General features: G+C 48.7%; 7 protein-coding genes, 1 long non-coding RNA gene and 1 pseudogene across 11 annotated transcripts; 5 read left to right on the top strand and 4 right to left on the bottom strand.

Moving 5' to 3' along the window:
• The first annotated feature begins 24157 nt into the window (after window positions 1–24157).
• Window positions 24158–26448, top strand: LOC128581155 (olfactory receptor 226-like). Its single transcript, XM_053583533.1, has 2 exons — window positions 24158–24436; window positions 25481–26448. The coding sequence occupies exon 2, from the start codon at window positions 25516–25518 to the stop codon at window positions 26446–26448; it is 933 nt and encodes a 310-aa protein (XP_053439508.1). The 5' UTR covers window positions 24158–24436; window positions 25481–25515.
• A 6016-nt stretch (window positions 26449–32464) lies between these two features.
• On the top strand, window positions 32465–34932 carry SPRN (shadow of prion protein). The gene is made up of 2 exons (XM_053584488.1): window positions 32465–33416; window positions 34360–34932. The coding sequence occupies exon 2, from the start codon at window positions 34376–34378 to the stop codon at window positions 34796–34798; it is 423 nt and encodes a 140-aa protein (XP_053440463.1). The 5' UTR covers window positions 32465–33416; window positions 34360–34375; the 3' UTR covers window positions 34799–34932.
• Window positions 34933–34948: 16 nt separating this feature from the next.
• Window positions 34949–52277, bottom strand: MTG1 (mitochondrial ribosome associated GTPase 1). Its single transcript, XM_053584485.1, has 11 exons — window positions 52089–52277; window positions 50841–50905; window positions 49096–49200; window positions 46630–46710; window positions 45902–45958; window positions 45579–45669; window positions 42955–43016; window positions 42382–42478; window positions 41871–41952; window positions 38091–38203; window positions 34949–37699 (listed from the first exon to the last, which is right to left on the bottom strand). Exons 1-11 carry the CDS (start codon window positions 52198–52200, stop codon window positions 37560–37562), a joined length of 1005 nt encoding a protein of 334 aa, XP_053440460.1. The 5' UTR covers window positions 52201–52277; the 3' UTR covers window positions 34949–37559.
• A 2025-nt stretch (window positions 52278–54302) lies between these two features.
• On the bottom strand, window positions 54303–63545 carry PAOX (polyamine oxidase). 2 transcript variants are annotated; one of them, XM_053584477.1, is made up of 7 exons: window positions 63220–63533; window positions 62384–62870; window positions 61599–61798; window positions 59557–59809; window positions 56286–56398; window positions 55704–55861; window positions 54303–54658 (listed from the first exon to the last, which is right to left on the bottom strand). In XM_053584477.1, the coding sequence occupies exons 1-7, from the start codon at window positions 63398–63400 to the stop codon at window positions 54515–54517; spliced, it is 1536 nt and encodes a 511-aa protein (XP_053440452.1). In that variant the 5' UTR covers window positions 63401–63533; the 3' UTR covers window positions 54303–54514. The 2 variants fall into 2 exon arrangements, with proteins under 2 accessions (XP_053440452.1, XP_053440453.1); XM_053584478.1 differs by lacking the exon at window positions 55704–55861 and having other exon boundaries at window positions 63220–63545.
• Window positions 63546–70888: 7343 nt separating this feature from the next.
• Window positions 70889–77319, top strand: LOC128581516 (glyceraldehyde-3-phosphate dehydrogenase-like; annotated as a pseudogene). The gene has a single exon (XR_008378863.1). The product of XR_008378863.1 is annotated as a glyceraldehyde-3-phosphate dehydrogenase-like (transcript).
• A 42-nt stretch (window positions 77320–77361) lies between these two features.
• ECHS1 (enoyl-CoA hydratase, short chain 1) lies at window positions 77362–83654 on the top strand. The gene is made up of 8 exons (XM_053584479.1): window positions 77362–77616; window positions 78747–78944; window positions 79322–79449; window positions 80115–80214; window positions 80912–81016; window positions 81441–81560; window positions 82339–82406; window positions 83245–83654. The coding sequence occupies exons 1-8, from the start codon at window positions 77529–77531 to the stop codon at window positions 83308–83310; spliced, it is 873 nt and encodes a 290-aa protein (XP_053440454.1). The 5' UTR covers window positions 77362–77528; the 3' UTR covers window positions 83311–83654.
• A 5960-nt stretch (window positions 83655–89614) lies between these two features.
• Window positions 89615–93677, bottom strand: PRAP1 (proline rich acidic protein 1). Its single transcript, XM_053583532.1, has 6 exons — window positions 93537–93677; window positions 92462–92691; window positions 91042–91108; window positions 90581–90633; window positions 90069–90160; window positions 89615–89946 (listed from the first exon to the last, which is right to left on the bottom strand). The coding sequence occupies exons 1-6, from the start codon at window positions 93675–93677 to the stop codon at window positions 89726–89728; spliced, it is 804 nt and encodes a 267-aa protein (XP_053439507.1). The 3' UTR covers window positions 89615–89725.
• A 5236-nt stretch (window positions 93678–98913) lies between these two features.
• LOC128581513 (uncharacterized) lies at window positions 98914–104113 on the bottom strand. Its single transcript, XR_008378862.1, has 3 exons — window positions 103511–104113; window positions 101295–101325; window positions 98914–98985 (listed from the first exon to the last, which is right to left on the bottom strand). It is a non-coding gene; the product is annotated as an uncharacterized LOC128581513 (long non-coding RNA).
• On the top strand, window positions 102147–110038 carry CALY (calcyon neuron specific vesicular protein). 2 transcript variants are annotated; one of them, XM_053584475.1, is made up of 6 exons: window positions 102147–102277; window positions 107055–107221; window positions 108058–108171; window positions 108719–108832; window positions 109157–109481; window positions 109892–110038. In XM_053584475.1, exons 2-5 carry the CDS (start codon window positions 107087–107089, stop codon window positions 109436–109438), a joined length of 645 nt encoding a protein of 214 aa, XP_053440450.1. In that variant the 5' UTR covers window positions 102147–102277; window positions 107055–107086; the 3' UTR covers window positions 109439–109481; window positions 109892–110038. The 2 variants fall into 2 exon arrangements, with proteins under 2 accessions (XP_053440450.1, XP_053440451.1); XM_053584476.1 differs by lacking the exon at window positions 102147–102277 and adding an exon at window positions 102305–102618.
• Window positions 110039–124741: the final 14703 nt, after the last annotated feature.

The raw sequence follows: 124741 nt of genomic DNA, 5'->3' as shown, positions 1-124741 counted from the left end.
GGTTAGCTTCTATTTGGTTAAATAAACTCTGTTTTTCCCCCCAAAATAACATAATAGGAATTTCAAGGCCACACCTATAGGCTCACTGGGGGGAACCTATAACCAGCGCTTAGGTCAGGTGTGGTGGCTCATATGCCTGTACTCTCAGCATTCTGGGAGGCTAAGGTGGAAGGATCACTTGAGGCCTGGAGTGCAAGACCAGCTTGGGTAGCTAGACCCCCTCACTACCAAAAATAGAAAAATTAGCTGGACATTGTGGTGGTGCCGTATTCAGGAGGCTGAGGTAGAGGTATCACTTGAGCCCAGGAATTCAAGGTGATCACAACACTACACTCCAGCTTGGATGACAGAGTGAGACCTTGTCTCTAAAGAAGGAAAAAAAAAAAAGTAGAAGAGTTTCTCAAAGCATATGCACGTGTGAAGATTTGGTGTGCCACTCATCTTCCATTCTTTGGGTTTATTTTTTCCATGTCAACTTTTAGGGTTCCTATTTCCGAACTCTTTCTTCGTACTTACTGCACACCAAGCGCACCCACATTCTGCCAGCTCACAGCACTGGAGTTCTCCATTTGCCTCACATTGGACAATTTGACACTCAGATTTCTACCCCCTCCCCAGGTTAATTCATTGTCTTACATATAGTATGTTGACCAAAAGTTTTATCTGTATTACTTTTTTTTTTTTTTCCGATACAAGGTCTTTCTCAGCCACCCAAGCTGGAGAATAGCACCAGATCACAGCTCACTGCAGCCTCCAACTCCTGGACTCATATGATCCTCCCTCCTCAGACTCCCCAGTAGCTGGGACTACAGGTGTACACCACCTCGCCTGGCTTTTTTCTATATTTTTGATAATTCCCATATGATAGATGAACAGTGGTTTAAATCCATAATTTTCCACTGACTTCACCACTCTTGGGGCAATGTGGCCAAAAGGCCCATCCTGAGAAAGTCCGCACCAGCCTCAGACAGCACCACGTTCTTAGCAACCCCCAACCCAGGGGCCCAGAGGAGCTAGGGGCTGAACAGGCTGCACCACCTCTCAGCATCCCTCTTTCTCCACAAAATGTGGATGACAGTGTCTCCCAGCACCACCGCCCCAAGAATCAAATCCAGTGGTGTGCAGTGGGGTACTGAGGATCTGTGAACATGAGGGGTTGATTCTTATAACAGTCACAATTGAGATAAATGCTCTGTTGGCAAAATCTTTTTAAAAAGCAAAAGCAGAATGAGCACATGCCTGTGACAGGTGCTGGCTCCATTGCACCAGACACTGAGATAACAGTTCAGACCTCCAGAGGCAGCACCTACAGAGAGGTGCTGAGAGCTGTGGGCCTCCCAAGAGCAGCTTCGGTGAGACCCTGAGGTAAGGGATGTGGTGAGGGCCTTTGCCTGCTCCTGAGGGTCCCTTAGCAGCCTGGAACCAAGTTCACCAGGGCAGGGAGACAGCAGTTCCTCTGGCCCCAACTTCACCCCAGGTGCCGGGATCTCCTGGGAGGACAGAAGGTTTTAGGTGGATGCACCTCTGTGAGGGCATGAAGGGCAGCAAGAGGGGTCCCTAGGACTTCCTTCTACTGCCAGGCCCTGACACCACAAAATTGGCTCCAAGGAAGAAAGCAGACCACATGAGTTTCCTGTGACCCAGAACAACACAAATCTGTTCTCCTACAGCTCTATAAGCCAGAAGTTGGATACAGGGGGCTCGGCTAAAATTGAGTCCAGTTTCCAGAGGCCCCTCCCTCCATCACCAAATCTAGCAGGTCCCCTGGTCTTCCAGGGTCACATGGCTCTCTAATCTGTTCCTCCTGCCTCCTCCTCAGCACCCCTAGGAGTGCACTGGAGGCCCCAGGATACTCCAGTTAATCTCCATTCATACACAGCTGACTAGAAGCTCTAATGCCACTTTCTTTCTCCATGTAATATAACATTCACAGGTTCTGGAGATCATGACGCAAACATCTTGGGAGTGCACTCTGTGTTCCGTGGCTCAAGGTGACAAGATTTGTACCATGCAAGAGTTGTCAACTTTCCTGCTCCTATTTCTCCACAGCCATGTCTGGGCCCCCGTGTCCTTGTTTGTGCATGGAACCCTGCCTCTTCCAGGTCTCTGTTAACAACAGTGTATTAAAGACACACCTGGGACAGGCAGGGCTCTGACCAGCAGAAAAGATGAGCCATCACTGAGAAGCCCAGGCCTGGAAACCACAAGATTTACAAGAACTGATAAACTAAAAGACTGGTTAGATTCAGTGACTCTCTTAGTCTGTTCCCGCTGCTACAAGGAAATACTGTGGGAGCACAGACAGCAGCGTACAGACAGTAGACATTCATTTCTCACAGCCCAAAAGACTGTGAGTCTAAGACCAAGGTGCTACCAGATTGGATGTCTAGTGAGAGCCTGTTCTGCAGAGGCACACCTGCTACATGTCATTGTCTGACTGGAAGGGCAAATGACCTCTCTTGGGTCTTTAATAAGGGCACTAATCTCATTCATGAGGTTCCTGCACCCTCCAACACCCTCCTGAAGCCCAGCACTTGGGAGGTGAGGATTTCAACATATGAATTCTTGGGGACACAACATTCAGTCCCTAGCAGTGACCACAGATAGGCCTGTGCATAGTGAAAGTCTACTGCTTAAGTGCTTATTTATAGAGACCATGTCTAATGCTGAACTTCAGGAAACATATTTGACTATTTAGAGAATTTTGGTATATAACTGATATAGCAGAGCAGGTAACTGGGTAAAGAAAGCAGTGTTCAAATAATAGAAAACAGTTATGAAATAGATCCTGCCTCAAACTATACACAACAATAAACAGTAGATGTACATGTTCTTTGAAAGAAGGAAATATGTGAAAATAAAATGCAACACGCCGGCATTTTCACACATGTCCCAGGAAGGTCTCACTGGCAGGCAAGTTTGAGAACCAGTGTTCTAGGGTTTCCTCGGTTCCCCACGCTGCCTCCCCGAGGGCACCTCACCACTCGTGGTTCGAGTCCTGTCGGTAACTGGTTTGATTCAAGCTGACCACATCACACAACTTTATTCAGGGAACAAGAAAACGCAGTATAGGGGGAGGCGGAGCAAGATGGCAGCCGAGTAACAGCTTCCTTGCATCTGGGCACCGTGAGTCTGGGGATATAGGACTCCAGCCACCTCCAGCTGGTGGGATCTGCCTATCATCACCCCTGAGAGGATACAGGGAGTCAGCGAGAGACTTCTGGACCCCAAGAGGAGGACTAAAACAGTGGAAAACCGGCAAGTGGTCGCGTGTGTTCAATCCGCCTAAACCCACCCGCAACTATAAGTTCAGTAGCAGCGAGACTGCAAACCAGAAAGGCCTTACCTGTGAACTGTTTTGGTGTCTTTGGACTTGGCACTCAGCTGAACTGCCTTGGGGAGAGCCTGAGCGGGAGTGCGGAGAACTTTGGCCTTTGTCTAGGGCCCCAGTCTGAGCCGCTGAGCCAGACGGAGCTAATAGTGTTTGGCTCTGGGTCATAGGCAGCCATTGTGAGCGATCTGCCCCGGCGAGCTCCGCCCTCAGGGTCGCAGAGCTGGAATTGGGTGGGAGCTGGTAACCCAGTGACCAAGTAGCCTAAGGGTGGGGTCTGAGACGCCTTGCAGCCCTAACCCTCGGGGGCAGAGGGAGACCAGTTTTGGCACACAGGGTAAGTGGATAGCCACTTCAGCAGTGATTCCAGCGACAAGCACTTCCCCGGGAAAGCTTCTGCTCAGCAAGTGAACAAGCTCAAAGTGCCTTTTAAGTGGGCTGAAGAGAGATTTAGGGTGTCTACCTGCTGGGGGTTGAGAAACTAGCAGCCTCCAATCGTATCAGAACTGTGATTAACATCTCATACCCCAGAAGACCACGTGTTGCCCAGACAATATTCAATAACATATACATACTGCTTTGTTTTTGGTTGTGTTTTTTTTTTTTTTTTGGTTTGGTTGTTTTTTTTGTTTATTTTGATGTTCTTGATTGTTGTTTTGTTTTTTAAGTTCAACCTTTTCCATACAGATCCTTTTTCTTTCTCAATTTCTCTAGTTTAATTATAAATTCCCATTGCTGCCTATTTCAATAATTAGAACTTCATTTTTGTTAGTGTTTCTACCGCTATTATTTGGTTTTTCCAGCCAATTTTATCCCGTAAAGTTTTCTGTTTGCTTGTTTTGGTTTGATTTATAGCATTTTTGTCTTTCCTCTCTACTTGGTGGAGGTGGGGTACTGTGTCTGATCAGGTTAGCAAAGAGCTGCTGACCTCAAGGGAACCACCCAACTGGGCACCCCCAGAAGGTGGCTTTTTTTTAAGGTTGTATCAAAGTACCCTACTGTACACCTATATTGCTCTGTCTCCCTCTTTCTGTGCCTCTCTTCTTTTTGTCAATATTCCTTTTACCCACCCCCTCTCCTTTCTCTATTTTTCTTTTTTTTCTTCTTATCACTTGGTCCTCCTTTCTTTCATCCCTTTTTTGCTCTTAAACCTCCTCACCCTTCTGGTCCTGTAACCCTTAGTCCACAGGCACGAGAACTTAAAGAGCAAGAGGAAGTGAAAGGAAAATTAGGGCAAGGAAACAGATAAAAGAAATCACCCATGAGGAAGAATCAGCAGAAAACTCCAGGCAACATGAAGAACCAGTCCAGAACAACCCCGCCAAGGGACCATGAGGTAGCTACTGCAGAGGATTCCACCTATACAGAAATGTTAGGAATGACAGAAAGGGAATTTAGAATACACATGTTGAAAACAATGAAAGAAATGATGGAAACAATGAAGGAAACTGCTAATAAAGTGGAAAATAACCAAAAGGAAATTCAAAAACAGAATCAAATAAGAGATGAACGATATGAAGAATATAAAAAGGATATAGCAGAGCTGAAGGAAATGAAACAGTCAATCAGGGAACTTAAAGATGCAATGGAAAGTATCAGCAACAGGTTAGACCATGCAGAAGAAAGAATTTCAGAGGTAGAAGACAAAGTTTTTGAGATAACTCAGATAGTAAAAGAGGCAGAAAAGAAGAGAGAGAAAGCAGAACGTTCACTGTCAGAATGATGGGACTTTATGAAGCGTTCCAACATACGAGTTATAGGAATTCCAGAAGGGGAAGAAGAATGCCCCAGAGGAATGGAAGCCATACTAGAGAATATTATAAAAGAAAATTTCCCAAATATCACCAAAGATTCTGACACACTGCTTTCAGAGGGCTATCGGACCCCCGGTCACGTCAACTCTAACCGAGCTTCTCCAAGACACACTGTGATGAACCTGTCCAAAGTCAAGACCAAAGAAAGGATTCTGCAAGCTGCCAGGAGTAAGCGCCAGTTGACCTACAGGGGCAAATGCATCAGAGTGACCGCAGACTTCTCTAATGAAACTTTCCAAGCAAGAAGACAATGGTCATCTACCTTTCATCTACTTAAACAGAACAATTTCCAGCCCAGAATTCTGTACCCTGCTAAGCTAAGCTTCAAAATTGATGGAGAAATCAAATCATTTACGGATATACAAACATTGAGGAAATTCACCACAACGAGACCAGCTCTACAGGAAATACTTCAACCTGTTCTGCACACTGACCACCACAATGGATCAGCAGCAAAGTAAGAACTCAGAAATTAAAGGACAGAACCTAACCTCCACACTGATGCAAAAGATAAAACTAAGCAATGGACTCTCACAAAATAAGACGAATAGAATGCTACCACACTTATCAATTATCTCAATAAATGTTAATGGCTTGAATTCCCCACTGAAGAGACATAGATTGGTTGACTGGATTAAAAAACACAAGCCATCCATTTGCTGTCTGCAAGAAACACACCTGGCTTCAAAAGACAAATTAAAGCTCCGAGTCCAGGGTTGGAAGACAATTTTTCAGGCAAATGGAATTCAGAAGAAAAGAGGAGTTGCAATCTTATTTTCAGATACATGTGGATTTAAAGCAACTAAAGTCAAAAAAGACAAAGATGGTCACTTTATATTGGTCAAGGGAAAAATACAACAAGAAGACATTTCAATTCTAAATATCTATGCACCCAATTTAAATGCTCCCAGATTCTTGAAACAGACCTTACTCAGTCTGAGCAATATGATATCTGATAATACCATAATAACAGGGGACCTTAACACTCCTCTTACAGATCTGGACAGATCCTCTAAACAGAAATTAAACAAGGATATAAGAGATTTAAATGAGACCCTAGAACAACTGTGCTTGATAGACGCATATAGAACACTCCACCCCAAAGATAAAGAATATACATTCTTCTCATCACCCCATGGAACATTCTCCAAAATTGATCATATCCTGGGACACAAAACAAATATCAACAGAATCAAAAGAATTGAAATTTTACCTTGTATCTTCTCAGACCATAAGGCACTAAAGGTGGAACTCAACTCTAACAAAAATGCTCGACCCCACCCAAAGGCATGGAAACTAAACAATCTTCTGTTGAATAACAGATGGGTGAAGGAAGAAATAAAACAGGAAATCATTAACTTCCTTGAGCATAACGACAATGAAGACACAAGCTACCAAAACCTGTGGGATACTGCAAAAGCAGTTTTGAGAGGAAAATTCATCGCTTTAGATGCCTACATTCGAAAAACAGAAAGAGCGCACATCAACAATCTCACAAGAGACCTTATGGAATTGGAAAAAGAAGAACAATCTAAGCCTAAACTCAGTAGAAGAAAAGAAATATCCAAACTCAAATCAGAGATCAATGAAATTGAAAACAAAAGAATCATTCAGAAAATTAATGAAACGAGGAGTTGGTTTTTTGAAAAAATAAATAAAATAGATAAACCATTGGCCAGACTAACGAGGAATAGAAAAGTAAAATCTCTAGTAACCTCAATCAGAAATGATAAAGGGGAAATAACAACTGATCCCACAGAAATACAAGAGATCATCTCTGAATACTACCAGAAACTCTATGCCCAGAAATTTGACAATGTGAAAGAAATGGATCAATATTTGGAATCACGCCTCTCCCTAGACTCAGCCAGGAAGAAATAGAGCTCCTGAACAGACCAATTTCAAGCACTGAGATCAAAGAAACAATAAAAAAGCTTCCAACCAAAAAATGCCCTGGTCCAGACGGCTTCACTCCAGAATTCTATCAAACCTTCAAGGAAGAGCTTATTCCTGTACTGCAGAAATTATTCCAAAAAATTGAGGAAGAAGGAATCTTCCCCAACACATTCTATGAAGCAAACATCAACCTGATACCAAAACCAGGAAAAGACCCAAACAAAAAGGAGAATTTCAGACCAATCTCACTCATGAACATAGACGCAAAAATTCTCAACAAAATCCTAGCCAATAGATTACAGCTTATTATCAAAAAGTCATTCATCATGATCAAGTAGGCTTCATCCCAGGGATGCAAGGCTGGTTTAACATACGCAAGTCTATAAACGTTATCCACCATATTAACAGAGGCAAAAATAAAGATCACATGATCCTCTCAATAGATGCAGAAAAAGCATTTGATAAAATCCAGCATCCTTTTCTAATTAGAACACTGAAGAGTATAGGCATAGGTGGCACATTTCTAAAACTGATTGAAGCTCTCTATGACAAACCCACAGCCAATATTTTACTGAATGGAGTAAAACTGAAAGCTTTTCCTCTTAGAACTGGAACCAGACAAGGTTGTCCTCTGTCACCTTTACTATTCAACATGGTGCTGGAAGTTTAGCCAATACAATTAGGCAAGACAAGGAAATAAAGGGAATCCAAATGGGAGCAGAGGAGGTCAAACTCTCCCTCTTTGCTGACGACATGATCTTATACTTAGAGAACCCCAAAGACTCAACCACAAGACTCCTAGAAGTCATGAAAAAATACAGTAATGTTTCAGGATATAAAATCAATGTCCACAAGTCAGTAACCTTTGTGTACACCAATAACAGTCAAGATGAGATGCTAATCAAGGACACAACTCCCTTCACCATAGTTTCAAAGAAAGAAAATGAAATACCTAGGAATATACCTAACGAAGGAGGTGAAGGACCTCTATAAAGAAAACTATGAAATCCTCAGAAAGGAAATAGCAGAGGATATTAACAAATGGAAGAACATACCATGCTCATGGATGGGAAGAATCAACATTGTTAAAATGTCTATACTTCCCAAAGCAATCTACCTATTCAATGCCATTCCTATCAAAATACCAACATCGTACTTTCAAGATTTGGAAAAAATGATTCTGCGTTTTGTATGGAACCGGAAAAAACCCCGTATAGCTAAGGCAGTTCTCTGTAACAAAAATAAAGCTGGGGGCATCAGCATACCAGATTTTAGTCTGTACTACAAAGCCATAGTGCTCAAGACAGCATGGTACTGGCACAAAAACAGAGACATAGACACTTGGAATCGAATTGAAAACCAAGAAATGAAACTAACATTTTACAACCACCTAATCTTTGATAAACCAAACAAGAACATACCTTGGGGGAAAGACTCCCTATTCAATAAATGGTGTTGGGAGAACTGGATGTCTACATGTAAAAGACTGAAACTGGACCCACACCTTTCCCCACTCACAAAAATTGATTCAAGATGGATAAAGGACTTAAACTTAAGGCATGAAACAATAAAAATCCTCCAAGAAAGCATAGGAAAAACACTGGAAGATATTGGCCTGGGGAAAGACTTCATGAAGAAGACTGCCATGGCAATTGCAACAACAACAAAAATAAACAAATGGGACTTCATTAAACTGAAAAGCTTCTGTACAGCTAAGGAGACAATAACCAAAGCAAAGAGACAACCTACACAATGGGAAAGGATATTTGCATATTTTCAATCAGACAAAAGCTTGATAACTAGGATCTATAGAGAACTCAGATTAATTCACATGAAAAAAGCCAACAATCCCTTATATCAATGGGCAAGAGACATGAATAGAACTTTCTCTAAAGACGACAGACGAATGGCTAACAAACACATGAAAAAATGTTCATCATCTCTATATATTAGAGAAATGCAAATCAAAACAACCCTGAGATATCATCTAACCCCAGTGAGAATGGCCCACATCACGAAATCTCAAAACTGCAGATGCTGGCATGGATGTGGAGAGAAGGGAACACTTTTACACTGCTGGTGGGACTGCAAACTAGTACAACCTTTCTGGAAGGAAGTATGGAGAAACCTCAAAGCACTCAAGCTAGACCTCCCATTTGATCCTGCAATCCCATTACTGGGCATCTACCCAGAAGGAAAGAAATCCTTTTATCATAAGGACACTTGTACTAGACTGTTTATTGCAGCTCAATTTACAACTGCCAAAATGTGGAAACAGCCTAAATGCCCACCAACCCAGGAATGGATTAACAAGCTGTGGTATATGTATACCATGGAATACTATTCAGCCATTAAAAATAATGGAGACTTTACATCCTTCGTATTAACCTGGATGGACGTGGAAGACATTATTCTTAGTAAAGCATCACAAGAATGGAGAAGCATGAATCCTATGTACTCAATTTTGATATGAGGACAATTAATGACAATTATGTTTATGGGGGGGAAACAGAAAGAGGGAGGGAGGGAGGTGGGTGGAGCCTTGGTGTGTGTCACACTTTATGGGGGCAAGACATGATTGCAAGAGGGACTTTACCTAACAATTGCAATCAGTGTAACCTGGCTTATTGTACCCTCAATGAATCCCCAACAATAAAAAAAATAAATAAATAAAAGTTAACATCTAAAATTACTTTAAAAAAAATGCAACATGCCAATTTATGGGCTGCAACAAAAATAGTGCTTACTAACAGAAATATATAGCAATAAATGCCTTCATTTTAAAGAGAAGAAAAATCTCAAACCAATAAAATAAAAAGATCTTAAGGAATAGAAAAGTAAGAGTAAATTAACCTCAAAGTTAGCAGAAGAAAGGAAATAATAAGATTAAAGCAGATACGGTTCGACATCCATAGCACAGTGGTTACAGCGCCAGCCATGTACACCCAGAATAGCGGGTTCAAACGCGGCCTGGGTCAGCTAAACAACAATGACAAGTGCAACAAAAAAATAGCCAAGAGTTGTGGCAGGTGCCTATAGTCCCAGCTACTTAGGAGGCTGAGGCAAGAGGATCACTTAAGTCCAAGAGTTAGAGGTTGCTGTCAGCCGTGAAACCGAGGGTGACATAGTAGTGAGACTCTGTCTCAAAAAAAATGGTTGGTCTGAGTACAGTGGTGTTTACAACTAATTGATCACAACCAGTTACAGATTCCTTTGGGGCAGTGCCTCTGACTCAGTGGGTAAGGTGCTGGCCCCGTACACTGAGGGTGGGGGGTTAGAACATGGCCTTGGCCAAACTGCAACAACAAAAAAAATAGCCAAGCATTGCAGCGGGCACCTGTACTCCCAGCTACTTGGGAAGCTGAGGCAAGAGAATCACCCAAGCCCAGGAATTGGAGGTTGCTGTGAGCTATGATGCCACAGCACTCTACTGAGGGTGATAAAGTAAGACTCTGTCTCAAAAATAATAATAATAATAAGATTAGAGCAGATAGAAATGAAATATAAAACAATAGAGTGAATCGAGTTCTTTCCCCCTTCCAGAAGCTCTGATGCTTTTCTGTATTCCTTTCTAACTTCTAATAAAAGTCCTATTTTAACACTGAAAAAAAAAATAGAGTGAATCAACAAACTAAAAGTTTGGTTTGAGGGGTTTTTTGTTTTTTGTTTTGTTTTGTTTTGTTTTTTGAGATAAACTCTTACTCTGTCACCCTGGGTAGAGTACCATGGCATCATAGCTTACAGCAACTTCAAACTCTTGGGTTCAAGGGATCCTCGTGCCTCAGCCTTCCAAATAGTTGGGACTATAGGCACCCGCCACAATGCCTGGCTAGGTTTTCTATTTTTAGTAGAGACAGGGTCTCACTCTTGCTTAGACGGTCTCGAATTCCTGAGCTCCAGTGATCCACCTGCCTCAGCCTCTCGGAGTGCAAGGATTATCTCCCAGAGTGCAAGGATTATGCATGAGCCACCATGCCTAGTCAAAAGTTGTTTTTTTTTTTAAATCAACAAAATTGACAAAACCTTAGCTAGAATGACTAAGAAATAAAGAGTGATACAAATGACTTAGTCATAAATGAAAATTGACACATTACTACAGAAAGAAAAGGGATTATAAGAAAATGCCATCAACAATTATATGCAACAAATTATTAACATAACTAGATGAGATGGACAAATATCTAGATACACAAATACCAAAACTAACTCAAGAAGAAAAAGAAAATCTGAATAGACCTATAACTAGTAGTAACTACTAAAGAATTTGAATCAGTTACCAAAAACATCCTATCACAGAAAATCCCATGACCAGATGGCTTCACTATTGAATTCTACCCAACATTTAAAGAAGAATCAACACTAATCCTTCTTAATCTTCCCGAAAAATAGAAGAGGGAAGAAGATTCCCTAACATGTTCTATAAGTCTAAGATTCCCCTGATACAAAAGGAAAGACACTATAACTACAAATAAATATCTACAAATATAGATGCAAAAATCCTAAACAAAATACTAGAAAGTTAAATCCAAGAGCATACTAAAAAGGTTGCATGCCATGACCAGAGGGATGTATGCCAGGAATTCAAGGTGATTCAACATAATATACCATTAATAAAACAAAGGGTAGAGAACAGAGGATTAACTCAATTAATATAGGACAATCATTTGACAAAATTCAACATCCTTTCATGATAAAAACTCACAGCAAACAGGAAACTTCTTCAATATGATAAAGGGCATTTATGAAAAACCAAAAGCTAATGTCACATGTGCTGGTGGAAGACTGACATGCTCCTGCTAAGATCAGGACAAGACAAGGGTGGTGCTTCACTGTTGCTGCTCATCACAGTGTCAGAAGTTCCAAGCCAGGCCTGGTGACTCACGCCTATAATCTCAACACTCTGGGAGGCTGAAGTGGGAGGATTGCTTAAACTCAGGAGTTCAAGACCAGCCTGAGTGAGAGCAAGACCCCATCTCTACTAAAAATAGAAAAACCACCTGGGTGTGATGGTGCCTGTAGTCCTAGCTACTTGGAAAGCCAAGCCAGGAGGATCACTTGAGGTTGCTGTGAGTTATGATGACACCACTGCACTGCAGCCCAGGTGACAGAGTGAGACCCTGTATCAAAACAAGAGAGGGAGGAGGAAAGAAGAAGGAAAAGGAGGGGGAGGAGAGAAGAAGAGGAGGAAGAGGAAAGGACGAGGAAGAGAAAGAAAGTTCTAGACAGAGCAATCAAGCCCTGAAAAGAAATTAAAAGCATCCAAATTGGTTAAGAAGTAAAATCATCTCTATTCAAAGATGCTATGGCCCTTTATATAGAAAAATCCTATAGAATTTGTACCCCACTAAATTGCTAGAACTAATAAATGAATTCAGTAAAGTTTTAGGACATAAGATCAACACACAAAAATAAGTTGCTTCCATATGCTAACAATCAATAATCACAAATGGAAATTAAGAGAACAATTCCAGGCTCTGCGCCTGTAGCTCAAACAGCTAACGCGCCAGCCACATACACCTGAGCTGGCAGGTTCAAATCCAGCCCAGACCCGCCAAACAACAATGACAGCTGCAACCAAAAAATAGCCGGGCGTTGTGGCAGGCGCCTGTAATCCCAGCTACTTGGGAGGCAGAGGCAAGAGAATCACTTAAGCTCAGGAGTTGGAGGTTGCTGTGAGCTGTGATGCCACAGCACTCTACCCAGGGCGACAACTTGAGGCTCTGTCTCAAAAAAAGAAAAAAAAGAGAGAGAGAGAACAATTCCATTTACAAAAACATCAAGAGGAATAAAATATCTAGGAATAAATTAACCCATGGAGGTGAAAGACTTACACCCTGAAAACTATAAAGCATTGTTAAAAAAAAAAAAAAAACTAAATCCAAATAAAGATAGAAATATACCCCATGTTCATAAATTAGATAACTTAGTATTGTTACAATGGCAATACTACCCAAAGTGATCTACAGATTCAAGGCAATTCTTGTCAAAATTCCAATGGCCTTTTTGGCAAAACTGGGGAAGCTAATCCTCAAATTCAAATGGGAAAGCAATGTGCTCAGAAGAGGCCACAAACTGAAAAAGAATAAATTCTTAGGACTCACAATTCATTCATAAACATTCTACAAAGCTATAGTAATCAAAGCAGTATGTCGTTGACATAAGGACAGACATACAGACTAAATAGGATTTAAAGCAAGAAATAAGCCTGTACAGCTGCAGTGGATTTCTGACAAGGCACCAAGACCATTTAATGGTCTCTTCAGCAGATAGTGATGAGACATGTGAATAGCCACAGGTGGAAGAATGGAGCTGGGCCACCTCAAGCCATCTGCAAAAATTAACTTACAATGGATCAATGACTTATATATAAAAGTTAAAACTAGGCTTGGTGCCTGTAGCTCAGCAGCTAGGGCACCAGCCACATACACCAAACCTGGTGGGTTTGAATCCAGCCTAGCCTTGCCAAACAACAATGACAACTACAAAATAAAAATAGCCAGGTGTTGTGGCAGGTACCTGTAGTCCCAGCTACTGGGGAGGCTGAGGCAAGAGAATCACTTAAGCCCAAAAGTTTGAGGTTGCTGTGAGCTGTGATGCCATAGCACTCTACCAAGGGCAACAAAGTGAGACTCTGTCTCCAGAAAAAAAAAAAGAGTTAAAACTATAACTCTCTTAGAAGAAAAGATGGGGGTAAATCTTGTAGGATAATATTTAAAAATAAACTTATCCTACATCAAGCACACAAAGTAAATTCAGTGTGAGTTTAAAATGACATGCTTTTCTTCCAGAGGCTTAAGAGGCTTGGACCCTCCTGGGTTACTCACAGAGTTAGGCTTTTTTGGAATTGTAAAAATTCCTTAGGCCTTTTCTCTGAAGCAGTACACCCCGTGAAGCCTGAGATCCAAGGGCATGCCACCCTTCCTCAGAGATACGGGCCAGAGGGTTGACATATGTTAACAACATATTGTCAGAGGTCTATAGGTGCTCTGCCCTGAAGGAAGGTCACAGTCATTACTTCATACTGAGTAAACTGAGTGAATGCTTGAAGATATTCTTCTATTAACTCTGTTCCCCTATAGCTGTTTTCGTCTTTGTGCCCTGCTGGGAAAACTAGTCACTATTTAGAGGAAGAGATTTACTACACAAGTGGTTACATTGATATGATAAATATTTCCTTTCAAGTTAAAATTCAGCTAATAGATAATGGATTAGGTGTGTACGTGACTGGAAGAGTATAAAACTTAAACTTGGAATAAAGAACTTTGCTATATGCCATCCCACGGTGTATAGTCTGTTTCTTGACTTAATAATTACAGGAGCGAGTTTACACCTACAGCAAAGCTGCTGCTCGTTTGTGTCTCGGGTCACGCAACAAAATCTTCAAACCTTGGAATTAGCAAAGGATTCCTAGGTACAACACCAAAAGCATGAGCAACAAAAGACTAGGATGGATGGATTGGAGTTCATTAAAATTAAAAATTTTGTGCATCAAAGAGCACTATCAAGAAAGTGAGCCAGCTGTAGTGGCTCTAGGACGTGTAGTCCTAGAACTTTGGGAGGCCAAGGGAAGAGGATTGCTTGAGGCAAGGAGTTCAAGACCAGCCTAAGCACCATAGTGAGACTGTCTCTAACAACAACAACAATAATAATAATAATCACAATAATACTTTAAAATCAGTTGGGCCTTTGTGGTGAACACCTGTGGTCCCAGCTACTCAGGAGGCTGAGGCAAGAGGATTACCTGAGCCCAGGAATTTGGTGTTATAGTGAGCTATGATGACATTACTGAACTCTAGCTAGGTGACAGTGCAAAACTCCATCTCTAAAAAAAAAAGAAAGAAAAGAAAATTTGCAAAGTATAATTTCAGATAAGGGTCTAGTTCCTGTAATATATAAAGAACACTAATAACTCAACAAAAAGACAACTCAATGTAAAAATGGGCAAAAGACTTGAATAAACATTTCTCTAAACATTGCAAACAAACCGATAAGCACTCATGTCAGTCATCTGGGAAATGCAAATCAACCCCATTGAGACAACACTTTACACCCACTAGGGTACCTGTAATTTTTTTTAAGCAGAAAATAAGTGTTGATGAGAATGCGAAGAGATTGGAATCTATGTGTATTGCTGGTAGAAATGTAAAATGAAGCTTCTGTGATGCTTTCTAAGAATAATGTCTTCCACGTCCATCCAGGTTAATACGAAGGATGTAAAGTCTCCATTATTTTTAATGGCTGAATAGTATTCCATGGTATACATATACCACAGCTTGTTAATCCATTCCTGGGTTGGTGGGCATTTAGGCTGTTTCCACATTTTGGCAGTTGTAAATTGAGCTGCAATAAACAGTCTAGTACAAGTGTCCTTATGATAAAAGGATTTCTTTCCTTCTGGGTAGATGCCCAGTAATGGGATTGCAGGATCAAATGGGAGGTCTAGCTTGAGTGCTTTGAGGTTTCTCCATACTTCCTTCCAGAAAGGTTGTACTAGTTTGCAGTCCCACCAGCAGTGTAAAAGTGTTCCCTTCTCTCCACATCCATGCCAGCATCTGCAGTTTTGAGATTTCGTGATGTGGGCCATTCTCACTGGGGTTAGATGATATCTCAGGGTTGTTTTGATTTGCATTTCTCTAATATATAGAGATGATGAACATTTTTTCATGTGTTTGTTAGCCATTCGTCTGTCGTCTTTAGAGAAAGTTCTATTCATGTCTCTTGCCCATTGATATAAGGGATTGTTGGCTTTTTTCATGTGAATTAATCTGAGTTCTCTATAGATCCTAGTTATCAAGCTTTTGTCTGATTGAAAATATGCAAATATCCTTTCCCATTGTGTAGGTTGTCTCTTTGCTTTGGTTATTGTCTCCTTAGCTGTACAGAAGCTTTTCAGTTTAATGAAGTCCCATTTGTTTATTTTTGTTGTTGTTGCAATTGCCATGGCAGTCTTCTTCATGAAGTCTTTCCCCAGGCCAATATCTTCCAGTGTTTTTCCTATGCTTTCTTGGAGGATTTTTATTGTTTCATGCCTTAAGTTTAAGTCCTTTATCCATCTTGAATCAATTTTTGTGAGTGGGGAAAGGTGTGGGTCCAGTTTCAGTCTTTTACATGTAGACATCCAGTTCTCCCAACACCATTTATTGAATAGGGAGTCTTTCCCCCAAGGTATGTTCTTGTTTGGTTTATCAAAGATTAGGTGGTTGTAAAATGTTAGTTTCATTTCTTGGTTTTCAATTCGATTCCAAGTGTCTATGTCTCTGTTTTTGTGCCAGTACCATGCTGTCTTGAGCACTATGGCTTTGTAGTACAGACTAAAATCTGGTATGCTGATGCCCCCAGCTTTATTTTTGTTACAGAGAACTGCCTTAGCTATACGGGGTTTTTTCCGGTTCCATACAAAACGCAGAATCATTTTTTCCAAATCTTGAAAGTACGATGTTGGTATTTTGATAGGAATGGCATTGAATAGGTAGATTGCTTTGGGAAGTATAGACATTTTAACAATGTTGATTCTTCCCATCCATGAGCATGGTATGTTCTTCCATTTGTTAATATCCTCTGCTATTTCCTTTCTGAGGATTTCATAGTTTTCTTTATAGAGGTCCTTCACCTCCTTCGTTAGGTATATTCCTAGGTATTTCATTTTCTTTCTTTGAAACTATGGTGAAGGGAGTTGTGTCCTTGATTAGCATCTCATCTTGACTGTTATTGGTGTACACAAAGGTTACTGACTTGTGGACATTGATTTTATATCCTGAAACATTACTGTATTTTTTCATGACTTCTAGGAGTCTTGTGGTTGAGTCTTTGGGGTTCTCTAAGTATAAGATCATGTCGTCAGCAAAGAGGGAGAGTTTGACCTCCTCTGCTCCCATTTGGATTCCCTTTATTTCCTTGTCTTGCCTAATTGTATTGGCTAAACTTCCAGCACCATGTTGAATAGTAAAGGTGACAGAGGACAACCTTGTCTGGTTCCAGTTCTAAGAGGAAAAGCTTTCAGTTTTACTCCATTCAGTAAAATATTGGCTGTGGGTTTGTCATAGAGAGCTTCAATCAGTTTTAGAAATGTGCCACCTATGCCTATACTCTTCAGTGTTCTAATTAGAAAAGGATGCTGGATTTTATCAAATGCTTTTTCTGCATCTATTGAGAGGATCATGTGATCTTTATTTTTGCCTCTGTTAATATGGTGGATAACGTTTATAGACTTGCGTATGTTAAACCAGCCTTGCATCCCTGGGATGAAGCCTACTTGATCATGATGAATGACTTTTTGATAATAAGCTGTAATCTATTGGCTAGGATTTTGTTGAGAATTTTTGCGTCTATGTTCATGAGTGAGATTGGTCTGAAATTCTCCTTTTTGTTTGGGTCTTTTCCTGGTTTTGGTATCAGGTTGATGTTTGCTTCATAGAATGTGTTGGGGAAGATTCCTTCTTCCTCAATTTTTTGGAATAATTTCTGCAGTACAGGAATAAGCTCTTCCTTGAAGGTTTGATAGAATTCTGGAGTGAAGCCGTCTGGACCAGGGCATTTTTTGGTTGGAAGCTTTTTTATTGTTTCTTTGATCTCAGTGCTTGAAATTGGTCTGTTCAGGAGCTCTATTTCTTCCTGGCTGAGTCTAGGGAGAGGCGTGATTCCAAATATTGATCCATTTCTTTCACATTGTCAAATTTCTGGGCATAGAGTTTCTGGTAGTATTCAGAGATGATCTCTTGTATTTCTGTGGGATCAGTTGTTATTTCCCCTTTATCATTTCTGATTGAGGTTACTAGAGATTTTACTTTTCTATTCCTCGTTAGTCTGGCCAATGGTTTATCTATTTTATTTATTTTTTCAAAAAACCAACTCCTCGTTTCATTAATTTTCTGAATGATTCTTTTGTTTTCAATTTCATTGATCTCTGATTTGAGTTTGGATATTTCTTTTCTTCTACTGAGTTTAGGCTTAGATTGTTCTTCTTTTTCCAATTCCATAAGGTCTCTTGTGAGATTGTTGATGTGCGCTCTTTCTGTTTTTCGAATGTAGGCATCTAAAGCGATGAATTTTCCTCTCAAAACTGCTTTTGCAGTATCCCACAGGTTTTGGTAGCTTGTGTCTTCATTGTCGTTATGCTCAAGGAAGTTAATGATTTCCTGTTTTATTTCTTCCTTCACCCATCTGTTATTCAACAGAAGATTGTTTAGTTTCCATGCCTTTGGGTGGGGTCGAGCATTTTTGTTAGAGTTGAGTTCCACCTTTAGTGCCTTATGGTCTGAGAAGATACAAGGTAAAATTTCAATTCTTTTGATTCTGTTGATATTTGTTTTGTGTCCCAGGATATGATCAATTTTGGAGAATGTTCCATGGGGTGATGAGAAGAATGTATATTCTTTATCTTTGGGGTGGAGTGTTCTATATGCGTCTATCAAGCACAGTTGTTCTAGGGTCTCATTTAAATCTCTTATATCCTTGTTTAATTTCTGTTTAGAGGATCTGTCCAGATCTGTAAGAGGAGTGTTAAGGTCCCCTGTTATTATGGTATTATCAGATATCATATTGCTCAGACTGAGTAAGGTCTGTTTCAAGAATCTGGGAGCATTTAAATTGGGTGCATAGATATTTAGAATTGAAATGTCTTCTTGTTGTATTTTTCCCTTGACCAATATAAAGTGACCATCTTTGTCTTTTTTGACTTTAGTTGCTTTAAATCCACATGTATCTGAAAATAAGATTGCAACTCCTCTTTTCTTCTGAATTCCATTTGCCTGAAAAATTGTCTTCCAACCCTGGACTCGGAGCTTTAATTTGTCTTTTGAAGCCAGGTGTGTTTCTTGCAGACAGCAAATGGATGGCTTGTGTTTTTTAATCCAGTCAACCAATCTATGTCTCTTCAGTGGGGAATTCAAGCCATTAACATTTATTGAGATAATTGATAAGTGTGGTAGCATTCTATTCGTCTTATTTTGTGAGAGTCCATTGCTTAGTTTTATCTTTTGCATCAGTGTGGAGGTTAGGTTCTGTCCTTTAATTTCTGAGTTCTTACTTTGCTGCTGATCCATTGTGGTGGTCAGTGTGCAGAACAGGTTGAAGTATTTCCTGTAGAGCTGGTCTCGTTGTGGTGAATTTCCTCAATGTTTGTATATCCGTAAATGATTTGATTTCTCCATCAATTTTGAAGCTTAGCTTAGCAGGGTACAGAATTCTGGGCTGGAAATTGTTCTGTTTAAGTAGATGAAAGGTAGATGACCATTGTCTTCTTGCTTGGAAAGTTTCATTAGAGAAGTCTGCGGTCACTCTGATGCATTTGCCCCTGTAGGTCAACTGGCGCTTACTCCTGGCAGCTTGCAGAATCTTTTCTTTGGTCTTGACTTTGGACAGGTTCATCACAGTGTGTCTTGGAGAAGCTCGGTTAGAGTTGACGTGACCGGGGGTCCGATAGCCCTCTGAAAGCAGTGTGTCAGAATCTTTGGTGATATTTGGGAAATTTTCTTTTATAATATTCTCTAGTATGGCTTCCATTCCTCTGGGGCATTCTTCTTCCCCTTCTGGAATTCCTATAACTCGTATGTTGGAACGCTTCATAAAGTCCCATCATTCTGACAGTGAACGTTCTGCTTTCTCTCTCTTCTTTTCTGCCTCTTTTACTATCTGAGTTATCTCAAAAACTTTGTCTTCTACCTCTGAAATTCTTTCTTCTGCATGGTCTAACCTGTTGCTGATACTTTCCATTGCATCTTTAAGTTCCCTGATTGACTGTTTCATTTCCTTCAGCTCTGCTATATCCTTTTTATATTCTTCATATCGTTCATCTCTTATTTGATTCTGTTTTTGAATTTCCTTTTGGTTATTTTCCACTTTATTAGCAGTTTCCTTCATTGTTTCCATCATTTCTTTCATTGTTTTCAACATGTGTATTCTAAATTCCCTTTCTGTCATTCCTAACATTTCTGTATAGGTGGAATCCTCTGCAGTAGCTACCTCATGGTCCCTTGGCGGGGTTGTTCTGGACTGGTTCTTCATGTTGCCTGGAGTTTTCTGCTGATTCTTCCTCATGGGTGATTTCTTTTATCTGTTTCCTTGCCCTAATTTTCCTTTCACTTCCTCTTGCTCTTTAAGTTCTCGTGCCTGTGGACTAAGGGTTACAGGACCAGAAGGGTGAGGAGGTTTAAGAGCAAAAAAGGGATGAAAGAAAGGAGGACCAAGTGATAAGAAGAAAAAAAAGAAAAATAGAGAAAGGAGAGGGGGTGGGTAAAAGGAATATTGACAAAAAGAAGAGAGGCACAGAAAGAGGGAGACAGAGCAATATAGGTGTACAGTAGGGTACTTTGATACAACCTTAAAAAAAAGCCACCTTCTGGGGGTGCCCAGTTGGGTGGTTCCCTTGAGGTCAGCAGCTCTTTGCTAACCTGATCAGACACAGTACCCCACCTCCACCAAGTAGAGAGGAAAGACAAAAATGCTATAAATCAAACCAAAACAAGCAAACAGAAAACTTTACGGGATAAAATTGGCTGGAAAAACCAAATAATAGCGGTAGAAACACTAACAAAAATGAAGTTCTAATTATTGAAATAGGCAGCAATGGGAATTTATAATTAAACTAGAGAAATTGAGAAAGAAAAAGGATCTGTATGGAAAAGGTTGAACTTAAAAAACAAAACAACAATCAAGAACATCAAAATAAACAAAAAAAACAACCAAACCAAAAAAAAAAAAAAAAACACAACCAAAAACAAAGCAGTATGTATATGTTATTGAATATTGTCTGGGCAACACGTGGTCTTCTGGGGTATGAGATGTTAATCACAGTTCTGATACGATTGGAGGCTGCTAGTTTCTCAACCCCCAGCAGGTAGACACCCTAAATCTCTCTTCAGCCCACTTAAAAGGCACTTTGAGCTTGTTCACTTGCTGAGCAGAAGCTTTCCCGGGGAAGTGCTTGTCGCTGGAATCACTGCTGAAGTGGCTATCCACTTACCCTGTGTGCCAAAACTGGTCTCCCTCTGCCCCCGAGGGTTAGGGCTGCAAGGCGTCTCAGACCCCACCCTTAGGCTACTTGGTCGCTGGGTTACCAGCTCCCACCCAATTCCAGCTCTGCGACCCTGAGGGCGGAGCTCGCCGGGGCAGATCGCTCACAATGTCTGCCTATGACCCAGAGCCAAACACTATTAGCTCCGTCTGGCTCAGCGGCTCAGACTGAGCCCTAGACAAAGGCCAAAGTTCTCCGCACTCCCGTTCAGGCTCTCCCCAAGGCAGTTCAGCTGAGTGTCAAGTCCAAAGACACCAAAACAGTTCACAGGTAAGGCCTTTCTGGTTTGCAGTCTCGCTGCTACTGAACTTACAGTTGTGGGTGGGTTTAGACGGATTGAACACACGCAACCACTTGCCGGTTTTCCACTGTTTTAGTCCTCCTCTTGGGGTCCAGAAGTCTCTCGCTGACTCCCTGTATCCTCTCAGGGGTGATGATAGGCAGATCCCACCAGCTGGAGGTGGCTGGAGTCCTATATCCCCAGACTCACGGTGCCCAGATGCAAGGAAGCTGTTACTCGGCTGCCATCTTGCTCTGCCTCCGAGAACTCAAACTTATTACTAAGCAAAAAACAAGCAATCCCATTTCATTGTGGGCAAAAAACATGAACAGAAGCTTCTCTGAAGAAGACAGGTGCACGGCCTCCCCCGCAGCGCGGCCTCTGCAGCCCTGTTATGAAGACTTCTTGCGAAGGTGTAAGAAGAGAAGGAACAGCATCTTTAAAGTGCCCAGAACTCCATATCATGAAAATTGCCCTTCAAACTGAAGGTGACACCCTGAAAACATGTACTTCTTGAGCCTGGGTTGAGCTACCTTAAGACCTGCATGATGGAAAGCCGTGTGGAGGGGCCATGCAGAGATGGCCAGTGCTCTGGCAACACACGAGATCTCGGGGACCCAAAGGCAGGAAGCACAAGAGGACCTCAGCTACGGCCACCTGCTGATCACAACATTGTGAGAGCCCAAGTCAGAACTGTCAAGCCAAGACATTCCAAAACTACTGGCCCACAGAAACTGTGAGAGCACATAAATTACTATGGTTATGTTTTTAAAAATAAAACAAGTCAAGACATTTTCAGACAGGCTAAATCTGAGAGAGATCATTGCCAGAAAATCTACAATACAAGGAGTGTTCAGGCTGAAAGAAAATAAAACCAGATGGGAACGGAATCAAACAAAAAAAAATAAAGAGGCCCCAGCAGAAAAATATAAGTTTCTTTCTCATTTCTTAATATCATTAAAAAATAACTGAATGAGTCCAGGAACAGTGGCTCACACCTACAGGTATAATCCCAGCACTTTGGGAGGCCAAGGCTAGAGGATTACTTGAATCCAAAAGTTCAAGACCAGCATGGGCAATATAACAAAACCCCATTCTCTACAAAATATAGAAAAGTAGCCAGGTATGGTAGCAATAAAGAAATTTAGAAAGTAATTTATAAAGAAGTCCTACAAGTCAAGAAAAAGATACATGGACATCTCACAGAAGCAGAAATACATTAAGAGAAGCAGGGAAAACAGATAACCACCACAATGAGTTACTGTTTCATACCCACTAAGTTGGCAAAGATTAAGAATTCTAGCTAGCACACCACCTGTTGAAAAGGGTGGGAGATCAATAGTAGATGTGGAATCAGTACAGCCACTTTGGGAAAGAATTTTATATTTTCTCACAAAGTTGTATGCAAAGGTCACCCCCCCCCATCCCCACTGTACATGGGGACCAGGACCAGGTCCGCAGCAGCACCATTCTTAATAACAAAGGGCTGGAAATGATGCCTGTGTTCATTGGTGTGTGGTGGTCACACAACAGCAGGTGACACAGGTGTCAGGGCCATTGAGCTACAGCTGCTGAAAGGAATAAACATCTTAGTAACATAAAAAACAAGTCTGGGGCTCAGCACCTGTAGCTCAAGCAGCTAGGGCGCCAGCCACATACACTGGAGCTGGCAGATTGGAATCCAGCCCCCGCCCACCAAACAACAATGACAACTACAACAACAACAACAAAAAAAAATAGCCAGGCATTGTGGCGAGGGCCGGTAGTCCCAGCTACTTGGGAGGCTGAGGCAAGAGAATCACTTAAGCCCAAGAGTTGGAGGTTGCTGTGAGCTGTGACACCATGGCACTCTACCCAGCTTGAGATTCTGTCTCAAACAAAAAAAAAAAAAGAAGAAAACAAGTCTGGGAAGAGGACATACAGCGTGATACCCGTGTCAACACACACACAAAACCAGGCCGTGTGTTATATGCAATTAAAATGCTTTATGCAGCAAGATAAACCCCAGCAAGGTTTCCTGGAAAGGTGGGAGAGGGGAGGTCATTCATTATCAATTGTCCAGGTCTGGTGCTAAGAGTAGGTGTAGGTGTCCTTGTGTTACTTTACACATACAGTACAGCCTCTGCAAGTTGACCACACAAGGTACTGGTACAAACTGGTCAGCATAAGGAACAAGGCCTACTGTACTGATACATGAGCGCGGTGCATGTCAGGTTTATGAAAATTAGGTCAACTTAAGGAGGTGTACGATCTACTGTAAATGAATAAATAAATGTCATGCCTGGAAAAGCAATAAAATGAAATGGGCGTTCTGAAAGCTACAGGCAGCGCTCAGCTTCCCCAACCTCAGGGGAAGGTGCCTCCAGGGCGCCTGGCTCCTTGCAGGCCGAGGCCGCTCTTTTGCCGGGAGGGGGCGCCCGGGGGAACCGACCGCGCTCCCCGCGGACCTGCAGGGCGCCTCCGCATACTGCCTGTAGAGTCCCACTGGAGTGAAATTTTGCAATTAGAGCCCTCCAGAATGGAGAGCAGAAACGCGGGTGGGGAGGGCAAGACCACGAAGGAGCTAAATAAAAACCCTGGGGGCCCGCAGGAGGAGCCCATTGAGAAGGCACGTCTCCGAACAGATGCGGCTCAGAGACATGCACTCCCGGCCGAGACCCTCCGCGACCGTGGGCTGGAGGCCAAGCGGCTGAGGCAAAGGGCCCAGCACCTTCCCGGAGTCCTAGACAGGGGCCGCAGAATCACCCAGCTCTGAAGGGGTGGATCCAGCCGTCCAAGGCCACCCACAGAGGTCAGAGGCAGCGGTCAGCCCTGGCTGTGTCCAGACCCTCAACCTCACAGCTCCCACAGCCCCCTTCTGCTGCCTGGCTGACCCGATTCACATCACCCGAGGGACTGAGGAGAGGGGACTGGGGCGTGGTCCGCCGGCCGTTCCGCACCCAGCCGTGGACCGACCCCCCCTCCCAGCGCTCAGCCTCCCCTGCCGCACGTCGTGGATGCGGTAGCTTCCCGAGGCGCCCGGGACGCTCGTCCTGAGTACCCCTGGCCCATCTGCGGAGGAGGGGACACCTCTGAGCCGCCTCCTGTGGAGTTCGCCGTCCCAGGTGAGAACAGGGATCCTGGACGAGTGGGCTGGGGGCGGCCGGAGATTTCGCTTGTCCACGGGAATCCCTCCATCATGCAGGTACAGACAGACCCTCCGCAGTGTCAGGGAAGGTCTGGGGTTCAACCTCCCCCTGGGGTGGCGGGTCAGAGCTGCTGCTGTCGGCCGCGCACTCCTTCCCAGGCTCTGCTCAGCCTAACCCTAACCCTGCACCATCTACCCATTTGCTCTCGGACACACAATTGCAGGCATGTCCAGGCACAAAAACCCCAACCGCACAGGCAGGTCTGAGGCGCCAAGGGGATAGCACTGGACAGCACGGGAGGAAGGCCTCAGGGTGGAGCGGTGGGAGCCGCCTTCCTTCCTCTCTCAAACCACCGGGAGCTTTGTTCACACACACCCCCACTCCACCCTCTCCTGGGGGCAGTTCACACAGTGCTTTCCTGGGCATGAGGGGCCACTGGATCAGCCCTACTTGGGGCCAACAGGAAGAACCCACACCAGGCAGAAAAGTCTTCCCTTCTGCTGTGAGAGTACAAGGGGTGGGTGCGCCTGGGGGCAGGGAGGGGGGTCGTGCGCCTGGAGGTATGTGCATGAGCCTGCGGAGAATGCGTGTGCCTGGGGGGTTGCACGCACCTAGAGGCATACACACAGGGAGAGAGCTTGCATCTGGCCTTGTACCTGTGTGTGGGGACAGGGAAGATGATACACCTGGGGCATGCTGGTGAGCATGTACGAAGGGCCTAATCTGCAAGGCAGCTTGGCCAAGCAATAGCTCTGGGTGGGTGTGAAGGTTGCACTAAGAGAGGGAGATGACAGGTATGTCCCAAAGGTGCAGGGTGGGATGGTGTCTTTACCCTGGCTGTAAGCCTGGTCAGCCCTGGGGGCCTGGGACGGAGCCCAAACATCCTCAGGTGGCCACACAGTGAGAGACAGACTCTGCCCTGGAGACCCCAGAGGTGTTGGGGGGCATTTGCCCAGCCCTCACAGCAGAGTGGACAGCCTGGTCCCAACACACACTACAACTGAGTCTCTTTGTTCCAAGGTGCTCAGAAGTGACCTCCCTGGCTAAAGAGGATCATGAACTCCAGTGGTACTTTGGTGACAGAGTTTATCTTGCTGGGCTTCCCAGAGCTGCACCACCTGCGAGGGCTACTATTCGGGTTATTCCTCACCATCTACGTGGTGACTATCCTGGAGAACCTGGTCGTTGTGGGGACCATCCGAGCCAGCTGCCAACTGCACACACCCATGTATTTCTTCCTGGCCAACCTGTCGGTGCTGGAAACCCTCTATACCTCGGTCACTGTCCCTAAGCTTCTGGCTGGCCTGCTGGCACAGGTGAGCACCATCTCCTTCTCGGGTTGCCTCACCCAGCTGTTCCTCTTCCTTTCGCTCGGCTCCTCTGAGTGCTTCCTCCTGGCCACCATGGCCTGTGACCGGTACCTGGCCATCTGCCGCCCGCTGCACTACCCGGCCATCATGGACTCGAGGCTCTGTCTGCACCTGGCCCTCAGTGCCTGGCTCGGCGGCTTCCTGGCCTCCTTTGTGTCCATGGCTCTCATCTCACAGCTGAGGTTCTGTGGCCCCAACATCATGAACCACTTCTTCTGTGATATCTCACCCCTACTGTGGCTCTCCTGCTCTGACACCACTGCCATTGAAATGCTGGACTTTGTGGCAGCCCTGGCAGTGCTCATGACCTCCCTACTAGTGACCACAATCTCCTATGCCCACATCCTAGCTACTGTGCTGAGGATCCCAAGAGGCCCTGGCCGTCAGAAGGCCTTCTCCACTTGTGCCTCCCACCTGGCCGTGGTGGCGATCTTCTATACCACCACCATCTTCATGTATGCTCGGCCTCACGCCATCAGTTCCTTTGACCTCAACAAGCTAGTGTCTGTTGTCTACTCTGTTGTGACGCCCCTGCTTAACCCAGTCATCTACTGCCTAAGGAACCATGACATCAGGGAGGCCCTGGCCAAACTCCTCCAGGCCCCTGGTCCCTGCTGAGCACCTGCTGCAGGAGGAAGGGCTGCTGGGTCCCTCTCCCCTCCTTTTCTGTGCTCACAGACACCACCCACCACCCAGGGCAGGCCACAGCCCTCTCCTCCCAGGGCTGTCAGAACTGTGGAGAACAGAGTGGCCACAACCAAGGCTCCAAATGATCAGGAGAGGAGCCAAACAGATCCTAGACCAAAGCTTCAGCCCCTCTCCATGCAGTGTCAGTACCTGTCATGGAGACAGCTCCTCACTTCTACAGCCAGGAGCCTTCAAAGTGCCCTCTCTACTGCTACCCCTTCTTAGCACGGAACCTGCACAGCTTCTGGAGAGGCCAGGCCCCCCCCCAAGCCTAAAGCCACCATGGTCTGAGACCCTAAATCCTCAAAGTAGACCCTGAGACCAGCCTCAGCTTCCTTGCACAGGGCAGTAAAGGTTTCCCAGACTAGGCAGGCAGCACCATAAAACACAGGTGCCACCTTTCCTCAGAAACAAAAGGACCTAATTTAAACAACATTCATACTTAAAATTAGCTCTAATGAACAGGTGACACACCCATACGTGGTTTTTCTGCCTTTTCTTTATTTTTTGGCACTTCAGGGCAGAAATTGAGTTAATCAAGCACTTTTCTTATTGGGCTGTCACCATCAGTCATGCAAAAGTCTTATCTCCATGGTTCTCTCACACTCCAGTCCTGTCTGATGATTTAGCACGTGTCCTGAGAGATAAATATATTCAAGAGATGCATCATGTTGTGTATGAGAGTTTTAAATTCCTATCAATGATTATGTGCCATAAATCTCCTTTCTTATTATTTTTGCTTTATATATTTTGAGGTTATGTCATTATGTGCATACAAATTTAGTATTGTTTTACCACCTAGGTAAGTTTAACTTTTTGTCATTAAGAAGCATTACTCTTTGTCTCCAGTAATGTCTTCTTTTTCCTTAATCTTTAAGGCTTAAAATCTACTTTGTCTGGCATTAATATAGCTACATCAGCTTCCTATTAGTATTTACATGATATATATCCATGTGTATGTTTTGCAGTTTTTGGCAGGGGCTGGGTTTGAACCCACCACCTCCAGCATATGGGGCCAGCACCCTACTCCTTTGAGCCACAAGTGCTGCCCTACATGATACATATTTTTTTATCTGTGCCAATTATTAATCTATTGCCTCTTACAGTCTAACAATCTTTCCATGGTCAGCTCTGTGATGCTAGAATGGACACTTGGCAAACAACATTTCTATTCTGCAAGCTTCATCCTTCCTTCTGTTGAGAAGTCAACTGTCAGTATTATTTTTACTCTTTTGTACTTAATTTGGGTTTCCCCTGCTTCTGGCATCTTTAAAATTTTCTTGTGTTTTGTTTCCAGCAGTCTTAGTTAGGTATGCTTCTCTTTGTATTTATCATACCTTGTTATGCTTCTAGAACTCATGGTGTGACCTCCTTTATCAATTTTTTTGGAAATTATTAACCATTATTTCTTTAAATATTGCATCTGCCTCATTATTTCTCCTTTCTTCCTTTGCTTCCACAATTACATGGTATGTCAGAGCTGGCTATAGTGTCCCCCCTGCCTCCTAGTATCCTATTCTGTATACTTTTTTTTTTTTTTTTTGAGACAGCCTCAAGCTGTTGCCCTGGCTGTGAGTGCTGTGGCATCACAGCTCATAGCAACCTCCAACTCCTGGGCTCAAGTGATTCTCCTGCCTTAGCCTCCCAAGTAGCTGGAACAACAGGCGCCTGCCACGACGCCCAGCTATTTTTTGGTTGCAGCCATCATTGTTGTTTGGTGGGCCCGGGCTGGATTCGAACCCACCAGCTCAGGTGTATGTGGCTGGCGCCTTAGCTGCTTCAGCCACAGGCACCGAGCCTACTCTTTTTTTCTGGTTATTTGCTTCTGATCTTCCACATTACTAATTCCCTCTGTAGCCATGTCTAACCTTCTATGTTTTGAAGTGTATTTTTTTAGTTCAGAATTTCCATTGTGTTGTTTTTTAAGTTCCCCATTATCAAAATTCTTAATCCTGATTTATTCCTGTGGACATGGACCAGTTTATGTATGAGTATTAATGGTATCCTTGTTCTCCTATAGTATTGTCCATCTATTCCTTGCTATGACTGGATTGTTTTATTACCATGGCTTTTCACAACGTCTTAATTTTGGACATGCTACATCTCTCTTTGACCTTCTTTTCCAGAATTTTAGTTATTTTATACCTCTATTTTTCCACATAGACTTTAGAAACTCTTGGGTTCCACATTAGTTTGCTACTACCATAACAAAATACCACAGAGTGGCTCAAACAACAGAAATTTATGTTCTTACAATTTGACAGGATAGTTCAATCTGAGGCCTCTCCCCTTGGCTTATAGATGGCATCTTCTCCCTGTATCTTCACATGGTCATTTCTTCTGTAAGTATCTGGGTCCTAATCTCCTCTTCTTAAGACAATTGTCATATTGAATTAGAGCTCACATCAATGACCTCATTTAACCTTAATTACCTCTTTAAAGGCCCTATCTCCAAGTACAGTCACATTCTGAGGTCCTGGGGGGTCAGAGCTTCAACATATGAATGGGGGTTATCAACCCATAACATATTCTTTTTACAATTATGCTGAGCTTTTTATGATAATTTCATGAAATTTATGGATCAATTTGTGAGGAGTTGGTACCCTCACTGTATTAAGTTGCCCCATCCTTGTTTGTTTTCCATTTATGAAGATCATCTTTATGTTCTTTATTAGTTTTTTATGTTCTCCAGAGGTCTTTTGAATTGTGGAAGGTTAATTGTGTTGGCTGCTATGATGAATGACATTTTTTTTAACTATTTTTTTTTCTTTTTTAGAGACAGTCTCACTATGTCACCCTCAGTAGAGTGCCGTGGCATCACAGCTCACAGCAACCTCCAGCACTTGGGCTTAGGCAATTCTCTTGCTTCAAACTCCCAAGTAGCTGGGACTACAGGCACCCACCACAATGCCCAGCTATTTTTTTGTTGCAGTTTGGCCGGGGCCGGGTTTGAACCCAGAACCCTCGGTATTTGGGGCTGGCGCCCTACCCTGAATGACATTTTTTTTATATTTCTAGCTATTTCTTGTTCTAGTAGAGAAATTCTACCATTTTTCATCAAGTCTAAGATACACACACATTTGGCTGCAAGTCACAAGATATCGAGGCAGCAATTGCTTAAAGAAAAAGGGACAAGATCCAGCATTCATCAGCAAGGAGACCCAGGTCATCCCATCTGCCATCTTCCACCCCCTCAGCTGCTGGCTCAGTACCCTGCAGGCTTCACATAGCTGTGGCCTCTCCAGGCACCAAGTCCAAGTCCAGGCAAGGAAAAAGGAAAAAAAGAGCCAGGAGGTTCTGCTCAGCCCTCTTCTTAGGGGGCACATAGGCCCTCCCAGGGACCACCTGCCAGGCACAGGCAGCCTCCCAGTGGCAGAGGCAGGAGAAGGCAGTGTTTGTGGGTTGGCAGGGGCGAGGCCCCTACACGCCACATGTCTGTGGGCAGTTCTGCCATCCTGAGTTAAACAGAAGTAGTGAGAGTAGGCAATCTTTTCTTGTTCATACTTTTAAAAAAAAATACATTTAAAGGCCTTTCATTAAGTATTTCCGTTGAGGTTAGCCTTTATCAAGTAAAGAAAAGGATCACTTCTGTGACTAGTTTTCCTAGCATTTTTCTCTACAAATGAATGTTAATTAAAATCAAATGCTTTGTCTTTCTCTCTTGAAGAAATTGTATTTCCCCCCTTGGTCCACTACTCATAAGGTATATTGACACACAGGCAGTCCCCGAGTGGCATACAACTCACAGTCATGATTGGAGGCTATTACAGGTAATAGGCAACTTAGGAACAAACCTATAGAACCTCCCTCATCCATAACCCAGGCACTGCCTGCATCATATGATGCAAAACCACCCTGGATCTGACGACCACGATATGCTTTTTGATGCAGTGCTGGATTCATTTTGCTGTTTTATTCAAACATAAAACAGCCCAAATTTTTCTTGTGCTTCCCTCATACATTCTAGACACATCCTGGATACCTCAAGACAGACTTCAGAGCCAGGAAACCAATTGGAGAGCCCCTGCCTTTCCCTGATTTGTCCCTGTTCTCACCCTTGAAACAACTCATATATCAGGGCCCAAAACAGGCCTCTGGGTCTCTGCCCTTTTCTCTTGTATTTGCTGTCTTTTACCAAAGAGATTTCCTTAACTTTACAATTCAATCCATGGGAAGAAGGGATCTGTGGGATTTTTTGCAATATTTTTTTATCTTAAAAGTTCCTTTTTAGTCTTTAATATTCCTTTTTCACAGAATCCTATCCTTATTTTATAAATCTAATGTTCTCCCCCAGTTTCTCTGAGCCTATGCATTAGAGCAGGCATCCTCAAACTGCGGCTTGCAGGCCACATGAAGCAGTGTGAATTGTATCTGTTCCCGTTTTGTTTTTTACTTCAAAATAAGATATGTGCAGTGTGCATAGGAATTTGTTCATAGTTGTTTTTTTTTTTAAACTGTAGTCCGGCCCTCCAACGGTCTGAGGGACAGTGAATTGGCCCCCTGTTTAAAAAGTTTGAGGACGCCTGCATTAGAGCATCTTTTTTTCTCCTGTAGAAAAACTGTCCTCTATGAAACCAGTCCCTGGTGCCAGCATTACAGCATTTTTTAATATTTGTTTTTTAAGTTTTCCTCTTATTCATTCAAACTTCTTGATCTTTATTTTTTCTGTTTCTTTATTTTTGTCTTTCTCTTTTGTATTGCAGAAAGTTTGACAAATTTTGCTTGTCATTCATACTGTAAAATGAAGCTATAGGTAGGTGCCTGGACTCTCTGTATTTTGGCTTTAGAGCTAAGGGGTTGGGGGCCTTCTGACTGCAGGTGATAGCGCCAGTCTAGGTGGCCTCCAGGAAATAGGCCATTTCCTCACTAAACCCAAATGTCCAGGACATCAGCTCTGGCACTACTGGCTCTGAATCAAACAATACCACCAAGGCCAGCTCCTATGCTCTCAGCCCTGTGAGGTTCCAACTTGGGCAGGGAGGATAGTGGCCTCTCCCAGCAGTCCTGGGCCTGATGGCCCCATGGTTGGGACACGCTGCTTAGCTGTCTTGAGCAGGGGTCAAGAGGGCACAGTCATTGCCAGACTAACTAACCAGAAGTAAGAGAGGTGTAGTTCTTGAGCCACAGCATCATGCTGAGAGGCACAAGCTGCAGCTGTCCACAGCCAGCCCCAACCCTAGGGGCTGCCAAGAGAACCCCCAGTCCCTTGGATGAACAGCTCGCTGAGGGCAGCTCTGTGTGGGGAACCAGGATGGGCTCCACCAGGGTGTACAGGCCTCTGGCAACACCCTTTCGAGCCCACTTCCCACGGCTGCAACCTTCACAGCTGTCCATGTCCTGGATGACCACTGCCCTCTCTGCCCAGCAGGCTTCCTCTGCCTGGTGAGCACCCCCTCCTCCACCTGTCTCCCCAGATCTCCCCTGTCCTCATCATTAACTCCTTTACTGTAATTTCATCAGAGGGGGAAGCTGGGTAGACCTGCCAGGCAACCCCTAGAGCTGTACCAGCCATCAGTCACTTCCAAATACCAGTTCCTCCCAGCCCTGGCTTGCCAGGATTCTAAAAAACATTGTTGTCCAGTCTCATCCAGAAAAGAGAAGCTTTCTTACCTTAGCGGTAAGAATAAGCATGTTTTTATTCCCAAAATGTTCCCTTCTGACTTATCCAGAAAGTTAGAACACAAAAACATGTGTATTCATCAAGTAATTGCTAAGCACTCCTGTGTGGGAAAACAGAAGTCACCCAGCAGTCCTTACACTCCAGGAACAAAGGGCAGGCTCAGCCGTCAGTGCCCCCAGCTGCCCCTGGGATACAGCAATGGGGGCTGGCCGGGAAGATGCCATCGAACGAATGGCATGTACCATGGCTGGTACATGCCTCACAACGAAAGGATGGAGTGAGACTGCCCAGAAGAACCTGTGGAGCAACTTTTGGGGGCCACAAGGATCAGGGGGAAGCCAAGAGAACCCACATACATGGCAACAAGGTTGGACAGGGCTAAGACAGTCCTGGCCCCCCTCTCCCCAAGCTGATAAGAAAGCCTGATATCCCCAAGTGGATGGGTGGAGACAAGGCCCAATGTCCACAGGTGGGAGGGGAAAGAGGGCAGGAGCAGACCCGGAAGGCAAGACAGCCCCATTTCAAGAGGCCCCAAGTCTACTCAGGCAGAGCCTGGGAAGCAGGCAGTCAAGTTACAAGTGAACTTGCTGTGGAACAGCCATCTGGAGGGCCACCTGGTAGGATCTGAACAGTGGATTTTCCCAGGACAGCAGAATCACCCACCATAAGGGGCCCAAATCACAGTGAGGAGAGAGGGCCCATACCCGCCTCTGCCTACAAGGAAGGGCACAGACCCGGGAAGGGGGCCTGTTGGGGGTGGGACTCACGACAGCATGGGGCCTGGATAGGCATCTTTTCCCCTGAGCACCATTGCCCAGAGGCGGATGCTGGGACTCACCACAGGGAGGAGATGAGGGTGTGTGAAGAGCGGAGGGGTCTGGCGTGGGGAAAGTGAACAGGGTGAGAGGTGGGGGCTTGGGGAGGTATCGAGCAAGGGGGTTTTAGGGTTGAGCACCGTGGGAACAGGCATGCGCCCTGGTAACGCAAGAGTGGGAAATGGGGTAGGGGCTAGGGAGGGAAGGGAAGAGATGGAGGATGGGGAGATGGAGGATGGGGTGCATCCTGCAAGGGAGCCCGGGAGGCGAATGCACAGCGCCTTCCCAGGCCTCTCTTACCTCCTCCCTCCCGGTCTCGCTGGGGACGCGCCTCCGCACCGGCCCGCCCCCAAGCCTAGGGCGGAGGCCTCGCGCAAAATCGCGCCGCCGCGGATCTCACTTGGCGGAGGGTACCCTCTGCAGCAGCCACTCCGGCCCGCGGTTCCCACCGAAGTCCACAGAGGGTAAGGCCGGGCGGCGGGATCCAGGCGCGAGCGGGAGGCCGGGGTAGCGCCCACGGGCCGGGGTCTAGGCGCGGCGCTGCGCGGGCTGGACCAGTTGCGCCGGGAGAAGGGCATTGGGACCGGCCGGGTCGCTGCGTACAGAGCCAGCAGGGTTGCTGGGCTGGGCGGTGGGGAAGGCGTGGTGCCAGGTAGGGGCTGCAAGAGCAGCCTACAGGGTCTAGGCCTGCCAGGGTGGAGCCCGCACAATGTCACCAGGCACGCGTCCTCTGAGGCCCAAATCTCGGCTCTGGCTCGTGCCTCTACCCTGAAAGGCTCGGAACCAAGATTCCGAGGGGTCGGGGATGCCAGGCCCAGACACACGGCCGGTCCCCTCTGCAGACCCTGAAACACAGCACCCTCACCCCTAACGCTGGCGTGGGGTGCCCAACCAGAGGGCCTGTGTGCTAAGCCCAGGCTATGGAACACTATCTCCGGGTTCTGAGCCTACCCCCTCCCAGCCCAGAGCTGAGGCGAACCCCGTCCCCAAGCACCGAGAGCTGCCCTCTCCCACTCCAGGCACACACCACAGTCCCCAGGTCCTGAGCCCCTCATCCCCAGGCCTTGAGCACATACAGCCCACCTTCATCTCCAGGCACTGAGGGCACCCCCCATCCCCAGGTCCCAACCACCCCAGACTCCAGGTCCTGAGCCCCATCTCCAGGCACTGAGGGGGACCTCGTCCCCAAGCACTGAGGGGGACCTCGTCCCCAAGCACTGAGACCTCCTCTTCCACCATTCAAGCTGAGGATACACACACTCGCCCCCCATCTCCAGGTCCTGACCGCCCCCCCCATCCATCCCCAGGTACTAAGCACCCCCATGTCCAGGGACTAAGCGCCCCTGCCCCCAGGCACTGAGCCCCTGATCTTCACAGAAGCTGAGGTCTCCTCCCTTCTTCCTGCAGGATTTAGCCCACGAAGATGAACTGGGCAGCGGCAACGTGCTGGGCTCTGCTGTTTGCCGCCGCCTTCCTCTGCGACGGCGGCTCAGCCAAGGGCGGGCGGGGAGGGGCTCGGGGAAGCGCCCGGGGAGGGCGTGGGGCCTCGAGGGTGCGCGTGAGGCCGGCGCCCCGCTACAGTGCCCCGGGGTCCTCCCTGCGTGTGGCGGCCGCGGGGGCGGCGGCAGGAGCCGCTGTGGGCCTTGCGGCGGGGGCGGGCTGGAGGAGGGCAGCGGGGCCTGGGGAGCACCGCTCGGAGGATGAAGAGGATCAGATGCCCGGAGGCAACGGAACCGGTCGGAGCGTCTACAGTTACCGGGCGTGGACTTCTGGTACAGCGCCAAGGCTGCACCTCTGCCTGCTGCTGGGCGGTGCCCTGGGCGCCCTGGAGCTGCTACGTCCCTAGGCTTGGCTGGGCTCAGGGACCATATGGCCCCCAGCCCGCGCCCCGCAGGTCCTCTGGCCCACTGAGAGGCCACCCATGCTGGGCACCTCTTCCCTCCACTGTTCATGATCTTGGAGCCCAGAGGGCTGCCTGGGTGTCTGGCCAGGGTTGAGAGCTGCAGCCTCTCCTGCCCGTGGAACCCCTATCCCCCAACCCACCCAAGCCCATCTCCAAACTCACACCCACCAGAGACCAGTGCCCAGGCTCCAGGCTGTCAGAGTCTCCCTGCCAGGACAAGCATCCAGTAGTTCTTGCACCAGCTAGCCAGTTGCCCTCCATTCTGCAGAGCTGCCCAAACGGCAGTACCAAGACTAGGCTCGGGCCACTCCTGCTTCCCTGGTGCTGCCCAAGGGCCACTAGAGGCTACCCTAGGCTGGGCTGACTGCCACAAAAGCAGATGGAATGGACGGAAGGAATTCAGGATTTCAGGCAAGGGAGGGCAGAGAACATCCGCCCAGGTGGTAGTGCAGATGTCTGGTGCTATCCTCCTTCCCAGAGAGCAGATTGTGGACTTCACAGCCCAGGAACACCCCAAGCAGGAAAACTATCCAACCTAGCAAGGCCCATCGGGGCTCCCAAACATGCCTGCCCACAGAGGCTGCAGGCTTGCCACTTGCTGGATTCACCCACACCAGGCTGCACCCCATCTTCTGGACAGACTCACTGGAGATCCACTGCCAGGGGCCCTGCCCCTCTCCCTTGGAGAATCTTCCAACCACTTGAAATGTGTCTTGGACATGTTTAGGGGAAGAAAAAACCCACATTCCGGGACTTTCCATTTTTTTTTGAACTTAAGGTTCACATGGGGACCACACAGTTCTCACCTACATCTAGGTATGGCAACTGCCAGTACCACGAAGAGCCCCAGTCCCCCAGCAGCAACCCTTCCTCAGAAGCAGTGGACAAGCCCAGCAAGGGGCTTAGGCAACAGCATAGTGTGAATGGCAGCTTGGCAGAGGCCAGGAGTTCAGCTGAGACCCCTGACTGATTATGGCCACCAGCAGATCCTTGGAAGAAGGGTGACTACAGCAATGGGTCCCAGCACCAGCAGGTACAGTAGGAAACCTAGGCAGGAGCAGGCTGAGCCCTCACCCTGCAAGGACATTCTAAGGACAGGGCAGATGCCCAGAGTGGCTTCAGGAAGCACTGGGCTAGTCTTGACAAGGACTTTTGTCTGTGCCTTTCTCTGTGCCTAAGACTGACCCTTTGCTGCTCTGATACCTGCCAACCTGGTTCACTCCTTTGAGCTCTGCACTGCAGGGTCTCCACTCATTGCCATGTTCTCCAGCTCTTTAATCACCCATCCCCAGGTAGGATGGGTTTTCCCAGGAACCCAGCACCCTGCAGCCTTGGCTGCCTCACCCTGGGAACTCTGAGCCTATAGACTCAGCTCTGGACACCACTTTTGAGACCACATCACCCAGGGCCTGCCAGACCCAGCTCTTCCTGGCTGGCCAACGGATGGCTCTACCAGGGGAATGTCTAGATGCTATGGGGGGACCCTGGACCAGCACTTTCTTCCAAACATTGGGGTACTGAGCTGCAGGAGGCAGCTCCCTTGCAGCCTCTCGAGGTCCACACTGCCACCGTCCTCTGGGCCAGATGTTCCTCTATCTCTTGCAGACCAAGTTTGATGCCACCAAAGACCAGCAAGCCAGGACAAACCATGCCCAGGTCCTCAGAGACAGGAGTTCTGCCATTTTCATCAAGGAGGCAAAAGAGTCTTGAGTGTCCCCACAGACAGGGAAACTCACCAAAGCCCCTTCAGCTTCCGAGACGTCCACCCAGGCCCTCACACAGCACAACGCAGGGAGCCCATATGGAGTGTGTCTAGGTGATGTTCTAGACATTGGACATCACACCCTTCAATGCCAGTTTATTCAGCACTTGACATTAGCATTTGACACAGCTGTGAACCTGAGCACATCCTGCCCAGGCAGTCAGGTTTCAGCAGGAAGCAGATGGTGCTGGGGGGTCATTTCAGTTACCAAGAGCAGGGTGCACATCCAGAGGGGCCAGCAAGGGCCCCACACCATCCCTGAACCACTGAAGCAGAGTCCCACTCTCCTGCTAGAAGGTGCTCAGAGGCCTAGGGGCCCCACTGCCCACACCAGAAAACCCCCAGCCTGTATGCAGCAATGCTGAGCAAAAGCTCCCCTAGGACCAGGCTGCTAGAGCACTGAGGGGAGAGGCCAGTCCTGGGTTTTGCTATTCAGAACCTCTTGTCCTGTCTGTGAGCACATCCCAGTGTTGTGAAATAAACCCTCTGCTGGCAACAAGGTGCTTCCTTGCTGTAGGGCTGCAGGTCGCCGGTCCAACCTGCCCATTTCCTGCATTCCACAGGTGAGAGGGGCTTCAACACGTGGGCCCCGGCACAAGAGCTATACAGTTCATGAGCCAAAGACAAGCCTTCTGATTCAGAGTAACAATTAGAGACCACAACCACACCTCCTTCTAAAATAGCACGAACCTCACACAGAGTGGGAACGTCCTTGCTGGCCAGACATGCAGGCTGCTCAGATATGTGACAGGGGCCCAGGATGCAGGCCAGCCAGGCCAAGATAGGGCTAGGAGTGCAGCATCCCTTCTGGGAGGAGAGGCCTGAGTCATGTGGCTGGCATGGAGCTTCTAGAAAAGGGTGGGCTGTCCTGAGCCTCAGACACCCAGGCCGGGGAAGGTCTGGAGGCCACACGCCTCTGGTGCCCTCACCTCCAGCACCAGATCAAGGGTCTGCCTCAGCAGGGGGGTGGCCCTGCAAGACATCAAGGTCCAGCATCACCGGGCCCAACTGGCCCCTACGGAAAGTCTGGAGGAAGTCTCGGGCTGCCGCAGGATAGTTGGGCTGAATGATGTTCACATCACCTAGGGATGGGAGGGTCTGGTGAGGAAGGGATCTTCGGGTGGGACAGGCCCAGCCCCCACCTACCTGAAGAACTGACCCTAAGAGATCCCAAGGCTGGCATCAAGGTGGCCCAGGAAACCCGGTACATTCAAAGAGAAAACAGAATTCAAGCCCCACAAGGCACCCCCACAGGCCCGATAGGGGAGGCCTGTGGATGTCTACCTCACACTGTCCAGGGACAGGGCCAGTCTCACTCTTGAAGCCTAGGCCATGAGCTCCTTCCCCGCCAGAACTTTCCATAGTTACCCTGCCCCAAGACTCACTCCCAGAACAGCCATACGCACGTTCTTTCCTTGACTTCTCTGGGGGCAGCATGGGCCCCACCAGGTGCCCGTGAGCACCTGCACTCACCTGTGCCCGTGAGCACCTTCACCTTCTGCGTCTTTCGCAGCTTCACAGCCACGCTCTTTAGCATATGCTCTATGTCGTCACAAGCACCACCCAGGCCGTAGTGTTGCACATACCTGCACATGAGACCCAGTCAGCACTGAAGGCCCATCCCCTTCTATCTGAGGGCCACACCTGGCTCCACAAATGACAGCCAAGCACCCTGTCAGTGATGGTCACCTCAGGGCAATGTGGTGAGAGCACTGGGTCCTGTGGGGGAGTCGCTGTCTGAGAGTCCCCAAGCTCCATCCTATGTGGCCATGGCCAGAGTCCTTGTCTGCCATGGGCAATACAATGGCTATGCACATCAGCAGCTGCACCAACCCTGCCCTGTGCGGGCTCGGGGCCTGGAGACAGAGCAGGCAGCAACACACCTGCGCTCTCCACTGTTGGTGAAGGGACCATCCAACCAGCGATCAGCGTTTCCTGCAGCACAGGGCCCAGCATATGCTGACAGGTGCCCACCCCTGTGAGCACCACCCTATGGTACCTGGGGCACCCTGTCCGCCAACAAGGCAGGGTCTGGGTAGAATCCTAGCACTCTGGGATGCAGAGGTGGGTGAACTGCCTGAGCTCACAGGATCAAGACCAGCCTGAGCCAGCATGAGACCTCATCACTAAAAATAGCCGGGTGTTGTGGCAGGCGCCTGTAGTCCCAGCTACTTGGGAGGCTAAGGCAAGAGAATCACCTAAGCCCAAGAGTTTGAGGTTTCTGTGAGCTACCACAGCATTCTACCAAAGGTGACAAAGTAAGACTCTGCCTCAAAAAATAAATAAATAAAAGAAAGAAAGAGCTGAATATAAATCTTACATAAAGTATAAAAGACCTGTATATTGAAAACTACAAAACACTGATAAGGAAAACTAATGAAGACCTAAAAAAGATGGAGAGATATGCTGTATTCATGGGTCAGACTCAAATGTTACAATATTCTCAATTCTCTTCCAGAATGACCTATAAATTCAATGGATTCTGCCCCCTGCCCCAAGCAAAGCAGGGATTTTTGTAGGAACTGACAAAGTGGTTGGCAAATTCATATGTGAATGCATAGGACCTAGAAGAGCCAAAGCAATTTTGAAAAAGTAGAGTAGAGTGAAGGACCAGGATGCCTGATTCTGAGTCTCATGTTAAAGGTGCAGCTATCAAGATAGCGAAATAGATCAGTAGAATGGGAAAGTCCACCAACAGACCCAACTACATATGCACAACTGATTTTCAACAGAGGTGCAAAGATAATTCAGTGGAAGAAAAGAAGTCAAATGTTTCTGGAACAATGTGTTTTAAAAAAAATCCCCAAACTATGATCCATAGCTTGCACTGTACACCAAAAAAATCAAAAGGATAATTTTTTTTTTTTTTTTGAGACAGTCTCACTATGTCACCCTCAGTAGAGTACCGTGGTGTCATAGCTCATGGCAACCTCAAACTCTTGGGCTTAAGCAGTTCTCTTGCCTCAGCCTCTCAAGTATCTGGGACTACAGGTGCCCACCACAACACCCAGCTATTTTCTGTTGCAGTTGTCATTATTGTTTAGCTGACCTGGGCGGGGCTCGAACCCACCAGCCTCAGTGTATGTGGCTGGCACTGTAACCACTGTGCTATAGGCGCCCAGCCAATTTCTTTGTTTTCTTTTCTTTTCTTTTTTTTTTAAGACAGAGTCTCACTTTGTCGTCCTTGGTAGAGTGCCACGGCATCACAGCTCACAGCAACTTCACGGCATCACAGCTCACAGCAACTTCAAACTCTTGGGCTCAAGCGATTCTCTTGCCTCAGCCTCCCAAGTAGCTGGAACCATAGGTGCACACCACAATGCCTGTCTATTTTTAGAGACAAGGTCTCATGCTGAGGCTGGTCTCAAACCTATGAGCTCAGGCAACCCACCCACTTCAGCCTTCCAGAGTGCTAGGATTATAGGCGTGAGCCACCATGCCAGAACCCAAAAGGATAATTTCTAAATGTACAACTATCTAGCTTCAAGGAGGAAACCCTTGTGACCTTCATTTAGGCAAAGACATAACAACAAAAGCACTCTCTACAAAAGATCTAGTTAATAAACTGGACTTCATGAAAATTAAGAATTCTGTCCCTCAAAAGACACTATTAAGAAGATAAACAGAGAAGACGTAGACTCAGACAAAATACAAACCCTACCTCTGATAAAAGACTTACATAAAAAACTATCACAACAAGAAGAAAAGAAACAATTCACTTAAAAAAAAAAATAATAAAGGAAGCCAGGCAAAGTGATTCACATCTGTAATCCCAGCATTTGGGAGGCCAAAGTAGGAAGATCACTTGAGGCCAGGAGTTCTAGATCAGCCTAGGCAACATAGCGTCTCCACAAAAATAAATAAATAAACAAATGAGCCAAATGTCCCAGATGCTCCAGAGGCCAAGGCAGGAAGATCACTTGAGTCTAAGAGTTCAAGGTTTCAGTGAGCTGTAATCGCACCACTGCATTCCACCCTGAGCAATAGAGTGAAACCTGTTTCTCTCTTTTTTTTTTAAAAAAAGGGAAAAGAGTAGAACATTCCCCAAAGAAGATGTATGGATGGCAAATAAGCACATGAACAGATGTTCTACATTGTCCATTACTAGGGAAATGCGAAAATATTGATGCACACCCATCAGACTGGCTAAAATTGAAAGACTACTGAGAACATTATTCTAAGTGAAATGAGCCGAGCACAGAAATACAAATCTCACATGTTCTCACTGACATGTGGAGCTAAATATTAAAACAATCACTCTCATGGAGACAAAGTAGAATGACAGTTACCAGAGGCTGGGAAGAGTAGTGGGGAGGGAAGATAAGCAGGAGTGACTGGTTGTAAAAATAATAGCCAGTTAGATTTGATAGCAAACGAAGTGACTATAGCTAGAAAAAACTTAGGGTATACTTTAAATAATTAAGAGAGAAGAACTGGAATGTGCCTAACACAAAGAGATGACAGATGCCTGAGGTGATGGACCTGCCAATAACCCGGATGTGATTAATTCACACTGTGCATCTGTATCTAACATCAGTGTGCCCTATAAAGACAGACAACTATCATGTATCCACAATAATTTAAAATTAAAACATTAATAGATAAAATTGAAAGACTGACGACACCAAGTGTTAGTGAGTGTGGGGAAACCGTGGAACTCACTGCTGCTATTGGGTATGTAAAATAGTGCAGCTACTTCAGAAAACAGTGTGGCAGTTTCATAAAAAGTCAAACATGTGCCCACTATAAGACTGGCCACAAGAAATTAAAATGCATCCTAAGACTTGCACCTGAGCGCTCATTGCAGCTTTATTTATAATAGCTGAAAACCACAAACATCCATCAGCAGGTGGATGGACAAGCTGGGGTAGGTCTGTGTGTGAATCTCTCCTCAGCAGTGAAAAGGAGGAACTGCAGAAACACATTGTAACATACATCTCCAGACACTTACAGGAGTGAAAGCAGGGAGCACACTCCTGCAAGAGGCACTAATGCAAAACTCAGAAAACACAGACCCACCTGCAGTGGGAGGAATGGATGCTGCCTGGCTGTAGGGGAGGCAGGAAGGAGCAATTACAGGAGCACACAAAACTCTGGGGTGACAGAAACATTCACTTTCTTGACTTGTGAATTAGTCCAAACATCAAATTTTAAATAATGTGCATATTGTTGTCTATAACACCTTTATCATTTTTTTAAAGAAATTTCACATGTCTAGGTTGAGAGAGGGCTCCGGGCCCCACTGCCACTCACCTGAAGAGCCGGTGCCTATTGAGTGTATACAGCAGGTAGTCGGCCATGGTCTCCTCCCCAACTAGGTGGTCCAGCACTGTCCCTGGAAAGGCCGCAGAGGTGAGCGCCTGGAGACAGCCCTGCTATCTGTGCACACCCCCGGCCTCAGCCCAAAGATAACCTTGCTCCTGAGGAAAAGGCCACACAGGAAGAAAAGAAGATTCCCCAGAAAATGTAGGCAGCCACATCTGGGGTCCCTCCTCCCACCTGGCACCTGTCTCAGGCATATGACTTCATGATCTGTCCTCATTGCCATCATCAGTCACATGGTAAAGAATGAAGGCCCCTATTCCATGGGCAGGGTCAAAACAGTGACCAGCACACATCTGTGAGCTACATACAACAGCTTTCACACTGACCTTTGGGAAGTGTCTGGCAGCAACCAGGCCAAAGGCAGGAACAATTCTGCCCAGTCCAGGCCCCTGCCAAAGGCAGCAGGTGGAACCCTAGTGGAGGGGCAGAGGGCACTTACCACACAGGGCCAGCTTCAGACCTGTCTCCACGCTTTCGATCCGAGGAGACAGCACACCAGGAGTGTCCAATAGGAACATGAGTGGCCGTTCACAGACCTGTGCAGGCACAGAGGCCACTAGCAGTCCCAGGCAGCCTCACCCCAGGACCAAAGCCCTGGGATTCCCAGCACAGTGGTATCACTCTCACTAAGCTCTAAGGTTCCCCATACATAGCATGTATATCCCTAATGTGGGAAATAAATAAAAACACCAGATCCCAACAGCTTGTGTCTTCCCCTCCCAAGGAGAACAAAAAGGAGTAGTGAAGGGTGGGCTCCACTCAGCTCTGCCCACTGCTGGTCCCAGGCAGCCTCTGCTCATCTGGAAAAGCAGACAACCAGAGTGCCTGCCCCAGAAGATTACCCCAAAGACTTGGGCAGGGCCTGACTAATGAGGAGCACTGAGTAGGGACGCTCAGTGAGTGAAAAGAAGGTTGAATAGAGGCAGGCAGCCATGCTTTGAGCTCAGCGAGCACCACCCATGGATGCCTGCGCAGCTCTGAGTTCTGGGCCTGACCTTCCCAAAGACCCCACCTGAATTCTGGACATCACGGCTCTGGTGATCCCAGGCTCACCACCCACCCTCGTAGCTTTTCCTGTAGAATAAAAAGGAAGCTGTCAGGTGTACATTAAACAAACAAGCTATAGAAGGAGAATGGACACTCTTATGTCACTCACACACTTAGTAATCCAAAGTGGAAACAAGCCTTCCCAAGGCTAAAATTCATTACACATTCAGCCCCAGACCAGCTCACAACAGGGGCACATTCCAGCTACACAGAGGCCAAGAGGCTCCAACAGATGGACCAGGACTAACCTCTCAGGCTATGCTAGCCAGACCAGAGGTGCTCCTCCCTCTAGGACTTGGCCCTGCCCCCGAGGCCAGCCTGCCCCAAGGCCCTGCCCACATAGGCAGTCTATCCCAGCTCCTGCCCAGGGGCCCACCTGGGCTCCAGATGCCGCAGATGCTCTGGGACCAGCTCAGGGAATGTGCCCAGGACAGATGGCTCAACCACTATCAAACCAACTCCAAGTAATGGACATGAGTGTCCCTAGACAGAAGAATGGACAATAAAATGTGGCCTGTGTACAGGATAGAATATTTTCAGCCTTAAAAAGGAAACTCTGGCACAGGTTACAGAAGGACAAACACTGTGACTCCACTTGTATGAGATTGTCAAGCATCATCAGAGTCAGTGAAAAAATGTGGAACAAGGATGCAAGGGGCTGGGGAACGTGTTTTGTTTTGTTTAGAGACAAAAATCTGGCTCTGTTGCCTGCTGGAGTACAGTGAGGTGACCACAGCTCACTACAGCCTCAAACTCCTGGACTCAGATGATCCTCCTGCCTCAGCCTCCCAAGTGCTGGGACTATAGGCCTGGGCCATTGGCCTAGTTTGTTTATGTTTGCAGACTTACACTTTGGTGTCATAAAAAATTTTGAAAAAACAGTGTACTGGTGTCACAACACTATAAATGCACTTAATGCCACTGATTAAAAAAAAGAGAGAGAGAGACCGTTAAAGAAAAAAAATTTTTTTTTTTTGGTAGAGACAGAGTCTCACTGTACCGCCCTCGGGTAGAGTGCCAGGGCATCACACGGCTCACAGCAACCTCTAACTCTTGGGCTTACACGATTCTCTTGCCTCAGCCTCCCGAGCAGCTGGGACTACAGGCGCCCGCCACAACGCCCGGCTATCTTTTTGTTGCAGTTTGGCCGGGGCTGGGTTTGAACCCACCACCCTCGGCATATGGGGCCGGCGCCCTACTCACTGAGCCACAGGCGCCGCCCAAGAAAAAATTTTTAAAGTGACTATAACTAGTCTCCAATTAGCACCAAAAATACTCTCTTTGTAAAACAATGAATGGTTCAACACACAGTGGAACACCCCCCTCCACAGCTGACCACCTCTGGTCAGTTTTCATGACCAGTTTTCATGACCAGTCATGCAGCATGGGTGCATATCAGCACAGCCTAGCTCCTGACAGTGCCCACCTCCACGTGCTGACCTGTTTGTTACAGCCCCTTGAGTGGTCAACTCACAGAAGTTCTACTGTAGCTTGGCCCTGCCCCCAAGGGCCTTTAGATTTGTATACCGTGAGAGGGTTTTTTAAATAAATGCTACATTAAATGTGAAAAACAAAGCCAATATAGACTTGAACTAAACTTTAAAAGGCAGAAGGAAAAGCAGAACACAGGGCAGAGCAAGTGGACCCAGAGAGCATCTGTTTGACTCTGAGAGTGAGCCTGGGCTGAGAGGGGTATGTCCACGGGCAACGAGAACACAGCTACCTCAGGTTCCCTGGGGGACAGACCCCGTCAGACCTGCTCATCAGGAGGTCACCCCTTTCACCAGATAGTTGAACTTCATCTATTTCATAACATTTTGAATTCTCTGGATCACAGACATTTAAATAAATGAAAAAACAAAATAATCAAATTTAGAAAAGCCATCCTCGGCTCGGCGCCTGTAGCTCAAGCAGCTAGGGTGCCAGCCACATACACTGGAGCTGGCGGGTTCGAATCCAGCCCTGGCCCGCCAAACAACAAATATAACCAAAAAATAGCCAGGCATTGTGGCAGGCGCCTATAGTCCTAGCTACTTGAGAGGCTGAGGCAAGAGGATGGCTTAAGCCCAAAGAGTTTGAGGTTGCTGTGAGCTGTGACCCCACTCCACTCTACCCAGGGCGACAGCTTGAGACTGTCTCCAAAAAAAAAAAAATAAGAAAAGCCATCCTGGTAGGCAAGATTTTAAAGGAAGGGAATTGTAAAATTATAACCAACTGCCTCTGTCCCAACATCCACCCCACGTGGGCCTGCATGTCCACCAGGGGTTCCAGTGAAGAGAGATAACCCTGAAGCACTGTGAGCACTTCCTCAGGGTAGCAGGGGAGTGGAGCTACAGGCCCACCCTCACCACACCCAGGGCCCACCTCACCACGCCCAGGGCCCCACTTACCACGCCCAGGGCCCCACTCACCACACCAGGGCCGTCCCTACCATGCCCACAGTGTCCTCGCCATGCCCAGGGTGTCCTCACCAGGCCCAGAACAGCCCCCACACCCAGGGTGTTCTCACCAGGCCCAGGGCAGCCTTACCACACCCAGGGTGTCCTCACCAGGACCTGGGAGCGCTCACCACACCCAGGGTGCCCGTACCTTTCCTGAGGTGCTGTCTCCTGAGGGAGTTGATAAGGGAGGACTTGCCCACGTTGGGGACCCCGATCACCATGATGCAGTAGTCCAGGTTCTGCGGAGGGGAGGGACGGTCACAGGGCCCAGCCAGGACACTGTAGACTCAGACCCCAGCCCAAGCAAGGGGACTCCCAGCCCAGGCCAGTTCAGGGAGCCAGGAGGTCACAGCGCAGCCCTGCCAATCCGCCAAAGACAAAGCCAGGCCTCACATCTGTTTGGTCGGGCAGGAGGGGCTGTGGCCCAGCCAAGCACATCCCACATCCCTGCTCTGGGCCCCACCAACCCACCTCTCCTCGCTGGTAGCGGCAGCTGCTCCCAATCAGCTCAGTGACCATGGGGATGACCTGCAATAGACCAGCCGCTCACGGAGCCACTCCCACATCTGAGAGTGCTCTGCCCAGTCCTCCTCTGCCACCTCAAGGTTCCAGATCATGGGTGCTAACCTCCCCTCCCATTCCTCAGTTACCAGGACAAAGACCTCACATTCAGGCTTCTCCTCAGTACTTCACAGTGAAATTTGGCTTCTTCCTTAACTTCTATTACACTCAAAATGCCTAGCATTAGGGAAATTGAGCTTTGTCCAGAACTCTGATGTCAGATTGAGTCCTGGGACCAAGGGTCACCTGGGCCCACCCCCCACTCTCCACTAACAAGCAAGGCAGCCTCCCCAGTAGCTCCAGGAACAGCCATAACTATAACTATCACCTAACAAAGACCCACATCGAACCATGAAATTCCACCAAACACAACTGGGAAAAATACATTACCAGACTCTCCAAAAGACTCTTACCACTTACAACCCCACAATGTATTTTCAGCCTAATGTTGTGGTCTTTCAAAACTCACCCACCCTGCTGTTACCCCAAGGAGACTCCCAGGCACTCATGAGGCAGCTGGACACCAACACCTAGGATCATTCCTCAAACTCTGTTTCTTATTAAAGCATAGAACAGTTTACATCACCCTCTGAACATGCTGAAGCAGAAACATCAGAGCGTAAACAAAAACAGCCTACCTGCTTGACGTTTTCATCCTTTACACAGTTAGTGAAAATGACGTTTTTTAGGCCTTCTCCTTCTAAGTGCTGCATAATTTTCTGAAAGAGACATTTCCATTTTAAATACTGAACGAAAACACGGATGGCATGACAAAGTCTTGTTCCAGGGCCTGAGATTGAAGGTTTGCTCCGCCAGGAGTATTCAGATGCTGAGAGCCACTGCAGGCTATACACCTGGCCACACAAGCTGGGAACGAGGCAGACATGGGCACAGGCAGTGGTGAGCCCCAGCAATGAGAACTGGTGCCAGTACCGTCCCTGACCTGCACTCCAGGCCCCACCAGGGGTGAGGGTGCAGAAGACACAGCCTGCCCTGGATGTCGGCGCTGCTGTGCACACAGTGAGGGTGAGCCAGGCTGCTCTGCAGCTACTCCCAGCACTGACACCACACGGTTCAGGTCCTCACTGAGAAATCTCACTACTCTGGTCTATTTTGACTGCCTTTCACAAAATGAACTCAAATTTAAACTAACATCTGAACCCAAACTGAGCAAATACAGTATATGTAATACTTTAAATGCCCAAAAGTAAACAAAGGTTAATATAAATTTGCCAACTTAAACATTGAAATCAAGGGCCTAGCACAGCAGCTCATGCCTATAATCCTAGCACACTGGAAGGTCGAAGGAGGTGGATAGCCTGAGTTCACAGGTTTAAGACTGGCCTGAGCAAAAGCAAGACCCTGTCTCTAAAAAAATAGCTGGGATCACACCTGTAATCTTAGCACTTGGGAGGCTGAGGTGGGTGGATTGCCTGAGCTCAAGGGTTTGAGACCAGCCTGAACCAGAGCAAGACCCTGTTTCTAAAAAACTAGCCAGGCGTTGTGGTGGGCACCTTAATTACTTTAAGGTGTTTCTAAAAAACTCCCAGCTGCTTGGGAGGCTGAGGCAAAAGAATCACTTGAGCCCAAGTGTTTGAGGTTGCTGTGAGCTATGACTCCACAGCCTTCTATTGAGGGCAACAAAGTGAGACTCTGTTTCAAAAAAAAAGAAACCATTCAGTGAAATCAGTGTAAAGCTGTATCGTATTTTAAAAATCAGTGCTGTATTGTTTGATCAGCTAGTGAGCTAAAAATATAATCGATGCTTAAATCAAAAACAAAATCAGTCCTTCATTCAGTTGGCTTTAACTGCTCACCTCCAGTTATGCACAACCATGACTTGGACTGAGATGAAGCAGTACACACTCGGGAAGCCACACTCCAAGCAGACAGACTTGCCTGGACGCCCCTCCTGGGGAGGCAGGTGGCGGAGCTGCTTGGGATGCTGCTGCTCCCTTTCTGAGCTGCAGAAGCACCTAACGTTGCACTTACCTCCCAACCAGGTGACACTGTGCTGCAACTCTGTGCTAGATGGTCACCCACTAATCTACAGACACTAGCATTGTAAGGGCAGAAGTAAACACCAATATAACTCAAGAAGTCTCAACTAACAGAAGCAACTAAACACATCTGTGATGACAAAATAATCAAAGCATCAAATGCAATGAAACCACCATTCTGCCCTCAGAGGCACCGTATGGCACTGCACAGCGCAGGGTTCTAAGCAAGCAGGGCTCTAAGAGATCTAGCTGCAGGCACATGCAGCAGGTGGCCATCACTTGGGAACCATCTTCTGCAGGATTCTCAGTAACACTCTGGAAACCTGCAATAGTCTTGTGGTTGTGGTTTAAGAACCTTGATGTAGCAAGTCAACTGAGAAACTTGAAAGGTTTTATTGCTGCTGCAATAAAAAGAAAAATTCTATACCATTAACAACTTCAAAAAACTAGCTTATATTCAAAATATTCCACTACCCACTCTTTGAAGGATTTTACAACAGATAAAGGAAAACAGACGGGCACTCCGAACATGACATTTCCACAATCTTCATGTTTCTTTTTCCTCCACATGCCTTGCCTGGGTCACCTATGTCTGATTCTGCTCAGCTTTTAGAAACTCTGGAGCTCCCCCAGGCCCCCACCAATACCAGCCTTCCAGCTTCCAGAACTCAGGGTGTGCATTCAGAGCTGGACACTGGGTCACTGCAGCCGTCACAGAAAACCTCAGGAACAGACCAGCCTCACACATCTGCTAAAACTTAAAGTAATTAAAATTCAGTAAAATGTAAAAGTCACAAATGTCAGGAGCCACATGTGAGCTGCTCATAGCCCTATGTGGCCACCACGTGGGGCAGAGCAGACCAAGAAGCTCCATTGCTGAGGAAAGGTCATTTGGGCTCCAGCAGCACTGACCACTATCCTTGGGAGGTATACAGACCTCAAGCATTTGGATGATGCATTAAGTGTGACAGGGAAACATACCACATTAAGAAACCACATCAGAACAAAGCAAGGCAAGGCCTGCCCGGGTACACAGACACGGAGAGAGTCAAGCCACCTCTGCCAGATATGAGCAACCTAGGAACACTCACACTGCCAGCTTACCTGCTTCTCTGTAAGATCCGCCAAGTCCATTTTGTTGAGGACCAGCAGGTGAGGCTTAATCCCAAGGGTTTCCTGAAACAGAGGGTTGCGTCCTGAAAGTGGGATGTAGCAAAATTAAGGCAAAACTCCTTCAAAGCTTTACCAACTAGGTGGCTCATAATCACAGCACTTTGGGAGGCCAAGGCAGGAGGATAGCTAAAGGCCTAGAGTTTGAGACCAGCCTGGGCAACATAGCAAGACACCACCTTTACACAAAAAGAAAAAAAATCAACTGGGCATGGTGGTATGAGCCTGTAGTCCCAGCTACTCAGGAGGCTGAGGCAGGACAATCACTTGAGCTCAGGAGTTTTGGAGGGCTACAGTGAGCTATAACAGCATCACTGCATTCCAATTTTGGCTACAGAGCAACACCCAAAGTGCCTCCCATGAAGTCCTAACTAAAATGTCTCAAGCCACCACTGCCACCTTCGGTGACTGCCAAGGACACAAGGAGTGTCTGCCATCCAGGCCTAGCAGCTGCCTGGATGGTGGGCAGGTCTGTTCTCCCAGAGACCCTCCTTGAAAATTCCATCTCGTCACCTCTGAGACTCGCTGTGGAGCCTCATTTCATGTCACACTAACACAGGCAGGAAGGGGGTGTTTATCTTTATCCTGTGAGCCCTCCTCCCTTCCCTGGGCTTCATCTTGCCCATCAAGCCCTGCTGCGAAGTTTCCAAGGCCTCTCACATGCCCCAGTAAGCTGCTGGTCCCACACCCAGAGGGACTTGCTGGAAATCACTCTTCCCTCACAGGCCAACCAACCCTGTGCTCACTCAGAACAAGCCTAGAAACTTCTCTCCTTGCATGTTAAAGGCCACCACACAAGTCCCAGCTGACTGCCATGTCAGATAAGGTAGACCAGACACTGCAGAAGGAACATCCTCTCATCACGTACTGTTAAATAATACCTACAGGCATCATTATCTTTTAATAAGTCAACAGCAGAATTGTCAGAAAACACTTTTGGCCAGTATAAGATATTGCAAGAATTGATGTATTTACAGCCAAAGCAAAGAAATCCTATCCTTCATTGCAAACAACCTTTTAAAACCCTAAAAACAGTCTCTCATCCTCCATTAATTCCCAGTGAGTCCCAGCAGTAGAAGCTACACTGAAACTGGATCTCCCTAGGGTTTAGGCCTAGTTTAACCTCCTCACACACTTCTGGGGTGAACCAGGCAGGTGGTAACAACTCTAAAGCCAACACTTCTATTACATAAAGAGAATCTAAATACAGCTCAAATACAAGAAAAATAAGGTCTGAGAATTATACTTATCAATAAACAAATCATCACATCTCGTCAATTCATTCCTCAAGCACAAGAGAAAAGCCCAGTTAGTGAGAACATTTAAACTGAGGTTTCAGGTCCCATCTAGAGGATTCTACCACTGGACTGTGCTGAAAGTATTGGCTGAGCTAGGCTCAGGCCAAGACAAGCAAAGGGACATATTAATGCAGCCCCACAGCAGAGATTCTGTAACCGCTCTGAAAAGGGGCCCAGCAACTGTTATTTCTAAAAGCCTCCCCCAGGTAATCCTACTGTGTAGTGTGATGAAAACCACAGTAACAGATGAGGACAATGGCCACTATGAGAAGCAGGCCAGATAAAGGCAGGGGTCAGGAAGGGGAAGTGGATGGACACCAGGTGACAGCGCAAGCTCCCTGGTCCTAAGGAAGAGGGGCCACCTCCCACTGTGAAGGATATTCGGGCATCATGGACCTCAACAACACAGTCTACCCACTTCAGGTTGTTCTGCATCTTCTTCAGCCCTGGAAAACAGAAGGATGGCTAAACAAGGAGACTCAATGCCCTTCTAAGAGCAGCAGATTTAAGCTGGACAATCCAGAATGACACCCCACCACAAACAACCTAAAAAGACTGCACATGAGTGACAGCCATCTGCTGAGCACCCCTCCAAGTGCCATGCCATGGCAGCATGGGAGACAGAGAAACACACAGCCCTGCCAAAGGGGTGGCAGCACATCAATGCCAGGTTCTATACCTACCTCCTGAGGCTTGGGTGACTCTGGGTGAACTATTTAATAAGTATAGGTCTTGGTCTGGGCTATACAATAGAACAGTGCTGGTGCTTGCAGCCCCACAGGGACTAGGATACTTGCACGCTAACACAGCACTGAACTAGCGTCCCAGCCAGGAATGACACACATAACAGTGTCCCCGTGGTGTTGCCTCTCAGCACCAAGGACACCGTAGTCCACCTGCGCCCTCAGACATCACACCATTCCTCCTCTTACCATCCCAGGGGCCCCAAGCCCCGAGTGCCTCCTCCCTCTTGAAAGCCAATGGACACAAGGGGTGCTCTCCAAGGGGCAGGAGCAACAAGGAAGTGGCCATCACAACACTCCAAAGGGCTGGACACGTTCTAGTTGTCTTCTTGGGTCCGAATTTTAACAGTTAGAAATTACCAAAAACTTTTAGACGGGGGGTGGGAGGGCGGGGCGGGGGGAGAAAGCAAGATGTTTTACAGAACTGCGTTAGCAGCCGGGTTCTTCTTAATGCCTTCATACCCGCAATTTCGTTTAGTCCTCAAAATAACATTCAGAAAATGATGTCTTTTCAAAAACATGGGGAAACTGAGGCCTCTGGGGACTAAAAGGGCAGAGAGAGGAACTTGCTAAGAATTGAGATAAGCCCAGCCCATAGGTCAGTGGGAGTTTAGGGGCCCATCCTCGGGCAGTGGCAGACCCGCAGAGGTGGAAAGGGGCGCCGGGGCTCGGCCACCTGGGGCATGGATTCTGGGGAACAGTAGTAAAGGTTCAGGGAGGAGGACTCGAGAAGAGTATTTACAGGGGTCGGGGAAGAGTGGTTAAGGGGTTCAGGGAGCAGGGTTCAGGAGCTGTGGGGGAGAAACGAGCCGCGGCGGCCCAGAGTCCGGAGCAGACAGGCTAAGAGAGGCACTGCGGCTGCGGGGAGGACCCCGCAGGACCTCACCCTTGGCCATGTGGCCCGGGAACCAGCGAGCCACGTCGCGCCCGCTCAGGGGAAAGCTCTCCCGCCAGGCGGCGCGGGCAGCGCTGCACAGCACGCGCGGAGTCACCCTCATGGTGCCGACGCTACTGTACCCGGAAGCGCTCCCCAGCGGACCGCCTCTCCGGCACTGCGCCCCGCCCCAGGGGTTCCGGTGCTCAGAGTTTCCGCGGCGCGGCCCGCGCGTGCGCAGGACGCCCTCTCTGGTCGGTAGTGAGCGCAGCTTTGAGCCCACCCGGACGGAGCCTTCGCAGGGTTCCTGGGTGTGCAGGGTTTCTAAGTAATTCGTATATCTATTGGCATTCTGTAAATTTTTTAAATCCTAGTTCAACTCTAAGCATTATAACGTGTATAAGCGTGATAAGATTTAGCAGTCCCTTCTTGATGTTTGGTCCCTTTTCACAAACGTGGTTTTAAACGTCCAAACATTCCAGGCTTACTTTGTAGTATCTTTTTTCTTTTCAAGGACTTCAGGTTTTAATGTTAACGAATAAACCCTCGAAATACCAACTGCAGCTCTGCAAAGAGGTCGCAACGTCTCCGCCGCTGCCGTGCCGCCTGCAGATGCAGATGGCAACATCCGGTCCGCACCTGTCTGGCCCCGGGGGAGCTTCTGACACGAGCTCCCAAAATGACAACGTGCTTAGTTGCTCAGCAGGAAGTTGCCACCGGTGGTTGTGTCGCTCCTAACCCCGGCTCCCCACCCAGAGGCGGCCAGGTCTGCCTGTCTTTTCCCTCCGGACACAGAATTGATGAAACCCTAAAAGTAAACGATAAAGATCTTTGCCCTTCAAGGAAGCTGCCTCCTTCAGAGTCCTAAGGCCAGAGACCCAAAGTAACCTGTTATCTCTGACTCCTCTCACAGCCATCTGATGGGCAGGTGTCCCTTGCAAGACCAGTTCAGTGGCACCACAGCAAATGCACAATGCCAGGAATCTCAGGGCCAGGGAGAGTCCTGGGAAGGTGTGGTGGGAGAAGCTGTGCAGGTCCAGCTGGGTGCCTGGGCAGAGGGCCTGAGCCTGACCTGTTTGGAACAGAAGTACTGTAGCCTGGGGACGTCTTGAGAGGGGCACAGACTGCCCAGCGCTGCTGATGCCCAGGCCTGGGGGCTGGTGGCCTCTGATCCAGTCTAGACCAGTGATTTTCAACTTGTGTACTGAGAAAATTTTTAAAGCTCACTTGTTATTTTCAAAAGAAGTTCAAAGCACAGTAAGTATATTCTTTTTTTTTTTTTTTTTGAGACAGAGTCTCACTTCTTCACCCTCCGGAGAGAGCTGTGGCATCACAGCTCACAGCAACCTCAAACTCTTGGCTTTAAGCTATTCTCTTGCGTCAGCTTCCCAGGTAGCTGGGACTACATGCCCCGGCCTGGCTATTTTTAGAAATGAGGTCTTGCTCTTGTTCAGGCTGGTCTCAAACCTGTGAGCTCAGGCAATCCACCCACCTCCACTTCCCACAGTGCTAGGATTATAGGCATGAGCCTTTTTTTTTTTTTTTTTCTGGATCAACATAATTTAACTGTGGCTACAGAAGTTTATAGGTTCAAGTGTGCCATGAGATAAAAAAAGGTTGAAAAACACTGCTCTAAACAAACCAGCCACGGATCCGGCCTTGGTGTCACTGGGCAGTTAACAGACTTATCAGTCTGCAGTCTGTCCTCTCTTCAGCCAGCTGGCCATTCCCAGGACTGCTGGGAGGGTGCAGTGACAAGAGGGGAGGGGGGGGCTAACACTGGCACACCCCAACACTGCCCAATACCCCAACAGTGTGCAGTGCCCTACACATTCCCATGCCTACTTGCTGTGCTGGCCCCTGCTCTTTCCTACTCTTCAGGCCTTACTGTCTATTCCCTTTCTCCAGAAAATCTCTAGCCCAGGTCAGGATGGGGTGCCCCATCTGCACACCATCTCCCCAGTACAGTGTGTAGTGAATGCAGCATCTGTGCATGAGCAGGAAGGTTTCTCAGCCATGCTGGGCAGCTATGATGACCCCTCAGTGGGTACACTGAGGCACCAGGGACAAGGGCACCCATAGTGCCCAGAGGCCAGAGAATACACAGGGAGAGGACCCATGCAGTAGGGGGTCAGAGACACAAGGCCCAGCACTGACCTGGGCCTGGGTGGGACAAAGGCAACAGCAATAAATGCTGCAGCCAGAGACACAAAGGATGACTCTGGACATGGGCAACTCCTATCCACTTTATTTGTGAGGTGTGACCCTTAGCAGCATTGTCCCCATCTCACTCTAGGTCAGCTCTGGCCAGACCAGTGACAGACGCAGGAAATGAGCAGGTGACCCATGTTACAAAGAGGAGGACTGACATTAATCCCGAATCTCAACCCAGACTGAGAACTGTCTGTCAGAGGAAGGGAGGGCCCCAGCTTCCAGGGCTACAGCCTGGGCCTGGGATGCCCCACGTGCTGGTCCCACAGACCCATGAGGCGGTCGGCCTCCCTCCAGCCGGACAGCAGAGCCCCATGGGTCGTGGAGTAAAACGACCGATGTGTGGCTTCCCCAGCAAACAGAATCTGCAGCTACAAAGAACAGACACAGGATAGGGATTAGCCTTAGACCCCAGAGTCTGGGCAGAGCAGCACATATTCACTCACACACTGACTCGCACACACAAACCTACAAACGGGCAGGAACAAAGCCGCTGCACCCCGAGAGCTGGGCTTGTGAACACTGGCAGCAACCTCACTGGCCATTGAGCCCAGTTGGAGAGGGTAGTGTAGTAGCACGAGCAGCCAGTCCACGCCTGAACCCAAGTTCAAGAAGGAACATTTCCCAACAGGCAGACTGAAGAGACCATAGACACAGGAGCCCTGACACTTGTGAGTAGTTAGTAATACTGAGGAATTACTGTCAACATTTAAGTGGGAAAATGCATTATAGTTATGTTTTTTTTGTTTGTTTGTTTTTTGAGATAGAGTCTCACTATGTCGCCCTCTGTAGAGTGCTGTAATGTCACAGCTCACAGCAACCTCCAACTCTTGGGCTTAAGCGATTCTCTTGCCTCAGCCTCCCAGGTAGCTAGGACTACAGGCACCCACCACAACACCTGGCTATTTTTTGTTGTTGTTGTTGAGTTATATATATTTTTAAAAGGGTGTCCTTATCTTTTAGAGATAAGCACCAAAATACCTGCAGTGAAATTATATCACTCAGTGATGATGGGGACACAGGGTGAGCCTAGCTGGGAGCCCTCTGGGGTCTGTGGTGGCGTCCAAGGCTCTACCTAGACTGTATATGTTTGTCATTTTACATAATAAAATGTTTTTAAAAGTCAAAGTATACATGTGTCTTGAGACACACAGTAAATTCAGAGATCATAATCAGTGGGACCCAGAGTCCGGGAAGGGGAGAACAGCTGCCTGTTTCATTACATCATCTTAGCCAGCACTGTGGCACTGTGACACTTTAAGCTATGTGTATACGTAATGTTGACAAAAATAATGCATTTAAGAATTCTTAGTTTCAAAAAGAAAATGGCTTCTAGTCTGGGGCCCCAGTGCTCCCATCACTCGCTCAGGCCCTTGCAACAGGTGCAGCTCCCACCCATCGTGATGCCTTACATACCTGGGTGTGGGTACTGTCCGCAGGCAGGGGCTGAGCCAGCAGGTCCAGGTCATCCCCAGTGCTGCCCACAGCCACATAGCTATAAGAGCCCCTGGTGTACGGGGCACTGTGCCAGCGAGACCTCAGCATGCTCTTGGGTGCAGGGAGCTGCGGGTTTCCTGAGCCACAGAGACACAGCACATCAGCTGGAATTCACACCCACAGGTCTGCAACCATCTCTCATTTTAAAGGGAGCAGTTTAAAATGAAAGATGCTGCCAAAACTCAAAGCACCAACACCCACACCAGTGGCCTGGTCTCTACTACCCACCAGTACTTTCTCTGAGCCTCAGCTTCCTCCTCTGTAAAAAATCTGGTTAAGGACAACTGCATTTATTTTGGTGGCAGATTTTAGAAAAAAGAAGTAGAAAGTGTTTGCAAAGTCATTTTAGCTCAGAGAACTGTTACAAAATCCAGTATTATGAGGAAGGATCATCCCTAGAGACATACAGAGCCCAATTTGGCTCTTTCCTGAAAAATTTCATTTTCATTCAGAGATCAGCCAACAAGAAGAAAGAACAGTAGCTCTCCATGTGCTGAGTACCTGTCGCTCTCTGGAGCACCTGGGTTAGAGACAGAAGCACTTCTTCATCTGACAGAGTCTCCATAAACTCCGACTCCAGCCCAGCAATGAACGCACAGAGAACGTGGACAGGCCTGGTAGAGAGAAAGAAAGCTCCATCCACCCAGCTCTCTGCCAGGCTCTCACAGGGACCCAGCAACTATGCTGAGAACCCCGACAACACAGGCATAGGGCAGCCCCAGGCGCAGTTCTCAGAGTGGGGAGGTGGCAGACTGTGGGGGTCCCAAAAACCTGTCAGGGACTCTGGAGGTCAGAACCATCTTCATAAGACTCAGACAGCATTTGTTTTCTCCACTAAGTTGACATTTTCACCCATGAAAGGTAAACTATCCCTCGGTAGTATGGAGGTAGTGACACAAACCACAAACGCAAATTCTACCCAAGTATGTCCTTGAAGAAGTAGTAAAAGTTACTAATTTTGTTAAACGTTGGTCCTTGAGTACGTGTGCTTTTAATAATCTGTGTGAAGCAATGGAAGAAGATATAGAGCCCATCTGCCACACATGGTACGTGACCACCACGTAAGACACACCAAGTGGGTATGTGAGTGTCCAGCAGGGCCAGCTAATTCTCTCACAAACAAATACAGACAATACAGGCTGAGGTATGTGGCAGGCACGTTCTCAAAAATGAGTGAAGTGTGTCTGTCATAGGAAAACAACTAATAGTATTTAATAACAGTGACAAAATTTAAGCTCTCAAGCAAAAATGATAATTTTAGAAAACTTGTACCTGCCATTAGCAGCTTAACAGCTTCCCAATAATGAGAGATGCTTCCGAGATCACTGGTAACACAATGAAATGTGGAAGACTATATGAAACAGTATTTTCTGAATGACCAAAATCATGGGTAAGTAAAAGATCTGTGCAAAGTGGCCAAGCACACTGGCAGCATCTGGAGCTCAATGGTTAGGGCGCCAGCCACATACACCGAGGCTGGTGGGTTTGAACCCAGCTGGAGCCAGCTAAAACAACGACAACTACAACAAAAATAATCAATAACAAAAAAAATAGCCAGGTAGTGTGGCAGGCACCTATAGTCCCAGCTACTTGGAAGGCTGAGGCAAAAGAATCTCTTAAGCCCAAAAGTTTGAGATTGCTATGAGCTGGGTGATGCCACAGCACTCTACCCAGGACAACAGCTTAAGCTTCTGTTTCAAAAAAAAAAAAAAAAAGTGACCGGGCACAGTGGCTCACACCTATAATCCTAGCACTCTGGTAGGCTGGGGCAGGAGGATCCCTTGAACTCAGTTCAAGACCAGGCTGAGCAAGAGCAAGACCCCATCGCTACTAAAAAGCAAAAAATTAGATGGGTGTTGTGGCCAGTGCCTGAAGTCCCAACTACTCAGGAAACTTAAATCCAGGAGTTGGAGGTTGTTGTGAGCTAAGCTGATGCCACTGCACTCTAGCCTGGGTGACAAGAGAAAAAAAGATCCATTCAAAAAGCAAGACAACACTCTGGGAGGCCAAGGCGGGTGGATTGCCTGAGCTCACCAGTTCGAGACCAGCCTGAGCAAAAGCAAGACCCCATTTCTACTAAACATAGAAAAAACTGAGGCTTGAGGATCACTTGAGCCCAAAAGTTGGAGGTTGCTGTGAGCTATGATGCCACAGCATTCCTGCCAGGGCAACAGCTTGAGACTCTGTCTCAAAAAAAAAAAAAAAAAAAAAAGCAAGACAGGCTCAGTGCTTGTAGCTCAATGGCTAGCTCAATATAGCCACATACACCAGACCTGACAGGTTCGAACCCAGCCTGGGCCTGCCAAACAACGACAACTACAACCAAAAAATAGCCCAGTGTTGTGGCAGGCACCTATAGTCCCAGCTACTTGGGAGGCTGAGGCAAGAGAATCACTGAAGCTCAAGATTTTGAGGTTGCTACGAGCTGTGACGCCAAAGCACTCTATCAAGGGCAACCTAGTGAGACCCTGTCTCAAAAAAAAAGAAATGCAAGACAGACAAATGAATTTCAGCGCAACAGAGCACAAAAAAATTCACTTCCATGCTCTCAGATTCCACCCTAGCCAGCCTTTAGGAAACAAGCAGTTCTTGAGTTTCGGTGTAGTACCAAAGAGTATGGATAATCAGCTGAAAAACTATTTAAATATTACTCCCCCTTCCAACTACATATCTGTGCAGATGCAGACTGTCTTCATACATTTCAACTGAAATAAGAGAACCAGTGCAGAGGGAGCCCTGAGGACCCAGACATCTTCTAAAGAGAGCTGCGGGAAGGACAAAACTCTGCTGCCCCCTCATTAAATTTAGAGAAAATATAATTTTCATTTTAAAAGGGTTATTTGTTCCACCATGGAGTGAGTTTACTATTATCTCAAATTATAAGTAATTTCTCACTTTTAATTTCTTGCATGGTAAATGCACATAACCACGTAGACAAAGCCTCTTTGAGACCCTTGACCACCTTTAGGCACATAAAAGGGATGTCAGACAACCAAGTCTGAAAGTCACTGCCCTGAGACAGACAGCATCCCACCCAGGCACTCCAGGGCCCACAAGGGCTGTTGCCCCACCACATCCTAGTAACAGATCATAGGCTGGGTGCAGGTAGCAAAGCACAAACGAGGAAACATGTCCTCTTCAGTGCAGAGGACACAGGCGACTTCCCTCCCTCCCAGGCTGGACACTGCTCTGAAGCCACAGCCTCCTGCTCTTAAGCGGAAAGAAGCAGTCCTAGGTGTTTCCTGTGTTCAGCCTCTCCTGAGTCTTTCAGGCTGAGAGCTTGGTCCCCTCTCTCACTGTGGCTGAGTGGAAATGTAGAATTATATCTGCCATCTGACCACAGTGTGTTAACTTCATGTTTTAATGCTGCTGAAAAAAATTAGTCTTTCCACCCTATGTTATTATTTTCTGTGTCAGCACCTGTGTCCACATGTGCTGCTTTATAGGAGGGGTAGGGCCACAGAAGTTAGCCCTTCAGGCCTGGGTCTGCGATTCCACTGCTTAGAGGAAGGCTATGTTCAGTTATTTCCTATTTAAGAACTGCCTCCCCATGTTTCAAATTTCTTCTGGATCTACGAGTCTCAGCTTCCTACAGAACTCCAAGAAACACATTCTCACTGACTGAAGACTGAGTGTGCCCACCTGTGCGCAGATACACTTTGAGCACTAAATGTGTACAGCCAATGTCTTGGAGGGCTGTGGAGTCCCTAGCCGTTATACCCTCCAGGGCCAGCCCAAGGTGTCCTCAGGGCCACTCGGGGAGTGCACATACTCAGAGGAAGGCAGGACCAGAAAGCCAATGAGCTTCTTGAACCAGGCATCCTGCAGTGCGGGGGTGATATCTTCCAGGGGTGATGTGTCCTCCCACACCACCTGGATCATCTCACAGCCTGGCTCCCAGAAGGGCTTCTCAAACTCCAGGAAGATTTTATTGTTGGTCCCAAAGCCTATTTTCCTGATCGCTTCTGACTTCTCAGTAGGCAGGGGTGGGTCAAAGAAGGTATCCACATGCTCCTTAAGGAAACCTGGAATTCACAATTGAACTCGGCTCACACCACAGAAAGCTCTTTAGCAACAATCGCCCGCTAACAGGGCCCCCACCCTGATCCCACTCAGAGGAGTCAAAGAGAGGCTTCTGAACACGCCATCTCCGGGGATGCAGAGACAAGGCTGGCTCTAGCTGTCAGGGCTCAGTTTGGGGAAACAAAAACTGAACTGGAGGGACACAAAAGGCCCAGTGTCCCCAATGTCACCCTAGATTGACTGCCCTGCAGAGACAGCTTCTTCCTGAGCCTCTTACCCTCAGCCCCTGCAAGCCACACTGCTCAGGAATCCATTTAGAGCCACAGTTAAATATACAGGCTTTATCCAGAAGCTACATAAAAATTAATATGCAAGGCAAAAAAACAGATTTAGCCAAAGGCAGACAAGATGAACAATACAGTCACACTACAGGATGAAGGGTTTGCAGCACGTGAAGCAACAAGCTGATCTCTGAAATACGTGCAAGTAAAAAGATGGAACCCCCAAGAGCACACCAGGCAAGGTTGTCAACAGGCAGTGAAGCCAGGGACACCTACACCCTAACACATGGTGGCCACACTGCCTTCCACGGCAGCCACCATCCAGATCGCAGATCCACCATTTCACATACTGATGGGGTATCCTGCAGTTGTGTTCACAGTTTTTTTGGGGGGGAGGGGGTTATTTTGGGTTATTTTGTTTTTTTTGTTTTTTTGAGACAGAGTCTCACTATATCGCCCTTAGTAGAGTGCCATGGGGTCACAGTTCACAGCAACCTCAAAATCTTGGGCTTAGGGGGCAGCACCTGTGGCTCAAAGGAGTAGGGTGTGGCCACATATGCTGGAGGTGGCAGGTTCAAACCCAGCCCTGGCCAAAAACTGCCAAAAAAAAAAAAAAATTCTTGAGTTTAAGTGATTCTCTTGCCTCAGCCTCCCAAGCAAATGGGATTACAGGTGCCCGTAGTTGTCATTGTCATTTGGCAGGCCTAGGCTGGGTTCGAACCCGCCAGCTCCAGTGTATGTGGCTGGCACCCTAGCCGCTGAGCTACAGGTGCCAAGCCTCACACAAGCATTTTTAAATGCATGAGTAGCCTCAGGATCTTGCAGTCATGCTGGGTAGGGGGACTTTGTCATACATACTCCTGTCAGCCCTGGGCTTCCAGGTGGACCCTAGCTCCTGCTGTGTGAACTGACCCAGTTAAAGTGACACTCTCTCTGCCTGAGGCTGTGTGAGGAATTAGGTGATTGGAACAGAGGCAAGGGTAGCCTGCCAACCACATGACACGCATGTCTCATCAACTGCAGTCATCCTAGGGATTTTGTTTTCAACCATCTCCAAATAACTTCTACTCAGACTTATGTCCAGAGCACCAGATGTAGAATTAAAGATTTCCAGCTGCCCCCACAGACCACCACAGCCTGACCTTAGGCCAGGTTCTTTGCACCCCTTCCTGCTCCAAAGAAGCACAGCTTTGTTAACCTCTGAGGCTATCCCAACCTCTCCAATTTCTTTCAATGACCAAGACACCCTTTACTCCCATGTTCTCTTTCTGTGAAACCCTTAATTCTAAAGTATACAAGTGCTACAAAACACACACAGGAGGTGAATTCCTTCCACCTCCAAAAATTATTATAATGAAAAAGTGAGCTCAGTAGCCAAGCCAACGTCCCAGAGCCAACTGAAGCAGGGTAAGCCAGGGCCAGGTCAGAAATAAACAGCAACAGGTCAGAGATAAAAAGCACTTGGGATCGAAATTTGGACTGAAAATCCCACCAGAACAGTTGGCCCTACCTAAGGGCACAGTGACAATGACATGATGCACTGGGAAACAGTCTCCATCCTCACACTCCACCAGCACAGAGAAGGTTGCCCCAGGAAACGCTGCATCCTGGAAGGCCCCATCCCAGTGAATAGTCTTCACAGCCTTGTTGAAAACCACCACATCCTTCGGCAAGGAGGCTGCCATGCAGTTTGTGAGCTCTTGGTAGCCCCTAGGAGAGACGGAGGCGTTGATGTTTACAGGACAGTCCAGCAAGAGTAGGACTGGTGGGAATAAGCCTCCCAAGCTCGCACCCATGGCCCTGTTCCATCCCTGCGGTTTTCCGCTTACCACAGGAATGTTAACACCTGTCTTTCAGGCTAATGACAGGATTAGGAGAGCTAATGATCACCCCAGCTCCAAGGTAATCTGCCAGAATAGAGGCTCCCTCCTTCCCACCCAGGGTTCTAGGCTGCAAATGCCCACCCCTGGGCAGGAGCCCTGATCCTCCCTGTCAAGGGGAAGAGGCCTGTCTGGCCCTTCTGCAGTGAAGCCCCCACTTAGCACTCAGCACTAGGAGGCCTCAGTAAATGCAGGAGGAAGTAACATGAGACCCCTTTCTTTCTTTCTTTCAATCGCTCTTTTAAAAATAACCTTTTTTTGCTTAAAGAGCAAAACCAACTTCCAAGAATGGAGAAGATGGCCTGTCCCTTCCACACCTCCTCTGCCTCTCAGAGCCCAGGTAAGCACTGGACAGCCTGCTGCTGCACCCTGGCCTGTGGAAGGAAGTCTGGGCAGCAGGCACAAAACCTCATACCCAGGAAAGGTGCAGTCCAGCCCCGGCAGAACGCTGTACTCCCCAAAGGGCTCCAAGGCAACAAGGTTCATGCTGTGAGTGCCACTAACGCAGCATTCCAGGTTGAAGAAGGTGTTCAGGACAGCCAGCTTGAGCCTCCTGGTGTCTGTGTCCTCTGTCCAGTCGGCCATGTGCCGGCGTATTTCCTCCCTGAGGTACTCCCCCACGCTGGGCACTGGGGGCTTAGCCGCCTGCACGAACTCTCGTGTCTGGTCTATGAGACTGTAGTATAGACCCGCCATCTCCGCCACCAGGTGTGGGCTCACACAGGTCCCGGAGCTGGTGTAGCACACAGAGGGCAGGCCCAGGTGACCCCCAGTGTCCACCTGCTGGTTCTCCTCCGACAGCGCCTTCTCCCCCAGCAGCCCGTACTGGGCAGCCAGCCGGAACACCGGGTTGTCTGGGGAAGGGCCATGGATCCAGTGTGCACCTAACTCAACCACGACACCTGGGGACAGAGATGCCACCTGAGGTCCCCCGCAAGGGTCCCCTGGCCATTCTGGGCGACAGGGCCTCATGCTCTCCAAGGGCAGGGCCCTGTCCCACCCGGGGTAAGGTCAGCATGAGGAAAAGGGACTGCTGGCCTGCACGTGCTCTGGGGAAAAGGGTGCCTGGGAAGGGCCCAGGCGGAGGAGGCAACCTGCGGAGACAGAACCGGGCAGCCGCACGGGTTACTTTCCCCGCAGGCGCCGTCGGGACTACTCTGGGCGAATGCGTTTCTGGGCGGGGCTTCCGGCGGTTAACCCAGGCGCCCGCAGAGCCGGTTGGGTTCTGGCGGAGTCGGGAAGGGCAGTTACCAAAGCTGCTATCCGAGCGGATGCGGCCCCCGGCAAGGGCCGTGGCTTCTAGGACCCGCAGGTGCGGGAAGGCCAGGTGTCCGCTGAGCCTCTGCGCCGCGGCCAGCCCCGCAATGCCGCCCCCCACCACCAGCACCCGCGGGCCGCCCGCCGCCTCCACGTCGCCGCTACTCGACTCCATCGCGCAGCCCAGCAGGCCTCGCACGTCTCAGCTGCTCAAAGGTCGGGAACTCCGAGACGAGGCCGGAGGCGGAGCGGGAGGCGGAGCGAGGGACGCGGACACGGCGCGGGGCGGGACCGGGCTGCGCAGAGGAGCGTGGGGGGCGCGGCGGGGCAGGAGACGAGGTGGGGCGGGAGGTGGACGGGGACGCCGGGGGCGCAGGACCCTCGCGTGACCCTCTCCGGCTGACGCACTCCCCTCTGGGCTGGGCTGACCCGCGAGCCAGCCAGGAGGACAAGCGTAGGCAGCCGGGCTTGTCGGGTGCCGGCCCGGGGATCAGTGTCAGTTGGTGCTGGGCACTGTCCCACCAGCCAGGTGGATGGTGTCTCTTCCAAAGGAGCTGTGAGAGTGGCTACGAGAAGGCGCCTCGCCCAGCCGCAACTTACTGGTTCACCCTGGGGCCCTGCCGCTGGGGACCAGAGTGCGGGGCATCTGGGGCAGCGATGAGGTCAGGGCGGGACCTGGGAGAGCTTAACGGTTCAAAGGGGGGCTCTGAGAGCCTCCGGGACGCTCCCCTCTGCACAAAAGTGCGTAGTTTGTGACTGCGAAGCCAGGGGACGGGACACACTTAAAGCACAAAGTTTCAGGGGAACAAAGATCAAAGGGAGGAACGGAACGTCTCTCCCCTCCCCCTCCACTTTACGTAGACTTCGAGGGCCTATTCATTTCTGGAGAGGTCGCCTGCATTTCTGGAGAATTCCCAGAATTGTGGGAGGTCGTTTTGTGTGGCTCGCAGTCCCCAGGGTCTGGGAAGCTCCGCCCTCTGTTGGAAGGGTGTGCGGCTAGGGCGCAGCATGCCTCTGGTCACCCTCCGGGCCCTGAGCGTCTATGGCCCTCTGTCCCTCGGCGGGAATCCCACTCTAGTCGGCTGCAGTCTGGGGCTTCCCTTTCCCGCCCGTGTTGCTCTCCTGAGCCACGTCCGTCTTTCCTTTGATCCATTCTCAGGATTGGTGGCGCGCATACCCCACTTCGAGGAAAGATGTCCGGGAGACTCACCCTTCACTCCTCTCCCCTTCCCCCTGCGAGTTTACTGGAAATTCCAGAAGCATGCGGAAGGGTTTGGACACAGCTGGAGCAGAGAGAAAGCGAGAGCCGGGTGCTCTGGGGCTGGGCTCAGCAGCCTGCGAGCTTCTTGTTATCAACCGAAGGGCACCCAGAGCCAGCAGATGCCAGCTGGCCCCCGGACTTCCCCTCTGCCCCTTGCAAAAGCAGCCTAAGATCCCTGGAGGCTTGGCAAGCGAACGGGAACCCAGGGGCCAGTCCCAGGTCAGCAGTGCCCCCTGCCACCTACAAAGACATGCCTCTTACAGAAACATCCCTGGTCGCCAACCCAAACACACTAAAGGCTGACTCAGTCTAACATCCCACACTAACAAGGAAGGGGCCATCCCTCTCAAGCCAAGTGACACAATCTGTGGGCTGTGTGGGGTGAAGCCGCCTAGCCCTTGGTCACCTGTTTAGCGTGAGTGGACTACTCTGCCTTGGAGTGTGACTTTGTCGCCCTCCACTCAGCATCTGCGTCCTGAAGCAAAGCCACTGTTCCTGGAGGCTCCACCTTCAGAGATTCCCCTCAAGGCAGTCTGGGTTCTTGGTGGTCACAGCTGATGCAGCCCCAGCATGCCCAGTGCCTAGTGTCTGTCTGCAGATAGCAGGTAAAATACCCTCTGGGATCCCACACTCCACACCTGTGGCTGCTCCCCTCTGGGTCTCTTTTTTTTTTTTTTGTAGAGACAGAGTCTCACTGTACCGCCCTCGGGTAGAGTGCCATGGCATCACACTCCAGCTCACAGCAACCTCCAACTCCTGGGCTTACGCGATTCTCTTGCCTCAGCCTCCTGAGTAGCTGGGACTACAGGCGCCTGCCCGGCTATTTTTTGTTGCAGTTTGGCCGGGGCTGGGTTCGAACCCGCCACCCTCGGCATATGGGGCCAGCGCCCTACTCACTGAGCCACAGGCGCCGCCCCTCCCCTCCTTGGGCATGTCCAAGGGTGGAGCCCACTTCCTAACTTGAGCCCACTGCCCCTGACAGCAGACAGCACAATGAGTCTGGCTGTCAGGGACCCCAAGCTGACACCCTAATCTGCTCTAAAAAAAGCACAGGGGCCCATGGCCAGTCCTGAGCTATCCCACCATGCCTGAGGCCACCACCTGGAATACACCAAGGGTCTGACTGAAACAAAGTCATGTATTTCTCCTGATTCCCAAGGGCCTTGGTAAGGTCTCCTATGGTGCTTGCAGTGGCAGATACTTGGTGACACTGCCTATGTTGCTTATCCAAATGAGGTTTGCTCATTTTTTAAAAATAGTTTTATTCTGCTCGGGAGGCTGAGGCAGGAGAATCGCGTAAGCCCAAGAGTTAAGAGGTTGCTGTGAGCGGTGTGACGCCACGGCACTCTACCCGAGGGCGGTACAGTGAAACTATGTCTCTACAAAAAAAAAAAAAAAAAAAAAATAGTTTTATTGGTGCCTGTGGCTCAAAGGAGTAGGGCACTGGCCCCATATGCCGGAGGTGGCGGGTTCAAACCCAGCCCTGGCCAAAGACTGCAAAAAAAAAAAAAAAGAGGTGGGATTTCTAAAAATAGCTTTATTGATATAGAATTCACCTGCCGGGCGGCACCTATGGCTCAGTGAGTAGGGCACTGGCCCCATATACCGAGAGTGGTGGGTTCAAGCCCAGCCCCAGCCAAACTGCAACAAAAAAATAGCCGGGCGTTGTGGCGGGTGCCTGTAGTCCCAGCTGCTCAGGAGGCTGAGGCAAGAGAATCACATAAGCCCAAGAGCTGGAAGTTGCTATGAGCTGTGTGATGCCACGGCACTCTACTGAGGGCAGTAAAGTGAGACTCTGTCTCTACAAAAAAAAAAAGAAAAAACTCACCTGTCATACACTTCACCTACATAAAGCGTACAATTCAGTGGTTTCATTGTAGTTACATGTGCAGTCAAATTTAGAACATTTCTATCATCCTGAAAAGCAGCCCCATTCCCCTGCCCTGGCAACTACTTATCTCTGTAGGTGCTATTCACCTGTTCTGGATGTCTGGGACAAATGCAGCTGTTCAACATGTGGCCTTTGTGTCTGACTTCTCTCACTAAGCATGATGGTCTCAAGATTCACCCACCTTGCAGTGTGTGTCAGTGCTTCTCCTTTTCATGCCTGAGTCGTGTTCCACTGCACACTGTGACACACCCTAGTGTATCGACTGTTCAGATATACATGCTCTTTTTCCATTCATGAGTTGATGGACATTGAAGTTTTATCCAGTTTGAGGCTGTCCCGGGCTGGGCCGAGTGTCCTCCCGGCCGCTGCGGGCTCCCTGGCCGCCCACCGGGCTGTGGGTCCGCGTCGCTCCATTGTCCTGCGCCTTTGGGGAAGGACCCGGCCGGCCCGGCGGGCGGGTTCGCGCGGGGTCTCCGCAGGAAGCAGCCAGAGCTGGGCGCGCAGGCCCCGGACGTCTGCGGGTGCCCAGGCCAGGGCCGGGGGGAGCAGCCAGAGCCGGCGCTTTTTTTTTTTTTTTGTATGGCCCTCGGTATGAACTGCTGCTATGAACATTCACCTACAAGTTTTTGTGAGGACGAATGTTTTCATTTCTCTTGGCATACGCTTAGGAATAAAGTTACCATTTAAGCTTTTTGAGGAAATGCCAGACTGTTTTCCAAAGCAGCTGCACTATCATACATTCCTGCCAACAGTATGCAAGACTGGCACACCACATCCCCCCCCCATTCTTTTTTTTTTTTTCTTTTTTTTTTTTGAGACAGTCTCACTATGTCGCCCCGGGTAGAGTGTCGTGGCGTCACAGCTCACAGCAACCTCCAACTCTTGGGATTAAGTGATTCTTTTGCCTCAGTCTCCCCAAGTAGCTGGGACTACAGGCACCCACCACAACACCTGGCTATTTTTGTTGTTGTAATTGTCGCTATTGTTTTATCAGCCCCAGGCCAGGTTCAAATCCACCAGCTCTGGTATATGTGGCTGCCCTACCACTGAGCTACGGTCGCAGAGCCTCCACCCACTCCAACTCTTATCACTGTCTTTTTTTTATTACAGCCATTACAAGAGGTTTTGATTTGCATTTCCCTAATGACATTGAGAATCTTTTCATGCACTTAACAGACATTTGTGTGCCTATGCTGAGAAAATATTCAATTCTTTGCCCATTTTTTAACTGGGTTAACTTTTGTTATTGAGTTGTATGAATCTATACAGGACCTTTATCAACATATGACTTTCAAAAATATGAATAGATTTGAAGATGGCCAAGTGGTAGCAACCCTCCGCAGAGGAAGAAAAACTGGATGAAATTGGACTCTATGAATCCAAAGGTGAGGAGTTGAGCCAAGAAAGAAGTTCAGCAAGCTGTAACTCCAAGGAAGAGCATTCAAGGAAACAAATTACAGGTACAAAGCCTATGGACTAGAGGACGGGAGACCCTCCCCCAAGCAGGCTATCTGTGAACAAGCAGGGAACAAAAAGACTTCACATTTAACCTTGCTGGAGAGAGCCACTAAACTCCAGGTGTCTTTCTCCAGGGAGGTCCCACTTATGAATCTAGACACTACCCTGCCAGGCATAAAATTGAACAGATATTTTTCCCCACAAGTCCAAACTCCAAGTCCACCCTTTCCCACTCTCATGGCAGTCTGAAGGTCTGCCCCCTGCAGAGCACAGAGTGTTTGGTCTTTTTCCTGAGAGATCTGGGGATAGTGTGGACCACCACGCTTTGTGGCAGAATCTGTGACTAACGGGGAAGAAAGGGACACTCAATGGGAGGAGGAGCAGTCCCCAGGTTATGATTATTCCTGGCCAGTGGTGGTGTTGACCCTCAGTTTGGGTTGTGACTGGCAGGACAGGCTGCAGAACCCCTGGCTCTGATGACACCCACAGCAGGAGAGTGGTTGCCCCATGTGGACTGAGTTTAGCAGATGGGGCTGGTCCCCAGCACTTGCTGGGCCTGTAAGAAGAGGCTTGCTAGGCATGGACTGAGATCTGAGAGCACGGGCATGGTCCCCTGATGCCAACAGAAACCTTGAGCAGTGGCTTGCTAGGTGTGGACCAAGACCTGAGGGCTAAAGCATGGTCCCCTGCTTCCAACAGGGCTGGTGAGCAGAAGCTTACCTGGTGAGGACTGAGACCTGTAGCAGGGTGTGGTGCCCTGACTCTAAAAGAGCCTGGGAACAGAGGCTTACCAGGCAGTGGACTGAGACTGGCAGGTGGGGGTGTGGTCCCCTGACTCCAACTGGTATGGCAAGCAGAGGCTAGCTGGGTGTGGACTGAGACCAATGGTCAGGGGCATGGCCCCTGACTCCAACTGGCCTGTGAGCAAAGAAGCAGACAACAGTGTGGACCAAGTCTGGCAGGTGGGAGTGTGGCTCCCTGGTTCCAGTTGTGCTGTTGGAGACCCTTGAATCCCTCTCTGTTGAGCAGGGTTCGCACTGCCTGAGACAATTTAGTTGGAACCTGTGTCTGGGGCTGTCCACTTGGGGACATTTTGAGGTTGACCTTCAAAGTTCTGTAGTGGAAAAGAACTGAAGGGTGGGGGCTGGGCACCGCAGTTGTTTGTATGTCTTCATAGTTGAGATTTAAAGCTAATAATGTGTTTTTTTTGGGATAGGGTAGAGGTTGGCTGATATCAAAACAGAGCTAGCTTGCACTCTCACCAAGTAGGTACTCAGACTCTCTGGCCAAAACTCTGAAAGGGGCTTTTGTAAGGTTGTAGGAGATAAGCCACAATTACAAAGCCTAGTGCTTTGGTAAGGGGCTATCTGTACTACCTGGGAACCCCAATTCAATCTCACCCTACCCAGTTATAAAAACCAAATGGTGGAAAATAAACATGGTGCGGACCCAACAGAAGAACTCTGGCAACATGAATAACCAGTGTAGATCAACCCCTGCAAGAAATGACAAAGGAGATACAACTGAAGATGCCATGCATAGACAAATGGCAGCAATGTCAGAAATCGAATTCAGAATATGGATTGCAAAAAAGATAAATAGAATGGAGGAAAAGATAGAAATTGAATTCCAAAGAGTAGCTCTAAAGTTATCTCAAGAAATTAATGAATTCGAAGCCCAAGTCACCAAAGATATGGACATAATGTGAACAGAGTAGAGCTCAAGGAAATAAAAAAGTTGGTTGAGGAGTTCCAAAATCCAGTAGAATCCCTCAGTAATAGAATTGACCAGGCAGAAGAAAGGATCTCTGAAATTGAAGACAAAGCTTTTGAATGTTCCCAAACACTCAAAGAGGCAGACAAATGGAGACCAAAAACTGATCACTCCCTGAGAGAGTTGTGGGATCACTCCAAAGGATCAAACATTCATCTTATAGGAATTCCCAAAGGAGAAAAAATGGTCCTAAAGGTACAGATGCTATACTGAAGAGATTTTGGGGGAGAATTTCCCAAACATTGCAAGAGATACAGAACTTCAGATAGCAGACAGTTTCAGAACCCCAGCAAGACTCAATCCAAATAAAGAATCCCCTAGACACATTGTGATTAACTTTGCCAAAGTTAAGACGAAGGAGAAAATTCTGCAAGCAGCCAGAGAAGCATCACCTACAAAGGGAGAAGTATCAGAATGACTGCAGATCTCTCAGCTGAAACATTTCTAGCCAGAAGAAGATGGTCATTGACCTTCAATCTCCTAAAACAAAACAACTTCCAGCCCAGGATCCTGTATCCAGCTAAACTGAGTTTCATTTGTTATGGAGAAATCAAATATTTTAATGACACAGACATGTTGAAGAAATTTGTCATAAGTAAACCAGGTCTCCAGGATATTCTCAGACCCATACTCCACAATGACCAGCACAATACTCTACCTCCAAAGTAAACTCACTCAGAAATTTTTTAACAAAACCCAACTTCCACAGTGGCAAAAGGATTAAAAATGTCCACTGGACATCCAAAAATCATGACAACTGAAACACAACTAGGCTTATCAATTCTCTCAATTAATGTGAATGGTTTAAATTGTCCTCTAAGGAGGCACAGGCTGCCTGGCGGGATACATAAACTCAGACTGGATATCTGCTGTATACAGGACTCTCACCTTACCTTAAAGGATAAAAATAGACTTAGGGTGAAGGGATGGACTTGTATAATACAGGCAAATTGGAAACCAGAAAAAAGCAGGGGTTGCAATTTTAGCAGCAGATAAAATTGGCTTTAAACCGACAAAGATAAAGAAAGATAAGGGAGGTCACTACATATGGTCAAGGGAAACACCCAACATGAAGAGATTTCAATAATTAACATTTATGCACCCTACCAGAATGTTCCTCAATTCATAAAGCAGACCCTAATGGATATGAACAACTTGATATCTTCCTGCACTATAATATTGGAGATTTTAACACCCCTTTGACAGTTTTGGATAGATCCTCCAAGAAGAAACTAAACAAAGAAATATTAGACTTAAAACTGATCCAGAACAAATAGACTTTACAGACCTCAATAGAACATTTCACCCTAATAAAACTGAATATAAATTCTTCTCATTAGTCCCGGGTCATCCTCCAAAATAGAACATATTCTAGGACACAAGTCTAACCTCAGCAAATTTAAAAGTACAGAAATTATTCCTTGTATCTTCTCAGACCACTGTGGAATAAAAGTTGAACTCAACAGCAACAGGAATGTTCATACTCAAACAAAGACATGGAAACTAAATAATCTTAGGCTGAATGACAGCTGGGTCAAAGACGAGATTAAGAAGGAAATCAAATTTTTGGAACAAAATTATAATGAAGACACAAATTATCAAAACCTGCGGGATACTGCAAAGGCAGTCCTATGAGGGAAATTTATAGCATTGGAAGCCTTCATCAAGAAAACACGGAAGCCAACAACTTAATGGATCATCTCAAGCAACTGGAAAGGGAAGAACATTCCAACCCCAAACCCAGCAGAAGAAAAGAAATAACCAAAATTAGGGCAGAATTAATTGAAATTGAAAACAGAAGAATCATTCAGAAGATCAACGAAACAAAAAGTTGGTTTTTTGAAAAGATTAACAAAATTGATAAACCTTTGGCCAACCTAACCAGAAATAGAAAAGTAAAATCTCTAATATCATCTATCAGAAACTATAAAGGAGAAATAACAACAGACACTTCAGAAATTCAAAAAATCCTCAATGATTACTACAAAAATATCTATTCCCAGAAATATGAAAATCTGAAGGAAATGGACCAATACCTGGAAGCACACCACCTTCCTAGACTCAACCAGAAATAATTAGAAATCTTGAATAGACCTATATCAATCACTGAAATAGCATCAACAATATGAAATCTCCCAAAAAGAAAAGTCCAGAACCAGATGGCTTCACATTTGAATTCTATCAAACCTTTCAAGAGGAACTAGTACCTATAATATATAATGTTTTCCAAAGCATAGAAAAAGAAGGAAAACTTCCCAAGATGTTCTATGAAGCAAATATCACCCTGATACCCAAACCAGGAAAGGATTCAACAAAGAAAGAAAATTATAGACCAATATCATTAATGAATATTGATGCAAAAATAATAAGATCTAGCAAACAGAATTCAATAACACATCAAAAAAATTATACAACCAGGGGCAGTGCCTGTGGCTCACAGGAGTAGGGTGCTGGCCCCATATGCCAGAGGTGGCAGTTCAAACCCTGTCTCGGCCAAAAACTGCAAAAAAATAAAAATAAAAAATATACACCATGATCAAGTTGGTTTTATGCCAGGGTTACAGGGTTGGTTCAACATACACAAATCTATAAATATACTATATCACACTAATAAAATAAAAAACAAAGACCACATGATCCTCAATTGACACAGAAAAAGCCTTTAATAATATCCAGCATCCTTTCATGATCAGAACACTTAAGATAATAGGCATGGGGGGGCAGCACCTGTGACTCAGTCAGTAAGGTGCCAGCCCCATATACCCAGAGTGGTGGGTTCAAACCCAGCCCTGGCCGAACTGTAACAACAAAAAAATAGCCGGGCGTTGTGGTGGGCGCCTGTAGGCCCAGCTACTCGGGAGGCTGAGGCAAGAGAATCGCTTAAGCCCAGGAGTTGGAGGTTGCTGTGAGCTGTGTGATGCCACAGCACTCTACCGAGGGCCATAAGGTGAGACCCTGTCTCTACAAAAAAGAAAGAAAGAAAGAAAATAGGCACAGAAGGGACATTTCTTAACCTGATAGAGGCCATCTACAGCAAACTCACATCCAGTATCATATTGAATGGTGTAAAATTGAAAACATTTCCACTCAGATCAGGAATGAGGCAAGGATGCCCACTGTCTCCATTGCTATTCAACATAGTAATGGAAGTCTTAGCCATCGCAATCAGGCAAGAGAAGGCAATCAAGGGTATCCAAATAGGGTCAGAGGATATCAAACTCTCACTCTTCATTGATGATATGATCCTATACCTGGAAAATCCCAGGGAATCAATTTTAAAACTCTTAGAAGTGGTCAAGGAATACAGCAGTGTCTCAAGATACAAAATCAATACTTACAAGTCAGTAGCTTTTATATATGCCAACAATAGTAAAGCTGAAAATATAGTCAAGGACTCTATTGCTTTAACAAAAGTGCCAAAGATGAAATATCTGGGAATTTACCTAACCGTAAATTCGGTAAAAGGATGTGAAAGATCTTCACGAAGAGAACTGTGAAACTCTGAGAAAAGAAATAGCTGAAGGGGTGGCACCTGTGGCTCAAGGAGTAGGGTGCTGGCCCCATATACCAGAGGTGGTGGGTTCAAATCTAGCCCTGGCCAAAAACTGCAAACAACAACAAATAGCTGAAGATGTCAACAAATGGAAAAATATACCATGCTCATGGCTGGGAAGAATCAACATTGTTAAAATGTCCATACTACCCAAAGCATTCTACAGATTAAATGCAATCCCTATTAAAGCACCATTGTCATACTTAAAGAACTTGAAAAAATAGTGCTTCATTTTATATGGAATCAGAAAAAAACCTCAAATAACAAATGCATTACTCAGAAATAAGAACAAACCAGGAGGTATCACGTTACCAGACTTCAGGCTATACTTTAAATCTATAGTGATCAAAACAGCATGGTACTGGCACAAAAACAGAGCTGTAGATTTATGGAACAGAATAGAGAACAAAGAGATGAAACCAACTACTTATCATTTGATCTTAAACAAACCTATCATAATTGTTCAGTGGGGGAAACACTCCCTATTTAACAACTGGTGCTGGGTGAACTGGCTGGCGACCTGTAGAAGACTGAAACTGGACCCCCACCTTTCACCATTAACAAAAATTGATTCTCACTGGATAAAAAAAGTAAGCTTAAGACATGAAACTATAAAAATACTAGAAAAGTGTGCAGGGAAAACACTTGAAGAGATTGGCCAGGGAGAATATTTTATGAGGAGGACTTCCCCCCCCCGCCCCAGGCAATTGAAGCAACACCAAAAATACATTACTGGAATCTGATCAAACTAAAAAGCTTTTGCACAGCCAAGAGCACAGTAAGTGAAGCAAACAGACAACCTTCAGAATAGAAGAAGATTTTTGCAGGTTATGCTTCTGACAAAGGTCTGATAACTGGAATCTACAGAGAACTCAAACTGATCAATAAGAAAAGACTATATAACCCCATTTCTACATGGGCAAGAGACTTGAACAGAAAATTCTCTGATGAAGACAGGTGCATGGCCTACAAACACATGAAAAAATGCTCATCATCCTTAATCATCAGAGAAATGCAAATCAAAACCACTTTGAGATATCATCTAACTTCAATAAGATTAGCCCACATCACAAAATCCCAAAACTACAGATGTTGGAGTGGATGTGGAGAGAAGGGAATGCTTCTACACTGCTGATAGGAATACAAGCTAATACGACCTTTTTGGAAAGAAGTTTGGAGAAAACTCAAGGATCTAAAAGTAGACCTACCATTTGATCCTGCAATTCCTTTACTAGGTATATACCCAGATGGTCAAAAAGCGTTTTACAACAAAGACATTTGCACCAGAATGTTTATTGCAGCCCAATTCATAATAGCCAGGACATGGAAACCAAGTGCCCATTGACCCATGAATGGATTAACAAATTGTGGTATATGTACACCATGGAATGCTATGTAGCCGTAAAAAAGATGGAGACTTCACATCTTTTATGTTTACCTGGATAGAGCTAGAACATATTCTTCTTAGTAAAGTGTCTCAAGAATGGGGAAAAAAGTATCTAATGAACTCAATAGTACTATGAAATCAATATATAATCACCTACACACTCATATGAATGGCAAAACATAACTATAGTCCAGAAAGTAGAAGGGAAGAGGAGAAAGAGGGGAGGGAAAGGGGGATATGGGAGGGAAAAAGGGTATTTGGGGGTCCTCACATAATGTGCATGATGCAATGGTACATTTCAAAACTATTAAGAAATTAGGCTCTCTGGTCATCAGGCTCCCATTCATCAGACAGCCACTTCTAGTGCAGCGCCAGCCACATCCCCAAGGCACCATGGTGAAAGTGAAGGTCAGAATAAATGGCTTTGGTTGTATTGGGCGCTTGGTCACCAGGGCTGCTTTTAACTCTGGCAAAGTGGATATTGTCGCCATCAATGACCACTTCAGTGACCTCAACTACATAGTCTACATGTTCCAGTGTGATTCCACCCATGGCAAATTCTATGGCACAGAAAAGGCTGAGAACAGGAAGCTTGCCATCAATAGAAATCCCATAACCATCTTCTAGGAGCGAGATTCCACCAAAATCAACTGGAGTGAGGCAGGCGCTGAATATGTTGTGGAGTCCACTGGCATCTTCACCACCATGGAGAAGGCTGGGGCTCACCTAAAGGGGGGTGCCAAAAGGGTCATCATCTCTACCCCTTCTGCTGATGCCCCCATGTTTGTGATGGGTGTGAACCATGAGAAGTACAAAAACAGCTTCAGCATTGTCAGCAATGCCTCCTGCACCACCAACTGCTTAGCCCCCTTGGCTAAGGTCATCCATGACAACTTTGGCCTTGTGGAAGGACTCATGACCATAGTCCATGCCATCACTGCCACCCAGAAGACTGTGGATGGCCCCTCTGGGAAGTTGTGCCGTGATGGTCATGGGGCTCTCCAGAACATCACCCCATAAATGCATCGATGTACACAGGTATGATTTAATTAAAAATAATTTTAAAAAACAAAAATATTCTCTCATTCTGTGAATGTTTTTTCACTATCTCAATAGTCCCCTTTCAAACATAAAAGGTTTAATTTTGGTGAACTCTATCTAATATTTTTCTTTTGCAGCTCGTGCTTTTGTCCCTAAATTTCTTTACTGAGGACAGTAACTCACAGATGTCAACACTAACCCTGGGTTGTTAGCGAACACTTTTGTGTTTGAGCTATTTCTTCTTCTTTTTTTTTTTTTTTTTTTGTTGAGACAGAGTTCGCAGCAACTTCAAACTCTTGGGCTGAAGCAATCCTCTTGCCTCAGCCTCTCAAGTCGCTGGGACTACAGGCGCCTGCCACAAAACCCGGCTATTTTTAGAGATGAGGTCTCATGCTGGCTCAGGCTGGTCTTGAACCTGTGAGCTAAGTCAATCCACCCACCTCAGCCTCCCAGAGTGCTAGGATTACAGGCATGAGCCACCGTGTCCGGCCCCTTTTTTTTGCTTTTTAAAGACAGAGTCTCACTCAATCACTCTGGGGTTGAGTGCGGTGGTGTCATAGTTCACAGCAACCTCAAACTCTTGGGCTCAAGCAATCATCTTGCCTTAGCCTCCCAAGTAGCTGGGACTACAAAGTACCCCACACAACTGGCTAGTTTCCAGCCAGTTTTTCTATTTTTAGTAGAGACCGGGTCTCACTCTTGCTCAGACTGGTCTGGAACTCCTGAGCTCAAGCTGTTCTCCCCCCTCAGCCTCCCAGAGTGCTGTGATTACAGGTGTGAGCTGCTCTTAATGGTAAGCCATTTTGTTTGAGGCCTATCTTTAACGGACACTAATACCAAAGTTCTTTTTTAGTAAAGGTTTATGGGTGATCTGTTTCTGTTTACATGAAAATGTCTCCTCTTTAAAAAAAATTATGGGTGGCTCCAGTAGCTCAGTGGGTAAGGACACCGGCCACATACACTGGGGCTGGCAGGTTCAAACCCAGCCCAGGCCTGCTAAAACAACAATGACAACTGCAACCAAAAAAAAAAAAAAAAAATAGCTGGGCATTGTGGCGGGCGCCTGTAGTCCCAGCTACTTGGGAGGCTGAGGCAAGAAATCATTTAAGCCCAGGAGTCTGAGGTTGCTGTGAGCTGTGACATCACAGCACTTTACCAAGGTTGACAAAGTGAGACTCTGTCTCAAAAAAGAAAATGTTTCTTCTTTACTTCAGTCTAGAAATAAAGTTTTGGTGTTTTGGTAAGTGGTTCTGGTTTGAACTGAATTATTTTCTTGAAAATAACAGTTTTGCTTTTCACTTACAGGTGATGTTTCATCCCCTCTCCACCCTAGTGTTTGGTCAAGAATACCAATGGAGACCTGATACTACGTTTCTAAATGTTCCAATGTCATAAATGAAAATAATTTAAATGAATCAAAATTTCATTACGTTTCAACGTTTAAGTCCTAAAATGCTTTTATGAAAATGAAAAGGTCGCTAACACGGCTCTCAGTAGCTGCGCAGCTGCCACACACGGTCCGCCGAGGCCAACCTTAGGGTGGCGGGACCACAACTTCGTGGGAGCCCCGCAGTTCCTCCCAAGAAAGAGCGTGGTCCGTGGTCACGCGAGAGAGGATCGTGGGGTGCTGGGGCTGGGGCGCGGGGACCTGGAGTAGCGCGAAGGGGAGGGGTCGGAGAAGGGGGCGTGGGAGAGGGGGGCGGGCCCGCTCCTTCCCGCGATCCTCCAGGGCCCCCGGCCTCCAGTCTAAGCCACTGGAGGCGGAAGTCCAGCTCTCGGAGGGTGGCAGTGGGCGGGAGTCGATCAGAGAGAGCCCCGCCTGCCTCCCTGCTCTCGCGAGATCACCTGCTCTCACCACTCCGACCTTAGGGGCGGGGCGCTCCCTGAGTGGCGCGTGGAGGAGGCAGCTCCCGGGCGGAGCGAGCCGTCCTCTAGCGCCATGGCCTCCCTGCTGACCCTGCTGGCCCTTCTGCCCCGCGCCCGCGGCTCGCTGCTGCGTGGCCCTGTGCTGCGGTGCTTCGCCTCCGGTGAGTGCGGGGCTGAAGGTGGGCGGCCCTAGCGTGTCCCTGGCACAGACCCGGACCCCTGACCCTGGCCAAGATCCCGACTCCCCCAAACCGGCAGCCTCTGGACCTCCTTCTGCCAGGAGGTTCTGGGGTCGGCAGGGGGCCACGGTGTCTCGCTGGTACCTCTCGTTGGGTCTCAGGCCCAGGCTAAACTCTTTGGCCTGCTGGCTTGGGCGCTGTTCCCCCCTTCCGCCCCGAGCTCACCAGTTTTGGGGGGAGCAGGGGCAGCATGGACCGGGGCCTTAAGTGCAGGCGCGTCTTGTGCTGTGGCGCCTCCTGCCCAGGCCAGTGCCCCTCTCTTCTCTGTCCTTCAGACTGCCCATCTTGTCTCCTCCCCTCATGGCTCACCTGGGGCCGGACACACCTGCAGCCTTCATTTACGCCAGCGTCTGCAGGAGTGTGGCCCTGCTTTGGAGCTGAGGATGAGCCTTGGTCCCCTTCCTCTTTCCCCCCACGTACACTGTGGACTGCCCAGTGTGTGATCTCATGTCCAAGTTCTCCGTATCCCTTCTGCCCCCTGCTGCATGCTTCATGTGCACTACTCCCCAGCAGAACCACAGGCAGTGCTCCGGCATTCTCCTTTGTCATATCAGTGAACCTTCTTCCTCTCTGAGTCCGTTGATTCCACCAGTCCTCAGTCTGAGTGAGCCACCCCTGCCAGCCATGGCAGTCACCCAGGAACACGGTTGTCCTTTGCATCTGTCTGCCTCCCTCCACCTTGTCCACCTTGCAAGGCTGAAGCTAATTCCCCATTGGCATTTTTGAAAAGGGATATTTCCCTGTACCTTGTTTTGGTAGAATCCTGGGCGTCTTTAGTGCCTTGTCCTGGGAGGAGCTGACCAAAGCTCATTAGGAGAAGGAAAGCAGCTGTGGGCTGTGTTCTGTGCTGGGGATTATTCCATAACTTCAGACAACACTCAATTGTGAAAGCAGAGGGTGATGCCAAGGCCAACATGTGACACAGAGCTGCACTCTGGAGCCTCCTGAGCTGGGCTTCTCCGGACCACTGCATCCACTACAGGGCACAAACCTTCCCACCTCCCAGGAGGATTCCTTGTGAATGGATATCCTTTTCTGCCTTCTTGCCCTAGGTGCTAACTTTGAGTACATCATCACAGAAAAAAGGGGGAAGAACAACACCGTGGGATTGATCCAACTGAACCGCCCGAAAGCACTCAATGCTCTTTGCAATGGCCTGATTGAAGAGCTCAACCAGGCACTGGTGGCCTTTGAGGATGACCCAGTTGTGGGGGCCATCGTCCTCACTGGTGGAGATAAGGCATTTGCAGGTGTGGTTGCAGCGATGGCGGCCCTGTCCTCTGGGTGAGGGTGGGGAACACCTGTGTATCTCTGTGATGGCAGAAATTGGGGATTTATTTAAGGGACAGTGCAAACTGAAGCTGTATATGCCAAACGTCCATGTGGGCTTTGCCAGAGGGATTCATGCCTTGACAGTCAAGCTTTGTGTGTGTCAAGTGACTGATGAATAAGTCCAGCTCTCTGGGCCTACCTCGCACCTGTCACCTACCCTGTGGCTCTCTGTGTCACCTCTACTGTAACACATAGCCCGGTGTCCACATGGCCAGGCCTAGCATCCCCAGTGCTGGGGTCAGGGGCACAGAACTGATAGGCTCTCTGCCAACTGGAACCTCATGTCTCCTCCTAGCTGGAGCTGACATCAAGGAAATGCAGAACCGGACATTTCAGGACTGTTACTCTGGCAAGTTCTTGAGCCACTGGGACAAGCTCACCCGCATCAGGAAGCCGGTCATCGCTGCCGTCAATGGCTATGCGGTGAGTGCTGATGTCCAGGGTCTCCACAGAATGCTCCAAGGAGTGCACTGGTGCCTGTAAAGCCTATGGAGATCTTTGCAGAGAGGAAATGTGTCTGCATCTGTCTTTTTGGTGACATTCAAATGCTGCCCAGCACAGCTGTTCAGGGTGTAGGTGTTGGCTTTGGCTGTTCTATCCTGTTTTAATGCTATTCTGGTCTGAGCAACGTAATGAACTAACTTATTTTCTACGGTGAAGAGCTCTGTCCTTTGTATTTGGTCTCTGTGGTTGTGAGGAGTGTCTGGAAGTTGCGAGATGATTATTTCATGACACTCCCTTGCGTGTGAGCCAGAGCTCAGCCAGTAGAGCCATACCCACACCTCTGTGGATGTGTCTTCTGTGGCTGTTAGAGCCGTGACAGCAGAGTGGAGCAGTCACAGCAGAGACCATAGGAGACGCAAAGCTGAAAGCATTAACTCTCTGGCCCTTTGCAAAATAAGTTAGCCAGCTCCCTGTGAACAGCACCAGCCACGTGTATGTATTGTCATGACAGCTAACCAACTTTGCACCGCTGTAGTAATTGTTGCCTCAGCCTGAATGTTGTCATTTTAATGGAAATTTTAAAATGACTTTCTGACTGGGTTCCCCAGTAAGACTGCCCTCCTAGTGCTGAATGTGTTTTGTAGTTGGGCGGTGGCTGTGAGCTTGCCATGATGTGTGACATCATCTATGCTGGTGAGAAGGCCCAGTTTGGACAGCCAGAAATCCTCCTAGGAACCATCCCAGGTAAGGAGTGATGCTGTTTCTAGTATAGGCATTTCAAGTAATCCCTCAAAATTTGCCTGTGTCTTAGGGGCCACATGCCATCTTAGGGTCCATGGCTGGCACCTAACCATAGGCCCTGGTGGACTGCCCATGTCTGGTCATTGCCCTTTGCACATAGAAGTGGGAAAAAATGGCCCTAGGGGCCCCAGGGCCATGTCCTAATCCTGCAGTCATGGCCGGGTCTCATATCAGAACTGTCCGGAGAGACCACTCACATTGGCTTCTGACCACATGGCTCCCGCTCTTGCTCTGTGTACATAGCAGATCGCCTAGGTCAGGAGCTTGGGAGGGAGAATAAGGTAACCCTAGGCTGGTGCTGATAGCACTGGCCAGCGTGCCTCAGACCCTATCCACTCTCATCTCCCTGGCCTTGGAGGTCCCATGGCCTCATCAGGTCTGGAAGAGCAGGGAGTCAGACCTGCTGTCACCCAAGGTTCTACCTGGCAGACCTGGGAGGAGGAGGTCTGGGTGTCAGTGAGTGCTTGGGGGCCGGACAGGCCTAAGAGAGAGCAGCTGAGCTGCAGTCAGGGAGCCCCGGAAGCAGCTGGACTATTTACAAAAGAGCCCAGGGAAGGGCCCACAGAGCCACACACCTGAGGGGACAGGGGAGCACCCTGACCTGCTATAGTGCCATGTGACTAGCCCCTCTGTCCTGCAGGAGCTGGTGGCACTCAGAGGCTGACCCGTGCCGTTGGGAAGTCCCTGGCAATGGAAATGGTCCTCACCGGTGATCGGATCTCAGCCCAGGAGGCCAAGCAAGCAGGTGTGGGTCAGGGTGGCCACAAGAGCCAGGTGGGGCCTCTCAGCTGTTTCCTCATTGTCCCTATGGGTAACCACACAAGTTTGGAGTCCAGAAAACCCAGCGGCAGGGCATGACTGCATTTTGTTTCTATATTTTGAAATGTATGAAACTAACCCTACGCATAGATTGTCCTAGCAGGACGGGCTTTCCATGCCCGTCGATGAGTACAGTCCCCATGTCTGACCGTCTCTGCCATCCAGTGCTGTGGACAGCCTGGCCTGCCCATCTGAGCACAGTGACATGCTTCTGGGGGTACCTTCCCCACAGAAGCCAACCCTTTGTCGTGTTCTGAAAGACTTAGGTACTCCCAAAAGGTAACCAGGACCAAAAAGAAGCAGAACTGGTGCTGTTTTGAATGTTACTCACCACCTTTTTCGTGTTTCAGGTCTTGTAAGCAAGATTTTTCCTGTGGAGACGCTGGTGGAAGAAGCCATCCAGTGTGCGGAAAAGATTGCCAGCAGTTCTAAAGTTATAGCAGCAATGGCCAAAGAATCAGTGAATGCAGGTAGGGGCTCTGCCAGGATACAGGGAGGAGGGAGAGTCCTTGTGGCAGCTGGCAGGCTCTGCTGGTTGCACCCTTGGCAGAAACGGCAGGATTCTCAGGGTTTCAATTTTAGCTCTTTGTCAAATTCTACTTTCTTATCACTAACTCCTAAGTTCTCCTGAAGTGTTCTTGAGTTCCCTTTGGACCAGGGCCCAAGAACTGCCAGGCCCAGGAGGATAAGCGAGGCCCAGGAGGGAAGGGGATGAGGGTAGCAGCAAGTGCTAAAGAAAGTCCTGAAATCAAACCGTTACCCTGCTTCTGGGAGAGCTGGGGATACTTCCCTGGCCTGGGCTGCAAGCTCAGCCCACCAGAGACACCCCCAAGGGCCCAGGGGTGGATGCCACCCTGTCCGTGCTCAGCCTGGATTCCCTTAGCTCTCTGTGTGCCGGGGAAGCGGCTCTGACCTTCGTTGTCTCAGAACTGCCTGAGTTTTAATGTAACAATCTCAGCATGTAGAAGAGACAGCCCAGCCCAGTGTGTGTAACCTCAGTGCATGGCCTCTGAGCCCATTTATCTCAGTGGTGTGGCCATCCTTTTGAGCTGCACTGTCAGCCTTAATCAGAGGAGCTGATTTTGCAGGGCAGCAGGCATCTGGCAACGTCCTCACTGAGGCTTTGCAGGGCAGCAGGCATCTGGCAACGTCCTCACTGAGGCACCTGTTGAGCTGTTAGAAGAGGAAGAAGTTCTGCATTCCCAACTCTAACGTCTTAGTTCTTAACTCCAGGGCTTTCTTTTTCAGCTTTTGAAATGACTTTGACAGAAGGGAATAAGCTGGAGAAGAAACTCTTTTATTCGACCTTTGCCACGGTGAGTAAACAGCATTCGGCTGGAGACTCAGGCGGGTTCCAGTCACACAGCTCCTGGGGTTTGTCTTTCAAATTTTATCATCAAATAGCATCTCCCTTTGGTCAGAACTGTTCACTTCCTCTCCAGCTGTGTCAGATCTATCAGTGGGTCCTGATAATAGCAAAAAACTTCAGTGTTTGGCAATTGAGAAGTGTGGAAACATTACAGATTATTTCCTTCTACAAAAGGTCTGTGCACTGATCCTATAGGCAGCAGGCAACTCCGTCACCTGAATTGCAGTTTAGCCCAGACAGTGGTGCCTATTGTCTCCGCTGACTCAGAAGTGGAGGCAGGAGGCTTTCATGGGCCCAGCAATTTGAGTCCAGCCCAGGGGAAGCATAGCAAGACCCCGTCTCCTTTTTTAAAAATTACTTATAAAGGCAATTTATTTGACTTGTAATTTTTTTAGATCATTCCACTTATTTGGAATGTGATTCAAATGTCTTATAATACTACAATCTGAAGCCTTAAAGCAACATTTTCTAAGATTTCTCCTAGTAATTTTTAGGAAATCAATCTTTTAATTGCCATTATAGTTCATCTCTTTTATCAGAAAGTCATACCTAGATGTTTTATGAAAGAAAGATTAAAAATGGTTTTAGCTCTTAAGGAAGAAGTGAAGAGGTCTGTATGTGCACCTAGCATGGGAGGTGACGGGAAAACCCTGGTGGCAGGCCTCACCCAGTGGAGTCAAGATCCCCTCTCTGCTGGCCCCGATAGGCATGAAGAGGGAGGCGCTGGCCACTGGTGGGGCCCAGTCGGGAGCCCAAGTGTTTACTTTGGCCTTTCCTTTCCCCAGGATGACCGGAAAGAGGGGATGGCTGCATTTGTAGAAAAGAGAAAGGCCAACTTCAGAGACCATTGAGAGCTGCTGCTCTGGCCTCGCTTCTCTGTGTGGAGGAAAAGCAGCTGTCAGTTTGGGAAGGACGTTAATTGTCCTCTCAACAGTGTCACTTGTCACTTCTCTGCGGCTACTGCGGGGCACAGCCAGCCAACCTCATCCAGCCACTGAAGGTTTGGCCTGGAGAGTGTTAGCACTCCAAGCGGAGCACATTCTAAATCAAAAGTCTCATCTTCTGTGCAACACACTCTGCCTAGCCGGCAGGGGGCTTGCGGTCCTCGCCATGTGCAGCAGTGGCCTTGGCTGCTCCCAGGTGTCTGCTGACTTTAAACAGATGCTTTATCAATTAAAGTGACCACTTCCAATCACACCATGCCCTTCCTTTAATCATCTCTGGAGACTGAATAGTCTGTCACTGTAGTTTTTTAAACTTTTATATTTTTCACTGTAAGTGACAGCCTTCAAGCTAAAAAGAAGACCGTACCATAAGCTGCCCATATCACACTTGTAGGGAGCCTCTATGAACAGCTGGTGTCTTCCAGACTTCTTGCACGCAAACATACACACACGCACACACATTCATGCACACATGCACACACACTTGCCCTCGTACACACTCATACACATGCACTCATACATCCTGCACACACACACTGATGCATACGTGCTCATATACACAAATGCACACATCCCCTCATGTAGACACATGCTCATGTACACACGTACGCTCTGTGCACATCCTCATGTATGCCCACACTCGCATTCAGGTACATGTGTACTCATGTACACACTCACACTATGTACACATAGGCATAGCCTGGTAACTTGGTTTTCTTTCTGTGGAAATGGCATCCCAGACCCACTTCTACTGAGTCCTTCCTATGCAAAAGTGCACCCTGGTTTCCTTCTGTAAGGGGATCTTCTGTCCCGCTAGCCTTCTCTGTTTGTGATGCACACCCAGCACAAGCCCCTGTCTTGGCCAGGTCAGGGGCATTGAGCACGTGCACCTGGTGCAGCCGTCACCACCACCAGTGGGGCCTGTCAGTCTTCCCAAACAGATGCTCCCCTCAGGTTGCCGACCCCCCGTGCAGTCCCCAGCCCGGAGCCCATTCTGCTTTCCATCTGTGGGTTTGGCTACTTGGGGTCTTAGTAAGTGGAATTATGCAGTATTTGTCCTCATGTAGCAGGCTAACTCACTGGGCATAGTCCTGCATTGACACCCCAACCCCAGGTGGTGGTATGAGGAGGCAGGGGCTTTGGGAGGTGATTAGTCACTGATTAAAAGCTCCCACCGTGTGAGGACCCGGTGAGAAGGCGCTGAACCAAGGAGTTCTATGAACCAGGACTCAAGTCTAGCACAGCATCTGCTGAAACACAGCCTCCAGACCTGTGGGAGGGTGTTTGTGGTTTGAGAACTGCCATGTGGTGCTCTGTAGTACCAGCCCCAGCTGGGACACTGCCCTCAGACTTCAGCGGTGGTGGATGTCTGAGCTTCCCCTCTTTTCACTGATGAGCGACACTGCTGCCAGCTGTCTTTTGAACGTCCTGATGTTCGTACTGGGATATGTCACAACGTACTTACTCCCGTGGTAACAGGCACTAGGCTGCGTCCCCGTTCCCTCTGTCAGAACCACTATGGAGGACTATGGTGAGCGCTGTGCTGATGTCTCACTTTGAGGGAAACACCGGGCCTCCAGATGTCTGGGCCTCCAGCAGGGAGCACAGGAGCAGCAGCAGTGGGGAGGCAGGCTCCTCTGTGATCCTCCCAGCACTCCCGCCAGGGGGAGTCTGAGGTTGGGGGTGCTGCCATCTGACCCCGTGGGGTCTGTACTCAAGACTCATGCAGAAGGAGCAGGCCTGAGGGAGGCCCTGTGATCTAGGGTCTTCCCAGAGTCCAGTGGGCCTTAAACATAGAGGAGCCTGGCAGTGGAAGTGCATGGAGGGAGTGCAATAGTCACTAGGCTTAGCGCCACCCTCCAAGAGGTTTGCAGGTCTAGAACACAGGTACCCAGAGACTGAGAGATGCCACTTTCCCACCAAAGTTCCTTTAATGACTTTGGACTCCTGGATGGGGATAACTGCTGCTCTGGGTCAGGGCTTCCAACCCTCAGCAGCCTCAGGGTAACAAATGGGCCAGGACTGCCCAGAGTCCCCACCTGCACCCCATGAGCCCCAGGGACTCAGCTGGTGCTGGCCACACACCAAAGCAAAGCCCTGCCTGAGTGGAGGGGCTGAGGCCTGACACACCCCACAATGAGGTGTGTTCATGTCCAGATAGCCCTCAGGAGTCACCGTGTCATAGCACGGTCACCACAATGCAGGGAGACCACAGCAAACAATCCTGGCCCATCCCGGAGCCAAGCTTTGGAACCCTCCTCCCCCTGAGGAACCTACCTTGGCCCAGTGCAGGTGCCAGATGCCATTTACAGGTGTTTCCTCCACCTGGCCCTATACCTCGATGTGGGCATGGCTCTGGACTGGGGTAGGCTGGGGTAGCCCCCACCCTGGAGAACTCAGACTGAACACCTGTCTGCATTAAGATGAGGTGACCTTTGTGGAGCTCCAGCTCGGAGCACCTCACGTTGCATTTAGACAGCAAAGCTGGCACATGAGCACCTCAGTCCTGCCTGTCTGGCAGGTGTTAACTCTGCCCTCTCACACTGTGGTCAGGAGTCCACTCATTCAAGTCATTCAAATAGAAGGGAGCAGTGGCTTCTGTGATCTCACTGGGCAGAAGGGAGAGAAGTTCTCCGGAGGTGCCCTCTGGATGAGCCTCAGGGTTGGGACTGTGACTCGTATTATTTACAGGAACAGGGGCAAAGGGCACCTGATTCAGGCCCACAGGGCTGAATGGGAGTCTCCCTTGGGAAGGAGAACTGGGAAGGCTGGTTTCCTTAACATGGACAGAGGTAGAGATACTCATTTGCTTAAGCACAAGTGAGGCTTACACCAGGTGACTAACCATTAACCCTCGAGAAAGGAGATCTTAAAACTGGGAAAATACATTCCTTAGTTTAGTTTTTCATGTGTATTGGCACCAGCATCTGTCGTTTGATTTTGAGCAATGGAACCTGAGTTCCATGAGGCCAGTTTTGAGAAGCCTGTTGGGGACTTGCTCTGGCTAGAAGCCAAGCTGGGACTCAGCACACAACTCAGGTCTGTGTCCACAATTCTGGCCTGAGAGCTGGCAGGGAAGGCAGCCCACCCCAGGACCTGGGCAAGTGGATCTTGTCTTCCAGTCTCACACTGGCCCAGGCCTTGGGAGAGCTCAGGGACCGTGACTTCAGGGAGACAGTTAGATGTTGACTGCCCAGCAGCTGGGGAACCCTGAGCTGAGCCCCAGAGTGAGACTTCCACTCATTCTCAGTTAACTTGAGCTCTGGCCCACTTATTGTTTGGGGGCTTTGGTTTGGTTTGGGAGTCCCTTCCCCAGCTGACAGTGTTGGTCTATGTCTATAGGACTGGCTCTCCCTCATATCTTGCTGAGAGATGAAGCTCTGGGGCACAAGCAAGGACCCTCCACCCATGGCTGGAGCAGAGACTGCCCTGATGGCTCTGTGCAGTGCCCCACCTGCCCCGGGAAGCTCTCTCTGCTGCCTGGGTGCTGGCCAAGTGGCCTACTTGGCTTCCTGGTGGACCAGCGCCCAGGCAGAGCAGCTCAACATGGAGACATCTGTGGCTTTGTCATCTTTCACATATACACTGATTTCCAGAACTTTCCAAGAGCTGCCAAGCCTGGAAGCATTCACATCACTGCAGGAATGAGGGCTAAGGCAATAGCATTGGCCACACAGCCCAGTGTCTAGCAGAGAAGTAGCAGATGCTGGGCTCTGGGGAGGGGCCATCTCAGGACCTGGGAAGTGGTGGCAGCTGGAGTTCGGCCGTAAGTCAAGACATTGCCTCAGGGGCAGGGGCAAGGTCAAGGTGAAAGAAGGGACAGTGGGCCTCTAGGTATCCTGGCATTTGTTCCTTGCTTGGCTGGGGAGGCTGTACATGTAAGGTGAATTCCACTCCCATCCATTGCCTCCTACTGGACATGTCCACAGCATTGGCTGAAGGCGTAAAGTCTGGCTGTCCAATACCCCCAGCCCCACCCCCATGACCCTCCGGCCCCCACCTCAGGCCCCTCCCCAGGAAACATGTGCCCTGGAAGTCAGAGGTAGCTGTTGGCCAGGGAGGGCTGTTCTCCAGGCCCCACTCATGACTAGTCAGACATTTTACGGCAGCCAGCACCTAGAACTGACCAAAGGTTTCTTTTTTCTGGGAGTCCTGTGAGAGAGCTTAGTGTGGATGCTGATGGGGGCACAGGTTCTCTGGCCACCCTTAACATCTCCCTCCCCATGGGGATTTGCTGGTCAGTATTCAGTAAGTCCCTGTTCTACTCACACTTCTTTGGTGCTGAGCTCAAGGGAGTCTACTGGTTCCCCAAAGAGCAGCAAGCCCCACCCTTGATGAATCCTCCAGTGGGAAATCCACATGGAAAATAAATCCTAGGAGGTGGACAGGGGCTTGGGGATGGGCAGGGGCCTGGGGATGGACAGGGGCTTGGGGATGGGCCGAGGCCTGGGGATAGACAGGGGTCAGAGGCCTGAAGATGAACAGGGGCCTAGAGATAGATGGGGCCTGTGTCAGAAGCAGCTGCCCACTTGGGTCCTGAGTTGGCCTTCGGGATACAGGAAGTTGGGCACAAGTTCAGTGCCCAATGTCTTTCTAATCCTTAGCCAGTGCCTTTGGTGGAGGCCCCATGTCTACCAGGAGGGCTCTGTGGTTAACCAAGTGTTTAGGCCCCTGAGATAACCCTGGCCCACTCTGCCCTTGGCCTCTCAGGAGGGCTGTAGAATGGGGCACCCCAAGGGTCAAAAGGAATGAGAGCTGGGGTGCGCTGTTGGCTAGGGGGCTGGAGAACCTGTGTCCCCTAAGCCAGAGGGTGGCTGCAGCCCCAGGGGCAAGTGCCAGGGACCCCACGGTCCACTGCAGCTGGGGCTACACCCCAGCAGGTGGATTCCACCTGAGGGTGTCACCTCACAAAGAAGTGTCACCTGGACACCTGAAAGCTGAGAAAGGCTGCCCAAGGTGAGTGCTGTCCAAGGGCCTGGGCACCCCCAACTGATTGAGGTGAGTGTGCAGGTGAGTGTTTGGGGAGTTTGTAGACCTACTCTGCCTCCTCCTTTCCCCAACTTCCTTTTTTGGTGAGTGAGCTCCCCCGCCCCCTACCCCATGGACTCTGTCAGGTCTCAGGCCACGGGGGCTGAGCTGGCGGTCACGTCCCTCTGTGTCCTTGCACACCCCCAAGCCCCCCAGCTCACTCAGCCTCACACTCACACTCACTAGGCCCTTTGGAAGGTGGAGGAAAGGCCCCCAGGGGCCCTAGCCACAGATGCCACTGGGCCTGCCGAGGGAAGTGGCTCAGGAACCCAGAATTCCATGGGGCCCCTGCCTGGGACAGATTGGAGCAGCCACATCTCAGCCCTGGGTGAGATGACTCAGCATTGAGGCCTGTAGGCCCTCAAACAGGGAATCTGGGCGTGTCCCAGGACAGCTGGACACATGCTGGGGGTTGCAGGGAGTTGAGGAGCACAAGAAGACACTCGGGCAAACCCAGGTCCTGGGTCGGCATCCAGGCAGCCTCTCTGTCACTCCTTTCTGTCTTGGCCACCAGAGCTGGTAAATGTGTGTGGCTCAGCCCATAGGTTTGGCACCAGATGCTTCCTCTTACCATAGGGACAAGGTGGCCATGAAGAAGCCCCAGGCACACCTACACATACCCAGTGTGTGCACAGTATGGGGACACCTGGAGCAGCCTGGACCTGTGCTGTGGTTGGTACAGGGGGACTGGCACTCGCTAGAACTGGAGGACTGCCCAGGAAATAAGGAGAATGGAAAGTCTACATGCTGGACCCAAGTCCTGCCCCACTCACCTGTGCACCTGAGCACATGGGCAGCCGAGCTTTGGGCACCTGAGCACATGGCCACCTTTCCACCCAAGCACATGGTCACCTGAATACCTGAGCACCTAGGCACCTGTCCACCTGACCACATGCCTACTTATATGCCTGAGTACCTAGGCACCCAAGCAGCCATCAACTCAGCCACATCCCCCTTCCTGCTCTCTCAGTCCCTTTCTTCGGGGACTCCAGGGAAGGCTGTTCTACTGCTGACACTAGTTCCAGTGGCACTCTTAGGTCCAACTCCTAACAGCTTCCTCATCTCTCACGACATATAAGCCAAAGGCCTGGGAGAGCACAACATTCTGAGAGTTGAGGCCCAGCTGGTCCTTGTGCAGCCTTGGGACTCCCTTCTCTGTACAGACCAGGCTGGGTCCCAGGGCACTGGTATTGGAGGCACACTGGCCTCCTGCTGCTGTTGACAGGTGTTTATTTTTCTGGGCAGAGGTCAGAGTCCTGACAGCCTGGGCCCCAGGGCAGGGCTAGGAGGGCAATCAGGGCCCCCCGGGCCCCTCTGCAGGGTGGTAGATGTGGTCTCGGTCCTCCTCTGGTCCCGGGAGCACCTGGCGAGATGGCAGTGCCCTCGGCCAAGGCCTGGCTCCTCCCTGGTCCTCAGTCAGAGGATGGTATAAGCTGTCATGGTCTGGCTCAGGATCCTGCAGGGGACTCCAGACACGGCCCAGGATATCCTCAGGCTCCACCCAGGCTTTGGTGCCTAACAACAAGCAGAAAAAGGTGTAGCCTCAGTTTCCCTCCAAAGACCCTCCCCTCCACAGCCTCCCAAGGGCCCATCTGTCCAAGTCACCCCTAAGGGACTGAGGGATAGCCTGCCCTGACCTGGCAACTCCTCGTTGACAGCCAAGACCCTCAGCTTCAGTATAGGCAGCAGCCCCTTCTCCAGAGATGCCAGCACACGGGCGCCCCAGGCCCTGCCAGCACAGCAAGGTCAGTGTGCCACACAGATGGGGCAGGTGAACATAACTGGCTCCCCTAGGAGGGCGCCGACCACCCTGGGTACAGCAGGAAGCTACCTTGCCCCCTCCACCAGCAGCCCCAGGACAAGCCCAGGCCCCTCTCAAGAGCTACATCTGGCCAGGCATCCTCCACATCCCTGAGCCATGTGGCCAGGGTGGACTCTCCACTGAAGAGTTTCTTGAGCATGAGGGATAAGAGGAAAATCCCGGTCCAGGACTGAGACCACCCTAGAGCCCCCCACCCTGGCTCCCTGTTAGAACCGAGCCACCTCCTGTCAGGTCCCACTCTCCATCCCAGTGCAGCCCACACTCAGGAAAGGAACTGGGGGAGGTAGCACAACCCAGGGGACAGAGAAGGAGGCCTTGGGAACTTACTTCTCTGTGTCCTGCTCATGAGCCCTGAGTCTGACTTGGAACTTGACAGGGACCTAAGAGAGAGTCACAGCTGTTGCCTGGACACAGTCCTGGGTGAGGGCAGAGGGCACCTGGGGCTGTGGACTGTGGGCAAAGCAGAGCCACCTGAGAGCTGGCCAGGGCATGAGGCTGCCAGCCTGTCCCAAATGGTCAGCCTCCCTAGACATATATCTGGGCCCACCTCCCCAACCTGGGGTCACCTGGCATCACTGAAGCCAATCTCCCCCTTCATCCTGAGGCCCCACCCTGTGCCCTGAGGACCCTTGGCACACAGGCAGGCATAGCCAAGTATGGCCCCCCTTTATCTCTCCTAGGCCCACTTGGGGGTAGGAGGGGATAGGGCTGTTGTTCAGTGTTTCCTGCTGGCCAGGGCAGAGGGTAGCCTCTGAGAGTGGGGGCTAGGCAGGAGGAGCCACACATACCTGGGGTGCTGGGGCCATGCTTGCCTCCTGCAGCAGCATAGCCACCAGGCCGGTGATCAGGAAGAGCCTAGGGGGAAGGGAGAGCGTGAGGCTGAAAGGAGGGAAGAGGGGTTAAGGGAAGGGATAGGGAGGATGGAGGGGCTGTGTGCACATGTGGGGTGTATGTGTGCTGTGTACGTGTGTATGTTGTGTGGGATGTGTGCACACATGTGCTATGTAAATGTGTTCATGCACTATATACATGTGTGTGCTATGTCACGTGTGTGCTGTGTACCTGTGCTGTGTGCACCTGTGTGTGCTCTGTGTGTGTGTGTGTGGTGTGTGCACATGGCTGCTCTGGGCCCTACTGGGGAGGTTTCTCTCTGTAGCTGCAGGTAGTGGTCTAGGGTGAGGTCCAGGAGGGATCAACAGGGTTGGGATGCCCTGTGGCCTAGCCACAGCCTCCCAAAGGAGAAGAGAAGGAGGAGGGGACCACAGAAAAGACCTTTGCTCCTTCTCTGAGTGACTCAGTCCTCAGGGTAGGGGTGACCTTGCGCACAGGGAAATCAGAAGGCAGGGTGGACAGTTCCAGTGGCCTGGCGTCTCCCAGGCAGAGGCTGATTGTGACGCTGGGCAGGGGGTTGAGGCAGGCCTCTGGAACCCACCCCCACTGCCACGCTTCCCTAGGCCACCCTGAGAGACTGCCCCTGAGACACACAGCCTGGGGTGGACAGAGGTGCCTGAGGTCCCTCTCCTGACAGACAGCTATGGACACTAAAGTGTCCCCAAGGCCCCCAAGCACACAGAGCCCACCTTTCTACAGAGATGCATGGCTTCTGCTTCAAGTTGGGGTCCCAAGGAGAACCCCCAGAAAGAGAGGGGTGAAGGGCCCTGCTTTAGAGAAGAGAAAAAAGGAGAGGGGACTCTATAGGAGAGGAGAGGGTGAAGGGAAGCTGGGGGGGAATGAGGACCCCAGAGAAGAAGAGAGTGAAAAGGAAGCCCCAGAGAAGAGAGGTGGAGGGGGGACCCCACAGGAGGGCAACAGCCTCTGATCCCAGAGTCCAGCCAGAGCCCGAGTGCATCCTGAGTGACAGCCCTAGGTCACCTGGCTCCTGCCTCCAGCCCCTGCCAGCACCCAGCCACCTCATATCTTCTCAGGTTCCCCTTTCTTTTGGGTGTTGCAGACTAGCCTGCTTTGGGTCTGGTGCCTCCTCTCCTTTCCCCAGAGGTCCCTGGTAGATACTCCACTGGGTCAGGAACCCAAGGGGACAAGGCATGCACAGGTGCACACACACATGGGGCCACAGGGGCTGCCCTTGCAGGCAGAGTGTGGAGACAGACCTCAGATAATCAGGGCCCCTCCCTCATAGATACTGTCCTGACCAGGCCTGATAGGTACCCCTCCAGGTTTATGGGGTGGGTTTGGGGCTCAGGGTGTTACCTCCTCATGTCTGGGGGCCCGTGTAGTACAGAAGGTGCGCTGAAGGAGCTGCAGCTGCTGAGCAGTACCCAGGCACCAGGCCCATCCTCCCAGGCCTCAGGGGTTATATTGCCCCACAAGGGCGTGTCTGGACAGAGGTCGGTCAGAATCCTACACTGCACTGCCGAGGCCACTGCATCCACAGCCACCCAGCCCACTCCAGCCTGGGAGGCAGAACCCCAGCTGCCTCCCTTGGGGGTTCACTGTGGAAGAAAGGAGACTTTGGATCTGAGGAACGTGAGATGGAGAGGCACTGGGCCAGGCAGCCTCAGGCCCCCTGAGCGGAGCTCCCCTGTAAGTCCACATTCCTTGTGGCTTCTGGACTGGCTGGCACCAGGTAGACAAGAACCTATCTGACAGAGCCACAGGCTGGACACCACAGCTCACGGAGGTCACTAATCAGTGTCACCTCCATGAGCAAGGAGAGTCCTAACACAGCTGGATAGTCCCTATCTCCTTTTGCCTTTAAAAACCTGCTTGTGACAAAGGCAGAGGGAGCCCTCCCAACAGCAACTTGGAAAGAGCTGTCCTCTCTTTGGCTCAAGCAAACTCTTTAAAATTCTATTCTTTGCCTCAGCTTTTTTCTTTAGGTAGACACGACAAACCTCCTGATACCACGTGGCCCCAGCCCCACCTGCCTGTCATACCCAAGCCAAGCCATCCACCACCCACGTCAGCATCAGACTTGGCTCACCCCACACAGGATCCTTGCTTCCCTCCCACCCACTTCACCATCCATCCCACTAATCTCCCACCACTGCCACCAGCCATATCCAACTGAGCACAGATGGCAGGGAGCTATTGGCAGCCCAAAGGCCCCCCAACCAGTGCCTGGCTTTGGACTGCTCTTCCCCCACCCTCCTGCTGCTGGAGGCTTGGAGCAGAGTGTGCACAGAGACACATATGAAGGGGGCCTCCAAGGGAACACAGTGAGGATCCAGGGCACGGAGCAATCAAGGAGTGGTGACTGGGACAAACTACTGAGCCCAGGCAGAGCACAGGGCTCCTGTGGCCTTCTGGCTCAGTTGCCCCATACCGCCCAGAGCAGTGGGAAGTGGCTCAACTGAGGAGGCCGTAGGAAGGCCGGTGGCTCAGGGAACCAGGCCCCTGGCTGGGTTGTGCAATGACCAGAAGGCCAGTGGACCTGCAACATGGACATCACAGGTGAGGATGCCATGGTGCCTGCCAGCCTCCAGACACCACAGAGGAGCCAGGAGATGCTCTGGGGAAGTGAAGGCGCCTCAAGAATTGCCTGACACCAAGTGTGCTCCCCACCCTCACAGGCCCACCAGAGATGTGAGCAAGGGGAGGGCCGGGCCCTGGTGTCAGTATACCTGCACACCGCAGATTTAGTTCAGGAAAACTACTAGCAAAACAACAGAAACAGCAACAGCCACCCTCAGGTGGGGGAAATATCAGAATTCAAAGTATCTCTAATAGGGCTTAATAGAAGACATATTCAGGTATATAATATCTTTAACTTACATTAAAAAGCTAGATCAATAGAAACTATCCAATGTGAAGAAAAGAAAGGAGAAAGATGAAAAATGAGCACCACTTGAGAGACCCGTGGAACCATATTAAGTGGTAAGTGCACATGCACACATATGGAGTCACTGTGTGCACGCACACACAGAGATATGCACATGTGGAGTCGTCTGCATGCACACACAGACACACATGTGAAGCCATGCGTATGCAGGTGCACACACACAGAGTCGCCTGTGTGTACATATTTATGCAATCTCACAAAGAGAGAAAAGGACAGAAAAAGACTCGAAATAACCAAAATTTTTTTGAATTTGATGAAAAGCATTACCCTATAGATCCAATGAGCTCAAAGACCCTCAAGTGGGATGAATGGAAAGCTATATCATGGCCAAACTGCTGAAACCCAAAGACAGAGAAGATCTTGAAAACAGCTAGTCACTGGGTACAGAGCACCAACAACAGGATACACGGCTGACTTCTTACCAGATGCAATGGAGACCAGCAGGCACTGTCTGCAGAGGGACACCTCTAGCCCTTCACAAACCACAGAGGAGTTAAGAACACTCTGTCCATGAGGCCAGTATTACCCCAACACCTAAAGCTAGGCAAAGACACTGTGTGAGAAAAGAAAACCATGGACCAGATCTTGGAGTCGTGACCCACAGGAACTATATTAAAGGGTCGCAGCATTAGGAAAGTTGAGAACCACTGCTATAGACCAATATTCTTCCTAAACATAGACACAAAATCCTTAATAAAATATTAGATAAATTCAGCATAAACATAAAAAGGAATTTATCCAAGAATGGAAAGTTGATCATTCAAAAACCAATTAATGTATTACTTTATACTGTGTCAACAGAAAAGAGCACAAACACTGTAAAATAATTTAAAGAGCTTTATTCTGAGCTGAAATTATGCAACCAGGACCTGGAGAGCAATGCCCAAGCAGCCTTAAGCAAGGGGTCTCGCTGTAGGTGGTTGGTCACAGTTGGTTTTCTACATGTCATGGAGACAGGAATTACAGATAAAGTAAAAAATCCATACACGGAGGGCACACATGGATTTGCATCTCAAAGTGGGGCTCACAAGTTATAGCTGGGTTAAAGATTCTTGGATTTGCAGTTGGTTAAAGAAATGGAGCTTTGTCTAAAGGCTTGGAATGTTTTCAGTTAAGATAAGGAAGTTTAATAAAAAAATAAATAAATAATGTCAAAAAAAAAAAAAAAAGATAAGGAAGTTTGCTAATCAGAGACAAGCCATCAGCATTTACCAGACACACACCCAGCCAGACTGATGTGACCTGTTAAGTAAGCTGATGACCTGCACATGTGGTTCAAGCTTTGTCTTGCGTGGCTACAGTGGACCTCTCTAAGGGAAGGGGACATGAGGAGGTGTGTCTGATCACCCTTCTAATGGCAGAATTTCAGCTGTAGGGTACTTCTGGGGTTCCTTTGGCCAAGAGGGGGTCCATTCAGTCAGTCGGGAGGTTTAAGGTTTTATTTTAGTTCACAATTAATAGAATAAAGGACAAAGAACTCATGGTTATTTTAGTAGACATGGAATAAGCCTCTGACAGAATCCAAAACCTATTTATGATTTTTTAAAAATTCCAACCAACTAGGACTAGAAGGAAACTTTCTAACCCTGACAAAACAACATCTACAAAAAACTATAGCAAACATTATTTTTAATGGTGAAAGACCAACAGCCCTCTCCTTAAGGTTGGGAAGAGGAAAAGGACGTCCACTCTCGCTACCTCTATCCAACACCTTACTGGAGGTTCCAGCTGGTACAACAATGAATAAAGAGAGCAGCTTTGAGCAGAAAAAGTAAAACTGTCTTTATTTATAGATGATGTGATCTCATATATCTAAAGAATCCAAAAACAGGCTGGGCGCAGTGGTTCAGGCCTGTAATCCTAGCACTCTGGAGGCTGAGGTGGGTGGATTGCCTGAGCTCAGGAGTTTGAGACCAACCTGAGACAGAGTGAAACCCCGTCTTTAAAAATTAGCCAGGCAGTGTAGTGGGCACCTGTAGTACCAGCTACTTGGGAGGCTGAGGCATGAGGATCTCTTAAGCCCAAGAGTTTGAGGTTGCTATGAGCTATAATGCCATGGCACGCTACCATGGGAGACAAAGTGAAACTATGTCTCAATAAATAAATAAATATAAATAATCCACTTTGGCGCCATAGCATAATGGTTACGGCACCAGCCACATACACTGAGGCTGAGGGGTTCGAACCTGGCCCACAGCCAGCTAAATAACAATGACAACTGCAACAAAAAAAATAGCCTTGGGGCGGTGCCTGTGGCTCAAGGAGTGGGGCGCCGGTCCCATGTGCTGGAGGTGGCGGGTTCAAACCCAGCCCCCACCAAAAAACCACAAAAAAAAAAAAAAAATAGCCAAGCATTGTGGCAGACAATGTAGCTGTAGTCCCAGCTACTGGGAGGCTGAGAGAATTGCTTAAGCCTAAGAGTTTGAGGTTGCTCTGGGTGTGATGCCACAGCACTCTACCAAGGGTGACATAGTGAGACTCTCTTTCAAAAAAAAAAAAATCCAAAACAACTAATAAATGAGTTTAGAAGCTCGGCGCCTGTAGCACAGTGCTTACGGTGCCAGCCACATACACCAAGTGTGGCAGGTTCGAACCTGGCCCAGGCCAACTAAAAAACTGCAACAAAAAAATAGTCAGGTGTTGTGGTAGGTGCCTGTAGTCCCAGCTACTTGGGAGACTGAGGCATGAGGATCTCTGGAGCCCAAGAGTTGGAGGTTGCTGTGAGCTGCGACGCTATGGCATTCTACTCAGGGTGATGTAGTGAGACTCTGTTTCAAAAAAAATAAAAAAGTAAAAATAAATGAGTTTAGAAAGTCAGAATACAAGATTAATATAATAAAATCAGTTGTGTTTCTCTATACTAACAATTTGAAATGAAATTAGGAACACAATTTAGTTCACAATAGCATTTCTGTATTTTCTGTTGCTATAAAAGAATACCTGAGCCCAGTAATTAACAAAGAAAAGTAGTTTATTTGGCTTCCTGTTCTGGAGCCTGGGAAGCCCAAGGTCATGGAGGCAGCTCCTGCCAAGGGCTTTTGGGTGGCATCATAACATGGCTTAAAATCAAAGAGCCAGTAAGCGCTCACAGAATAGGCATGCATGAGGGGCAGCCCTACCTCCTAGCAGCCAGTTCTAAGAGAACAGCATGAATCCCTTGCCTCCAGCTGGGACCACATTCCCACCATGTGAACCCTATGGGACACACTCAAACCATCGAAGCATTGAAAATAGCACAATGTTTAGGAATAAATTTAACAAAAGGGATAGAAAACCTGTGCTGAGCAAAAGAATATCCAAATAAAGAGGTATTTCAGACTGGGTGCGGTGGCTCACACCTGTAATCCCACTGCTCTGGGAGGTGGAGGCAGATGGTTCACTTGAGTTTAGGAATTGGAGATCAGCCTGAGCAAGAAGGAGACCCATCTCTACTAAAAATAGAAAAACTAGTCAGGCACTGTGGCTGCTGCTTGTGGTCCTAACTACTCAGGAGGCTGAGGCAAGAGGATTGCTTGAGCCAAGAGTGAGACTCTGTCTCAAAGAAAAAAAAAAAAAGAAAATGCCTGGCATAAGGATGGAGGGATATATCAGTGAGAAGGAATTAAGAGGCCAGAAATAAACCCATACATGGACACTGATTTTTGACAAAGGTGTCAAGACAATTGGACAAAGAATATTAGTGTTTTCAACAAAAGGTGCTGACATAATTGAATATCCATTTGTTGTTGTTGTTGTTGCAGTTTGGCCGGGCCCCAATTCAAACCCACCACCATTGGTGTATGGGGCCAGCGCCCTACCCCCTGAGCCACAAGCGCCACCTTGAATATCCATGTTTTTAAAAAATAAACTTAGACTTTAACTTACATTGTAAACAAAAGTTAACTCAAAATGCATCAGACACTTAAATGTAAAAGTTTAAATTATAAAACTTCTGGGGAAAAAGAGAAAATTTTCATAGCCTTGGGCTAGGTAAACAATTCTGAAATATACCAAAAGCACAATCCATAAAAGAGAATTTTTTTTTTTTTACAGAGTGTTATTTCTGAAGAGGGCTATGTCAACATAGCTCACAGCAACCTCAGATTCTTAGGCTCAAAGCAATTCTCTTGCCTCAGCTTCCCAAGTAGCTAGGACTTCAGGCAGCTGCATTTTTTAGAGGCAAGTCTCACTCTTGCTCAGGATGGTCTTGAATTCCTGAGCTCAGGCAGTCCACCCACCTCAGCCTCCCAGAATGCTCGTATTACAGGTGTGAGCCACCACGCCCAGCCTCATAAAAGAGAAATATTGATAAACTGGACTTCATCAAAATTATAGACTTTCACACTTCAATAGACACCATCAAGAAAGCGAAAAGAGGCTCGGTGCCTGTAGCTCAGCAGCTAGGGCGTCAGCCACATATGCTGGAGCTGGCGGGTTTGAACCCAGCCTGGGCCACCTAAACAACTATGACAACTGTAAGAAAAAATAGCCAGGTGTTGTGGAGATGCCTGTAGTCCCAGCTACTTGGGAGGCTGAGGCAAGAGAATCGCTTAAGCCCAAGAGTTTGAGGTTGCTGTGAGCTGTGACACCACAGCACTCTACCAAGGGTGACTCTGTCTTTTTTTTTTTTTTTTTTGTGGTTTTTGGCCGTGGCTGGGTTTGAACCCACCACCTCCGGCATATGGGACAGGCGCCCTACTCCTTGAGCCACAGGCGCCACCCAGGGTGACTCTGTCTTAAAAAAAAAAAAAGTGAAAAGACAAGCTATATGCTGGGAGAGATTGTTTGCAAATCATATATTTATTTGATGATAAATATATGTACAATATATGTAAATATTATATCCAGAACTCACATGCAAAAGAATAAAGCTGGACACTTACCTTACACCATACACAAAAATGAACTTGAAATGGAGTAAGACTGAAGTGTAAGATGTGAAACCATGAAACTCCTGAAAGAAAATACAGGGGAGCAGCTCCTGGACATTGGTCTTAATAATTTTTTTTTTATATAACACCCCAAGCACAAGCACCAAAGGCAAAAATAAACCTGTGGAATCACATCAATCTAAAGAGATTCTGCATAGCAAAGGAAACAAAGTTTGAAAACACAATCCATGGAATGGGATAAAATATTTGCAAACCATATATCTGATAAGGGGCTAACAGCCAAAGTATATAAGGAACTCACACAACCTTAAGCAAAACAAATAATCCAATTTTAAAATGCACAAAGGACCTAAGCAGACATTTTTCCAAATAAGATATATGAATGACCAACAGATATATGGAAAAGTGTTTAATATCATTAATCATCAGAGAAATGTAAATCAAAATCATGAGATACCACCTCGCACCTGTTAGCATGCTATTATCAAAAACACAATAGATAACAAATGTGGGTAAGAGGGTGGAGAAAAGGGAACACTTGTACCCTATTGGTGCAATATAGATTGGCTGATTGTAAGAAATCAGAAATAGGACTACCATACCAGCTAGCAACTCCGTTTCTTAGATATCTGTACCCTCATGTTCACTGAAGTATTATTCACAGTAGCCAAGAAGTGCCCATCAATGGAAGAATAGAGAAAGAAAATTTGATATGTATACACAATGGAAAGCTATTCGTCCTTAAAAAGGAAGGAAATTTTGACACCTGCCACAACATTGGTTAATCCTGAGGACATTATGCTAAGTGAAATGAGGCAGACACAGGACAGATATTGCGTGATCTCACTTACATATGGAATCTAGAAAGGCTGAACTCACAGAAGCAGAGTAGAAGGGCTGTTGACCAGGGGCGGCTTGTGGGGTGGGGGCAAGAGGAAATGGCAGATGTTGGTCAAGGGGTACCAACTTCAAGTTATATAAGTTAAACAAGTTCTAGGGAATCTAATGTACAGAACAGATGGTGATGGGTGCGTTAACTAATTTGATTATAGTAATCATTATGCAGTTATTGTTAAATCACCACATTGTATACCTTGACTATACACAGTCTCTGTTAATTAAATATTTTAAAATAAAGAAAAGAACTTGTATCTGGAATACATAAAGAACTCTTACAATTCAATAATAGAAAGATAACCCAATTGAAAAAATGTTCATAACATTTGAACAGATATTTCACCAAAGAAGACAAACACATGGCTATTATAGCAGGAAAGGGTGCTCAGAATCATCATAACAGAGTGATGTGCATTTGGACCACAGTGGGATGTCACTATAGTCAGAGCCAGGACTGAGTGGTATCCCTCTAAATTCATATATATGCTCAAGTCCTAACCCCACCATGTGTGACTATGGGGGGTATATTGTTTGCTTTTTCAAAGGTAATCAAGTTAAAAAAGGGAGAGTTTTTATTTTATTTTATTTTATTTTTGGAGACAAAGTCTTACTCTGTTGCCCTCAGTAGAGTGTCACAGTGTCACAGCTCACAGCATCCTCCAACTCTTGGACTTAAGCAATTCTCTTGCCTCAGCCTCCCAAGTAGCTGGACTACAAGCACCCATCACAACACCAGCTATTTTTTTTTGTTGTTGCAGTTGTTTTAGCTGGCCCAGGGCCGGGTTCAAACCCACCACCTTCGGTGTATGTGGCTGGCACCGTAACCTGTGTGCTATGGGTGCCGAGCCAAGAGAGGGTTTTTAAAGAAGTAACTAAGGTAAAATGAGATAATTAGGGTGGGTCCTAATTCAACATGACTGGTGTCCTCATAAGAAGAGATGAGGACACAGATGTGTGTAAAGGGAAGACCATGTGAGGACACAGGGAGCAGGTGGCCCTGGGCAAGTCAGGTGCCTTGATCTGAGATTTCTGTTGTTTATTTTTTTTCAGTCTTTTATTCTCTCTGTGTTTTATTTTTTAAATTTTTTTATTAAATAATAAACACATAGATCATATATACTTAATGCATTATGGGGTACAATGTGCTGATTTCATATAGAATTAGGAATGCTTACATCACACTGATTAATACATACCTCATCTCGTTTACTTTATTATTGTGTTAAGACATTTATACTCTATACTAGTAGATCCGACATGTACCCAGATTTCTGTTGTTTAAACCACCCCTTCTATGGCAATTTGTTATGGCAGCCTAGGCTACCAGATGGCAATGGTGAGAAAAGCCAACAACAAACGTGATGAAGTTGTGGAGAAAGTGAAGCTCTCACACATTGCTGACAGGAATGTAAAATGTTGCAGCCACTTTGGCAAAAACATTTTAGCATTTTTTTAAAGTTAAATGTAAACGTACCAAACAGCTGGGCAATTCCGCTCCTCAGCATCTGGTCAAAAGAAATGAAAGCTCACATTCACCAAAGACTTGAAGAAGACGATTCACAGCAACACTATAAATAATAGACAAAACAGCGACAATTCAAATGACCAGCGGATACCTGGTACATTCATAGACCGGATACTATCCAGAGGGAACCCTGACTCTGAGCGTGTCCGGGTGTCCCGAGGACCCCGTGTCAGGCCTGCAGAGACCGCCAGAACTCAGCACTCACTGGCTCGGCAAGGCCCCTTCGTGTGGGTGCCAGGACAACAGGCACCCAAGACAGGTAAGGCTGGCCCCTAGGGAGGCGCAGGAGATTCATACGCTGACCCACTAGAAGGGGCTCAGAGCCACTGGGTGAGTCCTAACCCCAGCTGCCCAAAAGGGGTAGTGGTGAGGTGAAGCTGGAGCATCCAAACCAGGAGACCCTGCACCAGGGAGCAGCCAGGCCTCAGCAGGGCTATCTACCCCCTGGGCGGCGAGGTGGTGTGAGTGTGTGAGAGAGCCTGTGTGTGTAAGGGTGCATGTGTGTGAGATATGTGGTGTTTGTGTGTATGAAGAGTGTATGTCACTTGTGCGCATGAAGTTAGTGTGTGAGGCATGCATGTAAGAGGTATGTTCGAGGGTGTGTGTTGGGGTGTCAGTGTGGGAAAGTATGTCAGGGGTGTGTGGGAGTGTCAGAGGGGTGTGTGTCAGGGGTGCGGGTGTGAGGCTGGTGGCCAGGGCAGGGATCTGACAGCTGCTTCGACTGCAGAAGCTGGGGGAGGGGCTCCAGGCAGCAGCAGAGCTGCGGCCCCTCCTTCCCCGGCGTCTCCATGGCAACTGCAGCCTCAGTCTCGATGTGCCCCTCCCCCGCCCCCCTGGCTGCGAAGCGTCTGGAACCGCATCCTCCGCATCCACATCCGCATCCTTGTCCTCCCGCGGCCGCGTCCTGCAGCAGCTGTCCGTTGGAACCGCCTGTGAGCCGTTTCCACATTTCTGCTTGGCGTGGGGGCGAGGGGTTCGAGTGCGTGCGTGAGTGAAGGTGTGCGGGAAGGGTGTGAGCTGAGTGCGCGGCGCCTGTGCGAGAGCACTGCAGTGGCCCGAGGGCCGGTAAAGCCACAGCTGGCTTCTACTACTGGGGTCTCCGACCCTGCTGACAGGAGGAGAGTTGTTCCCAGGCTTCCCAGGACGTCAGGGGGGACCGGTGGACCAGTCGCAGCCTGGACGTTCAGGAGGGTTCTTGGATTCCAGCGTTGCGCAGACCCGACGTACTGCTCGGATTCCCCATCTCGGGCAGAACGGAGCTGCAGGGGAGCGGGTGGGTGTGCTGGACATCTGCAGACCCTACCGTGGTGAATACAGCCCCTTCCTTGTGAGCTGGCTCTACCCCTGCAGCCCGAGTAGGAGGTGGGCAGGGGTTGCGGGACCTCAGATCCCCTTTACCTGTCTGCAACGGGGGACAGGGTTGAGAAGAGGGGCGCCGAAGGGGCGCTGGGCCAGAGCATAGAGGAATCCTCACTCGCATCGCAGTGGGAGGCTTGTGGGGGAGGGGGCTGCGTGACAGGCAGAAGATGGCCAGGAGGCCGGGAGGGGGCAAGCCTGGGGAACCACCTGCCGCAGGCTGCGAATGCCAGGCCACAGGTGGCTGGGAGGCGGGAAGCTGGGAGCAGTTTTGCCCGGGGGTTCTTTTTGGCCCCGCAGGGCTGGGGTGGAATCCCAGTTCAGGGGCCCTTGAACCAGGCGTCAAGCTGCGAGGGGTGGCAAGGGGTGGGCGGCCTGGGGCCGGGAGGCTTTAGGGTCCAGGTAGGGACTCGGCGAACCTTGGCTATCCGCAGTTGCGCGCGTGCTCGGTGTTCATGCCCGGCCCTCAGGAGCCCACGCCCGCGCGCAAGAGCGCGCGCCTCCTTGCGTGACGCAGCATCCCAGGGTAGCGGGTGTGCGTACAAGCCAGCCTGTGACGTGACCTCAGGCCGAGCGCTGGAGAACCTGAGCTAAGGTTCTGCAGCCCCCACTCGTTAGCATCCTGTGTCCCCCAGCCTCTGGAGAGGGGGCGCGCACTGCCTCCCCCCGCCAGGAGCGCGTGGCGAGCGGGCAGCAGAGGACCCCCAGAAGACGCGAATGCAACATGGGGGTGCGGAGAGAGCACCCTAACTCCGGGAAGCTCTGAGTCTGTAGTGTGTGTTAGCCCAGCCAGTCTTGGGCGGCCTTACCTCAAAGGAAAGGAGTGTTGGGGGCCACATACAGTCCGCCCGCATTCTGCCTGAGGCCCTGGCTTGGATCCTCTGGTCCTCACTGAGACGCAGCTTCAGAGGCCTGTCTCTGTTGCCATAGAAACCCAAAATAACGTCAAATGGCCCTGAGCTCGGCTCTGTTTAATGGAGTCGGAACTGGTTCCCGGCCGGTAGGAGGCGCTCCTCGTGGGGAAGGGCCTCCCGGGGGTTGGGGGAGAGCCTGTCTGCTGGCCCCGGTACGAGAGACTGGCGGGTGTTCTCGGAGGGACCGGCTCCCGCGCCCTTCCACGCTCCGGTCTGTGGAAAGGCAGGGTTTGCCTTGGGTTCCATGCGGACCCCCAACCCCACCTCCTGCTGGCACCTAACCCCCCCAACCCCGGCTGTACCCGGCCTGCGGCCACCACCCTCAAGTTTCGGTTTGCGGCCCTGCTGCCCTTTGTCGTCCTCCACTGGGGCACTTTCCTGTCTGTCCTCCAAGAGCTCCTGCCCCTTCGATTTTCCCGCGCCACCCTTCCTTGGCGACCCGCCTGAAGAGGAGCCTCCCAGCCTGGGGCATGTGGGCGGGACAGCTCCGGAAGGGCCCGGGGCGCGGAGGAAAGAGGGCAGGTGGGATGGAGGCTGGGAGTCCAGGAGGGGCTGCTACCTGCTCCTCCTTTCCCTCCGCACCCCTACCGAGCAGCTTTCCTACCTGGCTCCGCCCACACGCACACTTCCCACACACCCTGCCACACACTCACACTTCCACACACAGACATCCACAGAAACACACCTTCCACATACACACACCCTCCCACCCCACCCTCACATACTCACCATTTTCCACGTAGAGATACTACCTACCTGTGTACACACTTGGCAGCCTCTGGTGAAGACTGCACAATAAGGGCTCTCCTCCCATTGGGTGGGGCTGTCCACGCCTGGGACCCCCAGTAGGGCCTAGGGGCTACAGGACAAGAAATTGATCCCCTAGCCGATTGGTGGGCACCTGGCCTTCCTAGAGCTGCTGTCACCAGTTGCCACAACTTGGTGGCCTAAAAGAACAGAAATTTATTCTTCCATAGTTCATAGTTGGGAGGCAACAAGTCCAAAACCATGGTGTTAGCAGGGCCCTTCTCCCTCCAAAGCCTGCAGTTTCTGGTGCATCATTCTGATGTTTGCCCTGGCATTCTCCTGGACTGGAGTCATAGGTTTAGAGCCCAACCAAATTCAGCATGATCTCACCTTATTGTGACTGCATTTGCAAAAATCTTATTTCAAAGTAGGGTTACATTCATATAAACCAGGAATTAGGATTTGCACATATTTTGGGAGTGAGGGGACACCATCCAAGCTACACAGGCCTTTGTGGGTTGCAGATACCTTCGTCCAGTCTTGATTTCTGTTTTCATTCATTGAAGGCTATGCTTTGATAAACAGACCTTCTCAATTTTAATGTAGTCATTTTACCAATATTTCCTCTTATGATTAGTGCTTCTTTGTCCTACTGAAGAAATCTTTCCCTCCCTGAGACAAGAAAAATCTGCTGTGTTATCTTTGAGATGTTTTATTAGATTTTCATGTGTGGTGTGAAGTTCACCATTTTTGATATACACAGCAGTGTGTTGAGAGGCTCTGCAGTGGCACCTCTATTGCAGCTCAGGGTTGGTGTCTGTAGGTGTGTGGCTCGGGACTTTGTCTACCACACAGCCATCCGGACACTAAGCTTTACTGCTGTGCAACCAGCCCAGCACCAAGCAGACAAGACTCCTTGTTCTAGTTCTTTTCCTGTGCTTTCTCATCCCTCTGCCTTCCATATAAAATATCAGTGTTTTTCAAGTTCATGAAAAAAAGTCTGTTGGGACGTGGATTAAGATTCATTCGTTCTTTAGATAACATTTCTGAGGGAGGAGGCCCATGTTTCAACATGGAGATGTCCAAAATCCCTGACATGCCCCTTTCCATTTATTTAGGGGACTTAGCACTTCTTTGTTCTTATCAATATGCTGCATGGCTTTCCACACTGGAGAGCTGCTCACCTCTTATTATGACTGTTCCTGAGCATTGATATTTTGATACTGTTTAATTTTTCTTTTAAATATATATAGAAATAGAATTGATTTCTGAATACCTTAAATCCAGCAACCTTGCTGAACTCACTTTTCTTTTTTGAGATAGTCTCACTTTGTTGCCCTAGCTAGAGTGCTGTGGCATCACAGCTTACAGCAACCTCAAACTCCTGGGCTCAAGTGATCCTGTTCCAGCCTCCCAAGTAGCTGGAACTACAGGTGTGAACCACCACTGTGCTCCTGCTTGCTTTTCAAATATTAAATCAAATTTCATTCCTACAGTACATCCAACATGTCTTGATGTGTTATCTTTCTATCATGCTGGACTTGTTTGCTCAAATTTCACTTGGAGTTTTTGCACTGATGTTTGTGGGTGAGGTGGGCCTATGATTTCCTCTCCCCTTGTCCTTGCCAGTTAGGAAACTAAGGCTCTGCTGGCCTGGTGAGCTGGTGAGTGTGCCCTTGTCCTTTTCTCTGGAAGAATTTTGCATGATGTTTGCATCATTTCCTCCTTAAATAATTGTTAGAATTCAGCAGTGATGCTGACTGGGCTTGGAGTTCTTTGTGAGAAGTTTTAATGACAGATTTAGTTTCTTACTGGACATTAGACCTTTGTTTCTTCTGTTGATTGAGTGAATATACTTTGCTTTTCTACTTTTCCATTCATCAGCTTAAAGGTCATTTGCTGCATTTCCTTCCTTGAGAGATCTGCCTAGAGGTGGGGCCTTGCACCCTTGACATACCCAGTGTCAGGAGACATCATCCCCCGCTCCAGGCCACAGGGCTGCAGGATACACAGGGCCCTCAACTATCTTCTCACTGACCTTTCACTTGTGACCCCTTGTGGTTTTCACTTGTCCAGGATACATGGCCCTCAGCAGCCCTTAGACTGTGTTCTGCGGTTGGTGCTGGGCTTATGGGAGGACGCCCTCTCCTGGTAGTCTTTCTTACTCCCTTGTAAGGAGGGAGGCAGGGCTGCCAGATAAGACAGGATGCCCTGTTATGTTTGAGTTTCATTTGGACAATGGATGATTTTTCAGTATAAATTATGTCCCATATTGCATATTGTGTGGGATGTACTTATACTAAAAAAAGTATGGATGTTTATCTGAAATTCAAATTTTAGCTGGTTTCCTTTCTTTTCATATGCTAAGTCTGCCAGCCTAACTGCCTTCTAGGATCTTACTGGTAACTGCTGCCCTTAGAAGGTCCTATAGAGCAGCTGGCTGGTGGAAGACTCCTCTGCTTTTGTGCCTGGGCAATCAGTGGTCTGGTGCACACCCCTCTTCACTGCTGTGGGTCCAGAAGGACTTGGGGTCAAGAAGGGATCAGAAGTCTTTGGCTGGACCCACTGGGTCGGCCCCAGGAAGCCTGGCTGTCCCAGGCTCTGGTGTGAGGAGCATTGGGACCAGCCTGGGGTCCTCTGGTGTGAGCATCCACAGGGTGCCCTGTGGGCAGTGATCCTGTATCTGTCTCAGGACCAGGACCAGGACCAGGACTGTCATCCACCATGGTGAAGCTGGGCTGCAGCTTCTCAGGGAAGCCAAGCAAAGACCCGGGGGACCAGGATGGGGCTGCTACAGACAGTGTGCCTCTGATCAGCCCCTTGGACGTCAGCCAGCTTCAGCCACCATTCTCTGACCAGGTGAGGAGCCTGAGCTAGTGGAGCGGGGTGGGGTGGGGGGCTTTCTCAGGTCCCCCTGGGAGCAAAGGTGTGACCTTCTGGTCAACTGCCTGACCTCAAGAGCCCCCTCCCCGTCTGTAACAAGTATAGACTAGATGCAGGCTGATGTGAACTCACACAGAACCTTGAAAATAGCACCACACCCAGCCAGGCCCACTAGGGCAGAGATGGGGACCAGCAAGCAACAACTCCACCCCTCTCCTCTGGGATGGAGTCCTGGTCCTTGGGCAAGTAACCAAGAGAGGGGGGCTTCCAGGAGAAACTGGTGAGATGCATAGAGCTCAGCTCAAGCCTAGCCCAGCTGGACCCACAAGGAGCTCTGGAGCGTGAAGGGGACCCACAGCGGTGCCCATGAAAGCCAGCTATTGAACAGGAACTGTGGTGTGGGGAACCAGTCCTGCCGGCTAAGGGCAACCTTCAAGCAATGAGAGTGGATTCCATTGCATCTACTGCAGCTCTGCCCCTCGGGAGCACACATGTGGGGTTAGGGCCTCAAGTCTCTGGGTGCTAGAAAAGAAGTCAGGACAGACTTCTGGAGAAGGAGACCAAGCTGTGGGTCCACAGAAGTGGGGGTTCCTGGCAGGGGAAGCAGCACCCTGAGAGTTGAGGCAGCTGGCAGAAAGAGGGACTCCACCAGCAGTCTAGTTAGGCCCGAGGGCTGCCACAGCTCCAGCACAAGCACAGCATCACCTTCCCTTGGCTTCACCTCTGCTGACCACAGCTCCTCCCCTCCCAGCTGAGGGCTGTCCAAGGGCCTCGCCAGCCGCCTGGGGAGGTCATGCCATGTTCTCTCCCAGGTGGTGATCAAGACTCAGACGGAATACCAGCTGTCCTCCCCAGACCAGCCAAAGAAGTTTCCTGACCTGGAGGGCCAGAAGGGGAGCTGCAGTCATCCTGAGGAAGGGCGCAGGGTAACATACCCTCCACCCACAGGGGCTAGCAGAGGGAGGAGGATTTATCCTGTAAAATTTGGATTCAGTTGAAAGGCCGTACACCACATGTGGCCCCGAGGCCACAGGTCCCCCACTCCTGCAGGGGGAAACTATCATTTCTGTGACAGACCCCCACCCCACCCCGGGCCTGCTTTCCAAAGCACATCTGAGGCTGACGTTAATGCACCTCCCTCCTTGGGGGCCCCTTTGGAAGCCTGGTGAGCCTTCTACAGGGTCCAGTGCCCAACACCTCCAGTGATGTTGCAGCCACCAGCTGTTCCTACAGGCACCTGCTGGGTCAAAGGCCATGTGGATTTCACCAGGTGGCAGAAGTTTCCAGCATCCCAGAGGAGGGGCTGCCAATAAAGCCTGACCCCAAGAAGTGGTACCTGGACATTCCACCCTGATGCTGACCTTTCCAAAAGGCTACTTTGACTACCTGGAGTCAGGAGGCCAGTGTTCCTGTGCCCAGCCCCAGCCCCACAAGGCTCCCTCACACCTAACCCCTTGTCCTTTCCTCTGTCAGCTGCCCACAGCTCGGATGATCGCCTTCGCCATGGCGCTCCTAGGCTGTGTCCTGATCATGTACAAGGCCATCTGGTATGACCAGTTCACCTGCCCAGATGGCTTCCTGCTCCGGGTAAGTGGGAACCTAGGGGCTGGGCCCTGGGGTGCAGCAGAGACTGCCTGTGTTTGGCACTCATTCTGTGGCTCTCCAAGAACCTGGAACTGGAAGCCAGCCCTTGGTGGCTTGAAATGATGGCAGAAGTAAATGCCTTTAGACAGATGGTCCACAGGGCTACCCAGCTGCGCAAAGTAGGAAAGACAGGGATGCGCCACTGGGGGCCCTTTCCGGCGCACGGCACGAATGACGTGGGGCATGCGTGCCGTGGCGGGGTGTCATTTGGGGGGACTTCGCTCCCCGGGCGCCCCTCCCGTGCCGCTGACCCGGCCTCTCCTGCAGCACAAGATCTGCACGCCGCTGACCCTGGAGATGTACTACACCGAGATGGACCCCGAGCGCCACCGCAGCATCCTGGCGGCCATCGGCGCCTACCCGCTCAGCCGAAAGCACGGCACCGAGATGCCCGTGGCCTGGGGGGGGAACTACCGCGCCGCTAAGGAGGGGCACAACCGGCCCACCCAGGCGGCGGCGGCCACCTACCCGCCCGGGAGTTCCTCGGTCCCGGGGGAGGAGGAGGAGCAGAAGGCAGCCGGGAGCGCGCCGCCCCCGGCTCCCCAGTGACCGCCTCTGCCTCTGCCTCTGCCTTTGCCGTGGCCCGGCCAGGGTAGGTGTGTCTGGGGCTGCAGGACACCGGCGAGCTCCGTGGTCTGTCTCTGGCCACCACTACTGAGAAAGGGACCCTCCTCCTTGCCCTACCTGCCCCCAGCCTCGAGGCTGTCCATCCTGCCAGCCATAACCTTTGTGTGGCACATCTCCCCGCACTCTTCCCTCGCCGACCCAAAATTCTGAGCACATCTTGGGTGGGGAGGTGGGGAGGGGTTCCAGGAGACGCAGCCGGGTCCCAGGGGCGGGATAGGGTTCCTGGACTGGGGTGGGGGGACAGGTGATTGGGAAGCTGGAACCTCAGTGAGGTGAGGAAGCGGCCTCGCACCTCTCCCTACCTAGGTGGCCTGATGGGGGTCCTGGATGCCAGGCTCATGGGCTCTAAACCCTCTGCCCCTTTTCTCTTTATAGTGTTCTCCCACGGCTTCGGTGACCAGTGCATCCCCTGATACTGTTGTACCCCGTGTTTGTGCCCCTGCCTCAGGCATCCTCACTGCAGCCCCCACCCTTGGTGGGTTTCCAGCTCCTTCGCTTTTCTCTAAGTAAAGATTCATGTCTACCTGGGTCTTGTTTCTCCTTTGCGTCCTCTGCCAGGCTAGCCTTTATCGTGCCCCCTCCCCTCCTGGCTTAAGAGAGCCAGTGTAGTGTCCCGACCCCCACCTTGACCTCCGAAAGACCATGTTGGGCCCTGGAAAGCTGTGGCTCACACAAGAGGAGTCCACGCATAAGCCCTAGAGACCTGCGTGCACATGGTTTTGTCTGGTTCCAGTTGCCCAGGTTTGCCGCAGTGGACTGAGCTTCCGTCCTCAGGACAGCCCTAATCTCTGCCCTGAGTGACGCCCTGCTGTGTCCACCCACATCTGCCTGGTGCTGGGCCTAGGCCGGGCCTCCCTCATCTGGCAGCAGTGCCAGACTCCTCAGGTTGCCCCTGGCTCTGGGCAGTACCCATGAGGGTCCTTGCCTGAGAGGCCTGCCCACAGGCATTCTTGAGTGGAGGGTGGGGTGAGGTCCAAACCCAGCAGGCTGCCAGAGCAGTGTTCTCCCCCAAGTACTTTCCCACTTCCCAGGAGCTACATTGAAAGCCTGAAGGGCCCTGGGTGCCGGGGTTGCCCCAAATATGCAGGGAACAGGTCTCAGCTGTCACCTCTGCCACCCCAGCCAGCCCAGCCCTGTTCCAGTGTGGGCTGCAGCTGCACCCCACCCAAGCACCTGCCTTCCTCTGATCCCTTTCATCTTGGGACCTGACACCCCTATGAGTGGGCCGTGGGTTTAGGCCTTAGAACTAAGGCCTAAGTTCTGGGGATAAGGTCACTGACAGCCTGGCTGCTCAGGGGCCAGAAGCAGCAGCTCCAGGCAGTAGAGGCTGGCCTTTCCTACACAGCATGGAAAAGGGTGATGGGGCCCAACATCAAGGGCAGGGGACCCCACACACACATGCCAGAGCTCCCTGAGAACCCCAGGGTGGAGACCAGTGGCTGAGAAGAGAGCCCAGGGTGGTCTATAGTACCCAGGGAGCTGTCCAGAGCCAGGGTCAGCAGGCATAGTCAGCAGGGTCAGGGGACTGGGTGGTTACTAGGATCCTGGTGGGGGACACAGGCTGGGTGTTCAGACTAAAGACAGACAGGACCCCTGGCTATCAGCAGCCAGGCCTGGTGGCAAGATGGAGGTCTAGACAGCCCCTGCCTCAGTGGGACCAGCCTGACTTGGAACAGTGGGTGGTGCCCAGGACACCCCTTAGCTGGGCACACCAGCAAGGTCATGGGCAAACTTGAGGTCAAGGGTGGGGTTGGGGGTTGGGGAGGCCATACCATGGACACTGCACCCTTCCTGCAGGCTCTGAAGGCCCTGGGCCAGATGGGCAAGCACATGTTGGACTGGACTAGCCATGATGGTCATTGAGGGAGGGGTCCAGCAAGCCTGGTGGGCAGCAGGGTGTAGGGGCAGGAAGCATCTGTGAATTAAAATACTTTTTCTTAGCTGGGTGCAGTGGCTCATGCCTATAATCCTAGTACTCTAGAGGCCAAAGAGGGAGGATCACTTGAGCTCAGGAGTTTGAGACCAACCTAAGCAAGAGTGAGACCCTGTCTCTACTAAAAACGGGGGGAAAATACTTTTTCTATTTTATTTTGTAATTTTTTTGTTTTGAAATGACTTCATATTTGGAGAAAAATGGTGATAAGGTAAAGAATTGCTGTACTGCTGTATAGCCCTCACTGAGATTCCCTAATGGATGATGTGTTAGCCTGAGGATCTTGGGTGTGCTGTGAAAATTTTTAAAGATCATTAATAAATTAGTTTGAAAAAATAATTAATCAAATTATTAATCAAATTATTTTGATTAATCAAAAATCATTAATCAAATTATTTTGAAAGAAGTTCGAAACACAGTAAGCATGTTCTTTTTTTTCACTTTTTTTTTTGATCAACATAATTTAAGTGTGCTGTGGAAATAAAGCTATAGGCTTAAGTTTGCCATGAGATAAAAAAAAAAAAAGGTTGAAAAACACTGCTATAAAGAAATGCTTGAGGCTAGGTAATTTATAAAGAAAAGTGGCTCATTTGGCTCATGGTTCTACAGGCTGCACAAGAAGTGGGAGGCAGCACCTGTATGTACCAAGGGCTTTGCAAAGGGTGAAGGGCACTGAATGTGCAGGTCTCATGGCAAGAGAGGGGGCAGGTGCCAGGTGGACACCAGACTCTTTAATAACTGGTTCCCCTGGGAGTGGGAACTCCCTCCATCAACACCACCAGGGAGGGCATCATGCAAACACCTGCCACCGGGCTTTACCTCTGTCAACCCAAAATAAGTGACCAAGGCAAAGATTGCAGTCAATGGGAGTTTATTAGGCCAAAATTGAGAACACACCCAGGCAAAACAGGAACCATAGATCTGTGACTGTTTTTCCAAAGGGGAATTTGGAAATTTCAGCCTTTGAAGTCAAACAGAGAGGGGGAAAGGTGGGGCGGGGGTGCAGGGAGTAGTGACATGGAATGGTTACATTCCTTGAGCCCCAGGAACACCTAGATTTTACCTGAGATAAGGTGAGTGTCAGAGGAGAAAAAGAAAAGGAAGCATCAATTATGTAGACATCCCTGGGTGGGTGGAAGAGCATCTAACCCTATCTTGTCTCTATTCTGCACCAGTGAAGATAAACTTATAATTCATTAGTAGTGTGGAATCAAATAGGATTCCAACACTTTCAGGAACTGTCTGTAACCTACGGACCTAAAGCTGGAGTTTGAATGTCATTGCCTAGGGGAGGTCTAAGAGGAGTCTTCTTGATGACTGATCTGTAGGGCCAGCCCTTCCAGTGTCCTGGGGCATTCACCTTCCCTTTGCTTGGGAGTTGGGGTGTGGTCCTGTGACTTTTATTTTCTTTTACACCTCCAACATTAGGATCAAGTTTCAACATAAGGTTTAGGGGGACAAACCTTCCATTTCATCTGCCTTATCACATTCTATGACCTTCCTACCTACCTACTGACCTACCATCTATCTTTGTCTATCATCTCTCTCTCTTCTATCTATTAGTCACCTGTCATCTCTCTAGATATCTGCCTAAAATTTTCTGATCCAGTGGAAAGGAAGTGGCTTTTTATCCCTAAATACATCAAGGTGGATTTCTGCAAAACAAGGGCATTTTCTTACAGAACCTCCATGCACTGATGAAAATCAGTAATTTTAACTTTGATACAATAGTTTTATCTAATTTACATGCCTATTAACATGTAAATTGTCCCAGTAATGTCCTTTGTAGGTCCCCCAAAATATCTGGCTCAAGACTAAGCCCAAGACCTCATGTTGTGTCCATTCTGTCTTCAGGCTTCATCTGTCTGGAGCAGCTTCATCTGCCTGCCTTTTGTGACCTTGACAGTTTTGAAGACAAGGCACTATGTAGAGTGACCTTGGATTTCTCACAATGCAAGGATGTGTTTTAGGGAGGAGCACCCATGAGTGATGTTGTGTCCTCCCTGGTGCCAACTTTGGTCCTGCCAACTTTGATCACATGGCAAAGATGGCTTGGGGGGGGGGGGTCCTCTCTGTAAAGTTACCATTTTTCTCCTCGTAAATGATTACAAATTCTGTGAGAAGATACTCCTGAACATTCCTCACCAAACATCACCCCAGCTTTAGCTGTCATTGATGATTCTTATTTGAACCAATTACTATAGTTTCCGAGTTGTGATTTTCAATTAAAAAAAATTTTTTTTAGACAGAGTCTGTGTCACTACAACCTCACACTCAAACTCCCGCCTCCTCAGCCTCCTCAGTAGCTAGGACTACAGGCACCTGCCATAATGCCTGGTTAATCTTTCTGTTGTTGTTATTCTTGTTGTTTGTTTTGTTTTGTTCCATTGTTTTTTAGTTGTTTTTTTTTTTTTAGTAGAGATGGGGTCTTGCTCTTGCTTGGCTGGTCTCAAAGTCCTGACCTCAAGGGATCCTCTGCCCTCAGTTTCCCAGGGTGCTAGGATTATAAGTGTGCACCACTGTGCCTGTTCTCAATTTTTAAAATTATTTAAATTTTTTAAAGTTTACTTTATCTTCATTTTAAATTTTGACCTATTTTTCTCTTATTTCATTTTTCAGTTTATTCTCCACTTATTTTTTTAACACCCAGACCTTTTCTGGCACCAAATGATGATTTTATAACTTTATTATTTCCTCTGTATTTATTGGTTAACATTCTATTCATTGACTGTAAGGAAAATTACTGCCATCTCCCCTTATCTTTCTGCATTTGTTATTTATGTCAGTGTGACCCATGGGTTCTGTTTTATTCCAGGATTAAAATCTATTGCTATCCTGTGTATTCCAATGTGCATGCTTCCCCATGCCTGGCCAGTGTGCTCCATGTGACCCAGCCCCATCACTGAGCACTTCCTAACTTTCTAATACAGGATGTGCCAGACTTGTTTCATACTTTCTCTTCCCTGGCCTTGGAGTCGGCATTTTCCCAAGGAGTCCTGGTCCCTTTTAGTGGAGAAACCTGTTTAGAAACTTAACTGGAAAGTGACAAGGTTTCCAAATTTGGGAAGAAGAGCTTTATTTCTTGTGAAGCGTTGTAGCTGGCCAGTGGCCCTCCTGACAGGCTGGACACAGAGCCAAGAGCAGGTGCATGGAGTGAAACACTGTGGGGACAGGAATTTATGCTGGGGGGCAAATACACATATCCACAGGAGAAGCTCTGTGAATATTTCTGAAAGGAGGGCACACACCTGTGCAGTAGACCTTACACCCTCCAAGGGGTCATGCTTGGAAATAGTGGCCCCACCTCAAACAGCAAAGCAAGGACAGGAAAACCCTTTGTATGTGCTCTGTAGACTGGTCAACCCCCTCTGTGGCTGGCGGTCCCTATTCAGGGAAGATTGGTCTGGATCATGAGGTTGTTTCTGCTCAGCCCTTAAGACAAAGCCTGATGGCCATTAGCAAGGGAGGGGGTGTAATGAGGCGTGTCCCACCCCCTACCCCCTCAGGGCTAGGAACTCAGTTTTAAGGTTGGTTTATCTAGAGTCCCCTTGGCTGAGAAGGGGATCTGTTTAGTCAGTGGGGGTATAAGGTCTGGGTGCTGGATGTGCTTATTGCTTCTGGGCACTCTCAGTGAAGAGAGTTGGGAGAAATATATATGCAGTCATCCCGGGTATTGTCAGAGGACAAGTTCCAGGACCTCCTTGGATACAAAAAGCCTCAAGTGCTCAAGTCCCTGACATAAAATGATGTAGTATTAACATAAAACCCAAGCACATCCTTCTGAATACTTTAAATGATCTCTAGATATTATGTACATAGTTGTTATATTTTTTAGTTTTTTATTTGTATTTTTTTATAGTTGAATTGCTGTTGTTTATTTTCATTTTTTCAAATATTTTAACTGAAATTGGTTGAATCCACTGATGTGGAACCTGTGATTAGGGGGCCTGACTGCCCACAAACACACACACACTCGCTGTCTGCGCTTGGAGCACAGTGGTTACAGTGCCAGCCACACACACCAAGGCTGGTGGGTTTAAACCCAGCCCAGGCCAGCTAAATGACAATGACAACTACAACAAAAACAACAGCTGGGCCTTGTGGTGGGTGCCTGTAGTCCCAGCAACTTGGGAGGCTGAGACAAGAGAATCACTTAAGCCCAAGAGTTTGAGGTTGCCATGAGCTGTGATTTAAGGCACTCTACAGAGGGTGACATAGTGAGACTCTGTCTCAAAAAGAAAGAAAGAAAGAAACTTCTCTCAAGATGAAAGATGGCCAACAACAAACACATGAAAAACATTCTTATTATCTTTAATCATCAGAGAAATGCAAATCAAAACCACTCTGAGATACCACTTAACACCAGTAAGATTAGCCCACATCACAAAGTCCCAAAGCTGCAGATGCTGGCATGAATGTGGAGAGAACGCTTCTACACTGCTGGGGGGATTGCAAGCTAAACAACCTTTATGGAAAGAACTATGGAGAATCCTCAAAGAACTAAAAGTCATTGATCTTCCATTTGATCCCGCAATCCCATTACTAGGCATCTATACAGAAGAACAAAAATCATTTTACCACAAAGACATTTGCACCAGAATGTTTATTGCAGCTCAATTCATATTCATCAAGTCATGGAGGCAACCCAAACACCAATCAACCCATGAATGGATTAACAAATTATAGTATATTTATACCATAGAATACATTTAAAAAGATAGAGACTTTACAACTTTTATGTTTACCTGGATGGAGATGAAACATATTCTTCTTAGTAAAATATCTCAAAAACGGGAAGAAAAGTATCCAATATATGATACTCAATATATGAAACCAATATATAAACACACACTCATATGAATAAAATACAAATATAGTCTAGCAAGGGGGAGGGGTGAGGGAGGAGGGGGAGGGCGATTGGCAGAAGGAGGGAGGACACATCCTCACCTAATTGCACAATGTGAGGGTATTCAGCCCCCCCCACCCTGCCCCGTGAGGGGCTGTCCTACAACTTGAACTTTACCTTGGAAGTGAGAACAATGTAACCTAAAAATTTGTACCCTCATATTAATTTGAAATTTTTAAAAAAGAACATTTTGTAAAGAAAAAAAAAGATGCATAGGACCTTTCCCCTGTGTAGATTGTGAATCGAAGATTTTGATGTGTAACTTAGCTAGGGCAGACCTCCAACTTAGCTCACCAGCCACCTGTGAGCTTAATAAAGCATGTTGCACCTGCCTCTATGCCTAAGTTTTTGTTTGGCCTGTCTGACTGTTTGCACGATACTTCTCTCACCCAGTTTTTATGGAAAACTCTGAGAAAAACTTTCATCCTGCTAGTGTGGAACCTGGTGTCTTCCTCCAGGTGAGCCATGTTAGGGAGCTGCTGCACTTCACCCAGGTCACTCTATGGTGAGCATACATGTCTGTCTCATGGGCCACACTGTGCATTCTTCTTGGAGATGATGAAATAACTGGCATGGCTTTGACAGTGACAAGTAATATTTTAGTAGTTTGAAACTTAATTTTTAACCCAGAAGTAAAGCCCGGCAGGATGACCCTACAGGTGCAGAGAGCTGGGGGAGGACAGAGACACCTTAAAACCGAGTCCCCAGCCATGCTGGGATGGGAGAGCAGCAGCATATACATGGGCACAATTTCCCTTCCCACCTCTCCAGGACTCCTCCCTGTCTTGTTGAATATGTGCATTTTAACCACCCCCATCCCCACTGTGAAATCCTCTCCTGGCTGTCCTCCTCTGCAGCATGGAGCGGGGTGCCCTGGCGCAGTCCTGGGCTCAACTTCCCACCTTGTTGGAGTGGCTGCCCACAGACTGCTATCCTCGATGAGAGATCTACCCTTTCTCCAAAGTAAAAACCTCGCTAATTAAATGTTTTTTAGGGGGGCAAGACATGATTGCAAGAGGGACTTTACCTAACAATTGCAATCAGTGTAACTTGGCTTATTGTACCCTCAATGAATCCCCAACAATAAAAAAAAAAAATGTTTTTTAGTTAACACAGCCAATACCTAATTCATAGGGCTGGGGCCTGACCAATCATAAACAGTCAGCTTCTGCAGTCAGCTCTGCTGCAACCTGTGTCTGAAAGTGTGTTCCATCCTGATATGCTAAGGAATCAAAGTGTGAGTTTTCCTTTTTTTTTGAGACAGAGTGTCAAAGTGTCGCCCTGGGTAGAGTGCTCTGGAATCATAGCTCACAGCAACCTTCAACTTCATTTTTCTTTTCTTTTCTTTTCTTTTTTTTGAGACAGAGTCTCACTATATCACCTTCATTAGAGTGTCGTGGTGTCACAGCTCACAGCAACCTCAAACTCTTGAGCTTAATTGATTCTCTAGCCTCAGACTCCCAAGTAGTTGGGACTACAGGCACCCACCACAACGTGGTGTGGGACCCTCCCTGCAGGTGGGGGCCCCTTTTTCAGAGTCAGGCATTGGGTCCCACAAAACCTCTGGGAAAGGAAAAGTGTTTGGACTTTCTCACCTATGAGAAGGCACCTTGTGCTCCTAGATAGCCATCACAGTGTACAGTCTGGCTATTTTTTTGTTGCAGTTGTCATTGTTGTTTAGCTTGTTGTAGGCACTGCTACCTGGAAGAAAGACTCGGACCCCACTTTAGGTATAAATCAGATGGTGATTTATCACACCTGTGCAGGGGACCGCTGCTGGGATAGCAAACGGTCCCGAAGTAAAGGGCAGGTGGACTTTTATACCATTTTTGTTGCCATGCAAGCAAGCAGAAACAAAAGCAGAACGTGACAGTTAGCTGGGGCGGAGTTACAGTCAGGGGGCAACTGCGTGGCATACATCGCGGCAGTTGGCACCAGCTTGGGAAATACAGTAGCTTGGGAACTTTGTGTAGGTAATTTTTCCGCCATTGTTTAGACATCACTAGGGGTTTGGGGTAAGTTTTCTACCATTGTTTACCCATTACTAGGGGGTTGGGGGAACAGGGAGAATTTCCCTGTTCTGTTCTGAAACCTGTCTTTGAAATTAACCCGGGGGACCATGCAGGGGACTAGGGCTGAAACAGGCTGAGACAAATTTGGGTCTTTTAGGGGGCTGCTCTTTATCACAGGCTGGCCTGGGCTGGGTTTGAACCCGCCAGCCTCAGTGCATGTGGCTGGTGCTGTAACCACTGTGCTACAGGTGCCAAGCTGAGTTTTTCTATTTTTTAGTAGAGACAGGGTTTCACATTTTGCTCAGGCCAGTCTCAAACTCATGAGCTCAAGCAATCTACCTGCCTCGGCCTCCCAGAGTGCTAGGATTATAGGTGTGAGCCACTGTGCATAGCCAAAATGTGAGTTTTGTTTGGTGAGGCACAATTTTGACTGCAAGAAGCACTGGGTGAATACAGGAAACCATACCCCTGAGCTGGGCTGGAATAGAAGACAGGCGCATGTACACACATACATTCTCACATATGCACACGCACACACACATGTTCTCACACATGAACACACATGTTCTCACACACGCACACACATTCTCACACGCATGTACACATATTCTCACACACATTCTCACATGCATGCACACACATGTTCTCACACATGCATGCACACAAGTTCTCACATGCATACATGCATATGTCCTCACATGCATACACAGGTCCTCATATGCATGCACACATTCTCATACATGCATACATGCATATGTCCTCACATGCATACACAGGTCCTCATATGCATGCACACATTCTCATACATGCATACACACTAACATGCATGCATACATCCTCACCTGCATACACAGGTCCTCATATGCATGCACACATCCTCACATGCACATGTACACACATTCTCATATAGGCATACACAAACATACATGTGCACATGTTCTCACATGCACACATTCTCACACACATGCACACACTCTCATACATGCATGCACACACACACCTCATACACACAAAAAGAGAGAGATGGGAGAGAAGGGAACAGGTACACAGTAGCAGTACTTAGGACTGGCAGAGCAGCAAGGGGGTCAGGTTCTCAGCATTTCAGCCACACTCAACCCTGGGATAAGCCTGATCCCTTGCCCAGAGGGAAAGCCCTCATCACCCTCAGGGTTAAGCTGTTGGCCTTCCCACAGTCTCCTGAGGCTTGGACCTGGGGCATTTATGCCCAGTTCGTCTTGCAGTGGATAGTCCAAGGTATGCGGATCACTTGCTTCCATTGCTGTGATTTGGTTGGTCAGCACACTGAGCCGGGTTTAGTGGAGCAGAGGCCAGCTGGGCAGTCTAAGGACTGTGGAAATAGGGGTGGGCTCCAGGAAGGGCTGGAACCATAGCAGAAGTCCCATGTGCTGTGTGGCCCGTGGCCAAGAAGAGGGCTCCCAGGCTGGGCACAGTGGCTCACTCCTGTATTCCCAGCACTCTGAGAGGCTGAGGTGGGCAGATGACCTGAGCTCATGGGTTCGAGACCAGCCTGAGCTAGAGCAAGACCCTGTTGTTATGCCCAGGAGTCTCTCAAAGACCATACTGCCAAACAAGTCAAATTTAAGGAGGAGTCCTTTTATTGAAGAGCATGCCGGCGACTGCCTCAGTGTCCCAACATGGGATTTCTGAGAACAACCTCGAGTGCTTAAGGGGCTGGATTTTTAAGGCTTGGTCTGCATCCCGGTTGGCACACAGGTTGCCCAGGTGCATCTGGATAGATTAGCAAGCATTGTACAGAAGCAGAATTTTGCGGTTAGTCACACATTTTTGTTTCAGTACTTTCCCACCTGGTATTTCTTAAAGGCCAGTCCGGGAACAGTTGGTACTTCCCAGTCCATTTCTCAGGGAGTTAGTCAAGCAAGAAGTCACTGAGTACTTTCCCATCTATCTTGGGAATGAACCAGACTTACTCCATTTTGTTGAGGGCTTGCAGCCCAAAAATTTGCCAGGAGTTAACTGGTATTTTTCTACTTTAGTCTAGGCCTAATACTATCTCTAAAAATAGCCAGGTGTTGTGGCAGGTGCATGTAGTCCCAGCTACTTGGGAGGCTGAGGCAAGATAATTGCTTGAACTCAAGAATTTGAGGTTGTTGTGAGCTATGACGCCACAGCACTCTACCTAGGGTGACAAAGTAAGACTCTGTCTAAAAAAAAAAAAAGAGGGCTCCTCTACAAACCAGAGGGATGCTTAGATTAGGGCTGTGCCCGCCTTTGACTCTTCAGGCAACACTCACAGGAAGGTGTGTGGACTTCAGAATCAGATGGCCCATCCTGCACAACCCCCACCAGGTTGCCCTATTTCTCAGGGTTCATGTCATGAGTGCTGTCCCCTAGGACAGACTGGTTTCCCCCTGCACCAGTAACAAGTTACAGCACATTGAGTGACCTTTAACAGCTCTACAATCAAGGTGTCCACAAGAGGGCTCCTAGTGGAGGCTCCAGGCCACTCTCTGTTCTCTGTCCTCCCCTGCAAGAGCCTGTGATTAGATTGGGCCTTCCAGGATAGCCAGGGTGATGTCCCTGTCTCAAGGTTGGCTGATTAGGGCTGGGCACGGTGGCTCACGCCTGTAATCCTAGCACTCTGGGACGCCGAGGCAGGTGGACTGCTTGAGCTCAGGAGTTGGAGACCAGCCTGAGCAAGAGTGAGACCTCATCTCTAAAAAATATCTGGGTGTTGTGATGGGTACCTGTAGTCCCAGCTACTCAGGAGGTTGAGGCAAGAGAATTGCTTGAGCCCAAGAGTTTGAGGTTGCTGTGAGTTATGACGCCAAGGCACTCAACACTAGGGTGACTGAGTGAGACCCCATCTCAGAAAAAAAAAAAAAGAGGTTGGCTGATTAACAACTTAATTCCACCTTTGCCACAGAACATGTTCCTCAACCCTGAAGGTTAGGGTGGGGCAGCTCATGAGTCATTCCACGCTGCACGAGAACACACGCACGTGCACACACAGTTCTAGGGTCCATCAGTACACAGTCTTCTCCGATTCTCCTCTTTCATAAAGTTCAGCAAAGTTTTTAGCCTAGGTCTAAGTGGCAGTGTGAAGGTAAATTGGCAGAGGAGAGCAGAAGAACATGAGGGAAGGAGAGGCCAAGAGGAGGCTGGACTAGAGCCTGGCGCCTCCCACCATAGCTCACTCTCCTCAGCACCTCAAGCCTTTCCCTGTTCGGCCCACTTTGGTGCACACCCGGGTGCACCTGCTGTCCCACTTGTGGGCCTCCCTGACCTGTCCATCTCTCTGTGGACAGAGGTCACCCCAACTGTCTCCCTCTGCCTTTGAGTTATGTAAAATTATTTTTTTTTTCCCCACACAATAAAAATAGCCAGAGCTCACCCCAACTGGTCTCCCTCTGGCCACTTTGTATTTATAGCAATTGTCCAAGAAGCAGAAGGAAAAAGCCAAAGGCTTCAACAAAAATGGTTTTGGGGAGCTCAGCAGGCTTTTCAGGATGAACTAGCAGATGTCTGGGTCCCGGGTGTCAGCAATGACGTAAGAGAATAAGGCAGAAGGAAACTAAACTGGGAAGTGAGGCCTCTTGCCAGCGCCCAGGAAGGGCCTGGTTGTTCACACGTGCAATCACAGGGATCACATGCAGCTGGCTGCTGGACAGCAGGGAAGATCTGTGAGGCTTTTCCCTGTCAAAGGTTAGACTCAAGTCCTGAATATCCAAAAAGTGTCCTGTTGCTTTCTTCAACAAGTGCCTGGTGCCCCTTTGCCCCACCAGGAAGGATGCCAATGTGAACACCCACAGGTGTGGGATCTGAGGAAGCACTGTCCCTTGGGCTGGCAGGGAAGGACCCTGGCAGAGCCAATCTGCCTTCTCTTTTTTTTTTTTTTTTTTGATACAGAGCCTCAAGCTGTTGCCCTGGGTAGACTTCCATGGCGTCACATCTCACAGCAACCTCAAACTCCTGGGCTTAAGCGATTCTCTTGCCTCAGCCTCCCAAGTAGCTGGGACTACAGGTGCCCACCACAATGCCTGGCTATTTTGGGGTTCTTGTTGTCATTGTTGTTTGGCAGGCCAGGGCTGGATTCAAACCCACCAGCTCTGGTGTATGTGGCTGGTGCCTTAGCCACTTGAGCTACAGGCGCTGAGTCAGATCTACCTTCTCCTAGGAGGCCATGCCAGCCAGACTATGGCGAGGCTCCTGCTTTATCTACCCTGAAGCTGCTAACAGGGATTTGTAGGCAGATACCAAGCAAGCCCTGGCCAGCTGGCTGTCATGTTCATTAAAATTATTTTTTTCCCCACACAATAAAATAAAAAATAAATAAAAATAAAATAAAATAATTATTTTTTTGTCCTTGAACCTGAACTTTTACAGCAGGAGAACCCAACTCCTCCTGTGAGGTGCTAATTCTTCTTTGAACTCTGGTGAGCCGCCTAGGGAAGATAAAACTATCAGAAGAGAGGCCATCAAAGGGCTTTAACAGTGCCATTACCTTCAATCAACTCACAGCATATTTATTAGAAAGGGGAAAGAAGTCTTAGAGGGTATGACCATATACAGGGGGAGGGAGTAAGGGCCCCTTTCAGCAAACTCAGCTTCTAAGTTTGCTTGAAGAAAAACTTTCTAATTAAATTTCTCTGGCTGAGTTGGGCAGTTAAACTAAGGCAACTTTGGTTTTCAAAAATAAATATGCAGGCTCGCAGCTGGTAGCTCAGTGGTGATGGGACTAGCCACATGCACCAAGGCTGATGGGTTCAAACCCGGCCCAGGCCAGCTAAACAATGACAACTGCAACAACAACAAAAATAGCCAGTAATTGTGGTGGACACCTGTAGTCCCAGCTACTTGGGAGGCTAAGGCAAGAGAATCGTTTAAGCCCAAGAGTGTAAGGTTGCTGTGAGCTGTGATGCCAAAGCACTCTACCGATGCGACATGGTGAGACTATCTCAAAAAAAAAAAATATATATATATATACACACATATGTAAATAAAAAATAAATAGGCAATATATTGATTCCAATTGCTGTATCTGTGTTCTAGGATATTCGTTGTACATAAAATCATTGCCCTCAAACCAGTCTCATGGCTTACTCCGAAATGCAGCCTGGGATCTTCCTTCCAGGAGCAAATTGCTGAACACAGAGAGGAGTTGTAATCTCAGCATTCTGGGAGACTGGAGGATCCCCTGTGCTCAGGAATTGGAGACCCATCTCTACTAAAAATAGAAGAACTAGCCTGGCGTTGTGGCAGGTGCCTATAGTCCCAGCTACTCAGTAGGAGGATAGCTTGAGCCCAAGAATCTGAGGTTGCCGTGAGCCAGGCTGACGCCACGGCACTATAGCCCTGGGCACCAGAGTGAGATTCTATCTAAATAAATAAATAGATAGATAAATAAATAAATAAACCAAAAGATGGGTCCGGTTTTTGGAAACAGAATATGAACAAACGCGGCCCTCTGAAGGGCATCGGCTCCTTCCTCTCCAATCCCCGGAGGGGCCCCGTGGGGCCCATCCCAACCCCGCTGGCTGGGGTTGGTCAGCTGCCTCTGCTGCCCACCGACCCAATTGCAGACCTCACGCTCCCAGTGAGAAGCAGTCCAAGGAGCCGCACCTGTTTCCTGAGCCCTGGCATATCGCCCGTGACCCCTGTGGGGAAACCCACAATGCTCCCTCGACGCTCAGAGGGTTGAGCCCTGCCCCGATGAGGCTCGGCGGCTCCAGGGGTCCGGAAAGCCATCCAGAGCCAAGGACACTGCGGCCCGACATAAAGGGAACAGAAGCGGGGTCGCCAGTCCGGCGCGGGATCAATAAGGAGAGTGCGGGAAAGCGCCTAGGCGCGTGTACTTACACGCCGAGGATTCTGCGCTCAGTGTCTGAATCGCAGCTGCAAGAACAGCCAGCAAGCGACTGAGGGGCTGTCACCGCACCTCTGATGGCGCGGAGCCCTCCGCGTGGCTGGATCTATGTGCGGCCGAGTACTAGTCCGCGGACACGGGTTCTACCAGTTCGCGGCGCCGAGGCGATTCCTCGGGGCGGCGAGGTTGGCGCCGGTTCCGCGCACTGCAGGTCGCCCCGGATGCCTCCCGGACTGGAGAAGCGCTGGCCCGACTCGCAAAGCTCGGAAAAAGGACAACGAGCACCCAGAGGCGAACGTGGCTGAGGCCGAGCCAGCCTGGCCAGGGGTGCACCACCTGGACGTCTCCGCCCCTGCCTGCCTGTCCGGCCTCCGGAGTAGCGAAGCCAATGGGTACAGAGGATAAGTCAGAGGCGGCGATCAGGCGATTGGATAGGGGCTCAGGGAAAGCCACACTACCTTTTTATAGGGTGCTGAGGATGGGGCACAACCGAGCCCCCGGCAGTGGTGCGGCGCTCTGCCCTTAAGCT

The sequence above is a fragment of the Nycticebus coucang genome, chromosome 3 (genome assembly GCF_027406575.1).
Source record: "Nycticebus coucang isolate mNycCou1 chromosome 3, mNycCou1.pri, whole genome shotgun sequence".
Taxonomy (NCBI): Eukaryota; Metazoa; Chordata; class Mammalia; order Primates; family Lorisidae; genus Nycticebus; species Nycticebus coucang.
This window is presented reverse-complemented; position numbering and strand designations above follow the sequence as displayed.

Bases quoted from the DNA above. Each gene is read 5' to 3' on its own strand.
- MTG1 (XM_053584485.1), bottom strand. From the start codon at position 52,200: ATGAGGGTGACTCCGCGCGTGCTGTGCAGCGCTGCCCGCGCCGCCTGG. The intron at 45,959-46,629 runs GTAGGCTGTTTT...GGTCTATTGCAG, and splicing joins AGGATGAAAACGTCAAGCAG to GTCATCCCCATGGTCACTGA. The intron at 43,017-45,578 runs GTACGGGCACCC...TTTATTCTACAG, and splicing joins GAGACAGCACCTCAGGAAAG to GAAAAGCTACGAGGGTGGGT.
- SPRN (XM_053584488.1), top strand. From the start codon at position 34,376: ATGAACTGGGCAGCGGCAACGTGCTGGGCTCTGCTGTTTGCCGCCGCC.
- LOC128581155 (XM_053583533.1), top strand. From the start codon at position 25,516: ATGAACTCCAGTGGTACTTTGGTGACAGAGTTTATCTTGCTGGGCTTC.
- PRAP1 (XM_053583532.1), bottom strand. From the start codon at position 93,677: ATGGCATCCTCACCTGTGATGTCCATGTTGCAGGTCCACTGGCCTTCT. The intron at 91,109-92,461 runs GTAACACCCTGA...CCTTCCCCCTAG, and splicing joins GGGCCCCCAGACATGAGGAG to GCTCTTCCTGATCACCGGCC. The intron at 90,634-91,041 runs GTATGTGTGGCT...ACTCTCTCTTAG, and splicing joins GCATGGCCCCAGCACCCCAG to GTCCCTGTCAAGTTCCAAGT.
- PAOX (XM_053584477.1), bottom strand. From the start codon at position 63,400: ATGGAGTCGAGTAGCGGCGACGTGGAGGCGGCGGGCGGCCCGCGGGTG. The intron at 56,399-59,556 runs GTATGTGCACTC...TCTCTCTACCAG, and splicing joins CTGGTCCTGCCTTCCTCTGA to GCCTGTCCACGTTCTCTGTG. The intron at 55,862-56,285 runs GTACTCAGCACA...TCTGTGGCTCAG, and splicing joins GGTGCTCCAGAGAGCGACAG to GAAACCCGCAGCTCCCTGCA.
- ECHS1 (XM_053584479.1), top strand. From the start codon at position 77,529: ATGGCCTCCCTGCTGACCCTGCTGGCCCTTCTGCCCCGCGCCCGCGGC. The intron at 77,617-78,746 runs GTGAGTGCGGGG...TTCTTGCCCTAG, and splicing joins GCTGCGGTGCTTCGCCTCCG to GTGCTAACTTTGAGTACATC. The intron at 79,450-80,114 runs GTGAGTGCTGAT...TGTGTTTTGTAG, and splicing joins CTGCCGTCAATGGCTATGCG to TTGGGCGGTGGCTGTGAGCT.
- CALY (XM_053584475.1), top strand. From the start codon at position 107,087: ATGGTGAAGCTGGGCTGCAGCTTCTCAGGGAAGCCAAGCAAAGACCCG. The intron at 107,222-108,057 runs GTGAGGAGCCTG...GTTCTCTCCCAG, and splicing joins AGCCACCATTCTCTGACCAG to GTGGTGATCAAGACTCAGAC. The intron at 108,833-109,156 runs GTAAGTGGGAAC...CCTCTCCTGCAG, and splicing joins CAGATGGCTTCCTGCTCCGG to CACAAGATCTGCACGCCGCT.